This window comes from Rana temporaria, chromosome 5 (assembly GCF_905171775.1).
Source record: "Rana temporaria chromosome 5, aRanTem1.1, whole genome shotgun sequence".
Classification (NCBI taxonomy): Eukaryota; Metazoa; Chordata; class Amphibia; order Anura; family Ranidae; genus Rana; species Rana temporaria.
The window spans coordinates 272,170,817-272,314,995 of NC_053493.1; the positions used below are offsets into that span (position 1 = coordinate 272,170,817).

A 144,179-nucleotide genomic window follows, 5' to 3' on the forward strand; every position below is an offset into this window, starting at 1 on the left:
TTTCTCCTCAATCTTAAAAGCTGCCCTTTTGGTATGTTTTCCAACCAGGGCGAATGGTGGCAGCTATCTAGAGGTAGATAGCTGTTTCGATCAACGGTTTTAAAATGGGTCTGCGTTATTAATTTTGTTCCTTCTTTCATGATTTCTAAATCTAGGAAATTAATCTTTTCTTCACTGATTTCCCAGGAGAGTACAATATTTTTGTCATTAGTATTAAGATAAAAGCCAAAATCTACCAACTTTTCCCTGTCTCCAGACCAAATGATTAAAATATCGTCAATAAAACGTTTGTATAGGAGTAGTTCTTTGGGTTTTCTATTGTATAGGACCTCTTCCTCCCACTCTGCCATATACAAATTTGCCACACTGGGTGCGTACTTGGCACCCATGGCAATACCACATATTTGTTTAAAATAATCATTTTGGTACCAAAAATAATTGTGGTCTAAGCTATATTCCAAGCAGTGTGTAATGAACCTCTTTTGTGTATCTTTGAGGTCACTCAGACCATTTAGTCCCCAACTAGTTGCCCGTGAGGCTTCCTTATGGTCTATGATGGTGTATAGGGATGAGACGTCGGCAGTGGCCATATAAACCGAGTCACCTTCCAATACAAGAGTATCCAACAGTTGTATCAAATGTTTTGTATCGCGTAAATATGACTCGGTCTTCTTCACTAGGGGTTGGAGGAACCAGTCAATGTATTCTCCAATTCTAGCTCCTACGGAATTAATTCCGTTGACGATCGGTCTTCCTGGAGGATTTTCCCTAGATTTGTGAACTTTTGGTAGGGTGTATATGACTGGAATCCTACACCCCACTGGTTGTAAATATTTGCCTTCTTTTTTGGTTAATAATCCTTTACTAATTCCTCTTTTTACCAAGCTGGCCAAATCATCTTTATACCGGACTATGGGGTTACCCGGGAGTTTGAGGTAGGTGGTGCCATCGCTTAACTGTCGTTCAATTTCTTTTTGATACGCTACTTTAGATTGGATAACGATGGCCCCCCCCTTATCAGCTTGTCTTACCACCACATCCTTTCTTTCTTCTAATTTCCGGATTCCATTCTTTATATCTCCTGAATCATACATCTTCTTTATCTTTAAATCATGTAGATCTTTTAGGACCAATCTCCTAAAGGCTTCAATGTGACCTTCGTTACTCACTGGCGGATTGAAGACCGATTTATTTCTCAAGTTGCTGTGTAGTACATCATTTGTTGTAGTGATATTTCTCGTACAAACTTCCCCTGGTTTATTCAACATGTACTTTTTTATGTGTAGGCTTCTGGCAAACTTGTTGATGTCTACATAAGCATCAAATTTATTGAAATTTTTCTTTGGTGCAAATTTTAGTCCTTTATCCAATACCTTAAGTTCCTGCTTAGTAAGTTCTACTCCACTGATATTGATGACCCCTTCTCCTACTATTCTCATTTTCTTCTGTTTCTTGCTTCCCGCCCTGCACCCTCTCCTCGGTCTTCGTTTCTTCCAGACCGATTGTCTTGGAACCGTCCTGGTTAAGGAATGAGTTTCAAGTGGACTTGCACTGTGGTGTGATGCATAATATTGAATCCTTTATACCTTGAGCACCATCTGACCCACCTCCCCCTGTTACTTTTCCCATTACAACCACACCAACCCCATGCTCTAGGTCCTGGATGAGCCAAACTTTTGGTTCGCAGCAGAACAGGCAAAAAAATTGTTCGAACATGCGAACACCATTAAGTCTATGGGACACGAACGTGAAAAAGTGATAATTTTAAAGATTAATATGCAAGTTATTGTCATAAAAAGTGTTTGGGGACCTAGGTGCCCCAGGGGACATGTATCAATGCAAAAAAAAGTTTTAAAAACTTCATTTTTTTTCGGCAGCAGTGATTTTAATAATGTTTAAAGTGAAACAATAAAAGTGAAATATTCATTTAGATTTCGTACCTGGGGGGTGTCTATAGTATGCCTGTAAAGTGGAGGCATTTTTCCCGTGTTTAGAACAGTCCCTGCACAAAATGACATTTCTAAAGGAAAAAAAGTAATTTAAAACTACTCGCGGCTATAATAAATTGTCGGGTCCCGGCAATACTGTACAAATAAAAGTCAGTTAAAAAAGCGGCATGGGTTCCCCCCAGTCCATTACCAGGCCCTTTGGGTTTGGTATGAATATTAAGGGGAATCATGGCCCAATTTTTTAAAAATTGGCATAGGGGTCCCCTTAAAATTAATTTTAAGGGGAACCTCGCGCCAAAATAAAAAAATGGCATGGGGGTCCCCCCAAAAATCCATACCAGACCCTTATCCGAGCATGCAACCTGGCAGGCTGCAGGAAAAGAGGGGTGACGAGAGAGTGCCCCCCCTCCTGAATCGTACTAGGCCACATGCCCTTAACATGGAGAGGATGTCCCCATATTGATGGGACAAGAGCCTTCTCCCCACAACCCTTGCTCGGTGGTTGTGGGGGTATGCGGGCAGGGGGCTTATCAGAATCTGGAAGCCCCCTTTAACAAAGGGGACCCCCAGATCCCGGCCCCCCTATGTGAATTGGCAACAGGGTACATTTTACCCCTACCATTTCACCAAAATGTGTCAAAATGGTAAAAAACACAGGAGACAGTTATGGACAAGGGCGAGTGGTGCGCTGTCGTCACCCAAGAAGCTCCTGACGTTCCCCCAGTGGACGGGTGCCTGAGAGTTTTGTGTACCTGCCGGCACATTAGATTCAAGGTGAATTTTAAACTGCATAACTGTAAGTGCAATTTTAATCTTTTAAATACATTTCTACACTTTTAATGCACTATGTGGAGCTGTCACTATTTTTTAGATGGTGGGCATTGATACTGCTGGAATTTCCTGGAGAACGAGATCCATCAGGACTGCACATCTGAAACCGTGAAATTGGGACCTATTATATGCTGTTTTTGATCCCCTGTCATAAGGGATCATGGGAATTCGGTAATGCCGCGTACACACGGTCGTTTCTTGTAATGAAATAAAACAACGTTTTTAAAAACGTCATTTAAAATGATCGTGTGTGGGCTTCACATCGTTTTTTGTCTTAAAAAAAACGACCAAAAAAAAATTCGAACATGATTCAATGTTTTATGTCGTTTTAAACCCGTGCATGCTCAGAAGCAAGTTATGAGACGCTTGAATGGAACAGAGTGCCGTCGTACATGTTGTACGTAACCGCACTTTGCTAGAGCATTTTGAGGAAAAGATGGTGTGTGGGCAACGTCGCGGTGGTTCCCGTCGTCGCCGTTTTTTTTTTTAATAAAGGACTTGTCCCAAGCTGTCTCCTGTGTTTTTTTACCATTTTTTGTCTTTTTTTAAATGGTAGGCCGTTACCAATTCACATAGAGGGGGGCGAGATCTGGGGGTCCCCTTTGTTAAAGGGGGCTTCCAGATTCTGATAAGCCCCCCGCCTGCATACCCCCACAACCACCGGGCAAGGGTTGTGGGGATGAGGCCCCATGTTGAGGGCATGTGGCCTAATACACAGGTGTTAACCTGTGGTCAAATGTGTTAATGTGTGGTTGAATGTGCCTTACCTTGACTCTATTAGTCCAAGATTATTCTACATAGAGAGGAAAGATTTGACATAGAGAAAAGATTTGACATTATAGAGACAGTGTTGGGGTAGACCATTCGACATGAATGACGAAGATTCGATGAAGCAACAAAAAACATACAAATGTCGAATTTGTCATTGAAGGCTTATTGTGTCCGTCGAAAGTTCTAAGAAGATTCGACAAGCAGCTAAACTGTACGATGCCGCAATCGTACATTTCCGGTCAAATGCTCGGCCCATAGGCTATAGAAGAATTTGAATGTTGGTTGACTAGTAATAATAAATTATAAATATAATTATTACTAGTGTCATACAACATTAGAATTCTTCTATAGCTTGTAGGCGGAACATTCGACCGGAAATGTACGATTGCGGCATCGTACAATTTAGCTGCTCCGTCGAATCTTCTTAGAACATTCGACAGACACCATAAGCCTTCAATGACAGATTCGACCTTAATTAATTTGGATTTTCGGACTAATGCTTTTTTTCAACGACACAAAATAAATAAAAACAAATTTCGGGAGTAACTAAATACATTTATTTTTCAGACGAAAACAAAATATTTCAGTGAGCACATGTCTATTAAAAACCGCCTTAATGGTCAATAGCCATATTAGGCAATATGGCCATTGGATGATAGTGTCTCTTTGACCTGTATATTCAAGGTAACAAGTGTCTATTTAATTGTATGATCTTAGAGATAATAATGAGGATGAGCAGATGACCTCACATTTTCACCAACATCCAGGTATAACTGAAAATCAAATCAAATCAACCCCAATAGTTCCCTCTTGGACATCAACAATTCTCCAAAATACACTGTAGTCTGTTATTATTAGCTATAAGATGCATAGAATATAGGAAAACAAGTCTTTATTGTATTATGTTGGTGAACCTTTCCCTCTCTATTTCAGACATTCAACATTAAATAATTCTATTTTGACTTGGCAAATTAATTCCTGCCAAAACATGAAAAAAATTACAGATAATGAATTGCCTGTAGTATTAATCATAAACTTTTAAAGTTGTGTTAAACATTTCCTGTAGTCATTATGCAAATATGTGTGAATTAATAATTTAATGAAGGAATGCATAAATGATTTGAGTCACTGTTGCAAACTTCAACTTTAATTGAATTCTATTAGACTAGACTGAAAAATGAGCTTACTGATAAATGAGCAGAAGAAAATGTTAAATAGAAAATTCTGAACTGAGCAGATTATATCATAAAAATGCAGTAAGTCATTATACTAAGATAATTGTGCACTCTTCCTTTTTTTTTTTTTTTTGCAGCTGATAACTAAAAAAATGTTTCTCGTTTTGGAATTATATTTGATTATAAGCTTTAGGCCTCAATCATACCTGTGTATTCTGGGAACACGTGAAAAACACTTGGCAAACTCCCATTACAATTGTGTCATTAAATGTTAATGGCACCCAAAATGCGGCTAGCAAATATGCGTTTTGTTGCCCCTATTCAAACGAATGTGCCACCCTATGTTGTCACACATGTAAAGAATGCACCAAAAAAGACATGAAAAATCAAGCAACAAATGCAATGTGGTGGTGTGAATGGGACCTTGATATAGGGATCGATTTACTAAAGGCAAATAGACTGTTAACCTTTGCAAGTGCAATTATCCTCTGCAAGTTGCTCCAGAGATTAGTAAATGAGGTAAAGCTTCACATTAGAAAGAATACCCAATCACGTGCAAGGAAAAAAAAACAGCATTTTTGCTTGCACATGATTGGATGATGGAAGTCAGCAGAGCTCTCCTACATTCATTAAGCTCTGGAGCAACTGCACTTGCAGAGTGCAAAGTTTATTTGCCTTTAAGAATTCAACCCCGATACAGTATAGCTTTGATTTAGCACAGATTTACTAATTTATGAAAACAAGGCTAAGAGTAAATCTGCCTAACAAATCAATAATGCTTTGTGATTGTCAGAATCTTAACATTAACTTTAACAAATGTACTTGCTTATATTCATTGGTTTCTCAGATGTTCACTGGGAAAAAAAATTCAGTTTTCAACAATGACTCATTCCAACTTTTATTATCTTTATACTTGTATATAAACACTTCAGCTAAGAGCAATGTGTACAACACGTCTGTGCAAAGCATATTCAAAGCTTTGAGTTGCTTAAAGCATCCCTCGCATCGGAGGGTATTAAATAGATAACACTGGCTGTCATTTTACCACTTGCCGCCCGAGCCATAGCTGAAAATCGGCTACAGCACGGTCGGATAACTCTGGAAGGGCAGTGGCATATCTAGGGTATGGCAGCCATGGCAAGGGCCATGGGCGCCATATGAAGGGGGCGTTGATGAGTGGCTGGGCAGCAAGACACTTACCAGGGTCTCTTCTTCTCTCCTCCCGAGCATAGGCATGATCTCCTTTTCAGCACCTTTGCTAATGGACAATGGCAGCGCGATCCCTGCTGCATTCAGCCACAGCCCCTCCCCCCCTTTGTTCTCCCAGGCTCTCCAATTCTATCTGGTCAGATTGGCAGCGCACAAAGAAGAAAGAGGAACATCAGTTTCTCCCTCTCCTCTGTGAAAACTGAGGCCTTAAGTGATGAAGATTTCATCACTTCCAGTATTGGTTCTGCATTTACCTGGCCTTGGAGGGCAGAGGAGCGATCAGGAGTCTAATAAACCCCAGATTTCTCCATAAAGAGTGTAGCGCTACCCCCAAAAGGAGCCGCTGATTGGTGTTGGGATCGGCGTATTAAGTTACCTCAGTGTTGTCTAGGGGTGTAATTGATGAGTGGAGTAGTGAGCGAATGTCCAGTCAATGAATAAAGGTTTTCAAATGCTTTATTTCCAGGCCCAACACGGCCAACATCAACATCAAATAGGGAAGAAAGGTTGATGAAGCAAGAGAGAAAACTTTGCAGTATCAGGCCTGGATATGAACCGAGCAATCCTGCTCTCAGTAGTATCAATTGCAGTTCGTCGCCACTCTAGCCAGAGTGGGTGAAGTGCCCCCGGACAGACTCCTGTCACGAGCCTGGCAGCCGAAGTGTCACTTTAGATTGCTGGGAGGAACAGGTGTCTGCCACAGACCTGGCTCTAGGGCCTCTGCCACAGGCCTATTACTTGAATAAGCTAAATGGACGAATTGAGCGAATCCTCCCAGTAGGTTTAAACATAGGTCACCGGATGACAGCAAAGTGTACCTGTCAACATTCCGGTCACCAGATCCCTGATGGTTCGTTCAAGCCCTGTTGGACAACCTGCCTCCGGGTTCTCCTCAAGCCGACCCCCCAATCGAGCGGCACCCAGCCTGGGATCTTTTCAATAGAACTGGGGACCCAGTAAGTCACTGGGGCCACTCTTAGGAACATGGAACTCCACGTAGAATGCGACCCCGGCCTGGTAGGCCATCGCCGGGGTCCGTTGGATGCGCACACCCTAAAGGTGGGTGCCGCACCTGGAACCCACGAAGAACCAAGGAAAAATGGCGTCTGCCACATATATAACCTCCCCCAGCATGCCCCGCGAAGGGGAAAATCCTCTAATTGGCTGCTGGGGAAAAGTGGCTCTGCCAGAACCCCTCTAGCACCACCTGTCGCCGAGGGGTGGAAACGACACCCCTGGAGCGCAGACTGACCTACAGGACAGTTCAGGAATGACAGCAGCCCAAAATTTAGCAAATTGTGAATGGGAGCAAAATAACTCTCCCATTCCCCATTAACTTTAGCGTAGTGCCCATACTGAAAGTAGGGGGACGCTACATACTCCCCCCACTTGAAATGACACTGTCCCCAGTGTCCTAAGGCATTCAAGCCTGAATGCCAGCCTGATACTTGCTAACCAGATAGGAAAGGGGGAAGAAAAGAGAAGAGAACACAATTGTAACATTAATTACAATATTGGCATCATTTAAATAACACATGACATACAAACATATACAACCCTATCTATCTAGCTGCCCATTCTCTGCAGTGTTGGTAGTAGGTGGGTCCAGAACCTGCATAGGAAATCTAAAACATTCACAGTATACAAAATAAAATTCCTATCTATGTACAACCTCCAAGGTCAGAATTGAGACTGCACGCTTACGTCTGAGCGCAAAATCTCCTTTCCTCCCAGGGAGTCCTAAATGTAAGTGCTTGAGCAATAATCTCTGTTGCAAGAATATAAAATATAAAAATAAATAACATTTCTGTCCTGCAATGTAAACGTTGCAGAACACTGCCCCTAGCGGTCAGTGCGCTGGTACTGCGGCAGTCCAGTTCAAGTGTAAAGAAATAGCAGCAAAAGGGAAGTAAAAAGGCAGAACAATTCCCTTCTTGTCGGATCTCCCTTTACTGCTGTGGAGAAGTTGGCAAGGACCCCCACTCTAACTGACTGAACCCAACCCCTCCAAATTTCTTCACAATAGTTCTGATGTGGATCCGGAGAGGCCAGAGGGAAAGGGGAAAACTGGGAGAAACAACAAAAGTGGGAGCAAAGAAAAACCTTGTCCAAAACTTCTTGAAGGTTAGTAAGCTATACAAAGCCCACATGTATTTTACTTATAAAATCGGGGGTCAGGCAAAATAACAGTGTCACCATTTACTGTGGACTTGGTGACTGAAAACACCTGATCCTCTCTCCCAGGAAATTTCAGCACAACCCGGTCTCTATAGATATGCCGGCCCCAGCTCCAGTCGCGGTGGCATCTCTCGAATATGTCTTTCAAATGAGGCAGCCTTGGGTCTGCACCCACGAGGATACGAGGTACTTTTAAATATGACCAAACAGCTTCCTGGCACCAAGCTTCCCGTTCTTGGTCAATCTGTGACAAAAGGGAAGGTGGCACATACGGATATTTGTATCCATATTCAGTAGCAACCCTTTGGATTACCACATACTGTAAGGGAGCCAAATTGGGTAGGTTCCGCGAGTCTCCTCGTCCCAGCAGCACTAAAGCATCCGGTGCCCTTCTCAATACGGGAGCAACAAGGAGCACAGGGGCGGTGAGTGAGATAGAGGGAACAGAAATAGACTCACCGACTCCCCAGGTTAGCTGCGTAACGTTCTCGGATGGCTGCTGAGACCCACGGGATGCGCTCCGGCCAGAGCGCTTCTTCCTCCTCCTCCGAGTACCGGGAATGACACGAGATCCTCCAAGGCCCTGCGACTCCGGGAACCTTGGTTCAAACAAACTTTCCAGTGTGTCCTCATCTTCAGACACAGAATCAAGCTCGGAGGAGTGCAGCTCCTCCACAGGTACAGTATATAGTCACAAGGTTTGGCTGTGGGATCTTTGGCCCGATCCGGCAAGGAGTGGCAGGAGGGTAGGCCTCGACCACAGCCGCGGGAGGCTGGAACAGTCCCACTTTGACTGAGGTACGCCACACGGAGATCGCTGTGGATGGGGTGTTCTCCGAAGTGGTATCGGCCTGTAATTTTGTCACGTCCGATAAACTGGTCACGTCCGATAAGCTGGTCACACTAGTTGGGTCATCTTCGGTCATAGGGCTTACCTTCGGGGAGCAAGATGGCAGGGTAGCCGATTGCAAGGTCAGGGTTGATGAAACCGAGATGACCTCTATGTTGGAAGCCTCCGGCTCTACGAGCTCCACTGATGGGGATGGCTCCGGCCTTGTGGGTTCCTCCTCCGCGGTGATGGCAGCTGTGATGAAATTCACCCTGTACGCCCTTGGAGTCTTAACGAGAGATATGGCGACGAACAAATAGGCCCGGCATCTCTGGCATCGGGCGAAAGGCTGAATCTTGGCGGACAAGTTCTCGCACTGAGGGCAGGTCAGTCCAAGCATCTCCGTTCCTCCGCTGGACAATAGCACAAACTGTCCTTCTGTGGTAAAACGAATGCCTGTGTCAGAGACAGACAATCCCGGCGGTGCAAACATGATGAGAACCCTTGGCGAGGTAGTTGGGGCCCTCAGTCGCGGAGCGGCAACACTCGGTTGCAGGAAGGCAGACATCACCATGCGGTTCTCCTTCTTCCTTGCTGATGGGCGGTGCTCTGCTGGCTTGGCGCGAAATCCAATAATACGTCCCGTGCAGGGGAGGGTGGCTCCTCCCACTTGAAGAACTTGTCCAGACAGGTTGCAGTCGCGTGCTTTGCTGCACGTACGCCCAAGCTTAACTTAGGTAGAAGAATACGTATCAGCCTAAACTGAGGAACAAAAAAAAATTGTTTTTTACATATTTTTAGGGGATATTTATTATAGGAAAAAGTAAAAAATATTGAATTTTTTTCAAAATTGTCGCTCTATTTTTGTTTATAGCGCAAAAAATAAAAACCGCAGAAGTGATCAAATACCACCAAAAGAAAGCTCTATTTGTGGGAAAAAAAGGACGCCAATTTTGTTTGGGAGCCACGTCGCACGACCGCGCAATTGTCAGTTAAAGTAATGCAGTGCCGAATCGCAAAAAGGGGCCTGGTCCTTTACCTGCATTTTGGTCTGGGTCTTAAGTGGTTAACAAGGGATTTCCTTCACATTGGAAAGATAACCTTCTCCTCCTGTTGAGTCCACAGGACAGAATATGAAGGGAAATCTCCCTCAGGCCTGGTTCACACCTTTAGCGTGTTTTCAGTTTTCATCTGTGCATTTTATGGAAAGAGACTTTTTTCTGCTTTTTGGTTCCATAGACTTCAATGGATGAAAAGCATGCACTGAAAAACGCAAAATGCATCTGCAATCTGCAAACATGGGTTTGAATGAGGCCTAATGACATACACACATAGCAAAAAAAAAAAAAGATCTCTTTTCTAAATGAAAAAATGGCAAAAGATTGTTCACATGGCCTTCAGGAAAGATAAAAGCATTGTGCACAAAAAGTTTTAACAAAGTTTTCAGCCAATTTCAAGCGCATTTGCTGAAAATTTTTAAGCAGTTTTCAGATCAAGTTAGGAGACGTTTGTGGGAAAAAGTAAAAAGAGCGAGAGAAAGTAAAATGAAAGATAGTGCAGGGCCAGCATGAAAGGGTGAGAAGGGGAAAAAACTATGGGGTTAAGGATTGTAGCTGGAGAATGGGGGAGAGATGGATTGGTTGGGGCAACAGGACGAGGAGGGGTTTGTGGCAGTGATTTAAGGGATAGGTGGGGTCTCCTGGACAGCAGAGAAGGGACAGGTGACAAGCAGGAAAAAATGTTTTGGTTGGTTTGCTTTATCTGTTTGCAGGTGCATTATGAGCAGAGGACGTCATGGCAGAGGATCGAGAGGCAGTGGTTGGTCTTTTGACGGTGGAAGAAAATACGGTTGAGATGGAAGTGTGAGGGACTCATCGGTGGTATGTGCCCCTCAGGTGTATTCCAGTTACTAAGGTTAGCTGGAATACGGTAATGGTGCACTGTGGGTGTGGTTATGTAGTTACTCCCGAAATTCCTTTTTATTTATTTTGTTTTTCGTTAGAAATTGCATTCGTCCGAAAATCTGAATGAATTAAGGTTGAATCTGTCACTGAAGGCTTATGGTGTCTGTCGAATGTTCATAGAAGATTCGACGGAGCAGCGAAACTGTAGGACGCTGCAATCGTACATTTCCGGTCGAATGTTCCGCCTACAAGCTAGCTATAGTAGAATCCTAATGTTGTATGACTAGTAATAATTATATTTCTTAATTATTATTACTAGTCAACCAACAATAGAATTTTTCTATAGCCTATGGGCCGAGCATTTGACCGGAAATGTATGATTGCGGCGTTGTACAGTTTAGCTGCTCCGTCGAATCTTCTTAGAACTTTTGACAGACACCATAAGCCTTCAATGACAGATTCTACGTTTATATGTTTTCCAATGTTTTGTCTAAACTTTGTCGTCCATGTTGAATTGTCAAGTTAGTTCTAGCTATTTTACTGCTCCTCCTCTTTGGTTACAATCAGCCAATAACATTCATCATCATAATTATTTTTATTTTACTTCCCCCTCCCAATTTCAGCAGCGATCTTTTCTCTCTATAATGTCAAATCTTTTCTCTCTATGTCGAATCTTTTCTCTCTATGTAGAATAATCTTGGACTAATAGAGTTAAGGTTAGGCACATTCGACCACAGGTTCGATAGATACAGATTGTTATTGTCAGCGCCATGTCGAATCTCCTATGTCTATCGAACTGTTGTTGCAACAAAAACGAAAATAAAGCATTTGTTTATGTCGGATCTTTCGATTCTCGTATTCTGCGCATTCGTTTTCGTTTGTTAAAACGATAACGAAAATACCTGAAATTCGGACAAAAATGCATTCAGACGAAAACGAATGCACATGTCTAGTATGAAAAGAATTCTCTGATTGGGTGAAGTGCAGAGCAGGATATCACCACTCTCAACTCATCCAATCAGAGAATGCTTTGCATTCATTCAGAAGATGCAATGTATTCTCTGAGTGGGGCATGTGGTGAGCAGTTGATTTCCTGTGTTAAAAATGCATCAAGCCGGCTGCTCAGTTCAGTACCCTGAAGCAAATGGAGATCACTGAAATAGAGGTATCTACTACAGTGATTTCCAGGAGCATTGGTCAGGTATGGCATAGACATAGCTACATTGATCAATGCTGGACCAATTTACCTATGTAAAAATATACCAAGCCTGTAATTCTTCTTCAGGTGGGCCACTTACCATACAGGCCATCCTCCTAATCCATGTGCCCAGCCCCTAATCTAGCAGGGCGTCGTACGCATTTTTAAGCACATGATTAAAGACTGAGGCTCTAATTGGCTCCACTGCGCCATAAGCCCACCTAGTTGTGTGACAATAGCAAATTAATATTCACTATGGGTTTCCTAATTCTCCTCCCAGCCAATCAGGAAGCGAGTCCTGAGACCCAATTGGCTCGGGAGTCTTAGGCCAATCGGGTCTCAGCACCCACTTCCTGTTCGGCTGGGAGGAGAAGCAATGGCCCCGGAGCGAGGAGTAGCTGGAGCAAGGAGAAGCAGCCCTTGTCATCTGCCTCCTAAAGTAAGGAGGCTTCTGATTGCTGCCTTCCCATCCGTCACCTATGGCAGGGTGATCACCGCCTTTCCATCCCGTCTCCCACGGGGGGGTGGGGGGGGAATCGCTGCCTCCCCATCCGTCTCCTGAGTGTTACTCAGGGTCATATGCATTCAAAAATGTATGTCCCAAATGTACAATCTCATAGGAGACACTGAAAGACACAGAAAAAGCTGCAAGCAAGCAGAGAGACCCAGAGAAGTCAATATCTAGTCTAGCTTATGAAATCATATAAGACATATATCCAAAATTCCACAGGTTATGAGAATTTAAACAAGAGATTTAAAGAAGAAATGCTTTCATAATTTACAAAAAGGGGCTGTGATTGCAATTTTCTATAGATCTGTGTTTGACACCACTGCAAAGTAGCAAGGTAAGATATATTGTATACTCTACGATAATACATTTCAAGCATCCTATTTTATTCCTAAAGTAGCTCTGCCACCTAGTGGATTTTAATAAAACTTCATGTATGCAGTAACGACATAGACATGACAAATAATGTTTATACTGAAGCACACTTTTATAAAATTAAAAACAAACAATAACATTTTGTTTTTTTATGATCCGAGATGGAACATTTCCCTTCATCATTGACATATTTACAAACCATAATTAGTTATTACCAAATGCAATATATAATGCTTTAGAAAATGTATTTAACCATCTCGGTTCAGGAAGGTTTTACCCCCTTCATGACAAGGGCATTTTTTGCTATTCAGCACTGCGTTTCTTAAACTGACAATTTCACGGTCATGCAACACTGTATTCAAATAGAATTTTTAGAATATTTTTCAGACAAATAGAGCTTTCTTTTGGTGGTATTTGATCACCACTTGGTTTTTAATTGTTTGCAAAGAAAAAAGACGGAAAAGGTTGAAACAAAACAATATTTTTTACTTTTCGTTATAAAACATATCCAATAAAATCAAATTTCGTCATGAGCAAAATGTATTCTGCTACATGTCTTTGGTAAAAAAAAATCCCAATAAGTGTATACAAATTGGTTTGTGCTGAAGTTTTAACTTTGACAAACTATGGTATATACAGTATATTTAAAAATGTATAAATTCTGAAGTACTGATAGTCTGTCTCTAAAAATCTAGAAAAGTTTTTTTTTAACATACGGTTACCAGTGCAGTACAGCGTCATCATATGACTGATGTGGCAGTGATCAGAGACACTGACTGATGACAGTATGTTAAAAAAATAAAAATAAAACGTGATTTTTTTCCCACAAGTTTTTGAAAAATGTGGAAAGAAAATAAAAACCTATTTTTTTTTACAAAGTTGTCAATTTATAAGATATTTCTAACTGCATGTACATAGCAAAAATGACACCCCAAAATACATTTTGCTACTCGTCCTGAGTATGGTGATACCACATATGTAAAACTTTTCCACAGCCTGGCCACATACAGAGGCCCAACATCCAAGTAGCGCCTTCAGTCATTCTAAAGGCATAAATTACACATTTAATTTACTGATGACCTATCATCATAAAGGCCTGGAGCACCAGGACAATGGAAGTACCCACAAAATGACCCCATTTTGGAAAGCAAACACCCCAACATATATTCTTTGAGGCATAATGAGTCTTTGGAACATGTATTTTCCAGTTCTTGAAAAATGTGGAAAAAAAGTTGAAAATATACTTGTTTTACACAGCTCCCAAAATGCATTGTGACACGTTTGGAGCATGAGCAATGCTACTTTAGGGCATGCACACTGCTTTTTCAAGCTGGAGATAATACGGGGTTCCTGTATTAAGGATGGAACGTCCGGAAGAGATGGGCAAAAAAATTACGGCAATACAATAGCTATTGATAGAAATTACATCATACAACAAATAAAAATGAATATAAAAATAAATATAAAATTAAAAATAATAATAAAAAATCACAAGTATATATGTAATCAAATAACAATAAATCTATAAAAAATCTATAAAAAAAATCACAGATATATATGACATGGAAGAAGGAATGAATAGTGATGAACGAACATCCGACGGGACACTAACCACAAACTTTCGCAAATGTCCGCGAACCGCAAGTTTGTGGCGGGCCCCATTGACTTTAATAGCAGGCGAATATTAAAAAAACCTACAGGTCATATTTGCAGCCACAAAATACTTACTAGCTGTGCACAAATAGTCCCACAAAATGGACACTGACCTACCAGAAGTATTACGTGAAAAATCGGATACATAAGTAAGTGCCGGCCATTACAAGCCCCAAAAAATAGCCGACAGGCATTCACCTGACAGCAAACAACTTTGTATTCTGTGGCTGGAGGTACATTAAGCTATTCACTGGATACAGAAGTAAGTGTCGACCATTACAGGCCCCAAAAATTAGCCCACAGGCGTTCACCTGACAGCAAACAACCTTGTATTCTGTGGCTGGTGGTACATTAGGCATTCACCAGATACAGAAGTAAGTGTCGGTCATTACAGGCCCCAAAAATTAGCCCATGACCACAGGCATTCACCTGACAACAAACAACCTTGTATTCTGTGGCTGGTGGTACATTAGGCATTGTAACAGCACTGGTGAATGGAGTGAACCACAACTGCGGTTAGCAAGGAATTCAATGCGATTCTCTATGCGACAACTCAGTAGGCCCCAGGCATCACTCCTCGCAACAGGAGTTTGGAGGATCTATACATCATCTCTGTGTCACAGAAAGAAAGGTGTTGAGCTACTAAGCATGGACGCATTACAACATGTGACCAAGGCTTAGGGCCAGATTCATGTAGATCAGCGGATCTATAGATCCGCTCGATCTACCTGATTTAAGATCCCCTCCCGCAAGTTTGGGAGGCAAGTGGGTAATTCACAAACCACTTACCTCCAAACTTGCGGCGGCGGATCGCAAATCCCCCGGCGGAATTCAAATTCCGCGGCTAGGGGGAGTGTACTATTTAAATCAGGCGCGTTCCCGCGCCGATTTAAATGTGCATGCGCCGTCCGCGAAATTTCCCGGCGTGCATTGCTCCCACTGACGTCGCTAGGACGTCAGTGGTTTCGACGCTTACGTAAACGACGTCCGTTCGTATTCGAGAACGACTTACGCAAACGACGTTAAAAAATTCAAATTCGATGCGGGAACGCCGGCTATACTTAACATTGGCTGCGCCTGATAAAAGCAGGGGTAAGTATACGCCGGGAAAGCCGCTACGGAAACGATGTAAGAACACTGCGTCGGGTCCGTGTACGTTCGTGAATTTGCGTATCTCGCTGATTTACATATTATTTATCGTAAATCAGCGGGAACGCCCACGGCGCCATTTTTAAATTGAAAAAAAGATCCGACAGTGTAACACAGTGTAACACTGTCAGATCTTAGCCCTATCTATGCGTATCTGATTCTATGAATCAGGCGCATAGATAGGACCAGTGTAAGTCAGAGATACGATGGTGTATCTGTAGATACACCGTCGTATCTCTTTGTGAATCTGGCCCATAGTGTTTAAAATTAGTTCAAGGTCAATATCCCAATACACCACTACATGCAGGTGATTATCAGCAAGGGACCCCAGGCATCACTCCTAGCAACAGGAGTTTGGGGATTCTCTACATCATATCAACCTTAGCATGTAGAAATGTATTTAGGCCACTAGGGGAGATGCTATGAAATAGCATCAACCCCTAGCATTGTAAAGTTAGAGCGAATATGTTCAACAATTAGGACAAGGCCTATAAGTATTTTATACTTCTGTCAAGCACGTAGTAAATTGTATTTGTAGTAACAAGTATTAATTGCATACGAGAGATAGTGTAGCTCAGGTACTTTGAGGATACACGTATAATACACAAGTTGTACTGGCAACTAATAGAAAGGTATGAGAGGCAATATAGCTCAGGTACTTTGAGAGTACATATAGTATTTGTAGTAACAAGTATTAATTGTGTATGAGAGGCAATATAGCTCAGGTACTTTGAGAGTACATATAGTATTAGTAGTAACAAGTATTAATTGCGTATGAGAGGCAATATAGCTCAGGTACTTTGAGAGTACATATAGTGTTTGTAGTAACAAGTATTAATTGCGTATGAGAGGCAATATAGCTCAGGTACTTTGCGAGTACATATAGCTGGCGTCATCGTTTTTTTATGATCGAACATTTGGGCCACGGAAGCCTGCCTGTTTGCAGAAAAACGTGAGGAAGGCATGATGGAAGGTGGAGTGGAGGACAATTGTGAGCATAGAGGGGAAGGAGAAGGAGAAGAGGCTGGATGGTGAGAGCCTGGAGTGTGGATTTGTGGGTTCTGATGGCGTTCCTCCCACTGGGCTCGGTGATGGGAGGCCAGGTGCCTTCTTAAGGCGGTCTTCCCTAGGTGAGTATTGGGCTTACCGCGACTTATGCATTGACTGCAAAGGCTGCAGATGGCAACACTATTGTCTGCAGTGGACACGTTAAAAAAAGCCCACACTGTGGAGCCATGGGACGGCGTCCTGGGAGTGCCAGATGTGACCGTACATGGTTGATGGTTCGCTCCTGATACATTAGGAGTCTGGTTTGTCCCTCCTGTGCAATGTAAGTTCGGCCTGCTTCTCCTCCCTATCTGCTGGTCCATCTCTCCCTCTGAACTCCTCTCCTCTTCCTCTCTTGTGGGCACCCACGTGACGTCTGTAGACACGTCATCATCGACATCACCTTCCCCATCACTAACAATAGAGATCTCGGAGTAGGCAACAACAGCGGGCACCAACCTCCTTGGGCTGATCTGAGTACTGTCGTCAGATTGCTGAGTACCGGCTGTTGCTACCTCCTCTTCCTGATCCAATGCCAAGAATGGCTGTGCATCCGAAATGTCTTCTGATGGATCGGAAAATAATTTCTGTGACTCAAGTGGAGGGTATATGGTGGTGGTTGTGGTGTTGGTGGTGAGCCACTCAACCAAGTCTGGTGCGTTCTTTGACGTAATCGAACAAACATTGTGCCACTGCTCTGGCCTGGTGCTCCTGCCCTACCCCTACCACCCCTGCAGAAGGGCCTGCCTCTTCCTCTGCCTATAATTTTTTAAATGACCCTGTGACAACAAAAGTCTCTAGAGAAGCGCAGTATATGTGGAAGAAGGTATATAACAAAATCTGTCGTTTTAGGGGGCCACTGGTTTATCGCACCAGTTATGAAACTTTTTTTTCAGGATTTTTTTGTGTAGCAGAGGTAACGCAGCGAAAGAGGCAAAAATTCAGCAGTAACCAAATACACCGCCAGTCACAATGCTGCACAATCTAAATCCACTATAATATGCTTTCTATATTCGAAAATATATTATAAGTGTATATTACACCTATATACTAGTAGAAGTAGCACACCTATACCAGTGCTTGAAATGACTTTTGTGGACCTTTTAGGTAGCGATTTGTGTCGCTACAGTCTGTCCCTGCTGGAAACGCCAACCTCTCCCTACACTGACAAAAAGTATATGATTGTATTACACACCTATGTACTTCAGAGCAAGTAGCACACCTATACCAGTGCTTGAAAGGACTTTTGTGGACCTGTTTGGTAGCCATTTGTGTCGCTAAAGTTTGTCCCTGCTGGAAATGCCAACCTCTCCCTACACTCACAAAAAGTATATGAATGAATTGCTCTACACACCTATGAACTGCACTGTACTACTTGCTCTACACACCTATGTACTGCAGAGCAAGTAGCACACCTATACACTGACAAAAAGTATATGAATGCATTAGACACCTATATACTGCACAGCAAGTAGCACACCTACTGTATACCAGTCCTTAAAAGGACTTTTGTGGACCTTTTAGATAGCTATTTGATTGAATACAGCCTGTCCCTGCTGGAAACATCAACCTCTCCCTACACTGACAAAAAGTATATGAATGTATTAGACACCTATATACTGCACAGTAGCACACCTATAGCAGTCCTTAAAAGGACTTTAAAGCCTCGTACACACGATAGGTTAACCAGAGGACAACGGTCTGAAGGACCATTTTCATCGGTCAAAACCGATCGTGTGTGGGCCCCATAGGTTATTTAAAGGGGAGTTCCACCCACAATTTCACTTTTTAAATATAAATACCCCTGTAATACACAAGCTTAATGTAGTCTAGTAAAGTTAGTCTGTAAACTAAGGTCCGTTTTGTTAGGTTGTTACAGCATTTAAATAGTTTATAATCTAGAAATAGACCGTGACCATCTTAAGTGTGGGCATCATGAAGCCAGACTGTATGACTTCCTGGATTTCAGCTTTGCATATCTCGCACATGCTCAGTGCACAAGCAATGTAATAGGTTTCAGTCAGGTTTGCAAGGACTACTGGGAAACATGATGCCTATCCCAGAAACCCTTGCAAATAGCCTAGGCAAATAAGGAGGAGGAAGTAATGAAGGACTACAAAATAAAGGTATTTACAAGCAACAAATTATATAAAAATTGTCCATTCTGAACACTATGAGATTAGAGCATGCAGCACAGACAAACATAAAAAAATGGGTGGAACTCCACTTTAAGCATAGGTTAAAAAAAAGACAACTTGCTTTAAAATTAACCTATGGATTGGTAACCGATAGGTCAAAACCGATCGTTAGTAGGCACAACCATTGGTTAAAAATCCACGCATTCTCAGAATCAAGTCAACGCATGCTTCATTTTTTTCAGCACGTCGTTGTGTTTTACGTCACCGCGTTCTGACACGATCGGTTATTTAACCTATGGTGTGTAGGCATGACTGACCATCAGTCAGCTTCATCGGTTAACCTAGGACAGTCCTTCAGACCATTGTGCTCTGGTTAACCTATCGTGTGTACGAGGCTTTAGATAGCTATTTGATTGAATACAGCCTGTCCCTGCTCCAAACAGCACCTTCTCCCTACACTGACAAAAAGCAGAATGAAAGATGGCCGCCAGATCAGGTCTATTTATAAGGTAGGGGTATTTCCATGTGCTGAAATGTCTCAATTGGCTGCCCTGCACCACCTGATGGATGTGTCATAGGTCAAAGTTCTTACCCATGTAACATTGCGGACCGCCGCAAACATCTCCAGATGTTCGCCGGTTTGGCGGACAGCGAATGAGCAAAGTTCCCCCGCAAAACGACTGCCGGGCAAACCGGCAGGCCATCTCTAGGAATGAACACCATGCTCAGCTATACAGTGTAACAAGTGCAAAAAACAATATGATTCATAGTCCTAGTCCCACTTCAATGTGAGGTAAAGCGCTCATGCTATGATCAGAAACAAGTGCTCCAATTCGGTGTGCAGATACAGGTGCCCCACATGGATGTGCACTTACCCTTATGAGTTGACCATCTATCGTTAGAATGGTCACCTGCACTTTGTGGGGATAATGAGAACCCTAGATGGTGCAATCCAGGTCAGCTATACTCAGAATATTCCTCCATGAATGGGGAGAGAGAAACAACACAGGGAGGCTTCCATAGTGTAAAAATTGTTGGTTTATTTGTAAAAAATAGAAGTTAAAAGTATATACACTCAGCATATATGATGATAGGGATAGCCAGTCAGTCTCGATTGTAGACGTGACTGGTCCACAGTGAGGCTCTGTTCCCTGGAATAGTAATTTCGGAAACCTTGACGTGTTTCAGCCGATAGCAATGGCCATTCTCAGGAACTTCAAAGCTTCCTGATGACGGCCGTTCCTTTTGGCTGAAACGCATCAAGGTTTGATTGCGTCTTTGCATCTAAATATACACCCAAAATTACTATTCCAGGGAACCAAGCCTCACCGCAAACCAGTGGTGTCTACAATCGAGCCTGCTTGGCTATCTCTATCATCATAAATGCTGATCACACCGGGTGCCAGGCTGAGGCACCTTAAAAATGAGAGTGTATATAATTTTAACGGTCTATGGGTCTCATTATCCCCACAAAGCTGTCAGGGAAATAAACAGCTTTAATCTGTCCAGCATGTCACATGACATCCTGGCTGCCTGTCAGGAAGTAAACACCCTCAATCTGATTCAGCATGTCACATGACATCCTGGCTGCCTATATAAGCTGAGCAAATCTCCAAGCAAATTGCTGTTTTGTCTTCAGCTTCCTGTGATTCTGAGTTCCTGTTTCCTGCCTGCCTGATTTACTGCTGTGACCCGGATTGCCTTTGGACTACTCTGATCTCTCCTTACCTGACTCTTGGCTTTGCTTATTGGACTTCGCTGCTATCTTCTGTGTTTGACCCCCTGCTTGTGACCCAGACTTTGCTGCCAGCATCCTGCACCTGACCTTCTTGCCTATGACCTGGATTACCTCCAGTCTCCAGTAGGTTAGGATGAAGGAAAAAAGCTGGGACAGCCGCACTCCAAAAAAACTCCTCCTTTAATTAAAAATCACAAAATACATGCCACAGCAAAAAACAGCACAACAAAAGAAAAGCTGACGTTTCGCACTATGCCTTAGTGCTTCTTCATAGCTAGTGTGTAAACAGTAAAATGAGTGAATATATACCTTACATACCTTTTTGGAGTGCGGCTGTCCCAGCTTTTTTCCTTCATCCTAACCTGCATTTTGATTGCACTGCCTGCACCCTTGGCTCGGACCACAGGAATCAGATTACCTGGTTCTCTTTGAGCGGTTACCCACTCTCTCATTCCAGTCTCCAGTACTTGACCCTCTGCTTTCCTTTGGACTTTCCCCCTTTTGGATGTTTGACCCTCGGCCTGCTCGGGACTTTCTGCACAACTACACAAGCTGCATTCTGATCACCATCAGTTCCTGTACCTGTCTTCTGTGACCTTCACGCAAGTCCTGCCTTTTTGTGCCATCCACCCTCTGTCCCATCTCCAGGGGGTGGAGTGCGCTTAGTCGCAAGAGTGAGCCGCTCTCGGCATCTTGGCCTCAGTGAGTACCCTTTTCTGACAAAGGCGCAAGTGACCATTCTAGTGATAGATGGTCAACTCATAAGGGTGAGTGCACATCCATGTGGGGCACCTGTATCTGCACAACGAATTGGAGCACTTGTTTCTGATCATGAGCACTTTACCTCCCATTGAAGTAGGACTGAGACTGTTAATATATCACTGTGAATCATATTGTTTTTTGCACTTGTTACACTGTATAGCTGAGAGCAGAGTATATTTCTTTCTTTTAAGCTCACTGTGATGCCAGGTGGCTCACATTTACACTGCTGTTGGCATTCATTTGAAAGTTCTTTCTTTGTTTATATATGACATGGAGTATCAAATGCAGGGAACATAAACTTTTTACACACGACCCAATTTATATTTGATTTAGTTGATTGAGTAAGAGAGAGAGTACCGACATCACAGATCCCAGGATGCTTTGCGACGTGTTTCAGAACATGCAACGTGCTACAGTATGTTAGGGCGCTTTTGTGCACTACTTTTTCAAGCTAGAGATAATACAGGAAACCTGTTAGTTATGATGGAAGGGCCGGAAGTGATGGCCGAAAATATTACAGCAATACGATCTAGCTGTTGATAGAAATTACATCATTTTGAAAACAGTGATTTTAATAATGCTTAAAGTGAAACAATAAAAGTGAAATATTCCTTTACATTTCGTACCTAGGGGGGAGGTGCATAGTATGCCTATAAAGCAGCACTTGTTTCCTGTGCTTAGAACTGTCCCTGCACAAAGTGTAATTTCTGAAGGAAAAAAAATCATTTAAAATCACTCGCGGCTATAATAAATTGTCGACTAAAATCAAATGCGTGGGGGCCCCCCAAATTCAATTACCAGGCCCTTCAGGTCTGGTATGGATATTAAGGGGAACCCTGCGTCAAATAAAAAAAATTACATGGGGTTCCCCCCAAATATCCATTCCAGACCCTTCAGGTCTGGTATGGATTTTAAGGGGAACTCCACCCCAATTTTTTTTTTAAAAATGGCGTGGAAAAAATCCACACCAGACCCTTTATCTAAGCACGCAACCTGGCAGGCCGCACAAAAAGAGGGGGGGACGAGAGAGCGTCCCCCCCTCCTGAACCATACCAGGCCACATGCCCTCAACATTGGGAGGATGCTTTGGGGGGCTGTGACCCCTCAAAGCACCATGTCCCCATATATCATCTCCACAACCCTTGTCCGGTGGTTGTGGGGGTCTGAAGGCGGGGGGTTTATCGGAATCTGGAAGACCCCTTTAAAAAAGGGGACCCCCAGATCCCAGCCCCCCTATGTGAATTGGTAATGGGTTACATTGTACCCCTACCATTTCACAAAGAAAGTGTAACAATTGTAAAAAAAAAACACAGACACCGCTGGGAAAGTCCTTTATTAAAAAAAAAAAAATATTCCAGCGGTGGTAATCCACTCTCGGTCTCCGCTCCAACGCTGTCGGTATCCTGCGATGGGTGATCCCCTCTCCGGGGTCCAGCAATGAGAAGATCTCCTCTTCATCCAGGTCCAGAATCCAGCGATGAGATGTCCATCCAGTGCAGCGCATCACCTGTCTCCACCGGAGACAGACCGGGAATGACGTGGCTTCAGCCAGTGACATCTCTTATGTAGGTGAGGGTGGGGCCACCCATCACCTGACCCTGTCCCCCTCTGACGCAAGGGAAAATCCAGGCTTTCCCAGTGATGTGACGGGTGACCCCGCGCCCTCTGCCTTTTTTTCCTTCTAAAATTACATTTTGTGCAGGGACTGTTATAAGCACGGAAAACAAGCGCTACTTCACAGGCATACTATTCACCCCCCTCCCCCTGGTATGAAATTTGAAGGAATATTTCACTTTTATTGTTTCACGTTCAGCATTATTAAAATCACTGCTCCTGAAAAAACTGCAGTTTTTAAAACTTTGTTTTTGCATTGATACATGTCCCCTGGGGCAGGACCCGGGTCCCCAAACACTTTTTAGGACAATAACTTGCATATTAGCCTTTAAAATTAGCACTTTAGATTTCAAATGTTCGAGTCCCATAGACTTTAACGGGGTTCTAAAGTTCACACAAACTTTTGGTCTGTTCGCAGGTTCTGGTGCAAACCGAATGGGGGGGTGTTTGGCTCATCCCTAGTCAAAACCAATGTACTGTAATGGTCACCTCTGTACGAGTGTGCAGGCTGTGTAGTTCAGCATTTAAAATAGATTGATAGACCTGAAAGTGTTGGTTTGCCTGTAGACTTCACAGCAAAATTTAGAAACAGCAATATAAGGGGGTAAATACTTACATTTCTCACTCCCCACACTGCTAAACAGTGTGTGGAGTGAGAAATGGGGATGAGCTTCGTATTCGAGTCGAACTCATGTTCGAACATCGTATGTTCGATCGTTCGTCGAAATACGAACAAAACGGATCGTTCGCGCCAAATTCGAGTTACGTTTCACAGACCATAATTCACTGTGGCATCGCTGGCTGATGATTGGCGAAGCATGCACTATGACCCGCATGCTTGGCCAATCACAGCTTGCAAAAAACAGAGAGCCATAATTGACCAAAGCCAGGATGGCTTTGGCCAATTATGGCTCAGGGGGTTTAGTACACGCCCCACACTATAGAAGGCCACCTGCAGGTCGGCCTTGTGTAGTGTGTTGCGGTGGTTAAGAGAGGACAGAGAGAGTGTAATTTTTTTGCAGGTAGATAGAGCAGGCAGGCAGGCAGGCTATTCAGTTAATGTTACAGTGTGTAGAGGATATATATACATCCCAGGTGTTGTACATATATTTATACACTGTATAGTTTAGCTAGATCAGTTCTTCCTAATTTACTGGCAGGCAGGTGATTGTGCTAGCTGCAGTATTCTTACGTGGTTTATTGCCTGTGTCCTCTGTAGTTTGCACCTAAAGCTACTTGGTGTGTACTGGCCGTGTGCTCTGTAGTTTGCACATAAAGCTACTTGGTGTGTACTGGGCGTGTGATCTGTAGTTTGCACCTAAAGCTACTTGGTGTGTACTGGCCATATGCTCTGTAGTTTGCACCTAAAGATTCAGGAGCAGTGATTTTAATGATGCTTAAATAAAAAATAAATGAAAAATTCCTTTAAATATTGTACCTGCAGGGTGTCTATAGTATGCCTGTGAAAACGTCTTTGAGAATCCGGGTCTTGCCCGAGGGAACATGTATCAATGGAATAAAAGTTTTAAAAACGGTCGTTTTTTCAGGAGTCCTGAAAAAACGACAGTTTTTAAAACTTTTTTCCAAAGACGTTTTCCCGGGTTCTCAAAGACGTTTTACGACAATAACTTGCATATTAGGCTTTAAAATTAGCACTTTTGAATTCGAACGTTCGAGTCCCATAGACGTCAATGGGGTTCTAAATGTTCGCGCGAACATTCAGTCCGTTCGAAGGTTCTGGTGCGAACCGAACAGGGGGGTGTTTGGCTCATCCCTAGTATTTACCCTCTTCTTTTTTTAGGGATTGCTTTGTAGCCAATTATAATTGATTGACAGTGTCACTCTAAAGGTAATATATATTGGTTTTGTATATATTGTATTTATTTATTATGATCAAAAATATGTTAAAAGGAGGTTCCTCTTTTTTTTTTAAATCAGGTATTGTTATGAAATATTGCACACATAACAATGGACAAAAACATTTTACAATTGTGTTCTTTTGTGTTAATTGTAAAGTTAATGGGTTTAAATGCAACACAATAAATACATATCTTTTCTGAAAAATGTGTGTTTTTACTACAGAATAATATTAATAAGTAAAATTCAAATACATATAGCACATATCTATCTATAAGATAGCAAAACACAGTAAACATTTTGGCAATATTAAAAAACTATCAAACAAAATAAAATGTTATTTGTAAGCAGTTATATCAAACATTTTGGCATAACCGTATTTAAAAAGATAAGAATGTTATATATTAATCAATTGAATCATTACACATTTTTAAAGAAATACATATTGCTAAAAATATGAACCGTAAGAGTAACTATCGCTTCTTCAAAGATACAGGCAGTTGTCGTGATGGAATCATGAGCCCTGAGATAATGCCTTTGCAAGGTTCATTGTCAGTTGCACATATGTAAAAGTTTTGGATTATCTAGAAAAACAAGTAAAAAATTAAACATTCATAACTTTGCTTTAAATATTAGTCTTCAAAACAACTGTATTTCTAGATGACTTTTCCTCAAATTAAGTACACTTTTTCATATGGGCATATTTATAAGGGCCCACTTACACCACCCTATGCAGTAGTATGTAGTAAACTTGCATGTTACCGCAAAGCATGGTAATATAAATTACTTGTGTTGGTGCACTGCAGTGCTATTCACTTTGAATTGCACCTGACGCATCTCCGCAATGCTCTACAGTTCATGACAACATACAACGCAGTGCAATGCAGTGTGATGTGAAAAATGAAGCCTGCACTATTGTTTCAAGCATCAAGGTGCATTGCAACCCATTCATTCTGAAATGTACCTCAACGCACACATTTTCATATACTGTAGTGTTTTGTGAACAGGTCATAAAGAATTCATGAGTACATTTGCTGCACATTCACTGTACATTTACCCAGTTAGAAATTAAGTCTGTTTAGCGGGATAAAAATGCCTATTGCAACATTCATTTTATTTTAAAAGAGTGAATGTCACATTCCCTGCTTATTGTTTGGACATGTTTTAAAATAAAATCTTTCAGGCTGCGAGGGGGAATGACCACCAGCGAGGAGAACTGAACCTGTGTTTTATCCTCTGTTTCAGCCATTGGAATGATGGTATATCCATAGCAGGAGAACAGAAAGTGTGTGCCCCCCACACAAAAAAAGGGGCATCGCCAGTGGAAAAATAACCCTCAATGGGTACAAGTAACTTGTTGGGTAACTGTAAAAATAAATGACATAAATACAGTTAAAAAAACCTTATTGTTCTTCATTTTAATATTTTTTATCCTATTTGATGCAAGGTCCCAAAACAGAAAGAACCACCTCTTCTGTCTGCACTTATCAACTTTTCTCAAGTGTGGGAATTCAGACAAATCACTTTTTTAAGGTCATTGTGAATGTTGAGAGCTTTCTGTAACATCAGTGGCTACAAATCCAATATTAATTCAATTATTTGTAAATATATCCTGCAGAATGATGGAACTTTTGCCACCTTTTTTAAGAATTCCTAAATTGGAGGAAACCCTTCAGGGCCCATTTTTACTTTCTACTGGGACATGGAAGGCAAATCCTAGTTTAACCACTTACAGAAGGAAGGATTTTCCCCCTTAATGACCAGGCCATTTTTTGCAATACGGCACTGCGTCGCATTGACCGACGATTGCGCGATCATGCGATGCTGTTTTTATTTTTATTGTTGGTCTTTTTTGGTTATAGCGCAAAAAATAAAAATTGCAGAGGTGATCAAATATCACCAAAAGAAAGCTCTATTTGTGGGTAAAAAATGTTGTTTGGGTACAGCGACACAGTGCTGTATCGCAAAAATTGGCCTGGTCATAAAAGGGGTTGTAAAGTTTCATTTTTTTTTTCTAAATAGGTTCTATTAAGCTAGTGCATTGTTGGCTCACCTTTTCCTTCGATTTCTCTTCTATTTTTTTTTTTTTTTGTCTGAATTCCTCACTTCCTGTTCCTCCTCAGTAAGCTTGCCCCCATCATCCGAGCCATTCTGGCTGGGGGTTAGTCAGCGTGCTCGCCCCCTCCCTTGGGACTACATCCCTGCGGGGAGACGCTGTGAACAAAAGCATAATGGGCTAGTGAACACAGCTATTCCCTGCAGGGATGTAGTGCCAAGGGAGGGGACGAGCACGCTGACTAACCCCCAGCCAGAACGGTTCGGATGATGGGGGCAAGCTTACTGAGGAGAAACTGGAAGTGAGAATTTCAGACAAAGAAAAAAATACATTTAGAAGGGAAATTGAAGGAAAAGGTTAGTGAACCAACAATGCACTAGCTTAAAGGAACCCTTTTTAGAAAATAAAAAAATTAACCTTTACAACCCCTTTAAGGGGGCAAATCCTTCCGGAGCTGAAGTGGTTAAAGCATTCCCAAATGCTGAAGGACATGTGGACTATTAAATGAGTATGGCAGGAAGCTTTGCGCTTGACATGAAGTTATCAGTATACATCCCAGGCTGATACTGACTATTTCCAAGAACTGACAATTAGACTGTATAATAAATTCAACATTTCTACATCGTGTGTGATTTATCAAGATCAACTGTGCATTCATTGAACAGGCACACCACATTTTCTCAAAAATGCTCCCACTAAAATGAGCAGTGAATGTAAGGGAATCCATCATGATGTGCATGATTTTACCATCAGAGTTTTTTAAATATGTCTCAGCCTAGGTTCACACTGCTGCGAATTCAAAATTGCGGTAAAATGCGCGATTTTACCGCGATTTCGCGGCTGCGATTTTGCCGTGTCGCATTTGACATGTCAAATCGCATCTCAAATCGTTCCAAATCGTACCCAGTGTGAACCAGGGCTCAAAGATACATGCACCCTTTCCTTTAGAAGAGAGGAATGTAATTGTGGGTACATCCCTTCTGCTTATTTAAAATATACATATATAATATATATTTATATACATATACAGGTGAAACTCGAAAAATTTGAATATCGTGCAAAAGTTCATTTATTTCACTGATGCAACTTAAAAGGTGAAACTAATATATGAGATAGACTCATTACATGCAAAGCAAGATAGTTCAAGCGTGATTTGTCATAATTGTGATGATTATGGCCTACAGCTCATGAAAATCCCAAATCCACAATCTCAGAGAATTTGAATATTGTGAAAAGGTGCAATATTCTAGGCTCAAGGTGTCCCACTCTAATCAGCTAATTAAGCCATAACACCTGCAAAGGGTTCCAGAGCCTTTAAATGGTCGCTCAGTCTGGTTCAGTAGGAATCACAATCATGGGAAAGACTGCTGACCTGACAGTTGTAAAGAAAACCATCATTGAAACTCTCCATAAGGAGGAAAAGCCTCAAAAGGTAATTGCAAAAGAAGTTGGATGTTCCCAAAGTGCTGTATCAAAGCACATTAATAGAAAGTTATGTGGAAGGGAAAAGTGTGGAAGAAAAAGGTGAACAAGCAGCAGGGATGACCGCAGCCTGGAGAGGATTGTCAGGAAAAGGCCATTCAAAAGCGTTGGGGACTTTCACAAGGAGTGGACTGAGGCTGGAGTCAGTGCATCAAGAGCCACCACACACAGACGAGTCCTGGACATGGGCTTTAAATGTTGTATTCCTCTTGTCAAGCCACTGCTGAACAATATACAACATCAGAAGCATCTTACCTGGGCTAAAGAAAAACAGGCCTGGTCTGTTGCTCAGTGGTCCAAAGTCCTCTTTTCTGATGACTGCAAATTTTACATCTCATTTGGAAACCAAGGACCCAGAGTATGGAGGAAGAATAGAGAGGCACACACTGCAAGATGTGTGAAGTTTCCACAGTCTGTGTTGATTTGAGGAGCCATGTCATCCTCTGGTGTTGGTCAACGCAGCCGTCTTCCAGGAGATTTTGGAGCACTTCATGCTTCCTTCCGCAGACGAGCTCTAGGGGATGCTGACTTCATTTTCTAGCAGGACTTGGCACCTGCCCACACTGCCAAAAGCATCATAACCCAGTTCAAGGACCGTGGGATTACTGTGCTTGATTGGCCAGCAAACTCACCTAACCTGAACCCCATAGAGAATCTATGAGGAAGATGAGAGACATGAGACCGAACAATGCAGAAGAGCTGAAGGCCACAATTGGTCGACCATAACACCTCAGCAGTGCAACAGGGCATTGAGAGCTTCAATGCAATGCTGCTTTGAGGCAGTAATTGCTGCAAACGGGGCCAAAACCAAGTACTGAGTACATATCCATGCTTATACTTTTCAGAGGTTCGATATTGTTCTATGTACAATCCTTTTTTTTATTGGATTGCATGATTGCATGTAATATTCTAATTTTCTGAGATTGTGGATTTGGGGTATTCATGAGATTTTCATGAGCTGTAAGCCATAATCATCACAATTATGACAAATCACAGCTTGAACTATCTTACTTTGCATGTAATGAGTCTATCTCATATATTAGTTTCACCTTTTAAGTTGCATTAGTGAAATAAATGAAGTTTTGCTCGATATTCTAATTTTTCGAGTTTCACCTGTACTTTTCAACATTTTTCAACACCATAATCAATCATATCACAAATATACTTATGTTAGTATTACCCAACACAAAGCCAACTGAAGCTGCAACTCTGCCAAACGTCTTCCAACACACATTCTTTTTCCAACTCCAAAAGGAGTGCTTGCAAATGGGTTAACTGAAGCTCTTGGCTTCAACCACCTTTCAGGTTTGTATTCTCGTGCATCAGGAAAGTAATCTTCATTCCATGTCATTGCATGAAAATTAATCATTGTGATAACCTATAAACAAATAAAAATAAAAACAAATGTCATTAAAAAATTCAAAGTTTAAAGTGAGAAAAACATTGCATACCAAAATAAAAATAAAAAATAATAATAATAAGTACAATTTCATAAGTCTAAAAAACAATCTAAGGTGGAGATTTGATAGTGGTCAGACACATGTACATTATACAGCAAGCATGCACATTTCAACATAACCCAGAAAAAAATGTCAATCCAGCTGACAAACTCCCCTCAGAAGTATTTGCTGAGGATTTAGAACACTGATAAAGAGTAAAACAAACTTTGCAAAAGGTATCCAGTAGGCATTGACAGAAACCTGTAGAAAGCAAGCTGTCTGCCCCAGATCTTTTCAAACAGCTATAGCCAAGTTCTATGACAGGTGCCCCCTGGCATGGAACCCACATCTTAAGGGCAAGTGACCTAGTATGGTTTTGGAGAAGAGGGCTGCGCACCCCCCCCCCCACTACCCACCTTGTCAGCCAGTTTGCATGCTTTGATTAAGGGTCAGGTCTTGTTGCTGATAATACCTGTTTGTATGTTGTATGTATTGACTATTATTAATACTTTCTTATATAAAGCTTGCATTATTTCCATACTGGTGTGTATCTATATACATATGGTTAACCTCCCTGGCGGTATGATTCTGTCTGGAATTACGTACCAAAAGCGGTACATTTATTTTGCAAGGAAATTGGTGTTTTATACTGTAGGCCTGTAATTTTTAGAAATAACTCACTTAAATCTGACCAAGCAAGAGTCTTGTAGGCATCCCGGGTATGATTTTTTTTTTTTAAAACAAAATTATAAATTATAATATAATAAATAATTATAAATAATTATAACAAATAATAATATAATTATAATAAAAATTATTCAATAATGTAATCAACTCAAAATCACTGAAATTTGCAGTTGCAGAATTGTCGCTGTCATTATTTTATTTTTTTTATGACGAATTTCCCCGCAAATCGCTATCGCACAATTCTGCAAGTGATTATAATTTATTATCGCTGTTTTCTAGCTGATCTAAAACCATTTTTGACATAAAGGGACACTTTTGGACAATCTACAGTTTGCAGGCAGAAATGACATTTTTTATTATATAAAAGTACATGCAGGGCACTGGGCAGACCACTAGGGACAAGGGGGGTGTGTATTTTTTACATACAGTACTGTAATCTATAAGATTACAGTATACTGTATGTAATGTGTTTGTTTACTTTTTTGAATTTGGCGCCGTTCTCCGTCCCCGTGCGTCGTAACGTCACAGGGAACGGAGATCGGCGTCACACGGGGACTGTGAATCGAGCGAGGAGGTCCCGCTCGCTCACACAGCGGGTGGCATCGCTGGATCCAGGGACAAGGTGAGTAAACCAAGCCTGTGGATCCAGCGAAAGGTAAGCCCGTCCAGCCCGAGCGCGACTCGGGTTTGCCGATCCTAACATGTAAAACCAACCCCGAGTCGCGCTCGGGTTTACCGTCAGGGGGGTTAATATTATATGATGGTTGCAGGAGTTCCTTTGCTCACAATTACTTTGATTAGATTACTGGTTACTTTCTCTGGAAGAGAAACCCCTCTGTTCACATAGGCCCTGTCCTGGGTGGAGGAACTGACAACTTTATAATGAAACCCACAGTTCCACTTAGCAAAGGTCCTGGTTCTCCTATTTACTTACAGGTTTAGTGCAATATCCTGTTTGGGGAGGGACATTTCTCATAACCCCTCTAAATGAGGGCTCTACTTTATATATGTCAGTGCTAAAATGTACATCTTCTAGCTGAATAGATTTAACTTTTTTTTCAATTGGTAAATGTTCCGTAGGGCAGTGTTACACCCCCCCCCCCCCCATGCTATTTTTTCACACATTACTGCCTATTTTATAAAAAAAAAAGCAAGTGCAGTCCTGTAAAATTATTGTCAAACAATGAACACAAAATACTTCAAAATATTGTGGAAAGAAATACCAAATAATCCCAATAATAAAATTATTTAATTAGTGTCTACATATTTCCCATAGAGAAATTTAATAAAGTCCATATGAAGTGAATAGTGATACGACAAAATCTTCTAATGACCAAAAGAAAAACAACCAGGTCCAGGTGCTTGAGGTAAATCTGCGTACCCCAGATAAGAAGAACAAACATCAGCTGCTTATCGGATCCCTATGACCCTTATATTCAATAAAATGTCATTTTAGCACTTAAAGGGTTAGGGCCCTTGCACTACATAATTGAAGGTAAATCTAAAGGAAATTGAACAACAAAATTGTATTATGCATGACCAGCATAAGAAGCAATCTCATAGTGTAAAACAGTATTGATTGGCGCTTTTCAGGTGCTTTCACGCTAAAAAACAGTGCCAAAAAAGGTCATGAAAACATATTTCCATTAAAATCAATGAATGCTTTCACACTGGGGCAGTGGGCTGGAAGGGCTGTAAAAAACTCCCCTCTCCGTTGAAATTAATGGAAAGCTCTTCAAAAGCACCTGAAAAGCACTTCCAAAGCGCTCAGTGTTTTTACTGGCAGTTTAGAAGTGCCTCAGTGTGAAAGTGGCCTTACTTCAAACACATTGGTGTTTTTATTTGGAGTGATTTGAAAATTTTGGCTTATCACTATTCACTTTATACAGACTTCATTAGTTTTCTCTATGGGAAATATGTGGACAGTAATTAGTAATTGAGTAATTTTAGTATTGGGACTTATTTGTATTTCGTTCCATAATTTAATTAATTAATTAATGTGTTCACTGTTCAATTTTACATCTCTTTTATATACAACTGGTGGGTTTGGTATCATGAACTTTTAGTGCCTGCTGCAAGCTTGTAGGATCAACCTGAGCGCTGTGTTTTTTTTTAACCCCTTGCCTATTAGTCCAGAAAAAATTATTATTGGACATATTCAGCTCCCATCAATCCTAATCTGGTTTGGGTTCGGCATGCGAACATCTTTGAAGTCTGCAGAACCCCTGCTGAACCAAGCCCAGGGCAGTATGGCTTACCACTAGTAAAAAAGAATAAAGAGACAATTGCAGTGAAAAGAAAAACATAGAATCCTGCAACAGATGGAATGGCCTCCAGAAATCATTGAGCGAGTCTTAGATTGCTTGCAGAGGCAAAAGGAAATAAAAAAGTCAAAGTTTGCAGTGAAAGCTTGCTATGGTTTTCCAGATTGGAATATCCTACCAATCAAATAATTTAAAAAAACGCATAATAAAATAATATTTTTTTCAAGGGTTGCTCACACTAAATATTTTTTTTTTTTTTTGGTTTACTGTACCTTTACTATTTTGGATATGTCTTGATTACCAAACACTATTTACAATATGTTATTACAATTTTTACAAGTACCTAAAATGCACATGGTACCTGTATGCAATGGCCATATGAATGATTGAAACATTTAGATTACATACAATAATACTTACGCCTCTAGGAATTACATATCCACCAAGATTTGTGTCCTCCTCCATTGTTCGACTGGTAAAAGGCACTGTAGGTGTTAGTCTAGAAAAAAAAAAAAGATATATATTACCCTTAAATGATCCTGAAATACAATATTTGAATTTAAAAAAAAAAAAAATGTTGTTTTCAATGCTGGCCCATAAAACTTTTTAAGGCATTTAACTAAAATAGTCATGGTGCCTGCTTTTTAGAAATGGTCTAACCAGGAGGTTCACGGTAAAGCAAATTTGTCACCAGGATATTCTAGAATTCTCAGATACATTCTGCAATGTTTTGTTAAAGGGGTTGAAAAGGTACAATTTTTTTTTCCTAAATAGCTTCCTTTACCATAGTGCAGTCCTCCTTTACTTACCTCATCCTTAAGAACAGGAAGTGAGGATTTCTCAGAAGAAATAAGGACATTTAAAAGCAAAATGGAAGGATGAGGTAAGTGAAGGAGGACTGCACTAAGGTAAAGGAAGCTACCTTTACAACCCCTTTAAGTAACATGGGGCCAGATTCAGGTAGAAGTGCGGTGGCGTAACGTATCGTAGATACGTTACACCGCCGCAAGTTTTCATCGCAAGTGCCTGATTCACAAAGCACTTGCGATGAAAACTACGCCGGCGGCCTCCGGCGTAAGCCCGCGTAATTTAAATGGGCGTGTGCCATTTAAATTAGGCGTGCTCCCGCGCCGGACCTACTGCGCATGCTCCGTTTCGTAACTCCCGCCGTGCTTTGCGCGAAGTGACGTAATTTTTTCGATCGGCGATGCGCGTAGCGTAATTCCGTATTCCCGGACGGCTTACGCAAACGACGTGAATTTTTACATTTCGACGCGGGAACGACGGCCATACTTTATACAGCAATACGATTGCTGTGTAAAGTTAAGGCACCAAAAACGACGACTAACTTTGCGACGGGAAACTAGACTAGCGGCGACGTAGCGAACGCGAAAATCCGTCGTGGATCGCCGTAACTCCTAATTTGCATACCCGACGCTGGTTTACGACGCAAACTCCCCCCAGCGGTGGCCACGGTACTGCATCCTAAGATCCAACAGTGTAAAACAATTACACCTGTCGGATCTTAGGGATATCTATGCGTAACTGATTCTATAAATCAGTCGCATAGATACTCTGAGAGATACGACGGAGTATCTGAGATACGACGGAGTATCTGAGATACGACGGAGTATCTGAGATACTCCGTCGTATCTCCTTTGTGAATCTGGCCCCTGGTGCCCTGCAATTAGAATTGCTGCCCAGGGATCAAAAAATGTGTGGGCCAGATTCAGGTACATTGGCGTATCTTTGTGCCAGCGTAGCGCATCTCATATGCGCTACGCCGACGTAACATTGAGAGGCAAGCTGAGTATTTACAAAGCACTTCCTCCCATATTTCCGCCAGCGTAACGTAAATAGGTCGGCGTAAGCCCGCCTAATTCAAAGTAGGCAGGTAGTGGGCGTGTTGTATTAAAATGAATCGTGACCCCATGTAAATGCATGGCCGTACGAACGGCGCATGCGCGCGCATGCTCGAAATCACGTCGCACATACTCCCTAAGATACGACGGCTCAATGCGTACGACGTGAACGTAACTTATGCCCAGCCCCATTCACGTACGACTTACGTAAACGACGTAAAATACGACGGCTGTTCCGACGTTTCCGACGTTCATACCTTAACATGAATTACCCCTGCTTTATGAGGGGTAAACTTACACCGGACGTACGCCTTACGTAAACGGCATATATTACTGCGACGGGCGTAAGTACGTTTGTAAATCGGCGTATCTTGCTCATTTACATATTCAACGTGCAAATCAATGGAAGCGCCCCTAGCGGCCAGCGTAATTATGCACCCAAGATACGACGGCGTAGGAGACTTACGTCGGTCGTAGAAAGTCAAAATTCAGGCGTATCTTGTACTGTGAATTAGGCGCATAGATACGACGGCGCATCCTAGAACTTACGCGGCGTATCAACAGATACGTCAGCGTAAGTTCTCTCTGAATCTGGCCCTGTGTTTTTACCTCATCTTGGTTTCTGATACTCCTGAAAGCTCGGGTTTGCTCAGCTGCCAATTGCTAAAATCTTATTGTCATGGAAGGAGTACAGCCTTTTCATAAAATCTCAGTAAATTTAATTATATATTTAATTAAGTTACTGTATGTAAAAAAGTCATTTCATTTGAATGCAGTCTGGAAGTCCCTAAACCTGCAGTGCTTAGTTGACGGAAGATACCAATTAGATAAATAAAACTGCAATGTATATAGTGTACAGTAGTATAATCAAATTATAAGATATACGACTCTTAATCCAAGGTCTGCTTTTGCTTGCCCCACCACTAAAACAACATTTTCTGCAAAACAAAACTTTATTAAAAAAAAGATGCTACAAAAATATAAAAAAAAAAAATACCCTGTGAAGAAAATAGACTTTATTCTGTATTTTCTCATAGGTTCTGTTTGTTTTTTAAGAACCCCTGGACCAATCTGGGTGAAATTTGGATAGGTTGGTCCCCCAGATCGGGGCTATCGGGGGATATGCAATGGCAGGGATACCTTGTGTGGAAAAGGGGTGTTCGAACTTTTGGGAAAATAGGGGTGCTCTCTGCCTGGAGATAATTGGTTTAACTGATCTCAATAACTCCCAGGCAGAGCCTGCTGTGATAATATCGTCTGCGGTGTCATGTAAATGAACTTTGGTCTGTCTCTTAAGAAGCGTTCATTGTGTGAATTTCTATTGTTTAGCAGGTGAGAAGAGCTTATCCCCGAGTCACCTCGTCTGGGTAAATGACCAGTAATTAACTCATGTGGATTATATCGGAGACAGCCGTCTGTCTCCTAAAAGAGGTCTATTGAAGGGGGGGCTCGTTAGTAAAACCATTGTATGATGTTGTGGGAGGAGTTTGTCATTGTCCATCTGATTACTTAAAGTATTCCTTTTGGTGTATATAAGTAACCTGCCCTCTCAATAAAGCTATTCTATGCCTGGTAACCTCTTCATGAAGTCTTGGCTCATGTTTGGGGGGAACATTCTAACCATTGGAAGAATCAACCTGGAAACTGCATTTATCTCCACTATCCCTCTACCACCTATGGTAGCGATAATCACTTATGCTCGGCGATTGGGAGATGGAAAGAAGGGCGCAGTACCATAACCACTGCAAGTCTTAACATACCCCATTCCCAATATCTATAGATTTGGAGAGGTGCAAGTTCCATCACTGCACCTCACAACTGCCTCATTCGATACTATTTTCTCATTAAAATGCACCTCAGCCCATTGCAGGTGTGCATTCTCATGAGATTGTGAGTGCACAGAGGACAGTGAGGTGCAGTGATGTCACCCTTGCCTTCAGGAAACTAGGACCAACGGTAGAATTGATTCATTTTTTATACCCTTTCTATTTATAAAGAGTTTTTTTGCAGCTTTTGTTTGCTTGGCAGTAAAGTGGACCTTAGATTTGCATGCATGAACGTCACATGCTTTAAAATGGCAGCTGCTGTGTTTGTGTCTCCTCAAAAAAACAGGTTCTCAATCATTTATACCTGCTCAAAGATGTGGTTAACACACATCCAAACATTTAAATGGCATTTAAATAAATGAGCCCAACTAACACTCTTGCTAACAATATGGCCCCATACACACAATAGAATCCATCCGCAGATAAATCCCAGCAAATGGGTTTCTGTGGATAGATCCTATGGTGTGTACACGCCAGCGGATCTGTTTCCGCGGAGAAATCTCCTCTGGGATGGATTCCAGCAGATCGGATATTTGCTGACATGCACAACAAATCCATCTGCTGGAATCCATTCCAACGGATGGATCCGCTCGTCTGTACAGACTCACCGGATCCATCCGTCCAAAGGGATTCCCCGCACACGTCGTAATGATTTGACGCATGCGTGGAATTCCTTATATGACAGCGTCGCGCCCGTCGCCGCGTCATAATCGGCACGTCATCGCCAGAGGATTTCCGCGCGGATTTCAATGCGATGGTGTGTACACTCCATCGCATAGAAATCTGCGGAAATCTTTGAGAGGATTTATCCGTGGAAACGGTCCGCTGGACCGTATCCGCGGATAAATTCTCTCGTGTGTATGGGGCCTATGACTTTCTATAGTGGTATAAGAGAAAATATAGGAGGAAAACATCATACTGTTTTTAACCTCCCCTCACACCTTTAATGATTCATTATATTCTCAATATATTCAACATTTTATTATTACTTGTGTAAGAATATTTAATGGCACCAAGAATTATTTTACGATTTGAACAAAGCTTGGAAGATTTACTGTATATAGAACCTGTAATCTAGGAACTCTTAAATGTAAGTGATGTATGGAACAATACAAATAGTGCTACTATTAGGGATGAGGAAAACTGAAACATTTAATTTCCCTGAAATGTCAGCAAAATATAAAGGTTTAGAAAAATACAATTTCCCATTTTGGTGAAATTATGCTGTTTTGAAGAAATATATTATAATTAATGGGAAATGCAAAATTTAAGTGGACTTTGCTGAGTTTTTTTTTGTAGGGGTGTGACAGTTTTCTGAGGGACAGGGAAGCTCCTTTCAGCTATTCTGGACCTTTTCTTTTGTAAAATAAATACATAAAAAAATACAAATAAAAAGATAAAAGACCACTCATTCAAATTCAAAATCACTTTTGTTTGCATCACTTTGCTCATCAACTACCACTATTACTACTACTGATATCCATGATAATATAAACAGTAATATTAAGTAAAAATAATAATAACCTCATGGATTCTTTAATGCAAGCCTTCAGATATGGCATCTTTTGTAAATGCTCAGCAGATGGTGACTGGCCTGGTGGTAGAACAGCTCGGATTTCATCTAGAACTTTTTCCTGCACATCACTGTGTCTTGATAAATTGTATATTAACCATAATAGAGAATTTGCTGTCTAAATTAAACAAAAACAATAACACATTAGGCCACATTGTATCTAAAGCTTGGATCCTTGTACAGTATATTGTATTATTGCTTCTTTTCGCAAGCAGATTTTAAATATATTTGAAATAATTTTCATGCCTATTTTACAATAGTGCAGTGATTCACTTAATGATATTATGGATGAATAAAATTAAGAATTATTAAAAATAGTTTTTAAAGCTGAACTTCAGTAATTTTTTCATCTCTCCATCTATTAAACAATCTGCCCTTGTTGTTTTAACTTTAGATAGCAAAACTTTTTGTTTCTGCCAGTAAATACCTTATACAACCCACTTCCTGTTTCTTGTCTGGTAAAAAAACCTAGGCTTATGACATCATGCACAGCTCTCTCTCTCACTCTTGTGAGAGTTTGCCAGGAAGGGAGGGGGGATGAGTCATAAGACAGCCATTGAAAGCGGCAGAGCTGGAGGTGTGTGTCTGTGTAAATCTAGGAAGTGAACAGGCAGCAGCTTCAGCTGCCCACAGTTAAAATGGATGCAGCCAGACTCAGTGGAGGGAGATTTATGCAGCATATTTGGCAAGTACAGAACCACAGCAACGCTGTATCCTGGCCTAGGCCAACAAGGCCCATGCCTAGGACAGCACTTTGCAGGGGGCAGCACGGAAAGGGTCCCCGCTGGCTTGCGCTACACTGTTAGTGTAGCGCCAGTCTTATGGGGCGGACTGGGCTGAGAGGCAACTTAGCCTAGCGCCCCATAAAGCGGCCGCACTGCTTCCGGTATGCGGGCGGCCGGCATTCCGCAACTGTGGGGGGAGGGATCTGCTTCTAATTTTGACTGTCCCATTATCCTGGACCACAAACCTTCCTCACTGTGCTATATGTTTTCTGCTGCACCATTGGCATGGTAATATCTTCTTAGTCCTCTCCATAAAATTATCAGAAAGTTTTGCTTAAAGTAGAACTGTAGGCAACACCTTTTTTTTTCATTTTGGATAGAGTAAGGGAGGGTTAGAGCCCCTGTCAGTTAATTTTTTTACCATCCCTGTCCCATTGCAGAGATTTCCCTTCATTTCCTGCCCCATAGCCAAACAGGAAGTGAGAGGAAATCTATGCAAATTAAGGGAATCCATTGCCCCCCCACCCCAGGCTCCCAGAACTAGTGTCCCCACTCAAAAATTTCAGGGCGGGTCTTAAACAGCAAGGGGTGTGGCCTTGATAGGAAGGGGTGGGTCAAATTTAAATTAGGGGGTGCATGAGTTTAGTTAGGCCTAGGGTAGCACAAAACCTAAATACACCACTGAATCACAGTATATATAAAATAATATGCAAAGTGTTTTTTATTACAAACTATGTGAGCAGACTGCAGTTCCTCTTTAAGGGCTTAATTTCTGGATCCAGCGGCGATACATACACTTGAGTCTGCCGAGGCTGCACATACAGGTTTTGGTTTCCAATACTGCTTTGATACAATGCAAGTGAGTGTATTTTAACCTATGTATTATTTAACCACATTTTAATTTATGTATTATTATTTTTTTTTAATAAAATAGTATTCTGCTATGTTGGATTCCTCTGTTCTTGGTGTATATTGAGCAAACAATTCCCTGATGGTGGCATTGTGTATTGATGGAGGGAATCAAAGAATATCAGCTGATGGAGAGTACAGACAGAACCATTTCTTGTGACTTGAGGTGATGTGGAATATACAAAGCTGTTGGGACTCTTATAGCTGTAGAGTCAAAATCCTCTGGTGAATGAGAAGGCACTGTACGGGGACACTGATTTGCATCAATTAAGTGGGTGTAAAGAGGAAACGGTAGATCTGCAAGTGAATCAAGGGGCACATCTTTTTACTAGTGTTTTTGATTGCTCTCACAAAGAATTGAAGACGTTTTCAGTTTGAATTTGGTGAATGTGCACAACGGGAAATGAATTCATTTATCAAGGACATTTTGTTTGCGCACATAAAACTTTTCATTATTTTATGATTGTAGCACAATTTATGTATACTTACGATTATTAAGAGAAACAAAGTACAATGACATAAAAAAAAAATCAACAATACACACTGATGGCCAAATTCACACAAAACAAAAGAAATGATGATCAAATATGCACAGAAAAAAAGGAGAAACAAGAATACAATGAAGGAAAAGCAGCGCTGGTATTTTGATGCGCGTTCATATAAAGTAGTGAGGGGGCAAAAACATTTGAAGAGCTCACTGGCTCAGGTTAGGCTGCTCAGGAAAGAGAAAGTTACCCTCCACTGGGTACCCAAGCAGGCTACCAGAAAAAACATGCATAAATGGAAGGTGCACCAGACCAAAAGCTAAAAGAATTCAAGGTATTTTGATTACTTACCAGGTATTGCTGGCCAGAAATTCTCCTGATCCAGAAATTTGCTTCCCTGCACTTATTCACACAGGAAAGCTCTATTTTGAGTCCATTCAGCATAGGTTCACACATATGCGAACATGTGATTCTCACCCGCAGTGCTGTGCCGATCACATGCGATGTCCGTGCAATGTGAGTTCAGCCATACAGTTTGTATGGCTGAACTCACATTGGATTCATGCAAAAAAGGCATATGGTCTTTTTTTTTCTAACTGGAAGTGGATCACATGGGTGTTCACACCCATGCGATCCGATTGCTGTCCAAATCCACAGTTCATACTGCAATCTGTGAACTGATCTAGGGGTGTCATTAACTTTGTTCGCAGAGGGCAGTGTGAACTGCCTGCGGGGGAGATGTGATGCGGGAACCGGCACTGGAATTGTGCTGGTTCCCACATCACAATAGTGTGAACCCAGGCTAAAGGTTCTCATTTTAATTAAAGAACTGATAAAGAGGGAGTTTTTCTGACCCTAAAACACGTTGGCTGTTTTTAGTACAAACACCCCCCCGTTCGGTTCGCACCAAAACCTGCGAACAGACCAAAAGTTTGTGTGAACTTTAGAACCCCATTAAAGTCTATGGGACTCGAACGTTTGAAATCTAAAGTGCTAATTTTAAAGGCTAATATGCAAGTTATTGTCCTAAAAAGTGTTTGGGGACCCGGGTCCTGTCCCCGGGGACATGTATCAATGCAAAAAAAACGTTTTAAAAACGGCAGTTTTTTTCGAGAGCAGTGATTTTAAATGACTTTTTATCCTTCAGAAATTACACTTTGTGCAGGGACAGTTCTAAGCACGGGAAACAAGCGCTGCTTTACAGGCATACTTTACACACACCCTAGGTACAAAATTTAAAGGGATATTTCACTTTTATTGTTTCACTTTAAGCATTATTAAAATCACTGCTCCCGAAAAAACTGTTTTTTTTTTAACTTTTTTTGCATTGATACATGTCCCCTGGGGCAGGACCCAGATCCCCAAACACTTTTTATGACAATAAGTTGCATATAAGCCTTTAAAATGAGCACTTTAGATTTCTCCCATAGACTTTCCCAGGGTGTTCTGCGGCTTTTCGAATTTGCCGCGAACACCCCAAATTGTTCCCTGTTCGGCGAACAGGCAATGTTTGAGTCGAACATGAGTTCGACTCGAACTCGAAGCTTATCGCTACTTTAGACTCTTAACTTTTCGTCTGGTGCTCTTTCCATTTGTGCATGTTTTTTTCTGAAAACACAAATACACAACAAGAAATTATATAAACTCAACAAAATTAAATACTTTTCATTTGTATTATGCATGACTGACTGCACTTTTTTCTTATTATACAACAATATTATCTGACAATATACTGTACATTTGGACAAATAAAAAAAAAATAACTTACAGTTTCTACACCTCCAATCTGCAGTTCAGTAAACAGACCAGATAGCTGTTTCTTGGTGAGGGGATGATTAGAGGAGATTGTGTTAAGTAAATCATTGCTCCATGCAGGGTTGGATTTTAATCTCTTGTCAATAAAACATTTTGCTGGTTAAATAAAATGGAGGGATAAATTAAACAAGTTCACAACTGGGTTTAGTGAAATTGCATCTTTAAAGAGAATGCATGTTTTCTTACTTTATTATCTACAGTATAAAACATAATATTTGTATACATTTTATACAATACAAATAATACATTTTTTACATTTATACAATGCATTCTTGAAAACCCCCCAAAAAACTTACAACCATGCCTACATTTTTCTATGGCCAGCACTTGGTAAGTGTTTCACTCCCTCAAACTAAAATACAAACTAAAGTGCAGCACTGTTCAAAAACACATATCGGTGCAAAGTACTTCTAATAAAATACATTAATGCATTTAGTGAAACAGCCTTAAATTTTGGATCACCCAAACTCCACGTTTTAAAACATATTGCTCAGTAAACACGTGCCAATAAATCAAATAAATAACTACGTGCAAAGCAAACAAAACAGTATAGCCCCACAGTGCAATACATAACCAATAAACAGTCCACCAAGTGATCATCTTCAGGCCAACAGGTGTCTCCTTTTCCAGCTCGTGCCAGTCCGAATGCTCACTTTAGGTTTAGACTTAACTGCTTGCCGACCAGCTGCCGTCTTTATTTGGCGGCAGGTTGACTCTCCTGCATTAATAGCCATAGCTGTACGTCAGTTTGTGTAGGTGCAGTTGCGGGCAGGCGCATGCTGATGGTGGGGAGCACTTGCACCCGCTGCACACTGTGGGAGCGTGCCCATTGGTTGACTGGACCCGTGGTCTGCCGGGAACCCGCTGTCGCCTAGTACAGAGGCATAACAAGGATCTGCCTTTGTAAACAAGCGGAGTCCCCTTTCTGACAAGGGGCATGACAGAGCTACTGTTACCAGTAGGAACAGTGATCTCTGTTATGTCTCTGGCAGCCCATCCCCACTACAGTTAGAACACACCCCGGGAACACAGTTAACCCCTTGATCGCCCCCTAGTATTAACCCCTTCCCTGTCATTAACATTTTTACATTGATCAGTGCATTTTATATCACTGATCAATGTAATAATGTCAATGGTCCGCAAAAAGTATCATTTGGGGTCAGATTTGGTTTCATATGCGATAATTGTAAGGAGTCCATCATCATTAGATTGCATAATTTCTCAATTGATTGTGGAATTTCTATAGATTTGCACTGCTGTTTTTGTTTTCTTAGATTATCCACTAGTTATTTACTAGGATTGAGCAGCAGCGTTCATATTTAAAATCCATAATTATCCATTATTTCTTTGGTTCTGATTCTCCTTTCCTTCCCTAAAAATGTAGCATGCTAAATTTTTATCAAAATGACAAAAACGCAATGGACCAATGTGAAGGGTAAGCGTAATATAAGACCCCTGTCACACTGAGGCGCATTTCAAGTTTTTTTAAGCAAGCAAAAGCACCTGAAAAGTTCAAACAAAAATCTATTTCCATTAAAATCAATGAATGCTTTCACACTGTGGCTGGCAGGGCGGTGAAAAAACACCCCTCTCAATTGAAATGAATGGAAAACTCTTAAGAAGCGCCTGAAAAGCTAAACAGCGCTTAGTGTTTTACTGGCAGTTTAGAAGTGCCTCAGTGTGAAAGGGGTTTTAAGGATGAGACATGACTAGTGGTGACATCATTGTCCAAATATGGCCATGAGGCCATATTTTGGTAATGATTTATGGTTCAATTCCCCACCCATTTACTTACAGCTGCTGCTTACAGTTAGCCACACCGAATACCCTAAATGTTCAGCATTTGGATGAACTTCCTAACAGTCAGTGTTCGCTATAAACTAACTTTTAGACTGAGCACTAAAATCATCCCTACTGTCAATTACAAAGTAACAGGCACAGTTAAAAAAAAAAAAAAAAAGATACCTACAATCACATTTTACTCCATGTGCAAATTCTAATGATTAAATACCTGTTGAAAAGATATAATCCCAAGCTTCTGTATGTTTTTGCCATGATCTTGTGTTAAATTGCTTGTGAAGATCTGCTGAAGTTACAATCAGAGGGCCTAAGTACTGCATCATCTGTGAAAGTAGAACATGTATATTTAGCTAGCTGATGCCTTTTTTACACAGTGTTTCTTTTTTTTTTCAGTGTTTTCAGTGTTTGTTAAATTTATCATCTGTGGACTTCAGGCTCAACGTTTCAGTTACCTTACTGCTTACCAAATTCAGAAAACATTACAAAAGGCAGAAAAAGATGCAGTGGTGTCAGGGGACAGAGAAATGGAAAGGGGATTTGCAACAGCCCATTAAGGAACAACAAAAGCCACAGTGGAAAGAAACAAAAAGTTACTACTGTATATAAATATCTGAAAAATAATGTTAATTAAATATAAATGCAGAAGATGCCTCTTAACATTATGCATTGCGCTCCAGATAGTATACAAGTTTGGTTTCCACTGAATTTGTCAATTCAGTGGAAAATGTCTCTGAAAATGTCATAAACAAGGCATTTTTTATACTGCTTATTTGCACATTATCCATTCTAAGCTTCCAAAATGCCAATCCCCGATTTAGAAGAAATAAAATAAAAGTTTCCCTGAGTTACTTATTCCTGCTTGGTGTGTTATACATGTTTATGTTCATAAAGAATTTTGGTTTTCAGTTCCATCCTCATATGTGTTTTTCATTGGGCAACTACAGCCCAAATAAAAAAACATAAAATACATATACCTGTACATAGCAAATGGCAGGGGATGTTAGATCCTGATACTCATTTAGAGTTATAATCCCTATGGCAGAAGCATAGAACCTTCAGGGCCCCAGTGCAAGAAAACATGAAGGGCACCTCTAACCCCCATCCTGATGCCCTTTCCATTGGTCATGGGGCCCTCCCCTCTAAGCCTGGGGCCCTTGGAAGTGTATGATTAACCATTTATTTGCTAGCAGATCCATAGTGGAATTGCATGATATTTCCACCAGGGATCTGCTGGCAATGAAATGGGTAATCACACACTTTCAACACAGATCTGGAAGGGTTAATCATGCACTTCCAACTGGGATTTCACCTGCCAGCAATGAAAAGGTTAATCGTATCCAGTTACCAGGGATCTTGTAGCAATGAAAGGGTTATCGTGCATATCCTCCAGAATCTGTCTCCACTCAATAACTGCCACAGCACATAACTATGTCCAGTCCACTCTGCAACCTGACTAAGCTACTTACAACAGCACACTTGCTTGCCCCACAAGGTCCAATCCCCTTCGAGGCCGGCCAAACCACCTCCCCGAGTCCCGTCCAATAATTGCAAGCTTAGCAGCAGGCTCCACCTCAGGGATGATCAGTACTCCAGTGGGAGCTGCCTTATCACTGCTAGGGGAGCAGGTTGGGGGGGATCTGTCCTTGGCATGTTCTGAGTGGGCACCACACAGATAAACCCGCATAGCACCAGAGCACACAGTCAAAGCGATGTGAATGTCTGTGATTTTGTGTAGGCATCGACAATATGCTGGCAGACGCAACTGTCTGTGAATGAAAATGTTCTGCAGCTGACACCCTTCCTGCCATCTTGGGGTTACCCTAGGGTGATGGAATTCCATGGCCTGGTTGCAAATGTGACCTTTGCAACCCTGATAGTTCCATCTCTGCCCTATGGCTAGACTTCAGAACACAGCTGTATTAAAAAAATTGGCCATAGCTATCACTGTAAAGAAACTGAATAGTTAGAAGAACTATTTTATTAAAAGTTATTTTGCTGTTCACAACATCTGCTGTTGCAATTCTTACCTTCAAGGACAATGTCTTTATCACTCGTTGTTATGCTCAGACAGTAATGTAACAATGTTAACTCTACAGTAGCCCCTTACAGAGGCAAGGTTCTTTCATTTTTAATTAGAGCATTTGGATTAAACCCAACAAATTTTAAATATTGTTTGAATGAAGAAAAAAAACTACAAAATAGAATACAAAACAGACATACCAGCAGTAAAATATAAGCAAATATATAAAAAAAATACTTAAAGAAGAACTATAGTCAGAACTTTCTTTTTTTCTTTCATTTTGGATGGAGGAAGGGGGAAGGGGTTATAACCCCTGTCAGTTTTGGGGATATATCCCTTCATTTCCTGTCCCATGGCCGAACCAACCCAAAATGTGATATTTTCGTATACTAACACTTTAAATTACAGGACAAATAAAGAGAGTGAATCTCTAACAGAGCCACATTGTCAGGGAACTCCTGTGAGACGTTTTGCACACAGACGTGCGCAAGCACATAGCCTTTGCCATAGAATGGCACACAAGCGCGTGCATGCGCGCCAGAGTCCTCAATTTCGGGCACGCATGCGCACATGTGCGTGCATGAGCATGCACGTACACGTACGAGCCTAATTCCTTTTGGCGCCAGACAGCCTATTTAAAGGGAGTCTGGGCTCTTGTGCTTTGCTGACTGATCTTCAGCTGTGTTCCTGAATCCTGCTCTGATCCTGAGTGTCCTCCCAGTATTTAGACCCGGCTTGCTCTTGACCTTGGCTCTGTGTTCTGTTCCTGTACTGATGCCCATCTCTGACCCGGCTCCGTTCCTGACTCTGGCTCTGTCCATGATTTGGTACCTCACTGCCCGCCTGCTGACGAACCTGGCTATCCCTGAGACCTTGCTGAACCCTGCCAAGTTGTTCTCCCAGGACCTCCTGCTCCAGGCACTCATGTCCCTCTTGTCCTTCTGCTTCATCTGTCTCACCTTTAGCGGAGCCAGGACAGGAGATATAAGAGAGACCGACCTCATCAAATCAGTCTCCTATCCGATCCCTGACACACAGGCAGCACTAAAACCCGATCTTCTACACCCTCTCAATTCTGTCTAAAATGAAACAAAAAGTTTTGCCTTAAGTTATACATGGAGTAAAGTTTGCCTGTTCTTGGAATTCATGTAGATGTCCAATTCACCTGCATAGTAAGTGACTTGCAGTATCTTTAGTAGTTCTGATGTCATATGAGAGCTGCTGTTGCAACAGTTTTTTGCAGTCAACGGAAAGGGCAGTCCACGGAAAGGGTTTTTCAGATCTATTTACAGATAATCAAAGGGTCTGAGGGAATGTGTTCTTAGGTGTTCTGGAGTATTTTTTTATGCTTCAGTGAGCCAACTATGCTAAATACATCCTTATTTCCATATAACAAGTTTTCACAATCTGACAACCAACATATTATATAACAGAATGATATTGGAGATCATTAGGGAAAAAAAATATGAATCCTATGCATATTTCTCTTAAGAGACCGAGTTATATTAACCTTCTGGACCTGTTTGGTGTCTACCTGATTGGTGTCTTCTCATACAATAAGGTGACCACTTTTTTAATTGTGATTGCTCCATCAGAACAGAACCTAGGGATTATGTAAAAAGTTTGGTTGTGGAAGTTAAAAAAAATATTTAAAATGTATATTGCTTTAAGTTGCTACAGGCCTTACAAGGAATCTTTGGGCGACTCTACTATTGGAGGTTTATAACATGTCCGCATTGTTTCTAAACATCCATGCTTTTTGTCAAAATCTGGGCTGTGTTCTTTTAAAGTTGTCAACCCCACCCCCTATAATTGCCTAGGACAGGCATGAGATTTAAATCTAACCATTTCTATTGGCAACTTGCATATTTTTGAGAAAATTAGGGTGGCACTCTGTTGACTTACCCATTCCCTCTACACAGTTTGGGGCTCACCAGACCTCACTATCTTCACAATTGAGTTCAAATACATTTGTATAAATAAAAATCTCCTTTGAAAATATTTATATTCTGCCTTTACAAACTCTCATCAATTCAGTAACCCCTAATTTAAAACAATGACTTAATATTACCTACATTTTAAAAATGTAACATCTTGGGGTGAACGAGAACTAATTAGAAATTAGAATTTAGATTTAATACCTTTTTTACTGATTTTATGAAAGTCAAGGCATCTTCGGTACAAGCTTCTTGGAGAAGTCCACATCTCTCATTGTACAGGACTGAACAAATTACTGTAAAAGGACATAGCCATACATTACATCCTTTGCAAAGTCCACAAAAACTTCCAAACTTTTTTTTTTACTTACTTACTTTCATATGAAAGTTTGTTTAGTTCAAGGTACAAATCACCAATTTTCCCATCTTGGTCACATATTTGGCTAATGTACTTGATAAAATCTTTCAGTACCTAAAATGTGAAATAAAAAACAAGTGTATATTTAATTATGTGAAAAAACTCTTTCTCATAAAATAGTAATTCATGTGCAAGAGAAGTTCATTATTTTGACAGGTATGAACACCATTGTAAAAAGAGCTTTTGGTATTATCTTGCACTATGTCAGGGGTGTCAAACTGGCGGCCCTCCAGCTGTTGCAAAACTACAAGTCCCATGAGGCATTGCAAGGCTAACAGTTACAAGCATGACTCTCATAGGCAGAGGCATGATGGGACTTGTAGTTTCGGAACAGCTGGAGGGCCGCCAGTTTGACACCCCTGCACTATGTGTATGGGCTGGGGAATTCTGGGCTAAAATATTGAGGTTGATTTTCGACAGAAGTTGAGAATCTTTACTCAAAACATTGTGTGGATATGCACATTAATTATCAAATTATGTGAAAAGCATCTGCATTTTACAGGCAAACTGTTTTATTTTTTCATTATTAATAGAGTAGGTAAGGGATTTGACCCCTGTAAGGTTTATTTTTGATATCTGTGTCCCATTGGAGAGAATCCCATAGCCAAAAGAGGAAGTGAGAGAAAATCCCTCTAAAGTGATGGAATCCATGGTTGTCACCAGGGTCACCAGAGCTGTTGTCCCCATTGAAAGATATCCCCACTATTCCTGTTTTGGGGACAACCCACAATTTGAGATTTTCTTTTACATTCACTTGATTTGCTTTTATTTATTCTTTAAGATAATATGGACAGTGGAAGACTGGGAGATTTTAGGTCTGGTGACCCATCTTTACCGACTTTTTCACATGATACAGCTACAATCTTCATCCAACAACACTGCCTTTATTTCTGAAGCAACAACTTAAAGGGGTTGTAAACCCTCCTGTTTTTCACCTTAATGCATTCTATACATTAAAGCGGATCTCCACTCTAAAGTGGAGTCCCGCTGATCGGAACCCTCCCCCCCTCCGGTGTCACATTTGACACCTTTCAGGGGGGAGTGGGGTGCAGATACCTGTCTACAGACAGGTATCTGCACCCACTTCCGGCCCTACGATACGGGCAAAGGACGGGTTTTTCCTCCGCTTCCCGTCGCCCCCCCCGTTGTATGCTGGGAACACTCGGCTCCCAGCACACAGCGGGAGCCAATCGGCGGGTGCAGCGCGACTCGCGCATGCGCCGTAGGGAACCGGGCAGTGAAGCCGGAGCGCTTCACTTCCTGGTTCCCTCACCGTGGATGGAGGGGGGAGCAGCAGGGTGACGAGCGATCGGCTCGTCATTTGCTGCGATCACCGCTGGACTCCAGGACAGGTAAGTGTCCTTATATTAAAAGTCAGCAGCTGCAGTATTTGTAGCTGCTTGCTTTTAATATAGTTTTTTAGTGGCACATCCGCTTTAAGGTGAAAAAACACCTGACAATTACATGCCCCCCCAGCCCCCCCCCCCCATTTACTTACCTGAGCCCTAGAATGTTCCACGCCGAGGACGCGCTGCATCTTTGCCCAGGGTTCTCGGCTCTTGATTGGATAGCTTGATAGCAGCGCAGCCATTGGCTTCCACTGCTGTCAATGAAATCCAATGACGTGAGCTCTGGGGGGGGGGGGGGCAGGGCCGGGTTCTGCATTCGGTGGCTATGGACGCCGAATGCTGGACAGGGGAGCGCACCTGCAAGGTAACCTCCTTGGGAGAGCGCTTCCCAGAGGGGGTTACCTGATGCAGGGAGGAGCTAAGAGAGCCGCCGGAGGACCTCAGAAAACGGTGTTCGGGGCTACTCTGTGCAAAACGAGCTATACAGTGGAGGGAAGTATGACATGTTTAATATTTTATTTTTTTAATCAAACCTTTAGTATCACTTTAAGGCCCCTTTCATATAGGCTGTCTGACCTGATCAGTTTTTAGGCAGATCTGACCTTCCAATCTCTTCTATGGAGTGGCAGATGCCAGCGGACATATGTCTACTGACACCCACCGGCATCTGATCTTGTCTGCCAAAAAACAATGGATGGTGGTTCTATTCCCCATCTGTCTGACAGATCGGATGGGATCAGATGAAAATGGATAGGCCATCCGTTTCCATCCTATTGCCCCATAGAGGAGAGCGGGCCTGTGTCAGTGTCCGCTCTGCATAGCGGAGCGGACAGGGACCGGTCATCCACCTACTTAGCAGGGATCAGCAGAGAGATTCCCCGTTCAGCAAATGGATTCCACTTAGCAGAGGCGCCCGTGTGAAAGGGGCCTATCAGAAATCAATAGTAATCTGAATTGTATTTGTAATAAAATCATGCAAAGGATCCATCTGATTTCCACATTTTTATTTTCACTGAACAAGATACAAGAGAAAAGCAACAGCAAACAAACAAATGACAGGAAAAATACATACATTGGTACATTGGTAATTGGTCAAGCTTTTGTGTTTTTAAATATAATGAGGATGACCAGTAATTAATTAATCAAGTCATGCTGAACATGACGAGGATAACCATTAGTACAGAGCTGAAATATTTATAATACCCAGTGCTCAATATGTTGGCATTAGTTATGTAAGTATGTATTTACTGTATAATGCAACCATTAAATATAATATGACAATTGGTCTGTCTGATTTCTATGTTTTTGAACAAGATACAAGATGTATACAACAGTGAATCAACAGAAGCAAATGTTGCTAGGTAGGATGGGGATGGTGATCAGAAGTAAAGAGCTGAAATCGTTGCTTTAATGATTTCTCAAGATGTTGACATCAGTTATGTAGAATTAGGCAATCTTTAAAGTTACTGTACTCTTTAACCATACCCACAGGTTTTAGGCTAAAATGTAAACTATTAACCCCTTTGTAATATCCTTAGGTTGTAGTTATTACTGGCTCTGTTACCCTTTCTTTTACTGTTTGTAAGACTGTTAGTCTTACCAAACTAACTCATGCCTCCAAGGGGATGATTGGGATTTTTGTCTGATTTTAATATTCATCTTTAACAAATATTTTTTTTGGGGAGCATTGCCTAGAGCACAATAGAGTAGGACACATGTGAGAGGAGCTCCGTCTTCACTGTACCCTTTCCTAGATATCCTGGCAAATACCCTGAACTTCATACACAAATTCCTACTCCAGAAGACCTGCATACTTGGCATATTATGTCTCCTCTGTGCAAAGCATCGGAATTCAGCTAAAAACTTGGAAAAAGTTGACACAAAGAGCAGGAATCCCTGGGGGAAGATGGTGGCGCCTTCGCTTCTGACTTATACGACAGAGACAACAAAAGTGCTTGATGAATTTCTGCATGCCAAGTGAGGCTCACTATCAAGATTGAGGGGGTTAAAGTCTATATCTCCCTCATGCGTCACTATTTCCACAAGCTGAGAGACAGGGTAACGGAGGCAGAGACCCATACATCGGCCAGGCTGAAGACACGCTGCACCTGCTACACCACTCAGCGGAACGAATACAGCGCCAAATCCAGCAACTTACCCAAAAACAGGATGACATAGAGAAACGACTCCATTGTTGTAACCTCTGATTTGTGGGCCTCCTGGTGGGAGCGGAGGGTACAGACCAAGCTACATTTCTGGAGGATCTCCTGATCAACACCTGATTCCACCACATTTTCTTTGAAACTAAAAAGTTCAAAATGTATTTGATCAATATCATCTTCAACCAATGTGTGCTACAGTTTGAAAAGCTTCTGTTGGAATGTCACTTTGTTTGATCTGACTACATTATTATTGGTTTAAATATGCTGTATACAAATGTTAGGATAGCAATACTCCCAGCAATACAGCTGTTATTGCTTGACCACAAATAAAAAAAAACAATTTATGCTGTGACAAAAGGCAGGGTTTGTTGATATTTAGTAAATTTTTCAGAGAAGTGAATAGGGATGTTCCCGATGTTCGAGTCAAATGTAAGTTCAAATCGAACATAGGCTGTTTGATTGTTCGCAGAACAAACAAATATATGGGGCGTTTGCGTCAAATTCGAGCACTGCGGAGCACCCCATAATGCACTTCAAGATCTCAGTGCATTGATGGCTGCTGATTAGCCAAAGCATGCACCTGACCTGCATGCTTTGGCCAATGACAGCCCCACACTATATAAGGCTGCTGCTTACACAGCAGCTGTATATAGTGAATGAATTGCGATTAGGCAGGTAGTGTAGTGTGCTGTTTGTCAGTGTAGTATATATATATATACCTACCCCTGGTGTAGTATATATTATACAGTTCAGAGTATATAGTGCAGTAAGTGTAGTATATATACTGTATACATATATATTATAGTTCAGAGTATATAGTGCAGTCTGTATACTATACTATTATACATACTATAGTATGTGTAATGCAGTTCAGAGTACATAGTGCAGTCTGTATAGTATATATGATGCAGTTCAGAGCACATAGTGCACTCTGTATAGTATATATAATGCAGTTCAGAGTATATAGTGCACTCTGTATAGTATATATAATGCAGTTCAGAGTATATAGTGCAGTCCATATAGTATATATAATGCAGTTCAGAGTATATGGTGCAGTCTGTATAGTATATAATGCAGTTCAGAGTATATAATGCAGTCCGTATAGTATATATAATGCAGTTCAGAGTATATAATGCAGTGCGCATAGTATAAATAATGCAGTTCAGAGTATATAGTGCAGTCTGTATTTTTTATATAATGATGTTCAGAATATATAGTGCAGTTCAGAGTATATAATGAAGTCTGTATAGTATATATAATGCAATTTAGGGTATATAATACAGTCTGTATAGTATACAGTATATAATGCAGTTCAGAGTATACATTGCAGTCCGTATAGTATATATAATGCAGTTAAGAGTATATAATACACTCGGTATAGTATATAATGCAGTTCAGAGTATATAGTGCAGTACGTATAGTATATATAATGCAGTTCAGAGTATATAGTGCAGTCCATATAGTATATATAATGCAGTTCAGAGTATATAATGCAGTACGTATAGTATATATAATGCAGTTCAGAGTATATAGTGAAGTCTGTATAGTATATATAATGCAGTTCAGAGTATATAATGCAGTCTGTATAGTATATATAATGCAGTTTAGAGTATATAGTGCAGTCCATATAGTATATATAATGCAGTTCAGAGTATATAATGCAGTACGTATAGTATATATAATGCAGTTCAGAGTATATAATGCAGTCCGTATAGTATATATAATGCAGTTCAGAGTATATATATATTTTTTTTATTGTGAAGCAAACAACAAATATAACAAAATAACAGAAAAAGTAAATGTGCAAAACTATTCACCTCCCTAAAGTCAATACTTTGTAGAGCCACCTTTTGCAACTATCACAGCTCCAAGTCTCTTTTGGATAAGTCTCTATGAGCTTGCCACATCTTACCACTGGGATTTTTGCCCATTCCTCCTTGCAGAACTGCACCAGCTCCTTTAAGTTGCATGGTTTGCGCTTGTGAACAGCAATCTTTAAGTCTAACCACAGATTTTCTATTTGGATTGAGGTCTGGGCTTTGACTAGGCCATTGCAACACATTTACATGTTTCCCCTTAAACCACTCAAGTGTTGCTTTAGCAGTGTGTTTTGGGTCATTGTCCTGTTGGAAGGTGAACCTCCATCTTAAAATAAATAAAACAAGCAGCGCCAACCTAAGTGCAGTAGTTTTATCACACATTGTAAATTTTAGTAGAAATGCACTCACTATGAGTAGAATAAAAGCAGGCACATCATGATAATGTCCAATGGACAGCAGGATGGACAGCAGGGCTCCAAGAGGCGATCTTCTAGCGTTGTAAGTTCTTGTCTGGCGGTACCGGTGGCTTCCAGTGTCCCAGGTTAGAGCAAACAAGGCGCAGGGGGAAAACGTCCATCCAAAAGTCCCTGGTCGTGGTCAGATGATGCTAGTACTAGCATCATAGTACTAGCATCATTCGACCGCGACCAGGGACTCTTGGACGGACGATTTCCCCCTGCTCCTTGTTTGCTCTAACCTGGTACACTGGAAGGCACCGGCGCCGCCAGACAAGAACTTACAGCGCTAGAAGATCGCCTCTTGGAGCCCTGCTGTCCATCCTGCTGTCCATTGGACATTATCATGATGTGCCTGCTTTTATTCTACTCAGAGTGAGTGCACTTCTCCTAAAATTAACAACGTGTGATAACACTACTGCGCTGCTTGTTTTCTTTCTTTTGTATTTCTCCTAAAGGTTTTTCTACTCTTCAGCGTGCTGCCTCCTGTTTTGTGTCAGTTACATTTCCCTGTGGTAAAATACCCAGGCTATAGACTCTCCCATTTTTCAAGGAACTAAATTCTCACCAGGAGTCACTTTTCAATTAACTGTTCACTGACTCTTTGCTGCTAATTGTAACTGTGTTCCCATCCCTGGACACATTCCCTTCCACCCTGTTAACAACACAGCTTTGCCTACAGCTGACACTCATAGCGCAACAATCATTATCTTTTTCCTGTTCGAACCTCCATCTTAGCCTCAAATCACACACAGAGTGGTACAGGTTTTGCTCAAGAATATCCCTGTATTTAACACCACCCATCTTTCCCTCAACTCTGACCAGTTTCCCAGTTCCGACTGCTGAAAAACATCCCCACAGCATGATGCTGCCACCACCATGTTTCACTGTGGGTATGGTGTTCTTTGGGTGATGTGATGGCAGAAAAGTAAAATTTTAGTCTCATCAGACCAGAGCACCTTCCTCCAAACATTTTGGGAGTCTCTTTTGCATACTCAAAACATGCTATTTTAATTTTTTTGCTGAAAGTAATGGCTTTCTTCTGGCCACTCTGCCATAAAGCCCAACTCTATGGAGCGTACGGCTTATTGTCGTCCTATGTACAGGTACTCCAGTCTCTGCTGTGGAACTCTGCGGCTCTACTATAGGGTTACCTTAGGTCTCTGTGCTGCCTCTCTGTTTTGGTGTGTTGCCGTCTCTTGGCAGGTTTGCTGCCATGTTCTTTCTATTTGGTTATGATAGATTTGAAGGTGCACCTAGGGATCATCAAAGATTTGGATATTTTTTTATAACCTAACCCTGACTTGTACTTCTCAACAACATTGTCCCTAGTTTGGAACGTTCCTTGGTCTTCATGGCAGTGTTTGGTTAGTGGTTTCTCTTGCTTAGGTGTTGCAGCCTCTGGTGCCTTTCAAAAAGGTGTGTACATGTAATGACAGATCATGTGACACTTAGATTGCACACAGGTGGACATCATTTCACTAATTGTGTGACTTCTGTGTGACTTCTGAAGGTAATTGGTTGCACCAGAGCTTTTTATGGGCTTCATAACAAAGGGGGTGAATACATACGCACATGGCAATTATCATTTTTTTATTTCTGAAAAATAGTTTTATGTATATCTTTTTATAATTTTACTTTACCAGCTTAGACTATTGTGTTCTGATTCATCACATATAATTCAGATTAAAAAACTAACGGCTGTAATGTAAATAGGTAAAAAGCAAAGGGGGGTAAATACTTTTGCAAGGCACTTTATGAAAATGGCCTGGCAGATGTAGAGACCATAGCTGAAAATTCTGAACTTACAGAATTGACTACGCAAATGCCCTCTATTTAGGTCTCCCCAAATACCAAATCACTCGTCTGCAAGTCGTTCAAAATGCGGCCGCGCGATTAGTGACCGGCAAAAAACATGGGAATCAATCTCCCCTTCACTGAGATCCCTTCATTGGTTGCCAGTAAAAGACAGAATCACTTTCAAGGCACTCTGCCTAATGCATAAGTGTATTCAAGGAAACGCCCCCCAATATCTATGTGACAAAATAAAAGCCCACAACTCCAATCGCGTTCTGCGATCCACCAATCAAAACCTTGTGGAGATACCCAAAGCCAGATACAAGTCCAAAGGAGACCGAAGATTTGCTGTCCAAGGACCTCGGCTGTGGAATGCACTACCAACCACCATCCGACAGGAGTCGGACCACTTGGCCTTCAGGAGAAAGATTAAAACCCATCTCTTCTGAGGTCAAGGGGTTTTCCTTGCCCATGAAATGACTACAGCGCCCAGAGGCGATTCAGTTCGCATGTGTTGCTCTTTACAAGTTTCTCACTCACTCACTCACTCACTCACTCACTCACTCACTCACAGAAGGCATATTGAATCACAAAATTACATATTCTACTTATGAGAAAACACCTTTTGGTAAGAAATAATAAAATGTGCAGATATGGAAGGCATAACAGGGCATAACATTTCTACATTTGTTGAAGGTGTATCTGAACATGAAGTAGATTAGTTACATTCAGAATGGGTTACACTAAGTTTCCAGCTCTTTAAAACCAAACACATATTAATTACACACGTTCTGTGGCTGATTAGGGTGGTAATTTAACTCACTTTGTGCCTTATCTGCATTAAATTAGCCTCAGAACCTGTGTAATTCATATGTGTTCGGGTTTAAAGGGATGAGGTGGCAACCCAAGTTACACTCCTTTGTCTCCATGTGTCATCCCTTGTAGTTTCCATGCCTGTTTGATGATCTGGTCGCTGACATACAAACTTGACATTGCAAAATGCGCAGAATTAGAAATAGTAGAATGTTTTTTTGGGCATTGTTTTTGCTAACCAGTCCTTTTTTGGCCTCCTGTAATCTATTTTCTGGAGCAGTTTTACATATATTCTGTTCGTGAATCTCTTTAATTTTTTTGCACTTGTAGCTGACCTTCTTTTAGAAGATATATGAGCAAAACCTATTGGTAACATATACCATAATATTAATTGTAATGCCTCTACAAATTGTTTGTGTGCAAGTTTTTATTTTTTGGGGGGCATTTACCTCAGACTAGGCCTCAGCACAGTTAGATTGTGAAGGATTCCGCTTTGTCTTAAGCTTTCCATCTGTTGACCTGGATGAGTGAGTTTGAGTTTTGGAAATCAGACTTTTAGGAGAAAGGAAAATAAAATTATTAACATAACAAGACGTTAATGCATGTCAAGATTTTTGGCCCAATTAAGGAAACTTTGATATGCTTTCCTCCAAAAAAGGCTCCAAATTGTCAACATCTGGAGGGCATCTCTGTGTTTCATCTTGTTTGGTGAACGTTGACCAAGAAAAGGCATCAGGAATAGGCCATGTCTTTTGGAGGGTATCACTGTGTTGCATCTTATTTGGTGTATGTTGACTTTAAAATGTCATCAATATGAGGCAATGCTACTGGAGGACATTACTGTGTTAAATTTTCCTTGTTGACAGTTGACTTGGGGATTTTTCAGGAATGGATCAGTGTTGCTGGGCTGCATGGAGAACATCATGTGGAGGTTTAAATTCCTAGGGCAAAAAAATAAATAAATAAAACCCCAGCTGTAACATATACAAAGATAAATATATTATTCAGTTTAACATGCAACATTGCAGATGTTATTAAAATTGTTAAAGTTAGTTTAATTCTTTTAGTAGAGCACAGTGCTTCTGGAGGTACACAGGCTTTTGTGGGCTTGTTCTTGTAATTGACATATTTAACAACCAGGTGGAACTCTCATTTAATTTTCACATGCATCAGATTATCACAGGATAGGGCTGTGTTCATACGAATAAGGCTATTCTAGAAAGCTCTATAAAGTAAGTGCATGTGAGGAGACGCAAATAGATTTTACCATTCTAACACAATATAATATAGTTTATCAACTATTAGTAAATCAATTATTGAGATTATTTTAGGTATTTCTGATTCACTTGATAATGATGATGACTGATCAGTTCCCAAATCCCAGCATTACCTACATAGTCCAAAAATAAGGGAATGACTGCCAAGGCCTCAAAATAAATGATATTGTTCTTACTGTGCGCCAGAATATAGTTCTTTAATTTTTTGTCAGTCAGTTACTGTTTTTTTTTTTTTAGGATGATTTGCTAAACAATATGACTGCTTGAACCAAATCCAGCAAAAAATATTATCAGTCAAGTGCAGAAGTGGGTGACCCCCCCCCCCCCAATTACCAGTCCAGTGCAGAAGTGGGTGAGCCCCCCCCCCCAAAAAAAAAAAAAATAATAATAAAACAAATAGGCCATTCTTACTGTGCCCCCTGACATAATAATAAGGTTTTATTTTTTAGTCAGTCATTTGGATTAGTTTAGGCTTTTCTGGTTCACTCGATAAACAAGATGCCCACCTACCTAAATACTAGCACACAATATTGCCAGTCCAGGCCAGAAGCAAGTTAATGACTCAAAAAGAAAAATATGCACTTCTCTCTGTGCCCTAGCAGGATAATGTTTTTTGTATGTATTTTTGTTAGTCAGTTATTCAGTTTAGCTTTTCTTTGTTTACTTACAAAAGAAGATTGCCTCTCACTGACATGTTTCTCTTCCTTCCTGGATGCCGGTTTCACATGAATGAGCTGTTTTTTTCTGCAAAGGGTTGTGATGGGAGGAGGATGTCAGGTAGTCCGACGTCAATGTCAATTCTCAATACAGGCTCAGCGGAAATTGGAGGGTGGGCTGCAGTCAGGTGGCAGCCATAAATCAATAGTGACTTGTTGAAGTTGTTGTGCACAGTAAAAATTTACTGTAGTGACTCGCTATTGGCCCCTTGGGGTGGAACAAGCAGCGCAAAGAGGCAGGAATGAAAATTAAAGGGAACGATAGATACAATTATATAGAAATGACAGACTCCCATTAGGTAATTTTTACCAAATGTTTTGGTCATAAACTCAGGATGTAGCCACTATTTATGAGTGACATGTCTCAACGTCTTAATAACTTTGCTGTCTCTTCACAAAGCAGTACTCCTTGTGGTGTATTTATAAAAAAGCAAGTTGCAGAGCTAATCATCCTGAAACACTGCACATGCATTTGTTTTGTGCAAATACCTGCAAAAATCGAATGTTATTTTCTCTTAGGATAGGATGTTCTAGATTCATAAGAATAGCATGAATCAGGAAAATACCTCAATATGGCCACTATATAGAGCTGTCGATCATAGTAAAACATTATTTATTTCCTTTGATCACCAGGTCCATCTAGTGGCCATAAAGCAGTATATTCCTGATTCACTTTATTTTTTTTTAAATCAATCAGAGCAGACAATTTTAAGACAGCTGGCCAGATTGAGCTGATGATCATACTAAACAAGTATTTATTTCCTGTGATCACAGCTTCAACTAGTGGCTATAATGTGGCATTTTTCTGATTCATGATATACTTATGAATAAAGAGCATATGACTTGAGAAAATAGCCTGGTAAGATAAAAAGTTTGCTGAGAATTCACACAGAATGAATATGCATGAAATTTCACAGAAAGAAACGCTCTGTAATCTTTTATAAATACACCCTCTAGTACTTTCGGAACAAAAATATGAAGCGAGAAGAGCTGAATGTAATTGGTTTGCCTGCAAGAAAATGTACACTCTGTGTTCCAGCGATGGAAATATGAGTAGATGGGAAGTGAAACACACCTTACACCCACAACACTTTCCTCAGTGTCTAACCGAACTATAGGTATGCTGGTAAATAAAGGCCCCTTTAACACAGGATGGACTCCGTTCTGATCAGCAAGGAATCTACTCACAGATGGCCTGATGTTTAGAGCAGAGCAGGCAGATGACACATCCTTATCTGCTCAGTTTATGCAGAACAGAAATGGACAGAGCCCGTTCTGCTCTATGGGCAGCCATTTGTACATGGTCTCTGCTGTCAGTTCACACCTGACTACCTCATATCCGATCTGCCTACAGAGAAGAGGATGAATCCCCTTCCATTTGTTTTTAGCAGACTGGCCCAGATTGAAGGTATGTGGGTGTAAACGGACAAAGGTCTGTTTACAACCGTAGCCCATAAGGGTGAATGAACCGGCAGATCAGGTCAGCCTGAAAAACGAACAGGTGGACCTGATCGGAATGGTCGTATGAATGGGGTTAAAGTCTCAGATATGGCTTTATGTTGTTCACACATGAAATGAGTTTAATCCTCACCTACTCATTTTAAATGCCTTCAAATCAAGGAATGGGTGAATTTTTGATTAAAGGTTACCTGACCTCTTTCTCACGCTTTACCAGATACAGGCCAGTGGCACTAAATAGTAATCATGTATTTACTATGATTTTTAACCTAATAGCAAAACCATAATTTTAGGTTTTCTATGACCTTTTGGAAAATAATAACAATGCCAGCGTTTTTCTCTATAGTGTCTACATATTTTAGTAAAAGTCATTCACCTCATTAATCTTCACATCCATTTTTGCTATTTCTTTAGGTCTCATGAGGTGACCTTGCACAGTTTTTCTCATGTTATGCCATTCTTCTCCTTCACTGTAAAATAAAACATATATATACACATATCATACACATAGCTCGTCTGCAAATTGAACACATGGTATCAAACATGTAATATTATTTCTGCAGGCATCAGCTTATTTTTTTAAAGAAAACACCACTTACGATGAAAACCATTGCAGTTTCTGTACACAACATTTAATTGTCCAAAGAGGAGTGGGATGATGGTGCCATATACCCAGATTTTTTGACTGTTCTGGATTTGGCCACACATCTACTATAGTTGTTCAAAGGCCGTTTGGCTGTGCTAGAAATCTTTAAAAACTCCTTAAGTGTTCCTTATTGTGGTGCATAGATACATTTGAAGATGTAGTTCACCTTGTAAAGAGATTGTGCAGTTTTCCTGGATCACTGGGCGCAGGATCATCAGACGGATTTTTGAAAACAGAAAAATGGAACAAAGTCACAAACTTGGAGTGTGCAATCCCTAGTGTTGAATAGGTCTCTGCAGATAATCCCCTCAATGAGGCTGTAAATAGACATGTGCATTCGTTTTCGTCCGAATGCATTTTCGTCCAATTTTCAGGTATTTTCGTTATCGTTTTAACAAACGATAACGAAAGCACAGATAATGAAAACCGAAAGATCCAACATAAACAGATGCTTTATTTTCATTTTCGTTGCGGTCGAATGTGCCTAACCTTAACTCTATTAGTCCAATATTATTCTACATAAAGAGAAAAGATTCGACATAGAGAGAAAAGATTCAACATTATAGAGACATGAAGAAGAGTTAACATAGGGAGAAAAGATTCGACATAGAGAGACATGAAGATTCGACATAGAGAGACATGAAGATTCGACGAAGTAGCTAAAAACATACGATCGCAGCAAGCGGACATTTATGGTGAAATGCTCTGCCCATAGGCTATAGAAGAATTCTAATGTTGGTTGACTAGTAATAATAATTAGAAAATAAAATTATTATTAGTCATACAACATTAGAATTCTTCTATAGCTTGTAGGTGGTACTTTCAGTACAGTTTCGTTGCTCCGTCAAATCTTTTTTTTTTTTTTAAGATCCTGTCGAATCTTTTTTTTTTTTTTCTTAGAATATTCGACAGACACCATAAGCCTTCAATGACAGATTCAACCTTAATTCATTTGGATTTTCAGACGAATGCATTTTTTTAACGAAAAACTAAATAAATAAAAACGAATTTCGGGAGTAACTAAATAAATGTATTTTTCGGACGAAAACGAAATTCCGAAACACAATATTTCAGTGTGCACCTGTCTAGCTGTAAATCCCAGTATTATAAATTAAAGTGATAGCCACACCTTTGCAGCTATGTAGAGTACAATGTATTTCATCACCACATATGCAATTGTGTTTATGTTTTTAATATAGGTAGTTCATATATTTGTACACAGCTTATAAAGCATTGTGTGAAGGATATTACGCTTAGGATTTCTGTTTGTGAAAAACTAAGTTTAAGGAAGTAATGTGACATCCATTTTGATTAGAATTGAATTTGAATTTCCAACCAAAAGCTCCCATCGAACATTTGTTGTCAGAAATTCTGAGCGTGTGTACATGGCATTAGAATGCACCACTCGCGCAGCCATGCCACGGCGTGATCTGTCACTGGCTGTGTCTTCACCGGACATAGCTTATGACTAAACACTATACTGGCCTGCTGCCAGAATAAGGTGATCGCTATGACCAATCACAGCAGATCGCAATTACAAGTGTAAACAATGGATGCCTTCTTTTCATGCCATTCATTGTATGCAAATGTGTTGCTAGCTATAATTGATCACAGTGATCACATAGTACAGACAGAGTCAATCACAGACCATCTGTATCATGTGATTAACTTTGGCAGATCGCAGCTAATCACAACAAAGGACACTAAATGAATCACTAAAAATGGTTGCTTATACCAATGAAATAGTATGCTGTTACTATAGTAACACTGTATTGCTCTGGTCACAGTGTGTTAAAAAAAAAAAAAAAAAAAAAAAATCTAAAAAAAAAAAAAATCTTAAAAAAAAAAAATTGTAACCAGTCATGTTGTATTTTTTTTCTAATTTCTTAATTTTCCCGCAAAAATGTGACAAAAAATTACAACTCATCATCCCTTTTACTAAATGCCTTGAACTGTCTACTTTCCAAACAGGGATCATTTGAGGAATTTTTGTACTGTCCTTTTCATGCCTCAAGAAATGAGATTGGCCATCAGTATATCAGAATTAATACATTTTCAGATATATATGTACCATAGTTTGTGTACTCTAAAAAAATCCGTAGCAGAATACATATAGACCTAATCTTATGAAAACATTTTATTTATTTGCAAAATTTTATAACAGAAGCATAGAAAAACGCAATTAAAAAAAAAAAAAAAATTGGTCTTTGGTTATTTAGCAAAAAATAAAAGACCTGGTGGTGATTACATATCACCAAAAGAAAGCTCTATATGTGTGAACAAAGTGATAAAAATGTCTTATGGGTACAGTGTTGCTTAAATGCGCAATTGTCATTCAAAGTGTGGCAGCGCTGAAAGCAGAAAATTGGTTTGAGCATAAAGGGGGTAAAAGTTCCCAGTATTGAAGGTTAAAAAGACTGTTGAGGCTCTGAACTGTAAACACAGGGGAAGTACAAAAGACTATGTAGCCCACTGCACTGCAATCCATAGTAGTTTAGAACAATATAGCATAGAACAAAGCTGTATAACAACTGCTCTTAGACTGTCAGCTACCCATAAACGACTTCAACTACACAAACAAATTGCTTCTGGGAACCCATCTGTGTATTGTGGAGGGGTTGACACATAACAAAGCTACTATTATTGGCCCTTTTAAGCCCACAGACATAAGTTCAAAGACCATGAAGTTCATTATTACACTTCTGGTTCTGCATTAGTTCATAGAGTCCAGAAACCTTGAACACCTAGGCTTTGCTGCAATCTTAAACCTAGGTTCACATTGGTGTGATTTGGCATGGATTTGACATGGACGGATGTTGGTGTGCAGCTAATTTTTCTCACTTGGTTCACCCTAATTAGAGCTAAGGATTGCTACACATTATGGGGCAGATCCACATACAATTAGATGTATTAGATTAGTATGTCAGATACACTACGCCGCTGTAACTTACTTTTGGCAGCTTTGAATCCACAAAGAATTTGCGCCGTAAGTTACGGTGGCGTAGTGTATCTCTCGCGGCGTCTAATTCAAATCGGCAAGTAGGGGGGCGTGTTTCATTTAAATGAAGCGCGTCCCCACACCGAACGAACTGCGCATGCGCTGTCCCTAAATTTTCCGCGGTGCATTGCGCGAAATGACGTCGCAAGGACGTCATTGTTTTGACTTGGACGTAAATTACGTCCATCCCGCGATTCACGGACGACTTATGCAAACGAAAAAAAAAATTCTAATTAAACGCGGGAACGACGGCCATACTTAACATAGCAGGTCTAACTATACGCCACGAAACAGCAGCTTTAACTATACGCCGGAAAAAGCCGACTAGAGACGACGTAAAAGAATGTGACGGCCGCTCGTACGTTCGTGGATCGTCGGAAATAGCTTATTTGCATACTCGACGCGGAAAATGGCAGGAACGCCACCCAGTGGACGCCAAAGAATTGCATCTTAGATCCGAAGGCGTACAAAGACGTACGCCTGTCGGATCTAACCCAGATGCCGCCGTATCTTGTTTTGAGGATTCAAAACAACGATACGACGCGGGAAATTTGAAAGTACGCCGGCGTATCAGTAGATATCAGTATATACGCCGGGGTACTCTCTCTGTGGATCTGCCCCTATAGCTGCACGATGCTAGCCAAAATGAGAATCACAATATTTTTGCTTAGAATAAAGATCACGATTCTCTTGCGATTCTCGCCGCATAAAATCTTTCACATTATACAAAAAAATTCACTAATGTCATTTTTCCCTCAAAAAAATGCATTTGAAAGACAGCTGCGCAAAAGCATTGTGACATAAAATATTGCAACAACCACCATTTTATTCTCTAGGGTCTATACAGTGGAACCTCGGAATACTAGTATAATCTGTTCCAGGAGAATGCTCGTAATATCAAAGCGAGTTTCCCCATTGAAGTCAATGGAAACTAAAATAATTTGTCCCGCATTGACTTCAATGGCATGCAATACCGCATGCGGTCAGAGGCGGGAAGGGGGCTGAAGATGCTTCAGAAACTGCCGGAAAGGCCCGAGGACACTTCGTCTGACGTCGGCAAACCTCGGAAAGACCCCGTTTACGAGCCTTTCCGAGGTTTTCAGAGGTCAGCCAAGCCGATTGGTTCCGTTTGGCTCCGATGCCCCCCCAACTCAGGCCAAATGCGGTACTGCAGGCCACATTACCTTGAATTCTGCTTGTTTTGCGAGACAACACTCGCAAACCGAGTCAGAATTTATTTTAAAAAGTTGCTCGTCTTTCAAAACGCTTGTTAACTGCGTTACTCGTAAACCAAGGTTCCACTGTGTATATATATATATATATATATATATATATATATATATATATATATATATAATGTTTGGGGGTGCTAAGAAATTTTCTAGCAAAAAAATAGGATTTTTTGTACTCACCGTAAAATCCTTTTCTCTTGGATGGACACAGCCTTCTCAAGTCTTGACATATGGGTTATGTTCCTGTTCATAGGAGAGGGCTAGGCAGAACATGTTAGATATTTAAATACATGTTCCTTTAACAGAGTTGAACAGCCCCGCTGTCCCTCCAGACACAACCCTCCGCCCTGCAGACAGCAGCTCAGTTTGTAACAAGCAGTACAAACCTAAAAAAAGGGGTGGGTGCTGTGTCCGTCCATGGACGACAGAGAAAAGGATTTTACAGTGAGTACAAAAAATCCTATTTTCTCTTTTCGTCCATTAACAGACACAGCCTTCTCAAGTCTTGACATATGGGACGTCCCAAAAAAGTTTAAAAAAAACGAGGGGTGGGAACAGTATAAAATTTTTTTTTACTTCACCCCAAACAGGCAGAGCTCCTCAACGGAGGAGTTGCAGCCTTTAAACAGTGGCCTGCAAAACCTTGCAGCCAAAGGAAACATCTGAAGATGCACTCACATCAACCTTGCAAAAATTTGGAGAAAGTGTGCACTGACGACCAAGTCACCGCTTTGCACACCTGTGAGACAAACACTTGATGTCGGAAAGCCCAGGAAGCACCAATTGCCCTGGTTGAATGTGCCGTGAACGGAAGGGGGGGCGCCCACCCCTTAAGAGCATAGGCCTGTATGTAGGTCTGACTGATCCACCGAGAAATGGTGGCCGACGAGACCACCAAGCCTTTTTGTGGATCAGACACCGACACAAACAGCGAGTCAGACCTCCGAAATGGAGCCGTAGCAGACAGGTACACCTGCAAGGCAAGTACCACGTCTAAAGTATGGAGAGAAGCCTCTTTGGGATGCGACGGCCGAGGACAGAAGGATAGAAGCACAATGTCCTCATTTATGTGGAAGGCCAAAACTACCTTCAGAAGGAAGGAAGGCTGTGGGCGTAGCATCACTTTATCCTTATGGAGGACCAAGTATGGTGACTTGCAAGACAAGGCCGCCAATCCCGAAACACGTCTGACAGAGGTAATGGCCACTAAAAAGGCCACCTTCTGAGATAGTGTCAAGAGAGCAATCTCTCTGATATTCTCAAAGGGAGGTTCCTGAAGAACCGAGAGCACCAGATTCAAATACCATGGAGGAAGATGTGGTCTAATAGGGGGAAGCACATGACAAACCCCCTGCACAAAGGTACCCACCAGGGAATAGGCCGCCAAAGGCCGTTGAAAGAACACAGCCAAGGCTGAAATCTGTCCCTTAATGGTGCTTAAGGCAAGTTTCTGATCTACTCCACGCTGTAAAAACAGCAGGACCCTGGAAACCGAAAACGTCCGTGGACGCCACCTCATCTCTTCGCACACAGAGATGTAGGCATTCCAGGTGCAATGGTAGATCTTCCTGGAAGAAGACTTTCGTGCCCTCAGCATGGTTGAGATGCCTGAGTCTGAAAGACCTCGATCCCTTAGTACCTGGCTTTCAATAGCCATGCCGTTAAAGCCAGCGACTGTAAAGCAGGATGAAGTATGGGACCTTGAGACAGAATGTCCTTCCCTATTGGCAGCCGCCAGGGTGCATCCACCACCAGGCGCACCAAGGACGCCAGGGCCAATCTGGAGCGATTAGAATCACCGGGATCCCCTCTGTGTCCACTCTGCGGAGCAGACGGGCCACCAACGCTTCTGACGCATCTGCCCAGGGATCTCTGGACCTGTCTACGAATTTCGACACCTTGCGATTGAGGCGAGAAGCCAGGAGATCCACATCCGCGACTTAGGTAGTCCCCCTGCCAGTTTTTTACGCCCAGAATGTAGACGCCGACAGAGCCGACACGTTAGTTTCCGCCCACCGCAAGATGTGAGTGACCTCGGACACTCCAGCCGAGCTCTGTGTTCCCCCCTGATGGTTGACATAAGCCACCGTTGTGGCGTTATCTGACTGGATCCTGATTGGGCGTCATTGTAGGCCTCCTTGACCACGAGGAGAGACACAGCCTGATCGCCCAAAGTTCCAGGACATTGATCGGCAGACAGGATTCGTCCAGAGTCCAGCGACCCTGGGCCTACTGGACCCCCCAGACACCCCCCCCCAACCTGTGAGGCTGGCATCTGTCATAATCACCATCCACTGGAAAGGGAGGAACGACTTCCCGGACTGAAGAGTCGGGGATCTCAGCCACCAACTCAGAGAGACTCTGACCAGGTGACTTACCTGAATTTGACGATCCAGAGACAACAGAGATTTGTTCCACTTGGACAGGATCTCCCTCTGCAATACTCGAGTGTGGAATTGGGCATACGGTACCGACTCGAAGGAGGCTGCCATGAGGCCAAGGACTTGCATGCAAAAATGGAGAGACGACTATTTGCGGGATGCCAACAACTTCACCGCAGACTGGAGAGTCTGCAGTTTTTCCAAGGGAAGGAAGACTCTCACCAAATGCTGATTCGGTATCAGGACAGACTTCTGGACGTTTAACACCCAACCAAATTCTCGGAGGGTCTGACTGGCTATAGACACATCTACCTCTAATTCTGAGCCAGAAGCTGCTCTCAGAAGAAGATTGTTTAAGTAGCCCACAATAGCAATTCCTCACTGTCTCAACAAAGCTAGAATCGGGGCGAGCACCTTGGTGAATACTCTTGGTGCTAATGCTAGGCGAAAGGGAAGACCCACAAACTGATAGTGGTCTTTGCCGATTGCAAAGCGTAGAAACCTCTGGTGTCCTGCCGCAAATTGGGACATGCAAGTATGCGTCAAGTCTTGCACTGCGCCCAATAGGGCAGACCAACAAGCCAGAAGGAGAGGGAGATTTGAGGGAAAGAATCTGTTTGGCGGACAGGAAAGAAACTCGATCTTGTACCCCTAAGTGACCATCTCGCAGACCCACTGGTCGAAGAGCAGGGAGGTCCACTGAGCTGTGAACCTGCGGAGCTGTCCCCCCACCCATGTGTCGGGCGGGGGCAAAACTTCAAGCAGTGGCAGGTTTGGTTGCCGGCTTGTTCGGCTTACGCACCCAGGGGCGCTTCTGTCTCCCAGCTGAGCCTTTGTCAGCTTGGGAGGGTCTACCCAGGGTCCTGACTGAAAAAAATACCACTTCTGCTTGGGAAAGGAAGGTCCCGGCTTACAGTGCGGCTCCTTCCCCTTGGTGGACTGAGGGAGAAGAGTGCTCTTACCCCCAATGACATCCTTAATAATGTCGTCCAGTGAGGTACTAAAAAGCCTCCCACCTTTGAAGGGCAAGTCTGCCAGGGCTTTTTTGGAAGCCTGTTTAGCAGACCAGCATTTCAGCCAAATTACGTGGCGTAATATCACCGCCAATACAGAGGCCCTGGAGATCAAGGGGGCTGCATCCAGAGTGGGATCACAGACATACACAAGGCCCGGTACCAACTGATCGCCCAGTCTTACACACTCTGGAGGGAGCTGATGCTCCTCCACAGTCGGGTGCAATATCTTTGCCCATTCAGTGAGAGTCTGAGACACCAAAATTGCAGCCAAAATAGGTCGCAACGCAGACCCCAGAATGGTAAACATAGAGCGGTTCTCCGCCTCGGAGCTCCTATCAGTATGGTCCTTAAACGCAGGGGTCCCCTCCACAGTAAAAGTGGTTAATTTATTCAACTGAGCGACCGGGGGGGTCAACCACCGGAGGAGAAGCCCATTTTTTCAAAAGGCTTTCCTCAAACGGATAACAGATCGCCATGCGCTGAGGGACCACAAAGGACTTCTGTGGCTTTTCCCATTCCTTATCTATGAACTTATCAAAGAAAGATACAAGAGACTGACCCCTCTGTGGACGCCTCAGCTGCACCTTCCAGCTTAAGAGAGTCCCTTACAGCATTGATAAGCACACTGACAAGTGCCCTGTTTTGCACTGACCCGGACGAGGGGTCCCCCTTTACAAGGAAGGTCCTGGTCCACATCTTCTGAAAACCCAGAACTGGGGTCCTGTGCCGCAGGCAGCTAGGCCCAGGTCTGAGTCGGAGCATTCCCCGGGAGGTGGCGAGGGGAGGGGGCACTTTTTAACCCCCTTATGCCTGCACGCTGCTTCCACCCTGGCAACAAAATATTCCAGGACTGCCGACAAAGTATCAATGGGAACCGCAGGCGCAGGGGCACCGGCTGCTGCCTCTGGCATGTTTGGGGAAGAAGAACCAGATACTGACTCCATGGTACACCACTGACAGCTCTCAGGGACCAATTTAAAAGAACTGAAAAGTCCACCCTCCTTGCTGCACTGACCGGGGGGGGGGGTTACCCAGGGGACTCATCAGCCAGCAAGAGACCGCTCAGCGCCGCTGCCCACCTTCTTTACACAACGAGTGTGAGGAAAAAACTGTAAGGAGAATTGTGCTGCGCGCCGTTCAGGAAGCCAGCACTAGAGGCCAAAACCCCACAACAAAATGGCCACCAGACACCTCAGAGAAAAAAGGGCACAACTACAAGAAAATGTCCGCCCTCAATATTGACCTGCGCCACAGCGCGGCCACAGCAAAATGGCCGCCAATGGGAAAATACAATAGAAAGCAGCAGGCATACTAACAGTGGCGTTGGCGCCGCCAAAATTTCACCGGAGAACCGCGATGTGGACGAGAAGGCCGAGGCAGGGCTTCCCCAGAGGCAGAACACCCCCACACAGAAAAATGGGCCCCGACACCCCACAGTCCCCCACTGGCACCCGGAGTCCCCCCACAGGCCTGCCCCGGTCGCAGCGAGCCCGCTAGAGCAGAAGGGGAAATGTGACAGAGAGCAGGGAAAGGGAGGATAGGAGAACCCCCTAATCTCATAAATGCCCAGCTGTTCCATCCAGCCGAGGCAGGAGGAACTGTACTTACCTGTCAATGCGAGGACCCGCTGGTGCGTCCCTGACAGATCTACAACTGAGTAGTATGGAGTAGCTATCGGCCTGGTCCACTGTGAGTGAGACAGCAAGCAGCCCAGTCATATGTGGACCCCGGAGCAAAAAGCCAACCGGCCACCCATGGAGCCATGGGTATGTAGTAGCCAAACCAGCACATAGCTAAGGCCTGCTCACGCTCTATGGCCGGACTGGGGAGACTACAAGGACCTATATTTTACAGCCTGTCACCCAGCTGGCAGTTGATAGAAGAATCACAAAAATAAAATAAAATTAAACATTTCCTCAGGACTCTGGGCCCAAAGGGAGCCACGTCCTTCTCCTCTGAGCTGCTGTCTGCAGGGCGGAGGGTTATGTCCAGAGGGACCACCCCCTGGGCAGGGCTGTTCAACTCTGTTAAAGTAACATGTATTTAAATATCTAACATGTTCTGCCTAGTCCTCTCCTATGAACAGGAACATAACCCATATGTCAAGACTTGAGAAGGCTGTGTCCGTCCATGCAAATTATTTTAACTTAAAACCAACAAATGACAGAAAAAGGTTTATAGGCAGATTCACAAAGACTTACGACGGCGTATCAGTAGATACGCCGTCGTAAGTCCGAATCCGCGCCGTTGTATCTTAAAGCGTATGCTCAAATTGAGATACGCTTCTCTGTTGCTAAGATACAACTGGCGTAAGTCTCCTACGCCGTCGTATCTTAGCTGCATATTTACGCTGGCCGCTAGGGGCGTGTACGTCGATTCACGCCGAGAATATGCAAATGATCAAGATACGCCTATTCACGAACGTACGCACGCCCGTCACATGTAAGACACACCGTTTATGTAAGGCGTTTTCAGGCGTAAAGATAAACCACCAAAAAGATGGCGCAGCCAATGTTAAGTATGGACGTCGGGGCAGCCATCGAATTTCATGTCGTTTACGTAAGTCGATTCAGAATGGGGCTGGGCGTAGGTTACGTTCACGTCGAAAGCATTGACTATTTGCGACGTGATTTTGAGCATGCGCACTGGGATACGTTCACGGACGGCGCATGCGCCGTTCGTTAGGCGCGTCATTTACGTGAGGTCACAATTCATTAGCATACAACATGCCCACTACAGCCTACTTTGAATTACGCATGCTTACGCCGGCCCATTTACACTATGCCGCCGTAACTTAGGACGCAAGTTCTTTGTGAATACTGTACTTGCCTCTCTAACTTACGGCGGCGTAGCGTATATGAGATGCGCTACACCCGCTTAAAGATAGGTAAGTCTACCTGAATCTGGCTATTAGTGTTTAAGTGGTTAAACTTTCCTCATTTACACACCAAAGTCTATATTTCTTTGATGTAAAGGACAAATTGTTACAATGTTTAGACTTAACATTCCACTGCTAAAGAATGTTGTGATACTTGGCAGACTGCCCAGGTTTTTTCTTATTTTCTTTTGAATGCTGTTGGCTTCAGCAGAGCAGAGAGAATTCTCTGCATAGAAAGATCGGGAAATACTTTGTCAAGATCGCAACGGGGGAAAAAAATCGCAAAAACGATTCTTGACGATTAATCGTGCAGCTCTACTATACACGAATAAAATTTGCCTAACTTTCACTTTAATAAATCATTGACAGAGCATGTATGTTGGCAGGGAGTGTTGAGCAGTGAAGATGGGGGCTTAGCCTCGCAGCCATAATTTTTAGAATGGATTTGATTACAGCATACATAATACTCTTAGCATACGTTTGGTTTGATACATCACTGTGTAACTGAAATAGCTGATATTTAGTATAAAGTATGTTTAAGTAGTGTATATAGTACAGTATATGCAAATTAAGTTTCAAAGTGTGCTTTGACATAAAAAAACATCTCTACATGATGCAATCCCACACTAAAACAATGAGCACTTACAGTGTAAGCAGACCATACTCTTCTCCTCTATATTCTCTGTACATTTTCCAAGGTTTAATCTCCATTCTCTTTGGATACATTGTTTCTTTTCTTAGAAGGGTTTCTAGTAAATCTGGGTCTCCAATTTGCACTGACTTAAAAATTCCAAGATTCATCTTGAAAATACCTCCAAACTGTTGATGATATTTTAACTAAAGAGAAACAGAAAAGTAATCTCCAGATTCAAATAATGACATTACTAATATTTATAGCATAAAACAGGAAATCTAACATTATGAAAAGTACTATGCTATTTTGATGTGTGATGATGATGATGGCGATGACGATGAATAGTAGTAGCAGTAGTAACAGAAGTAGTAGAATTGGTGATAGCAATATAAGAAAATAACATCATATTTTAGTTACAGCAGAAGTAGAGTTAGGTATAAGAGCAAACATACTTACCATAATTTCATGTTGATTTTGTAACCCTCCATTCCAAAGAATATTAAGGAAACTTCCAATGCCAGGCAGGTCAACAGGACCTGGGATATTACAAAAAGGCACAAGTCTTTTTGCTAAGCCAACACATTTGGTTGGTGTGTGAAAAAACGCCTTGTGTATTAAAATCTCAGGCATAGTAAGAGGCAACAGAAATGAAAAAGTCTTCATTGCAAGTGTATATACTCAACAAGCTTAATTACAATAATCGATGTAGAGTGCTGAATTTTCTAAGAGAAAAAATGTGCTAGAGAAAAGTGTATGGGAGAACAAGATAATCTTGTCTATATATGGGGCAGTTCAAAAAAGGGCATACAGTACTCTTGGATATCATTGGCTTAAAGTTTCAAGGGGATGAGCTTTAAAGTGTTTGAAAAAAACAGAATGTTTACACCAATAAAGTAAGACCGAGTTTGTTCTTCACTAGTTGAAAAGATGGACCAGTTCAATAGTCTAATGTTCAAGTACACTACATCAAGTGCACTTCTTAAAGTTCATGCACCTTCCTGCAGTAGCAAAGCCTAGCTAACAAAGCCAAGCCAAACAAGAAACCTATTTACCAAACAGTGTTGAAAACAATAGTATTTGATTTGGGAAAATATAATACCTACAATCAGCTTTGTATATTTATCTATAACAGACCAATATCAAAACGATTTAAACAGTATTATAAATCTGTGTTAAGTTATAATAATAGCTTGCAGTGTTTAAGAAATGTTACCACACATTGTATTCATTTTTTTTTTCAATCTTCCTGGACTATATTTGGGAAGGACAACATACTAGGCCAGATTCATCAAGAGATACGACGGCGGATCTCCTGATCCGCCGTCGTATCTGTGAGAGCCGACGGTCGGATCTGTGAGATCCCACGGTCGGAGCTATGCGACTGATTCATAAGAATCAGTTCCGCATAGATCTCCCTTAAATCCGACTGGTGTAAGTGACTTACACCAGTCGAATCTTAGGCTGTAATCTCCCGCCGGCCGCTAGGTGTCGTCGCTTTTTTTTAAACGTTGCATATGCAAATGAGGAGAACCGCCGATTCACGACCGTACGCCCGCCCATCGCTCTTTTTCAACGTCATTTGCGTTCGGCTTTTTCCGGCGGAGAGCTACCCCTGCTAATATGAGGGGTAGCTAATGTTAAGTATGGCCGACGTTCCCGCGCCGAGTTTTAATTTTTTTACGTTGTTTACGTAAGTACGTCGGGAATACGGATGGCCGTAACTAACCTAGCCGCCGAAAACAATGATGTCCTAGCGACGTCATTTGGAGCATGCGCACTGGGTTTTTTCGCCGGCGGCGCATGCGCAGTTAAATCGGCGTGGGAACGTGCCTGATTTAAATTGTACACTCCCCCTAGCCGCGGAATTTGCATTCCGCCGGGGGGAGTTAGGATCCGACGGTGCAATTTGCGAGGTAAGTGCTTTATGAATCATGCACTAGCCTCGCTAAATTGCACCGGCGGATCGTAAAACAGGTAGATCTGGCGGATCTAAAGATCCGCTGAGCTACATGAATCTGGCCCACTGTATTTATTGGCGTATAACACTCACTTTTTTACCCTGAAAATAGAGGGTAAACTGTGCCTGTGTGTTATACACAGGGGGCTGTGGAAAGTTATTTTCCTGAAACTTCCCTCTTAGGCCCCATACTCACGACCAAACATGTTTGCTGAAAGTGGGCCGCGGACCAGTTTCAGCATACATGTTTGGTCGTGTGTAGTTACGAGCGTACAGAATTTCGCCGTACATTTGCCCGCCGGGCCGTTTTTCAGCAGACATTTATTTCCAAACTTGTTTTAAAACCGTCCGCTCAAATCCTGTCCGAACGTACATGTTTGGTGGTGAGTACACAAAACCAACGTACAAAAACCCCGCGCATGCTCAGACTAAATGAGGCCACGGGAGCGCTCGTTCAGGTAAAACTCACGTTTGTTTGGGATATGGCACATTCGTCAATAGAAAGATTAATTCTAGCAATAGAACACTGAAGCAAAACACACAATAACCAACGCTTGATGCCGTCGTTTTATTCATTCTTCTCTTGCTCTAACTAATCAGTTATTTAGCTCATGTTATTTCAACTGAGTTGTTCCATACTGAAAAGTGACATTTGTTCGCTGTGATGTAGTAAGATTTTTGCAAACTTTTATTGGCCCGACGTATCATATTTTTATTGGTCCTCCACATTTCAAATTTTTTGCTTTTAATGTTTAATGGTTATCTTTCCCACTTTCTTTAGGTGTTTATAGTTATGTCACCATTTAGAATATTTTAATAGCAAATAGTTTTGATTTAGCTTTTGTTTGTATATTTAACAGGAATTTTTTGAAGGTTGTTTAAATTGTCTACCATGTTGGCACACCAAATGACCCCCCCCCCCCCATGTGTTAGTGAATATTTTAGATTAAACATTTTATTTGTTTGTAATGTTTGATGCCTAAAATAATACCCACAGTATTACAAACAATAGGCACGTTTTTCAAATCAACAAAAAGGCTTTTATTTGAGCAAATTATAAAAAGGATCAAAAACAGAATGGCAGCACTTGAACAGCTAGCAACATACATGCAAACTTGCATTTGAAACATGGTGAAGGATAAACTAGCCAACCTCAGGAAGCACACAAAATAAAATCTGAAGCAGCAGCACATAACCAAAGGAACCCAAGCTGTGGTAGTCCAAACAAGATGCCATTTGTGGGGGATCAAATGGAAGGCAGGGCATCAACGTCTCCTCTTCCTTGCAACCTTCCTTCCAGGCTGCCTTCCAGCGGGTCTTCCCTGGGCCCTTGCAGGTGGGGATGATGTGGCAGCAGGAGAATGGTGTTCAGCAAGCCGGGCCGGGTCACATAGCCCAGTGTCTGGGGTCAGCAGCTCCCTCTGCATCCACCAAAGGGCCTGGTTGATGATGCCCTTGGCCAATTGCCTCTGCTCCTCCGTGCCTTTATTGAGGTCATGTGCCACGGAGGCACTGTAGGCCTCAGTGGGGTTGAGGGGGGCCCTCATGATGGCACTCGCCTCCTGAATCATTTTCAGGCTGGCTTCCTCTACTGCCCCCAATTTCTTCTTACGGCCTGGTGGCCTAATATAAAGGGGAGGAGCCTGGCTGGTGGTGCTTGTCCTGGGGAGCTGCTGAACGCCACTGGGCCCGGCCTCCTCCTGGCTGCCACTGACCCCTTCGTCCTGGCTGACAGTGAGGAGAGGATCTGCCACCTCCTGGCTGGTCTCTTCTTCCTGTGTAAAAAAAAGGGACATGTTGTAATATATTTAGGAATATACTCACTCACATTTTCATGCTTGAATCTTATTTTTTGCCTTGAATTTAAACTTGAAAACAGACTCACCCTCTGACCCCTGCAGTTGTCATCCCTGACACCTATTTGTTTGCCCACGATTTTAGATTTTTACTTCCCAGCTTGTATTTTATTAACCAATATCAAGTCAAGAATCAAACAATAATTAAGATTATTACATAAATAGTTATGAAACTACTATACCTCATCATCGTAGAGGCGCAGATCTGCCTCTCTGTCAGCCAGGCCCTCTTCATCTGACTCTGCAGGGCTGTGGTGATCTGGGGAAGTCCCGCTGGGAGGTAGCGTGGAGGAAAGGTTGGGATTCAGACTTGACATTGATGCCCTGCCTTCCAGTTGATCCCGCAAAAATGACATCTGGTTGTAATACCACAGCTTGGGTTCCTTTGGTGGTCTTGCTGCTGCTCCAGATCTTAGCTGCTTTTGGTGAGCTTTGTACGCTCTCCTATATGTGCCCCTGAGGTTGGCAAGTTTATCCTTCACCATGTTGGCACTGCATTCTGGCACCCATGTCCTCATGTATGCTGCTAGCTGTTCAAGTGCTGCCGCTCGTATGTCCTTGTTATGATAATGGTCCTGCTTTGAATCCCACAGGATGGGCATTTCCCTAAATTTATCCAGCAAATGCTGGATAATGTCTTGGCTCTGCAGGAGATCCATTGTGAAGTTATGATTTACTTTTTTTTATTCTAGATTGAAAAAATGAAAAGAAACCAAAAACACAATTAAAAAAAGCCTCAGCATTTACATTGATAGAATATGTTGTTTAAAAAGTAGTACCTATATAGAAATACAAACACAGTGTCTCTTGTTTAGAAAATGCTGGCCAGCTCTGCCCCATTGGTTGGTTTTAGCTAACATTTTTTTTAGACATGCCGCCCCTTTGGTTACATTGCAGGAAATAATATAAATCTACAACCATACACAATTATTACAAATGACAGCATTCATCAAGGCACTATTGCATGTGTAGATATCCTGCCCCTCAGCATTGATTACATGAAAGAAACTTCCTAATGACCTCTGTCCAACCAACACAGAACAATACTTGGCCTGATCTGAATACACCCTACATAATTGATAATGAGTCACAGCATTTTTGACCTCTCTATTTTGTGATGTCTACAAAAGCATTTGGGTACGAAAATCACATTCTGGTATCCAAGAGACATAATAGCTTAATAAAACTGTGCAACCAACAGACCAAACCCCCATCCCATTGCTCTACATTTTAGAGCCCGCTGCTGATCCCATGTTTAAATTTCTTACCTGCCTCTCTCACAATCCTCGTTTCTTCCGCTCGCTGAATTAACACGTAACCTACGTAATCACGTCAAGCGCCTTTTATCCACTCCGCGTATGTATGAAACGCCGCCCTCGTCACCTTTGCCATGCCCCTAATCAATTGAAAAAGTAAATATGGCGTTAACTGTGTAGGTTCTGGAATCGCGCGAATATTCTCCGCGTAACCTACGTCAATACGTTGTTGGCATTCGCGACACTCCGCATATGCAAGAATCCCCGCCCTCATCTCCGCCCCTGACGGGACATTTCCTCGTTTCCACGCCCCTAATCTCTGTGGGAAGGAAAGATGGCGATGTCACACGAGCGGGCACGGAGCTCTCATGGCGCAAGTGAAGGGACAGAGGCAGGACCGTCCCGATCCAGGCCTAAAAGATATAAAGCCACTAATATGGCGTTCGAAGAAATGGTGGAGTTGGTTTACATCATGAGGAGGAAGGATTATGATGGTGAATGTGGGCCCTACAAAACACCGAACCGTAGGAAGTCACACATAATGGACAAGGTGGCAAGGAGAATGAGGAGAATGTTTGGTGTCACCAGGTCAAAGGAGCAACTACGGAAGCGTTGGTCCGATTTAAAATTGAGGGAGCCACATCACATGAAGAAGATCCTCAAAATTCTGCGTAAAAGTAAGTCCATATTATTTAAGGGGGGGGGGGAATGTCTGCAATAATGTGTTGACATGTATTTTTTCACATCTGCATCCTTGGCCTGCTTGTACTTTTGAACACGTGTAGATACTGTATTGTGTTTATGTCAAATAACAACCTTAAACAAATTTTGGGAAATAGTAAACACGCGTAATATGACATTGTTTAGCAAAAATGTGACGTTACTCCAGGAACAACACACCTGGACATGGCTGACTGGCCCCAAACTTGGTTTTCAAACATTGTTGACTAGCAAAATCACAGAAATTAAATTGAGTGAATGTGACAGGCAAACAAGATTCATTCTCCAAAATGCAAATAAAGATGATGTTTTAACATCTTGAAATGCAAAGCACCTGTGTCTCAAAAATCAAACTATATTTATTTGGAGGGTCGACGAGAATTAATGTTTTGGGGGGACATCCATTTGTGTCACTTCTTTGCAAAAAAGGGGCAGGATCAGAGCTTGGCCTAGAACTACGCCAAAAATGGAGGATTGCTGAAAGAATAAACAACCAAAAATCATCATAAATGTATCGTCTATGCAATGTGTGCGATTTATGATATACAATATCTGTGTGCTGATGAGTATACCTTTTGTTTTTTATTATTTCTTATAGGGGAAAGAAGACGCCAGCAATTGGAGGAGGCAGAGAGGGCCAGACACCCGGAACATCAAACACCTCCACATGTTGAGCAGGAGGAGGCTGTGGAAGGAAGAGAGGAGGCTGGGGAAGGAAGAGAGGAGGATGTGGAAGGAGAAGAGGATGTGGAAGGAGAAGAGGATGTGGAAGGAGAAGAGGATGTGGAAGGAGAAGAGGAAGGAAGAAAGGAGGAAGGAAGAGAGGAGGAAGAAGTTATTTTGGACTTAGAATTTATATCAGATGAAGGGCAAGTGGCGGAAGAACAATTTGGAGAATTGAAAGAAGGTGGATTGATGGATGAAGGAGGAGTCGAAGATGATGTGGAGGTGGTGGAAGAAGGAGGAGTGATAGAAGATGATGGGGAGGTGGTGGAAGAAGGAGGAGTGATAGAAGATGAAGAAATTGGGGATGTGGAAATTATCAGGCCATCAGGTCAGTGTCACCCCTATATTAATAGGGCCAAACATATGCAGATAGGCTGGAAATTATTTACATATTTTGAATGCCAATTTGTTTATTTTTAGGGGATGAAGATGGAGTCGCACATTTTTCACGTGCAAGTGCTTCTATAATTGTACAGCAACTAATGGAGTGCAGCACGGAAATGGACATTATGCGGGAAAGGATGCTAGTCATGGAGCAGAATGTGCGAAATGTCATTTCAGAGTGTAGCACGGAAATGGAGAACATGCGACAAAGGATGCTAGTCATCGAACAAAATTACAAAAATATCATTGACATGATGGGCCGTGTCAAAGACTGAACCACAGAAGCCCATCCCCCGCCCATCCCCCGCCCACAAAACCCTTTTTACTTTTTGTACTTTATAATACGCCAAAATTTCTAAATGCACACACAGTGTGCCAATATGTGCTATCTGCCATCACAAACTATCTATTGTCTGTGCTTTGTGGGTACAAACCCCTCCTCGATCCTCAAGTAGTTGAGAGGAAGGGTTTGCTCCCACAAAACACAGACATTGATCACCCATGATGTCAGATAGCACATGTGGCCATTTGTCTGTTTAACCAATGACATTTGGCGAGTTTTCACTGAATGTGTGCATTTAGAAATTTTGGCGTGTTCCAGTGTGAAAGCACACCATCCATATGACTGACTGCTGTTCTTTTTTTAAATTTTTGTTTGGTGTTGATCTTTTTTGGTTTGTAAATGTTTCCAGTTTCAGATCACAAAACGAACAAGAAATCTCACCTAAAGAAAGAAGTTAACTAATTTTTGTAAAAAAAATAGAAAAATTTGTGTTGTGTTAAAATCTTGTAGAAAAAATTAGACACAAACAAATACAAAGACAAAAAATGTTTTGTATAAAAACAATACACAAAAATTTCTAAATGTAAATAAATGTCTTCGAAACAAATACCCAAAAAAATATTTGAAAATAAAAAATAACCCAAAAAATTTCTACATAAATTAGTCTGGGTTATTGGAAACCAAACTAAATAAGAACTAAAATTTTTAACCAAAGTCTCAAAAAATTCTGTTTAGAAGTGTGTATATATATATATATATATATATATATATATATATATATATATATATATATTATATATCTAGAGATAGATATATAGGAGACAAGCCCAAAAATTCTTGCGTATAGTTTCAATGAAATTATTCTTACATTGTGTTTCGAACATTCTTATTGCTAATCACTGTCAATAAAGACAAAAAAATTAATAATTAAAAGCCAATATTTTGTGTCAAAAATTTGCAGGAAATGTTTTCTGCCTAAAAATACACATTTCTTGTTAAAAAATGACTAAAAAAAAAAAAAAAAAATGTGACATCAAAAGCAGAAAAATGAGTGGCTTCTTATTTCTAGACTGAATACCCAGTTTGTAGATGAGTGAATAATGTGAAAATGTGGTTAGTTAATACATCTGATGAAGTAAATTTGGCACTAGAAGTGCACAATTTTTGGAGAGAACCTGGAAGACAGAAAAATAGAGAAAAAGCAGTAATGACAAACAACTGTATAAAGTCCAATGGTCTAATTATTTATTAGTTGTGAGAATATTCCTTTCTTTGGGGGCCGAATTAGAAAGAAATATGATCTGGCATAGCAATGGCCCCCCGACCCATGAAGTACTCAACATATTTGTCGCGTACCTCACGAGCAGATTGGGGGGCCAAGCCAGCGCGACCAGTGTCCAGGCCAGGAATGTTCTCTGAGGGTAGTCCTGCCTCAGAGCCCATGGAGGCTAGGTACGTCTGGGAGTGCCTGCGTAGAAAATTGTGCAAAATGCAGCAGGCAAATATAACGGTGTTCAATTTATATTCCGCCAAATGTATCGATGTCAGGAACAGGCGGAACCGGTTGCTGAGGATCCCAAAGGCATTCTCGACTACCCTCCGAGCCCTGGACAACCGAAAATTGAACACACTCCTCTCTAAGGTGAGGGTCCTCTGGGGAAAAGGCCGCATTAGGTGAGGTCCAAGGCCGAAAGCCTCGTCCGCTAGGAACACAAACGGAAGTCCTTCCACATTATCTTCATCTGGTGGCAATGCCAGACCACCAGTTTGGAGACGATCATAGAAATCAGTCCGTGCGAACACTCCCCCATCTGACATCCGGCCGTTCTTCCCCACGTCCACATATAGAAACTCATACTGTGCCGACACCACCGCCATCAACACGATACTATGATAACCCTTGTAATTATAATAGTAGGACCCCGAGTGGGATGGGGGCACAATGCGGACGTGTTTCCCATCTATTGCTCCACCGCAGTTAGGAAAATCCCACCGCTCGGCAAATTGGGAAGCCACAGACTGCCATTCCTGTGGTGTGGAGGGTAGCTGTGGGGACAAACAAAAAAAGAGATTTAGTACTTTGGCACATAAACATTGCAAACATAATCATACAAGCATCCTTGTGCAACTTTACATTTTTAAAATAGCATTTGCAAATTATGAAGGGAGAATTTCGGGGCACAAATATATAGGCCCACTTAATTAATAAGAGACTCCACAGCCCTCTGATGGGGACAAAAACACTTTGAAGGGGGGGTGGGGGGTGTTTAAACTGTTTTTAGAAAACCAAAAAATAAAAAAAAAAGTGGCATGGTGGGGGTTGGCCCGAAGATAGCATGCTGGACAGGTTAATATTGGGTAAGATCAAAATATGCAGGTAGGCCAAAATAAAAATAACATGTAAAAGCTGATATCAACATGCATAGGGAGAAAAGGGAACGTTAGTTAAACACACAGCATATCTGGGAAATAAAATAAAAAGTTAGTTTGCCACATTATTATAGACACATTGTGAGGTTAAAATGAGGAAACTTACCTTCATATACTCCTCGTGCATAACTTTAATGATGGCAGCACACGTGTCCGGTATGATGACCCCAAGCGCCTGCGGAGAGATGCCTGTCGAGAACTTGAGGTCCTGCAGGCTCCTCCCAGTCGCCAGGTACCGCAACGTGGCAATAAGCCTCTGCTCGGCCGTGATGGCTTGGCGCATCACAGTGTCCTGCCTCGTGATATAGGGGGACAGAAGTTCCAGCAGACTGTTGAATACGGGGTCCGTCATGCGGAGAAAATTCCTATAGTCATTAGGATTATTCTCCTGGATTTCCCTAAGCAGAGGCATATGAGAGAACTGGTCACGCTGGCGCAACCAATTCTTGGTCCAGAAACGCCTCCGCCCCCTGTTTCTGGCCAAAGTACTGGAATAATGAACATATCCAGCAGCCATCCCATAAACAGCACCAACTCGCGAAAATTGACGCTGCTGCTCCATCATGGCTTCAAACCGGCCGGCTGGTCAGTCAAGAACACACTCCAACAGAAAGCACAATCAAATCCAGCGGGACCTGCAAAGAACGCACGACACACAGATACGAACGCACAGTACGAATCTGCTAAGCAGAACGAACTGCACGCCTGTACCCGAATGCCAACTACGTACCCACAAGCACACGTCCGCTGGTGTGTACAAGCCAGCGGGCCAAATGAAAAAACTGCCTTGTACGCCGGAAACAGCCCGTCGGACATTTCGAACGGACATGTTTGGTCGTGAGTACTCGGCCTTAAAGTTAGGGTGCGTGTTATACGCCTGTGCGTGTTATACACCGATAAATACGGTAATTGCTCATATACTAAGACAAATGAAGTAACTAAACAAATGGACCTATGTTACTTTTCAATATATTCATTGATTATTATATCTGAATTAAGCCTCGTACACACGGCCGAGGAACTCGACGTGCCAAACACATCGAGTTCCTCGGCCAGTTCAGCCCTGAAGCCGCCGAGGAGCTCGGCGGGACGAGAGCTCCCATAGAACAACGAGGAAATAGAGAACATGTTCTCTATTTCCTCGCCGAGCTCCTCGTCGGCTTCCTCGGCCGAAAGTGTACACACGACCAGTTTCCTCGGCAGAATTCAGCCAGAAACTCGGTCGGAAGCTGAATTATGCCGAGGAAACTGGTCGTGTGTACGGGGCCTTATTGTAAAATGCTATCAAAATACAATTGGATGATGATGTTCACCTTATTTTTACTGCTAATATGATATTTAACTAGCAATGGTTTTAGTAAGCACGATCACATCTTAAAGCAGACCTTTAGTCATTTTTCATCTTTACATCTATTAAATCCTCTACCCTTGTTGTTTTAAAGGGGTTGTAAAGGTAAATGTTTTTTCACCTTAATGCAGCCTATGCATTAAGGTGAAAAAACATCCGACAGCACCGTCCCCCCCCGAGCCTCCGTTTTACTTAGCACACCCCTCAAAAGTCCCGCGCTCGTCCCTGTCATCCTCTTCGGTTCCCAGTCTGGCCGTTGATTGGGTAGGTTGGACGGATTGATAGCAGCGCAGCCATTGGCTGGCACTGCTGTCAATCACATCCAATGACGCGGCGCGCCGGGGGCGGGGCAGAGAGATACAGTCAGCGGCTATGCCCACTGCTGTATCACAGGAGCATGCCCGCAAGAGCTTTCCACCATGCGAGCTCGCTCGCATGAAGGTGGAAAGCTCTTGCAGGGGAGGAGCCGAGACAGTCGCCGAGGGACCCCAGAAGATGTGGATCGGGACCACTGTGTGCAAAATGAGCCACACAGTTGAGATATAGTAAGTATAACATGTTTGTTATTTTAAAAAATATATACTTTAGTGTTCCTTTAACTTTGGATAGTAAATATATATATATATTTCCGACAGTAAATACCTTATACAGCCCACTTCCTGTTTCTTGTCTGGTAAAAAGCCTAAGCTTGTGACATCATGCACAGCTCTCTCTCTGAAGGACTGTACACACGACCGGAATTCCCAGTGGTATAAAGTCTGCCGGGAATCCCGACGGGAAAACCGAGAACCTGCTCGGTAACTTTTTCTGTGTACACAAAGGAGGTTTTCCCGTTGGGAAAACTGCAGGGAGAGCTTTGGCCGGCCATGTGTATGCTTCCTCGCCAAAAGTTCTCCCCACAGTTTTGCTGGCAGGAAAACTGGTTGTGTGTATGAGGCTCCACTCTTGTAAGAGTTTGCCTGGAAGGAAGGGGAGATGGATCATAAGAGGGCCAATGAGAGCTGGGTGCGTGCCTCTGTGTGTCTGTGTAAATCCAGAAAGTGAACAGACAGCAGCTTCTGCTGCCCACAGTTAAAATGTTTTCAGCCAGACTCAGTGGAGGGAGATTTCTGCAGCATATTTGGCAAGTACAGAATCACAGTATATATAAAATAATATGCAAAGTGATTGGAGGGAGGCTTCAGAATGGCAAAGATGTTTTCATTACAAATTATGTGAGCAGACTGAAGTTCCTCTTTAAACTGTCCCATATACACTAGACTAAATTACTTACTTTCTGCACAATTTGTGCTACACAGTTTATAAACCCTCTCCCCCAAAAATATCATGAGACTCCACTGAAAATAAAAGTCGGGTGGAGTCATGGTGTCAGGGAAAATGGCCGTAGGACAACTGGCAATAGTACCAGTACTGGTAATGGATGCTTCCGGCGCATTGTCATGCGCACTGGTGCAAGAAGAACAAATGGGCGTACACGGGTTAGCGATGGCGCTAATGTGAAAACGTGCATGCGCGACGGCGCTAATTGACATACACGTGTACACCAATAGGTGCACAGTGTGACAAATGCGGCCACTTATTGGCCTATATAAGACTGCTGCTGAGCTCATCACATTGCTGGATTGTCGTCAGCCTTCCCTTGTTCCTGGACCTCTGTGCATACTATACTTGGATTTCCGGTTGTGACCCGGCTTGCTCCTGATCTGCTCTCCTGGTTTGACCCCCTGGCTTGCTTTACCGACTTCGCTGCTGTCTCCAGTGTCTGATCCCGGCTTGCATCACAGACTTTGCTACCTGCCTCCTCCTCCTGTCTGATCCACAGTGTTTGACCCCCCGGTCTGGCTTTCACTACCATCTCCTGCACACACCTTTGCCAAGTGCTACTGAGGATCACTAGAGACTTTGGCCCAGCTGTGTTTCCTGCATTATCCAGTGACCACCTGCTCTACCCTCCTGTACCCATCTGGCAACCTGTGCTTCTTTAGGCACTACACCTTCTGTACCATCTTCAGGGGTGTACTGCACTTAGGCGCAAGGGGAGCCCTCTCTGCACTTCGGCCTCCAACCACGTATGTGACACATGGATTTAATCCTAGATGGCAACACTAACCCCCTTGCAGACCTTGCAGCTCATATGTGCGGCCTCAGGGAGATCAGGCCTTAACTAGCACATGCTGCTCATACATGATATTACCAAAATTATTGGGGTGTCTGCCTTAACACACACAGGAACTTTAATAGCATGCCACTCTTAGTTTGTAGGATTTATTATTGAGATTCAACTCTTCTGGGAAGGCTTATACAAGGTTTAGGAGTGTGCCTATGGCACATTTGTGAGATCAGGCATTGATGTCCACAAATGCACAAGAAGACCTGGCTCACAGTCCCCACTCTAATTCATCCCAAAGGTTTTCTATCTCATCCATGTCTTTATGGACCTTGGTTTGTGCACTGGTGCTCAGTCATGTGGGAACAGGAAGGGGCATCCCCAAACTGTTCCCACAAAGTTGGGAGCATGAAATTATCCAAAATGTATTTGTATGCTGAAGCCTTAAGTGTTCCCTTCACTGGAACTAAGGGGCAATGCCCAACCCCTGAAAAACAACCACGCACCATAATCCCCCTCCATCAAATATTTCGGACCAGGGACCAGAGCACAAAGCAAGATCCATAAAGACAGGTGGAGGAACTTGACTGGCCTGCACAGAGTCCAGACCAGAACACCTTTGAGATGAATTAGAGTGGAGACTGAAAGACAAGCCTTCTCATCCAACATCAGTGCCTGACCTCACAAATGCACTTCTAGAAGAATGGCCACTTCCAACATTCCCATAGACACATTCCGAGACCTTCTGGACTGCCTTCCCAGAAGATTTAAAACTGTTATAGCTGCAAAGGGTGGGTCAACTCAAAATTGAACCCTACGGACTAAGACTGTGATGGCATAACTGCTTCCCGACCACCTGCCCCAGTTGTACTGTGGCAAGGTGGCAGGATGCCTCGAATCGCCGTCATTGTACGTTGGCTCGTTTAAATGATATAGGGAGTGCACCCACGGGTCTGGTGGACTCGATGTTCGCTGGCGAGTGGCGACTTGTGTTCTTGGTTTACAGAGGCAGAACAGGGATCTGCCTATGTAAACAAGGCGGATTCCCATTCTGACAGGGGACATGTCAGAGATCTTCTGTTCCCAATGATCGAGAACATCGATCTCTTTCATGTACCTGGCACCCCATCCCCTCTACAGTTAGAACACGCAAAGGGAACACAGTTAACACCCTGATGGCCCCCTAGTAATAACCCCTTTCCTGCCAGTGTCATTTATACATTGATCAGTGCATTTTTATATCACTGATCAATGTAATAATGTCACTGGTCTCCAAAAAGTGTAATTTGGAGTCATATTTGTCCACCGCAATGTCGCAGTCCCACTTAAAATCGCTGATCGCCGCCATTACCAGTAAAAACAATAAAAATGTATAAAAGTCCCTAAACCTATCCTATAGTTTGTAGACGCGATAACTTTTGCGCAAACCAATCAATGTACGCCTATTGCAATTTTCTTTACCAAAAATATGTAGAAGAATAAACATTGGCCTAAACTCATGAATATATTTGTTTTTTCAGATTTTTTTGGAGATATATATTATAGCAGAAAGTAAAAAAAATAAAAATGTTCCCAAAAAATTTTGTTTATAGCACAACAAATTAAAACCGCAAAGGTGATCAAATACCACCAAAAGAAAGCTCTATTTGTGGTAAAAAGGATATCAATTTTGTTTGGGTACGGTGTTGCACGGCCACGCAATTGTCAGTTAAAGTGACGCAGTGACGCAAAAAATGGCCTGGTCCAGAAGTAGGTAAATTCATGCTTAAGTGGTTAAAGTTCATGTGCATTTAAAGGCAGGCACCCCAGGACTTTTAACAATATAGGGGTAGATCCACGTACAGCGGCGCATTAATGCGCCGGGCGTAGCGAATCTAAGATACACTACGCCGCCGTAACTTTTTTTTTTTCGAATCCTCAAAGGATTCGCGCCGTAAGTTACGGCGGCGTAGTGTATCTTTGGCGGCGTAATGGCGCGGCATTCAAATCTCTGTGATGGGGGCGTGTTTTATGTAAATACGTCGTGACCCGACGTAAACAGCATTTTTTTCGAACTGCGCATGCGCCGTTCGTGGGGGTATCCCAGTGCGCATGCTCGAAATGAAACCGGAACAAGCCAATGTTTAAGACAGTGAGGTCATTCTACGCAAATCCCTATTCGCGAACGACTTACGCAAAATGCGAGGCAGGAACGACGGCCATACTTAACATTGAGTACGCCTCATAATAGCAGGTTTAACTATACGCCGGAAAAAGCCGAACGCAATCGACGTTAAAAAATGCGTACGTTCGTGGATCGCCTTAACTAGCTAATTTGCATACTCGACGCAGAATTCGATGGAAACGCCACCTAGCGGCCGCCGAAAAATTGCACCTAGGATCCGATGGCGTACTAAGACGTACGCCTGTCGGATCCATCCGAGATGCCGTCATATCTTGTTTTGTAGATACAAAACAAAGATACGATGCGCAAAATTTATCGGTGTATAACACGCACAGGCGTATAACACGCACCCTAACTTTAACCACTTAAGACCCGGACCAAAATGCAGCTAAAGGACCTTGCCCCTTTTTGCGATTCAGCACTGCGTCGTTTTAACTGACAATTTCGCGGTCTTGCGACGTGGCTCCCAAACAAAATTGGTGTCCTTTTTTTCCCACAAATAGAGCTTTCTTTTGGTGGTATTTGATCACCTCTGCGGTTTTTATTTTTTGCGCTATAAACAAAAATAGAGCGACAATTTTGAAAAAAATTCAATATTGTTTACTTTTTTCTATAATAAATATCCCCCCCAAAAAAAAAAAAAATATATATATATATATATATATAAATTTTACTCAGTTTAGGACGATACGTATTCTTCTACCTATTTTTGGTAAAAAAAAATATCACAATAAGCGTTTATCGGTTGGTTTGCACAAAATTTATAGCATTTACAAAATAGGGGATAGTTTTATTGCATTTTTATTAATTATATTTTTTTTACTACTAATGGCGGCGATCAGCGATTTTTTTCATGACTGCGACATTATGGCGGACACTTCAGACAATTTTGACACATTTTTGGTACCATTGTCATTTTCACAGCAAAAAATGCATTTAATAGCAATTTAACTGACAGTTGCAGTTTGGGAGTTAACCACAAGGGGGCGCTGATGGGGTTATGTGTTCCCTGAAGTGTGTTTATAACTGTAGGGGTGTGTGGCTGTAGGTGTGATGTCATCGATTGTGTCCCCCTATAAAAGGGATGACACGATCGATGCAGCTGCCACAGTGAAGAACGGGGAAGCCGTGTTTACACACGGCTCTTCCCGTTCTTCAGCTCCGGGGACCGATCGCGGTACTCCAGCGGCGATCGGACTTCGGACCGGGTCGTGGGAGTGCGCCGTGGGCACGTGCCCACGACCCACGGCTGGGTACTAGTACAGGACGTACCTGTACGTACATGTGCCCAGCCGTGCCATTCTGCCGACGTATATGTGCAGGAGGCGGTCCTTAAGTGGTTAAGAGAGAAGTTTCAGGAAAAAAACTTTCCACAGCCCCCTGCGTATAACAAGCAGGCACAGTTTACCCTCTATTTTCAGGGTAAAAAAGTGAGTGTTATACGCCAATAAATACAGTAGTTATTTATAGTTGATCTGACAATAACTACTGTACATAGGAAACAAAATTGCAAGCCATTGGTACAATATATAACAATTAAGGTGGATTTTCACTTGGTAAAGAAAGAAAAAAGAGAACTCTAATATGTTTAATTATTTTTTATCAAGCTAGTATGTCTATACTAGTGAATATACAAACAGGTAAAATGTGGGTGGCCTGTGCCTCTCATATTACCACGAACTTGCTGCACCCAGTTTAGCTCTTCTGCTGGCATTACTAGCATTGAAAAGTGTAAAAGGAATTCATACAAGCTGCTGTATTGTAGCTTGCTTGCCAAACTGTAGAATCCTGTGCTATGTAATCTAATTAAACCACCATTAAAAATACCAGCCTTTTTATTACTTGGCAATTAGTTATAACAATCACCATAGATTTATTGTCCTCATAGTCGGTCCTTCTTTCTGAAGTCTATTTTCATCCTTAAAAAAGATTTTTTTTTTTCAAAAGAACTGGTTATTTGAAGGTGTATATAGTCAATTACTTCAACTGCTAAAAATAGTTGAGAACTCTCGGTGAAAACACTTTAAAGACTACTTCCATCTGAATTTGGCATAAACATAGAGCTTATTTAACATTTTTAGCTACCAAACTCAATAACCTTGATTGTGTCTTTGTTCCTGGAATTAAAAAAGTATGCAAGAGCTGTGCCACTGAACTCACTTGAACCAGATGTAGTGAAAAGACTTTGGAACACTAGAGCCCTACATAGCAATGCTTTTCACCGGATGATCAGGAGATGTTTGGGTTTATAAACCTTGAGATAGCATGTTCAAAAGCCTTATATTTACTTGCATGGAAGTAAGGGGGGTTATATTTAGATCTGTTTCTATAAAAAGATAGTTAATTAGTGATTTTTAGAACAATTAACAATAAAACCATGTTCAATCTGTTTTCATCTGATTGGGGTACCTTGTAAAACACAAAAAAATTCCCACTTGAAGATGAAGTGAAATAAAACAGGATCTGTGTTTTTTGTGTGGTTTTATGTACAATATATATATATATATATATATATATATATATATATATATATATATATATATATATACACACAATGGCAAAATGTAATTAAAAAATATCATAGTGTTTTCTATAATCATCACAAAGAGTGGTGATTTCACATGGTGAGATGTCACTGGAAATACTGATAGTGAAGCGAGATCACATTTGCATATGGTGTATAGCCACGTCATACATGGACAATTATTTATTATTTACATGTGCAGTGTTTTGTTGTAGTGCAGGATTTGTTATTTTATATTTGTTTAAATGTGTGGTGCAGCACACAGATATACATAGATATTCACAGTTTTCTTTGTTTTAGAGAAATTTTTGATGTTTGTTGGTGTTGTGCGTTTGACATCAGAACGATAATTTGATTTTGAATTTTTTGTAAAGAAAATTTCAAAAACACACATCAAACAAATATGGAATATTTATCCACAACACATGTATTAACAATAAATATTTAGATTATGGATGGACATAAATAAAATATAATGAATTGTCAGGTCCCGCAATACAGATAAAAGTCATGGAAAAAAACGGCATGGGTTCCCCCCCAGTCCATTACCTTGACCTTTGGGTCTGGTATGAATATTAAGGAAAACCCCAAACCAAAATTTTAAAAAGAAATTGCGTGGGGATCCCCCCAAATTCCGCACCAGGCCCTTCAGGTCTGGTATGGATTTTAAGGGAAACCCCACACCAAAAATAAACAAATAAATTGCGTGGAGTTCCCCCCAAGTACCAGACCCTTATCCGAGCATGCAACTTGGCAGGACGCAGGAAAAGAGGGGGGCAAGAGAATGGCCCCCCTCCTGAATAATACCAGGCCACATGCCCTCAACGTGGGGAGGATGGTTTGGGGTCCAAAGCACCATGTCCCCATGTTGATGGGGACAAGGGCCTCATCCCCACAACCCTTGCCCAGTGGTTGTGGGGGTCTGCGGGCGGGGAGCTTATCAAAATCTGGAAGCCTCATTTAACAAGGGGAACCCCAGATCCCGCCCCTATGTGAATTGGTAACGGGGTACATTGTACCCCTACCATTTAACTAAAAAGTGTCAACATTTTTAAAAAATACAAGACATAGCTTGGGACAAGTCCTTTATTAAAAAAGAAAAAAAAATCCAGCAATGTAATCCATTCTCGACCTGAAGATACGGAAAAAAAGTTATAAAACGCTGCTACGATCCGCCCCCATGGGAGGTTCCCCTCGAATGACGCTACAAAAAACGAAAATAACAAACGAAAAAAAATGAATTTTTTGGCAGTGCACATGTCTACTATATACCATTCTGGACAATAAACTCATACAGTACACATTTTAATAAGCCTAGCCCAGAAGGTGGAACTTCTTATAATTGGTTCATGTAGCTAAATATTAATTCAGTTATTTATTTAGCCATTGTCCCTCTTAGCCACCAAGTGTCATTCTAAGACAAGGGATATATTTGTTCTAAATAACTTGTAGGACTGTGCACTTTCTAATGATACAAGTGTGGCCATGTGATATTTCTAATATATATCTGTAATGTTTAGAAGATCTGGTAACGCCAACGTTTTTAATGCAGCAATATTTAAAACACAATGATAATGATAAGGAAGAGATGTTTTACCTATATATATATGTATATATATATATATATATATATATATATATATATATATATATATATATATATATATATATATATATAATAATGATTAATTATACATCTAGGTAGAGGAAGAAAACTTCAGTATATATTCATATATTTCCAAACACAATCCATTGTATCTTTAAACTATTTCTATATATTTCTACATATTTCAGATTAATACATATTACATACTAGATTATTATTATTATGCCAGCAGGGACTAAAATTTAATGGGATATGATACATGAGGTTATAGTATTATAATCATACACACATATATATGCGGTTATTAAAATATTACCCTAAATACATGGTAAACATTCCCTCAAGGCTTTCTTGTTGAGTTTGCTGTTTTTCCGATTTTTAGCACTGGTACAAGACTCTTCAAATACATTCTATACCAGACCATAGAATATAGTTATCCTTGGCTTTTATATTCCCAATTCTGCAAACAGGTTGTTTACAGACCTCCAACAGGGTGACAAAAACACAGGATGTCTCTGGGTAAAAACTCAGATAACTTGTCCTGAAGCTGTCCTTTGTTCTGGGGCTTATTCAATCTTAAACCTCCATATGAAGTTATGAGAATGTATTTATTTCTTCATAATAGTTCTGACATTGCGCAGGAGTATATATAACTTTACATTGGAAGAGACTTGCTTCATTAACAAATGTGTATATATCTTTTGTTCATAATTTAGTGTGCTGACCTTTAACTATATATTTGGTCACATATTGGTGGAGTTAGTGCACCTACATTTTTAATCTGTTAGTTTATGTTTGTATTGAGGTATATTGGGGATTGTTGCTTTCTCGTTTAGTTTATTCCATTTATTCTGGTCACTTTATTTTCAATGTATTAGTTTAAACACATATTTTTCCCTAAGCTCAGTGGTTCATGCATAACAATTTAAATCTATATTAAGAACCAGAACAGGTGGTTGCAAAAAGGTGAATTTTAGTTCATCAGAAAAATCAAATTGCCTTAAGTCCTCTCTGACTTTTTTTCTGAGGACTTTCAATGCAAATGGAATGGGATTTTGAATGAAGGTTTAATTTTCCTATTAATGTTAATTGTGGAGGCAGGACAAACAGTGTTACAGTCCATTTCACTTGAGACTTGGAAACTTAAGGCCAAATATTTTCAATTATTTCATGAGAATCTATTGCTGGATATTCATGAGTTTGAGCAGAATATTATGGCAATAAAACATGAGAAATATCTGAGAGACATACGAGACTAAGAGAGCGGAGTGGTTTATGATCAACAAAATTGGAGAGGTAGACACAAGCAAAAATTTTAATCAATATTAAAAATCAGAACAGGTAGTGGCAAAAGGATACATTTTAGTTTGCCAGAACAATCGGATTATCCACTGAAAACTACCACTGAATCTGTCTCCCCAGTACTTCAAGATCATCGGCTACTTTGGTTTTCATTAAAGATCTGGGCAGTTCAGAGGCAAACAATTAGATAACAAGAAAGAAAAAGAGAAACATCCAAACCAAAGAAACATAAGAGAAGAAGACAAATGAGGAAGCGGAAACATCCAGATGGTAACCACAGCGTAGGAAGAACAGGAAGGACTAAGTACCACAAATGTCATAAACATAACATCTCATGTGTGGAACTGTCTCTTTATCTAATATTGTACTAGATGTTGAAAGTATCTGGGGATGAATATTCTATGACTATAAAAGAGTGGGGTGGTGTCACGTATCAGATAAGACCAGAACTGTGTGGACTGCAACAGAGGAAACCCAGACGTGCTTAAGTGAAATATGGTAATTTATTAAAGATAAGTGAAATAATATAAAAATAACAACCTCCAATACCACACTGTGCACAACAGCCAATACCAACAGAACCCACAAATAACGATAAAGAGAAAATGACCCAATGGAACCCTCAAATAACACAAGCCAAGCCTTCATCCCTGGATACAGAGAAAAAAGAAAGAAGGGGTCATGAGACTTTATATGAGGTGAGGGTGTGTATAGAAATATCTCAAAGGTCCAAAGAAGGATCATATGTCACGATCCTGACAAATAGGTTTCTGTTGCCATATGAGACTGCTAGGTAATCAATCCAATAAATGAAATAGTAGTAATAAACATGAAATAATATAATATAATGTGTATCATATTAAATGGTACACAGATCATGCAGACAAAGGCATAATTCAAATCATAGTAGTTACAATAACATGTTTAATTTTCATCTGGGATATACATGAATAGTAAAACAGTCACAATCAATAAATGGACATTCAGATATAGTGAACATAATTGTCCTATAGAGAAATATATACAGTAAGATTAATAAAAATTCATTGTTGAACAAACTTGACTGGGCATCCCTGAGTATGGACTTGACACGTTTCTTGGCGTTTAAAGCCAGTCATCAGGAGTGGGGTGCATAAATGTCAACTACAGTAGGTGTTTGTGATATTGTGCTTTTAGCACGACAGCGTCGCGCTGATACTCGGCGACATGGTGCCGAGATCTCGCACTCACTGGAATAGTGACAGCACATCCCAGCAAGCGCGTCATAGAAGCGACGGGAGATCCGACTTGGATTCCCGCCAATTCTACACGTGTGCGGCGTTTGTTATGAATCCTGAAGGGGAAGTCCCCGCCGGATTTTAAATAAAAATCCGGCATGGGTCCCCCCTCAGGAGCATACCGGGCCCTTAGGTCTGTTATGGGTTGTAAGGAGAGCCCCCCTACAATCCATACCAGACCCGTATCCAAAGCACGCTACCCGGCCAGCCAGGAAGGGAGTGGGGACGAGCGAGCGCCCCCCCCCCTCCTGAGCCGTACCAGGCTGCATGCCCTCAACATGGGGGGGTTGGGTGCTCTGGGGCAGGGGGGCGCACTGCGGCCCCCCCACCTCAGAGCACCCTGTCCCCATGTTGATGAGGACAGGGCCCCTTCCCGACAACCCTGGCCGTTGGTTGTCGGGGTATGCGGGCGGGAGGCTTATCGGAATCTGGGAGCCCCCTTTAATAAGGGGGCCCCCAGATACCGGCCCCCCACCCTAAGTGAATGAGTATGGGGTACATCGTACCCCTACCCATTCACCTGCAAGAAAAGTGGTAAAAACACAAATAAACCACACAGTGTATTAAAATATTTTATTTTTCTGCTCCGGAGGCCGCCCCCTGTCTTCTTTATTAGCTCTTTTACCAGGGGGAGCTTCTTCTTTGACGTCTTCGGGTGGGTGGGGACCAGAATCTGTCTTTCCTTTCCCTTTGCTACACCCCAGACGATGTGCTTTTGACCACGAAACGTGTCGGGAGGACTCCACTGTCGCCCCATTTGCATGCAAGAGCTCTTTACTTCCAGCCAAATGTAAGTTTGTCAGCTGTGAATAAATACGTATTTTTTACCATACGGAGTTACGCTATGTGGCCACCCCTTTCTTCTTTTCTTTACGCAACACTATCATACTGAGCTAATTGGTCTCGGGAGTCCAACACCAGCATAGCTTCCGGCTTGTTCCTGGGGACCCATTCCATCCAAAGATACTTCAACCAATTGGGCCTATGCTTCCGGCCAAGGATCGTTTTTTGACATCTGTCATATAAAGCCTTGATCGACCTCTTTTGGCATACGCCATCAGTGGTCAATCAGTTCCGGTAAGCCTGCACTTTTATCGGTGGTGGGACTGTCACGATATAGAAGTCACGTATTTTATATTTATTCACTCACCCGAAGGATGTGTGGATGATGATGAATTTCGTTATACATATCCAATCATCATAACACTGAGCCTTATTGGACTTTGTATTTCACTTGATATCACATTAGGTGCAATAGACTATTTGCCAGGTTGGCACCGCTCTCTTCACCCAAAGGGACTTACACATGTTTATGATTTGTGTTTAACATTTATTAATGTTTTATGTGTTTTATTTCATTACACACAATATGGTATTTTGATACTCACTATATCATTTTAAGCGCTACACTTATGTATTCTTTCCCTTTGCTTCCCCCCACTCTCACTGGAGGAGTTCTTCCCCCGGCAGCTAGGAGAGTCCCTCAGCTCCAGCAGTGCTGGTCCCTGTCTGGTTTCACCAATGTCACTCAATGGATGGAGCAAACTTATTGGGAACCTCAAGCCCTGCATAGGCCTCCCTGGCACTTCCCCCTCTACTCTTCCTGACTGTCACCCATCTACTATTTTCTAGTGCCTGTGCCTCTTTGTCTCCACCCACCTCTGTGCTGGCCCCGTGCCAGTGATAATAAGTGGTGCCCTGGTCTCAATGGGAAAGAAAGTGGAGCCATACATACTGTACAGCTATATAGCCTGTCCTGTGCCATGTAGGTGTGGTAGTGAGCCATCAACTTGTACCAGGTCCTCTCCAAGCGTCACACTGGCACACTGGCTGCAGTTCCTAAAAATTGTACTTGATATTTATGTTCAACCCCTTGAAATAAACCTGAAAGTCTGCACTTCAAATACAATTGGATTGTTTCATTTTGGATTGTGGCTCCCGGTTCAGATTCATGCATGTGCTCACAATGGGGAATGTTGGGGACAGATCTTCAGAATCTAAGAGAGAAAACAATCTCCCTACAAATACACAGGTAGTAGAGCCACCTACACAGGGAGGTACTAGAGCTGGGCCAGTTGGCTGAAAGATGTGATTTAGCTTTATGGGGGGGTTGGGGTTACAAACAGTGCCCCCCCAAACCATGCACTCCGTACACAGCACACCCCTGAACACTGCACTCTGTAAATAATGCACCCCTGAACCCTGAAGGTAGCACACTCCTGAACGCTGCACATTATACATGGTTTTGTCCTGAACTCTGCATGTAATGCACTCCTAAATCTTGCACCCTGTATGTAGCGCATCCCAGATACAACTGGCCCTTTGAGGGCAACCATACTGCTGATGTGGCTCGTGATGAAATGGAGTTTGACACCCCTGTTTTAAAGCATCTAGTGTTAATGTAGATAAAAAGTTCATTTATATTTTATTACAATTACAAAATGCATTAAAAAAATAAACTTTAGTTTTCTTTAAGATGGGAAGAAAGGAGTTAATAGGGATGCAGTGATATGGCCAAAACATGCTTTGACAAAACTGGTTAACTAGGGTAATACAAGCTTACCATGCTTTTCACAGCATTCTGCTGTTGCCTTTGAAAGCTCACATATGTATGTCTTTCAACACTACTGCAGGTCTGAAAATAGCCAAGGAAGCCTTGCACAATCTACAAAGACAAGCTCTAAAGAGCTTTGAGGGTTCCCAGACACTTCCAGTAGCATGGATGATGTAAGGGTCAGGCAGGGGGAAAGGCTGCTTCTGTCCACAACAGTTATTATCATGTGAATAAATAACATATAATAAAGTACTGGATTAGTTAAAACCCCTGTCTATTTATTTTGAATTTTTTTGGGCATTCATCTCTGTTCCATTGGGGAGATTTTCCTTCCCAGAAAAGCAATAGAATGTCAGAGGAAATCTATCTAAAGTAATTAACCACTTCAGCTTCAGTGGAAGATTTTATCCCCTTCATAACCAGGCAGTTTTTTTGCATTTGGCACTCTGCTACTTTAACTGGCGATTGCACAGTCATGCAATGATGTACGCAAAAAAAAAAAATCATATCATTCCTTGAAAGAAGAAAGTTTTTTTGGGGGAACTTTAAATGAAGCACATTTGAAATTTATATAATTTTCCCACAGAAAAATCTTTCTTTTGGTGGTATTTGATCACAACTGTTTATTTTTTATTGTTTGTGCTACAAATGAAAAAAAAGAGCATACATTTTGATTATTATATCCAATTAAAATGATTCGACCACTTTCATACCGGACCAATTCTGGCATTTCTCTCCTACATATAAAAATCACCAAAATGACTCAGAACCTCCATTTTATATATTTTTGTGCAGCAATTAAAAAAAAAAATATTTGTTAAAAAGAAAAAACACTAAAGTTAGCTCAATATTTTTGTATAATGTAAAAGATAATGTTACACCAAGTAATACCTAACATGTGACACTTTAAAATTGTGCACACTCTTGGAATGGTGCCAAACTGCGGTACTTAAAACTCTCCATATGCTACACTTCAGCCTCGGAAGAATATGCCCTCTTAAGCCTCATACACACGATCGGACTTCCATTGGACTTTTCCGTAAATTTTTGTCTGAAGGGGCGTTGGCCGTGAACTTGGTATGCATACACACGGCAGAAAAATTTCAGCCAATATTCACCAAACCATGTGGTTTTTCAGCTCTTTACCGCCACCCTTTGGGCAACTTCTGCTATTGTTGGCCGATGTTTAGCATTGGTACGGAGAATGCGTGTTTGTACTTTGGATTGTAGTCCGATGGATTTGTTCCGTCGGATGATCCGACGGAACAAATGTTGTGTTGGAAAATTTGAGAGCATGCACAGCCAACATTTGTTGTCGTAAATTCAGCAATTGTCCGATGGAGCATACAGACGGTAGGATTGTCTGATAAAGCACGTCTGTTGGACCATTGTTGTCGGAAAATCCGATCGTGTGTATGGGCCTTAAATGACCAGGCCATTTTTGCGATACAGCACTGTATCGGTTTAACTGACAATTGCGCGGTTGTGCGACACTGTACCCAAACAAAATTGATGTCCTTTTTTCCCCACAAATAGAGATTTCTTTTGGTGGTATTCGATCACCTCTGCTGTCTTTATTTTTTGCGCTATAAACAAACAAAGAGTGTACATTTTGGTAAAAAAAAATCGCAATAGGCTTATATTGATTGGTTTGCGCAAAAGTTATCGTGTCTGCAAACTATGGGATAGATTTAGGGACTTTTATATATTTTTTTATGTTTTTACTAGTAATGGCAGCAATCTGCAATTTTTAGCAGGACTGCAATATTGCGGTGGACAATTCTGACCCCAAATTACACTTTTTGGGGACCAGTGACGTTATTACATTCATCAGTGCTATAAACATGCACTAATCAATGTAAAAATTACACTGGCAGGGAATTGGTTAACACTAGGGGGCGATTAAGGGGTTAAGTGTGTGTTCTAATTGTAGGGTGGTGGGCTCCCTGAGACATGACAGAGATCACTGTTGAGAACGGGGATCCACCTTATTTACACTGGCAGATCCCCATTCTGCCTCTGTACTAGGTTGTCGCGGGTCGCCGGCAGACATCGAGTCGACCCTCCCACGGGCACGCTCCCTCAGCGTACAGCATGGCATCCACAGCGTGCATCCACCCGCAACTGCACCTGTGCGAGCCGCCGTACAGGTACGGCGATACGTGCTGCACTGCCAATCTGTCGCAGTATATCTGCGTGAGCTGCTCGGCAAGTGGTTAAAAATGTTTACAGGTTACCAGTTTAGAGTTAGGCTGGGTTCACACTATTGCGAATTGGATGCGGTATCGCCAGAATCCAATTCGAAATAGCAGGAGAATGTGAATGGCTCTCTATGGAGCCGGTTCACATATCTCCAATGCGGCTCTAGGGAGCCTTTCATGACAAGGCTGCCAGCTCAGAACCCGTCTTAACTGACATAACAGCCACCAAAAGAACTACTTTCTGAGAAAGTGTTAACAAGGGAACTTCCCTAATGTTCTCAAACGGTGGTTTCTGAGGAACCTAGAGGTTATGTCGTTAAGGCCATTGACTGTAAATCAGGATGACGTATGGGACCTTGTGACAGCAGGTACTCTCGTAGCGGTAGATGCCAAGAGACGTCTGCTATTCAAATCCCCATGGAGGTAGTGGGGGACGGACCGGAGGGGCCACATGACGAACACCCTGTACAAACGTTCTCACTAGAGAGTGAGCCGCCAGGGGTCGTTGGAAAAAAAAGTCAGCCAGGGCAGATGTCTGCCCCCTAATTGTACTTAAAGCACATTTTTGGTCCACCCCACGCTGTAAGAACAGCAGGACTCTGGGAACCAAATAAGCACGCGGATGTCACCTCATTTTCTCATAAATTGATATGTAGGTCTTCCAAGTGCGATGGTAAATCTTCTTGGAGGACGATTTCCGAACACTCCTCATGGTAGAGATCACCGAGTCTGACAGGCCCCGGTCTCTTAGCACCTGGCTCTCAATAGCCCTGCCATTAAGCCAGTGACTGTAAAACAGGATGGCATATGGGACCTTGAGACAACAGGTCCTTTCCTAGCAGTAGACGCCAAGGGGCGTCTGCTACTAGACGCACTAGGTCGGCGTACCAAGGACACCGAGGCCAATCCGGAGCAATTAGGATCATTGGAATCCCCTCTCTGCGAAGCAGGTGAGGAAGGAGCTTTAGAGGAGTGAAGGCATAGGTTAGCCGGTACTGACTCCACAGTGCCACTAAAGCAACTGTTGCGTCTGCCCATGGGTCTCTTGACCTGGCCACAAACCTCATACCTTCCGATTAAGTCGAAAAGCGAGGAGATCTACGTCTGGCGTGCCCCATCTTGGACAAAGGAGCTGAAACACATCCGGGTGCAGAGACCATTCTCCTTAGTCCAGCATCTGGTGACTAAGGTAGTCCGCCTGCCAGTTTTCCACGCCTGGAATGTATACAGCCGATAGGGCCGGTACACTCCTTTCTGCCCACCTTAGGGTGTGAGCGACCTCTGATGCTGCAGCCGAGCTTCTTGTTTCTCGATGGTTGACATATGCCACAGCAGTGGCGTTGTCCGACTGGATCCTGACTGGATGCCCCTGTAGCCTCTGAGACCATGTGGAGAGGCACATCCTGATCGCCCGAAGTTCCAGGACATTGATCAGCAAGTGGGAATCCTCCGGAGACCAGTGACCCTGGGTCAGCTGAACCCCCAGACTCCCCCCCAACCGGTAAGGCTGGCGTCCATCGTGATGACCATCCAGTGAAAAGGAAGGAACGACTTCCCGGACAGAAGTGCCGGTGAGGTCAGCCACCAAACAAGGGAGGTCCTGACCAGGTGGCTCACCCAAATTTGATAATTCAGGGATGATGGGTGCTTGTCCCATCTGGACAGAATTTCCTTCTGTAGCTTTTGCGTGTGAGATTGCGCATATAGTACTGCCTCAAAGGAGGCCATCATGAGGCCCAGGACTCACATGCAAAAGCGGAGTGATGACCATTTCTGGGATGTCAACTGCTGCACCGCAGCCCGAAGGGTCTGCAACTTTTCCACAGGGAAAAAAACCTTTGCCTCTGAGGAGTCCAGAATCAACCCCAGATATACTAGGCATTGAGTCGGTACCATTACTGACATCTGAATGTTCAGTACCCAACCAAAGTGTCAGAGGGTTTGACAGGTTATAGACACGCTCACCTCTAATTCTGAGGCTGAAGCGGCCCTCAGAAGCAGGTCGTCCAAGTAGCCCACAATAACGATGCCACGTTGTCTTAGTAGGGCGAGAATTGGGGCAAGCACCTTGGTGAACACCCTTGGTGCCGATGCCCGGCCAAAGGGGAAGCCACAAATTGATAGTGGTCTTCCCCAATCGCAAAACACAGATATCTCTGATACTTTGTGCATATGGGGACATGTAAATAGGCATCCTTGATGTCCAAGGATGCCAGAAAGTCCCCCGGCAGTGACAACAGAGTAAGCCGATTCCATCCAGGATTTTTGTACCTTCACGAAGCAATTGAGGGTCCTAAGGTCCAGAATTGGGTGAACGCCCTCCTTCTTTGGTACTATGGACAGATTGGAGTAAAACCCCTGAAACCGTTCCAGACCCAGAGGATTCACCACCCAGGAACCGCAGTAGATGGTTTAGCTAGCAGAGCTGCTTCCTGCAGAGTGTGTCGGTCGATCTGTGCTCTCCAAAACTGGGATCGAAGGCTGTTTGTGGGGCTGCTATTTTTGTCAATCTTTCAGACTGCTCAGTCAGCAGCGTGTATCTGTTCATCTGCCGTTTTTAAATGGTCTGATCCATGGTACAATGTCCGCCGATCTGACACTAGAGGCCAACAGGGCAAAAAACCACAGTGCAGGATTGATTTAGTGACTTATGGTTCCCCAAGTGAAGCTCCCCAGAGGAACCCCTGCCCAGCAGCTAGCTCAGAGAGGAGGGAAGGGAGGGAGGGGAGAAGGGGGATAAGGCCCTTTACTCACCTCTCCAGGGATGCCCAGCTCTGTCTTCCTGCCGAAGCAGGGGATTACTACTTACCGTTCCTGAGGGTTGTGCTGGAAGCATCCTAGACAGACCATCTCCCGCATGGTAACGGAGGTGACTGTTGGCCCGGCTGCTGCGACTCGGCCCTATAGACCGGTCATATGCGTGCCCTGGAGTGTCTAGCTCACCAGCCACCTGTAGAGCGACGGGTATGTTGTGGACGACCCAGTGCGCAACTATGGTCGGCACATGCTCGATGGCCGAAACTCGGGGGACTCCACAGATCTGGGATCCAGCCTGTTGCCCAGTCGGCAGTTGATCGAAGATCACAGGAAAAAAATAAATAAAACCAAAAATCCAAAGAAACATCCTACTTTACTGTAGTCTTATTTTTAAAAAAAGTGTTTTTTTTTTCAAAAAGTGCGCTTGTAAGACCACTGCGCAAATACGGTGTGACAAAAAGTATTGCAACGACTGCCATTTTATTCTCTAGGATGTTAGAAAAAAAAAAATATATATATATATATATATATATATATATACATAATTATATATATATATAATGTTTGGGGGGTCTAAGCAATTTTCTAGCAAAGAAAAAATGTTTTTAACTTGTAAACACCAAATCTCAGAAAGAGGCTCTGTCCTTAGGTGGTTAAAGCGGGAGTTCACCCATTTCTAAAAAAATTTTTTTCTTCCCCTAGATTCCTGCTCGTTCGGTCTAGGGGAATCGGCTATTTGTATTAAAATAGGTGCAGTACTTACCCGTTTTCGAGCTGCATCTTCTTCCGTCGCTTCCGGGTATGGTCTTCGGGAGCGGGCGTTCCTTCTTGATTGACATTCTTCCGAGAGGCTTCCGACGGTCGCATCCATCGCGTCACTCGTAGCCGAAAGAAGCCGAACGTCGGTGCGGCTCTATACTGCGCCTGCGCACCGACGTTCGGCTTCTTTCGGAAAATCGTGACGCGATGGATGCGACCGTCGGAAGCCTCTCGGAAACCTGTCAATCAAGAAGGAACACCCATTCCCGAAGCCCATACCCGGAAGCGACGGAGAGGATGCGTCTCGTAAACGGGTAAGTACTGCACATATTTTTAAATAAATAGCCGATTCCCCTAGTAATAACGAGCAGGAATCTAAGGGGGAAAAGTGCCCTCTAAGGGTGAACCCCCGCTTTAAGGTAAAAAACATTCTGTCTTTGGAACCACTTTCAGTTTATGACTATTCTTTAAATGTTACATTTTAAAATACTGATTGGCAAAGCCTTTATACTTCAAGGGAACCTGTCCCTCAATAAAAGACTAACGTAAACAGTAACAACTATACCACATGGTTGACAGCTTAAGCCCATACATTGCATTTTCACATTTCCCCAGCACCAAGTCCTGACAACTCCACTATGTGGTTACCAACTTTCTCAAATAAATGTTTACATTTAATTATATAGTATCAACAATTTATGCAGCACTTTACATATATACACTGCAAATTCACATCAGTCCCTGCCCTCAAGGTGCTTACAGTCCAAGGTCCCTAACCCATATTCATACATACACACTTACTAGGGAAATGTAAACAGAAGCCAATTAACCTACTAGCATATCTTTGGAGTATGGGAGGAAACCCATGCAGGGACAGTGAGGACATGGAAACTCTGTGCAGGTAGTGCCATGGTTGGGATTTGAACCTACAATCCTAGGGCTGACAGGTGGAAGTGCAAACCACTGAGCTGCCTGTTAACATAAATATAAGCCCCTTCACACCCACCTGATAATGTTTGGATCTACCAATCAGTCACTAAGAAGCAGATGATGATTTGATTGTAGGATGTGGTAAAGGGGGTGTGTCTAATCTCAGTTCCATGGACATTTTGTAATCTTACTACTGATTGGTGCAAATGACCACAGCAAGCAACCATAGTGATACAAGAAATCCAGAAGCTTGAAAAATGTTTGCCTGTCTATTGACACTCCATGTTTGATATACATGTGTGTAAAAAGGACTACAGGAAATTCAGAACAACCATGCACAGTATGTTTAGTCTGCAGACATATAGTCCCATAGCTGCCAAGTGCCCTGAATTCTGCTGTGCAGTCACACACGTTTAAGTACTGTTCCTCAGCCTCAGTGTCCTGCAGGCTATCCTACAGGATTCAGCACTGTCAACCTTCCATCAGCTCCGGTATTTATTTATTAAATGTGGGGCCCCGCTTAAAAGAAAATTATAGGGGGCCCACCCTCTCAGCACAAAGGTAAGTATGGAAGTGATGTTACTTCCAAACAACAGTTACTAATACTGTTCAAATGTGTTTTGAAAGTTTGCCACATTATTTATTACTCATTCATTAAAATAATGTCATGATGTCATAGTGATTAAATTGGTCTTGCTCAAACTGTGAAAACGTCTTTTGTCTGTCAAAGTTCAGCATTTACCCTCCCCCTTTTTATCCATTTACAGGGATGGAGGCCTGTGGTAGTTTCTATCATATGCCTCATCTAAAGTCCCAACCCTATCCCCCCTTTTTTTAACACTATCCAGGGATGGAGATGCGTTTCAGGAGTGGAATAGAGTGCCTCCACACATCTACCACCAAGAGTTAATTATGCATTGTCATTTTTGACTAGCTGACCCAGTTTGATGTGGTCCGCCTTTGGTTTGGTGGTATTTTGGTTTGGTAGGCATGTTTGGTTCCACTCCTGCATTTCTTTTGTTTTTCCTGTGCTCTTTTTTGCCAGACTAACTATAGGTAGGGGCGGGTTTAGGTGATCACCTGCCCCCTATCTATTGATTGGCACACCTGTGCTCCTTTTTAGGAGACTATAAAATTCATAGTTAGGACTGCAGCACACAGAGTGCCTTGACGTTGGCCTGCAGCTTACACAGGTATTTGCAAATAAACTAAACCTCTGTTTTTAATGCATACAGCTAGACAGATTAATTTGGTTTAGTGATTTTTTGGTTGGTAACTTTGAGCCTGGCTATTATGGAAACATTTTTTATATTCCATATATATATTTAATCGCATACTGCTAAAAATGCATCTTATTTAAAGTCCCAAACCCCCCCCCCCCCTTTTTATCCATTTACAGGGATGGAGGCCTGTGGTAGTTTCTATCATATGCCTCATCTAAAGTCCCAACCCTATCCCTCCTTGTTTTAAGTTCAGCATTTAATTCACATAAATACCATTCATACATTGTCAAGGAAAATACTTTCAGCTTATATCCAGTAATTTACCTGTGATACTTTGTTCCTGACAATTGATGACCGCAGTCTGATGGTCAACATTATTCATCCCACTTTCTCTGAACACAGGTTGTCCTGAACCTACCTAAGCCTGTATCTGGGTAGTTAAAGGAAAAGCATACAGTGATGAATATGTCTCTGTCACTTTGGCTTATTTTCATATTAGCATGTCTCTTGTCGGCACATGATCCAATTGGCTGTTAGGGAAATAGAGTATGTTCTAAGAGTGATCTAGTCATTTTGCAAAATGTTATTTTAGTTTAGTACAAAAAACAATGAAAAGCATGAAATAGTTTCTTAAGGTGAATGTCTGGTATACACTAGGAAAGGACTGCATAACTGGTCTATTCTTTTTTAAAAGCTGGGTTGGTAATAATGAGAGTAATTTAAAAGTCTTGCAGAATTACTTTATTCTTTCTTTCAATTAACATACTCAGGGCCTACAGGTCATACAATGTTTTAGCAACATAATGTGCTTTGCTATTTTGCTTTCAATTTCAGCCAGACAGCCAGACAGACAGTTCCTCAATAAATATTTTCAGGTGTAGAAAAAGAAGTGGACTGAATATGTCATTTAACAGTCCTATGCCCGTGTTTAAAGCAGTACAAGGGGTGCGGCTCTGTACTCCGCTGCACAGTTAGCTCCTTTTAGGGGTGCCGGTTGTGCAGCAGCAGCACCATTATTAAGATGGAACCTTTTGTAGTGCGGTCACTTGACTTATTGTATGGTCGAACCCTCTATGTTATACACTTACTTAACAACAATAAGGACTTTACTAATTAATATCCAGATGCTTGTTATGTTTTTGTTCTGTAACTTTATGTTTTACTGAAAAGAAAAAGAAGTGGACTATTCGTACCTACCACATTCACCTGATTGCGCCCATTTGATTTCTTTCTAAATTGATAAACAATATTAAGACTATTGTTTAAATCAGGAAAACTTGCTCTTTATACTATCTGTTGATTAGGATAATTATTATGATTTAAGGTATTACTGATATCTGCAAAATGAGTTTCAGAATTGTATCTTGATTTATATGCATTGACCACAGATATGAAGTAAATTAACAAAACCAACAACACGTTTATGAGAACTTTGCAGGAAATACATGATTTCACTTACCATTTGCACAAGCTGAATTTATCATGTATACAAAGAAAGTTCTAAAAATGTAAAACTGCTTTATAGTCTGACTTTATGATCACCCTGTGTATCAATAACATGATTTAAAACATACAATATATGTGCTGCAATGCCAGCAACGATCACTTGGTGGCAGCAAAACATTAGGAATCTCCACTGAAAAAAACATCACCATTGCTATATACAGTATATTGTGTATTTAAGGGTATATGATTAGAAGTTAAATGCATTAACTGTTTTCTGTCAGGGTAATGCATTTGAAATTGTTCACTTTCTGGTACGTTCAGGCTATTTAAAAATGTTTTTGATGCTAAGTGTATGTATCTCCATGATTCGTGAAGGGTTGTCTGCTTGCTCAAAACTGTTTCCAATATGATGTAACAATGTAGCGGATTTGTTTCCTTGATTAAAGGAGAAGTTTGTGCTGCAAACTTTTTTTGTTTTACTCATATGGATTATGGGATTACTGGACTAATCCCTTTTGTGGGTGACACATATTATTCAGGTGTGCTTTCTGGCTTTCTTTCTACTACAGTATATTGTAAAAAAAAAAAAAACAACAACATCAACAACAACAATGAAAAATACTATATATATATATATATATATATATATATATATATATATATATATACACATATATATCTAAATATATAAATATATATATATATATACATACATACACACACATACTATGTTGTCAACATTTTGGGTTCCCTGATTTTACACGCACGCGTGTAAACATCCCTTGTGACAGTAAATGGCAGTGACAGGCACTCTTTATGGAGGGATCTGGGGTCTCCTTTGAACTTCAAAGTATTTAAGACGGCAAGACCTGCATTTTTAAATACTTTGGATTTTTTAAAACTAGCGTCATTGGCTGCCGAGTAAACTGGAAGTGATGTTGTGACGTCACTTCTGGGTTACTGCATTGGAGACCCGATTAAAGCCAATGATGGCTTTGTTCGGGTCTCTGGCCAGCTTGCAGACATGCCAGATGATCGCTCGGGTCTCCCGGAGGGCGGGGACGTTCCCCCTCCTGCTGCTTGTAATAACAGCCGAGCGGCTGCTTAGCTGCATTGGTTTGATAATATAAGAAAGCAGACTGTCGGCTCTAAAAAAACAATACTGGAGTGCTGCCTGTAGATGTAGGCATCACCCCAATACAACCACTTCAGCAGCATGATGTACAGGTATGTGACTTTGCAGGAAGTGGTTAATGGCATCCCAGTCTTAGTCTATAGGGTTCAATTATGAGTTGGCCAACTCTTTGCAGCCATAACAGCTTCTTCTGGGAAGGCTGTCCACAGGGTTTAGGAGTGTCTCTATGGGAATGTTTGACCATTCTTCCAGAAGCGCATTTGTGAGGTCAGGCACTGATGTTGGACGAAAAGGCCTGGCTCGCAGTCTCAGTTCTAATTCATCCCAAAGGTGTTCTATCAGGTTGAGGTCAGGACTCTGTGCAGGCCAGTCAAGTTCCTCCACCCTAATTTCGCTCATCCATGTCTTTATGGACCTTGCTTAGTACACTGGTGCGCAGTCATGTTGGAACAGGAAAGGGCCATCCCCAAACTGTTCCAACAAAGTCGGGAGCATGAAATTGTCCAAAATATCTTCGAATGCTGAAGTCTTAGGAGTTCCCTTTACTGGAACTAAGGGGCCAAGCCCAACCCCTGAAAAACAACCCGACACCATAATCCCCCCTCCACCAAATGATTTGGCCAGTGCACAAAGCAAGGTCAATAAAGACATGGATGAGTGAGTTTGGGGTAGAGGAACTTTATCTATGATACTGCATAGAGAAAGGTAAACGTCTGTCTTGATTTCTATGCGTACAATAGAAACTTTGTTCCTTTTCCTGACTTCTTATCTCTTGCTGAATGTTTTTAGGGTACCTTTGATTCCTAAATTTCTGACACATTTCATTGTCTCATGTCTGACCTCAATGCTTACAATTCTTTTGACTCCAATATCCAAAAATAATAATTGTTTCTGTCTGTGTGTTATACAAATAGATCCGATTCAGGCTGGGTTCACACTATTGCGAATTTGATGCAGAGATTGTGACCAGCTCTCTATGGAGCCGGTTCACACATCTCCAGAGTGGCTGCGGAGTGATTTGCACAGGAGTCCTTTACGTCTTCTGGTCCGTTTCAGACCAAAATTTGGTCTAAAATCACCTGAAACAGTGAACAGGGAAGCACTGGACCCCTGCAGTGAGCTGCTCCACCCTGCGGTGTGAACCCAGACTAAATCTTACCACCCTCAATGTAGACTGCAGTGTCTAAGGCTGGGTTCACATATGAGCTAAATGCGGCTCACAGCAGGGGTCCGGTGCATCCTGGTTCACCATTTCAGGTCCGATTTCACCCCCCCCCCCCCAATTTTGGTCTGAATTCGGACCTGAAGCAGACCAAAAGACACACATAATTTTTGTCCAATTTGCACCGGAGCCGCTGCGGAGATATATGAACCAGCTCCATAGAGAGCCAGTCACAATCTCCTGCTATTGCGAATTAGATGCAGGGAAGCCTCATCCAATTTCCAATGGTGTGAACCCAGCCTGAATAGAAAACAATAGGAAACAGGTTTTCCCCCTATACACATACTAAATTGCATAGGTGTGCACACAGGGGGCCAGATTCTCAAAAGAGATACGACGGCGTATCTCTAGATACGCCGTCGTATCTCTGAGTCTGTCCGGTCGTATCTATGCGCCTGATTCTTAGAATCAGTTACGCATAGATTTCTATTAGTTCCGACCGGCGTAAGTCTCTTACGCCGTCGGATCGTAACTGCATATTTACGCTGGCCGTTAGGGGCGTGTACGCTGATTTACGCGTATAAATATGTAAATCAGCTATATACGCAAATTCACGAACGTACACCCGCCCGACGCAGTCCAGATACGCCGTTTACGTTAGGCTTTTCCCGGCGTAAAGTTATCCCTGCTATATGGTGGCGTAAGTGCGGCGTACCAATGTTAAGTATGGCCGTCGTTCCCGCGACAAAATTTTACGTCATTTGCGTAACTTGTCCGTGAATGGGGCTTGACGTAATTTACGTTCACGTCAAAACCAATACGTCCTTGTGGCGTATTAGGAGCAATGCACACTGGGAGATTTCCACGGACGGCGTATGCGCCGTTCGTGAAAAACGTCAATCACGTCGGGTCACAGAACATTTACATAAAACACTCCCCCCTGTTCCAAATTTGAATTAGGCGGGCTTACGCCAGCCTATTTACACTACGCCGCCGTAACTTACGGAGCAAGTGCTTTGAGAATACAGCACTTGCCCGTCTAAGTTGTGGAGGCGTAACGTAAATAGGTTACGTTACGCTCGCACAAAGTTACGCCAAACTACGAGAATCTGGCCCTCGGTGTGCCAGGTTTGCATGGGCACACCCTAATCACCTTGTCTGCTGCAGATGCCCCCTGTTTAGACCCATGATATTTCACCAAAGCCCCCTAATGGGGCTCTTAACCACTTACCCCCCGGACCATATTGCTGCCCAAAGACCAGAGTACTTTTTGCGATTCGGGACTGCGTCGCTTTAACAGACAATTGCGCGGTCGTGCGACGTGGCTCCCAAACAAAATTGGCGTCCTTTTTTTCCCACAAATAGAGCTTTCTTTTGGTGGTATTTGATCACCTCTGCGTTTTTTATTTTTTGCGCTATAAACAAAAATAGAACGACAATTTTGAAAAAAATTAATATTTTTTACTTTTTGCTGTAATAAATATCCCCCAAAAATATATAAAAAAACATTTTTTTTCCTCAGTTTAGGCCGATACGTATTCTTCTACATATTTTTCGTAAAAAAAATCGCAATAAGCGTTTATTGATTGGTTTGCGCAAAAGTTATAGCGTTTACAAAATAGGGGGTATTTTTATGGCATTTTTATTAATATTTTTTTTTACTAGTAATGGCGGCGATCAGCGATTTTTTTTTCGGTATTGCGACATTATGGCGGACACTTCGGACATTTTTGACACATTTTTGGGACCATTGGCATTTTTATAGCGATCAGTGCTATAAAAATGCATTAGATTACTATAAAAATGCCACTGGCAGTGAAGGGGTTAACACTAGGGGGCGGGGAAGGGGTTAAGTATGCCTGGGTGTGTTCTTACTGTGGGGGGGGGGGGTGGCCTCACTAGGGGAAACACTGATCTTCTGTTCATACATTGTATGAACAGAAAATCAGCATTTCCCCTGCTGACAGGAACGAGAGCTGTGTGTTTACACACACAGCTCCCGTTCCCTGCTCTGTACCGAGCGATCGCGTGTGCCCGGCGGCGATCGCGCCCTCCGGGCACACGCACGGGAGTCGGGGGGGCGCGCGCGCGCCTCCGGCGGCGCACGTGCGCCCCTAGTGGCGGCTAAAAGGCAGGACGTCATATTACGTGCTCTCGCCTAGGAGAGCCACCTTGTGGACGTATTATGACGGTGCGGCGACGGCAAGTGGTTAAACAAATTGAAAAACTGATTTAAAAAAATGAAAATAATAATAATAAAAAAATTGTAAAAAAAATAATAATAAAAAAAATGTACAAAATTATAAAAAATAACATAGTAAAAATAAAAACGATTGACACCGTCCACTGCCCCACTGATACCAAACTCTGCCCTACTGTCATTGTCTAATGCTCTACTGACACCAGCGGTATATACTGTATATACGTGCACACACATATGTGTTTGAGCTTTAGGGTGCAAGCCCTAATGCAATAGGCTGTGCACACCTATGCTAAATTGCATATCCATGCTGCAAGCATTTAACATATCATAAAAGTTTTGTAGGGTCTCCCTGTTTCCCTGTCATATGGCATTTTTTCCAGCAGGTACCCTTTAAAGCCACAGAAATAGAGCACCACAATATATTTTAGTACACACTGATCTCAGAAAAAGTAAACAAGAGGTTAAGAAAACCTTTTTGGGGAGAAAAAGAAAAGGATGTTTTCCGTGCCTGAGTTGGATACAATGTAACCTAATGAGAAAAGGGGAGAGCTTCATTCATCATAACAGTAGTCAGAAGTATACAATTAGAGGGTTTTATACATGACAGTCAACATATGTTGTTTGAAAAATATGTATAAAACTGTGCTAAGTGCCCAACTGTGAAAAATAAATAAATAAGTAAATAATCAGACAGCTGCACACAAAAAATTAATAAAAAAAAAAAACACAAAATACAAGTGTTATAGTGATCAATTAAACCATCTGTTGCGCTAAACAGAAAGTTCTCCTTACTTTCATACACACAAATATTCTGTTTACAAAAACACATAAAATATTAAACCAAATCAGTCAAGTTGAAATAATGTGCCATGAAATTAATATTCCATTAATCACACTCTCTAGGTGATACAGTGAAATCCTTCAAAAATCAGTCCATGTATTTATATTTCAAGTGAATCAATCATAATCCATTTAAAGTAATCAGTCTGTGTACATCAGTCGATCAGTCGATCCCCTCCACCTTTTATCATGCAGCCTCTTACCAGCGGTTAAGACCCCAAATTATAGGTGGTCTCATAGGTATGTCAAGATTTTCTGGATCTTGTAGCATGGATCACAGGCAGACACATTCAACAACCAAATGAAGGGCCGCACTCATCACTTCCTCTCCGACACCAAATATCAAAGGATCATAAGAAAGGTAACAATCTTCAATAGTAAAATACCCCAACATTTTTATTTGGTAAAAATATATAAAGATCTATTCACATAAATCCAGAAACAAAGGGCCAGATTCACCAAAGAGATACGACGGCGTATCTCCTGATACGCCGTCGTTTCTCCTGATACGCCGTCGTATCTCTGTTTCTATCTATGCGACTGATTCATAGAATCAGTTACGCATAGATATCCCTAAGATCCGACAGGTGTAATTGTTTTACACTGTCGGATCTTAGGATGCAGTACCGCGGCCGCCGCTGGGGGGAGTTTGCGTCGTAAACCAGCGTCAGGTATGCAAATTAGGAGTTACGGCGGATCCACGATGGATTTTCGCGTTCGCTACATCGCCGCTAGTCTAGTTTCCCGTCGCAAAGTTAGTTGTTTTTTTTGGTGCCCTAACTTTAGTCAGCAAGCGTATTGCTGTCTAAAGTATGGCCGTCGTTCCCGCGACGAAATTCAAAATTTAACGTCGTTTGCGTAAGCCGTCCGGGAATACGGAAGTACGCTACGCGCGTCGCCGTTCGAAAAAATGACGTCACTTCGCACAAAGCACGGCGGGAGTTAGGAAACGGAGCATGCGCAGGAGGTCCGGCGCGGGCGCACGCCTAATTTTAATGTTAGCCGCCCATTCGATTTGGCCCGCCTTGCGCCGGACGCATTTACGATACACCACCGCAAGTTTCCAGGTAAGTGCTTTGTGGATCGAGCACTAAACCTGAAAACTTACGGCGGTGTAACTTAAATGGCTTAAGTTTCCAAAGGCGCAATTGTACGTGAATCTGGCCCAAAGTGCTTGTCATGTCAAAGTAATATACCACCGCTAGTACAGGCTCCAGCTGATGGGTGACGTCAGCACCCGCCAGAGGCGGAGCCTGTGCAGTTTGATGAAGAGCAGTGATGCTTGAAACTGTGCAGTAGGTTTGTTGTTTATAACTGTGCATTAAGATTCTACTTAAAAAAAAATGCAAATCCTCATTCTTTGACTGATATATATATATATATATATATATATATATATATATATATATATATATATATATATATATATACTGTGTATACATAAGCGTGCGCACAGGGTGTGCCAGGTGTTCCCAGGCACACCCTAATCACTACCTGCAGTGCAGATTCCCCCTGCTGCCCGGTGCCCCCTCCCACAGCATGGCTGGCTTCCCTCCTCTCCCATTGGCTACTGCAGTGGGCAAACATAGATGATATTTCAGGATGAGTAGGGGAGGGGTAATGTCATTTACCGGCCCCTTCCATTTCTGAATGAACACAGTGAGAGATCAGTACTGTTTTTTTTAGCTTTCATGTGCACACCCTAATGCAACAGGCTGTGCACACCTATGTGTGTATATATATATATATATATATATATATATACATTTTTTTTTTTTTGCGTAGCAAGCCTTTATATTTACTGAAATAGGTCTGGTTATTTAATCCATTAATTTAATACAAGGCCCATCTCCAACCAGACATCCAGTTTTGGATGTTGGATAATGGGAAAGGGTTAGAACCTCTATTAGGTTTAAAGAGGAAGTCAATTCTTCCCCAAAAAAACTTCTTCCCCCTTCCCTGCAAAGTAAAGGCATAATGTGCTAGTATGCCTGCATAGTGAGCACTTGCCTGCAAACGAAGCCCACGCTGTCCCTGCTGCAGGCCACATCCATCTTCCCCTAGGCTTCCTTCCGGGGCCACAGACTCTGGTTGTGTGACTGGCCGGAGCCACGTGACATCACACCCACGCCACTCGCTCCTGAAGAAACGGCACAAGATAAGATGCTACACATGGAAAGTTGTAATGTGATTATCTTTGTAAAATATTTTTTTTTTAAATAAAGAATAAAAAAAAAAGAAACGGCACAAGCGGCCATTCCTTCAGAGCTCATGTGCCGATGACATAATCGGCACAGTATACAGTAAATGGCGCACGTTTACGAGATATTTACAGTACCTATAGGTAATCCTTCTTCTAAGCTTACCTGTAGGTACAAATAAGACAGGAAGACAGGAAGTAATAAAAACTGACTTTTCCGCATTGTACTAGACAACATGTTTTTATTGCTGTCTGTGTCAACATTAGAGAGATTTCTAATTTCTTCATGTTCCCCAGACTCCCTGGCACTGGGAAAAAAAGAACATCTCCCCAATAGTGCAACATACAGCATTAAAAAAAAATATAGAAAATAGTACTGTTTGGAGTGTGGCTTAAAAATAAATAGGAGACTCTAACTTTGATGCTAGATTCACACCTTTGTGATGTTTTAACATAAAGTTACTTCACACATTAATATGCATTGTGATAGAGCAGCTCATGAATAAAACACTAATAAACTTTCATGCACTTTTTTTGAAAGGCAGCGCATTACAATTCACGGTAGTGCATTACCAAGCATTGTGGTGCAATAAAACGCATGTGTCTTTGGGTACCAATAGGATTGAATGGCACTGCAGTAACATAATGTTGCATGTTTTTGCACGTTATTGTAACACATGCATTTTCACAGTTTTAGACCCCATTCACACCTAAGCAACAAAACGCCCGACGCGGGACGCTTCTGTCGCTAGAGGGGAGAATTCCCATTGCCGTCTATGGAGATGGTTCACATCTCATAGACGCGCAACGCCTGTCGCCTGAAAAAAAGTCCCGGACCCTTTTTTTCACGCGACAGGCGCGTTTTCCCATAGACAGCAATGGGAATACTTTAGAAAAAACAAAATAAAAAATGAAACATTTGTAATCGCGGCAAATCTGCCGCTACACGCGTACGCGGCTGTCGCTTAGGTGTGAATGCAGCCTAAAGATGTGAACCAGGCCTCAGGATAGCTTAATAATAAAGACCTGTGCCCATTGCGCAACAAAAATGCTGGCAAAGAACTTCTGCATTTTATTAAAATTCCTCAATATTATATTACATTTAACCGCTTGCTGACCACCTCACACACTTATACGTCGGCAGAATGGCACAGACAGGCAAAGCCACGTATATATATGTAGTTTTGAATCTGCCGCCGCAGGCTCTGTGACCATGCCCACGGGACCCGCAGACTCAATGTCTGCCGGTGTCCTGGAATCGGGTCACGGAACTGCAGAATGATTGGATGCTTTTGAAAACAAGGCATCTCCCTGTTCTGCCTAGTGACACAACACTGATCGTCTGCTTGCTCTCATCAGGAGCAGCGATCGGTGTCAAGTCACAATAAGCCCCATCCCCTTACAGTTAGAATCACTCCCTAGGACACACTTAACCTCTTCCTCGTCCCCTAGTGGTTAACCGCTTCACTACCAGTGTAATTTACACAGTAATCAGTGCATTTTTATAGCACTGATCGCAGTATAAATGACAATGGTCCCAAAACAGCGTCAACCGTGTCTGATGTGTCCACCATAATGTTGCAGTCATGATAAAAATCACAGATCACCGCCATAACTAGTAAAAGAAAAATTAATAATAAAAATGCCATAAAACTGCCCCCTATTTTGTAGATGCTATAACTGTTGCGCAAACCAATCAATATATGCTTATTGTGATTTTTTTTTTTTACCAAAAATATGTAGAACAATACGTATTGGCCTAAACTGAGGAAAACAATATAGTTTTTTGGGGGAAATTTATTATAGCAAAAAGTAAAAAATATTGCTTTTTTTAAATTTCGCTCTATTTTTGTTTATAGCACAAAAAATAAAAACAAAAGAGGTGATCAAATACCACCAAAAGAAAGCTCTATTTGTGGGGGAAAAAGGGACATAAATTTTGTTTGGTAGCAATTGTCAGTTAAAGCGACACAGTTACGAATCGCAAAAAGTGGCCGGTCATTTGGCAGCCAAATCCTCTGTGGCTGAAGTGGTTAAAAAATGTGTAATGTAATGGATGCCTGTGTTCCCCGCTGTGTGTTGTGGTTTCATCCCCATGTTACTACAGATCACAGCAGTGACATAGGATTCAGAGGATGAAACCACAGCATGCATCAGAACACTGGCATCCAACCCACCCAAAAGTGTCAAATGCTAAGCTGTCCCATTGAAGCTGCAGTGATTAGAGTATAGAGTGAAGATCAGAGGCATAGGCAGCCAAAGATGTAAATACAGTAACACCTTGGATTGCGAGCAGAATTCGTTCCGGAAGCATGCTTGTAATCCAAAGCACTTGTAGATTGTAAGCTCTAACGAGCAGGGCCCTCTGATCATTCCTGTATTAAATTGTACTGTAACTATGTCTTTCCTGATGTTGTAAAGCGCTGCGTAAACTGTTGGCGCTATATAAATCCTGTATAATAATAATAATAATAATAATATCAAAGCAAATTTCCCCATAAGAAATAATGTAAACTCAAATGATTTATTCCACAATAATTTATTCATAACTTCTTTTTTTTTATCTATATAAAAATATTATAGCAATGTGATAAGTTGTGTAGCCATAAAATGTCCATCCACAATTGGAAGCTTCCACAAGAGGGTTAGAAGCAAAATCCAGCAGAAGCTACAGAGTATAAAAGAGAAGAGAGGTGCCTCTAAGTGTAACAATATGGTTACATTTAATGAAGGTACTACATTTAGCAACTCATATGGTTGATGATTAAAAGAGGCACATCTAAATATGCAGACATCCAGGAAAAAAGCTCAAGGTGCATGCGCTCTGAAGGAACGGCCACGGGTGCCATTCCTTCCAAGCCTCGTGCCGAGCTTTGGGCCAATCATAGCGCCAATGTTCTTAAACCCAGTATAAACTCTGGGGAAAATGTCAGTCGCCTCAGTGGTGTACAGGCACTGCTGGAACAACTTCGTTTTAAGGTAAGTATTTTATAATGAGCCAGTCTTTTTTTTTTCAGCGTTTACAACCTCTTTAACCACTTTTACACCGAGGACGTCATATGACGTCTTAGACTTTAAGCGGTGATATCTGAATGATGCCTGCAGCTACAGGCATCATTCAGATATCATTGTTTGCAGCCGGAGATTCTGCGCACCATAAAAATGATCATAGTGGCAGTTCCGCCGCTTGATAATTCTTATAGGCGGTGGCAGGGGATGTCCCCCCTCCCGCCACCATCCGTTGCTTCTCTGGGCTCTCCTGTGCCATTGGGGGCCCGGAGAAAGAATCGGCCGGTGCCGGCTCATGAAAATAGAGATTTCTGGTGATCAGATGGTCACCAGTCATCTCTCTGACCGTCGGAGGCCCGTTGTGACGTCACACCCAGGTACCTCGGACGTAAAGAATGCCGCAATCACGGCTGAAAGCATGAGATCGGCAATTTATTTTTTCCTGATCTCATGCTTTCCAGCCTGGAGGAGAGATGTGGGGTCTTATTGACCCTGCATCTCTCCATAAAGAGGACCTGTCACAATATATTTTCCTATTACAAGGGATGTTACATTCCTTGTAAAGGGAATAAAAGTGATCAGAAAAATTAAAATGTAAAAAAAGTGTAAAAAAAAAATTAAAGGGGTTGTAAAGGAATTTTTTTTTTCATAATAAGCATCCTTTACCTGCAGACATTCCTCTTTTCACTTCCTCATTGTTCGTTTTTGCTCAGAAGTTGCTCTATTTCTTCTCTGTTCTGTTCACTTCCTGCTTGTCTGATTTTACTGACCACCATGACGGGAGGCTTTACTGTGGTGGTCAGTAACGTGCTCACCCCCTCCTGGGAACTACATCTGTGCGGCAGGACGCTCTCTACGTGTTAGAGACTTCAAGTAGGTGTGAATTACTGGGTGTGCCGCAATTCATACTGGGAAACATAGGGCCAGATTCACATACAAATACGTTACGCTGCGGCGGCGTAACGTATCCCATTTACGTTACACCACCGCAAGTTTACAGCGTAAGTGCTTGATTCACAAAGCACTTACCTGTAAACTTGCGGCGGCGTAGCGTAAATTCGCCCAGCGCAAGCCCGCCTAATTCAAATGGGGCGGGGACCATTTAAATTAGGCGCGTTACTGCGCCGGACGTACTGCGCATGCTCCGTCCCTAAAATTTCCCGACGTGCATTGCGCTTAATGACGTCGCAAGGACATCATTGGTTTTGACGTTAACGTAAATGGCGTCCAGCGCCATTCACGGACGACTTACGCAAACGACGTGAAATTTAAAAATTCAACGCAGGAACGGCGGCCATACTTAACATTGGTTAGACCACCTAGAGGGCTTGCTTAGTTTTACGCGACGTATCTCTACGGAAACGACGTAAATTTAGAGCGACGGGCAAAGCGGACGTTCGTGAATCGGCGTAACTAGTCATTTGCATATTCTACGCCGATTGCAATGGAATCTCCACCTAGCGGCCGGCCTAGAATTGCAGCCTAAGATCCGACGGTGTAAGTCACTTACACCTGTCGGATCTTAGGGCTATCTATGCGTAACCTGATTCTATGAATCAGGCGCATAGATACGACAATCATATCTCAGAGATACGACGGCATATCAGGAGATACGCCGTCGTATCTCTTTTGTGAATCTGGCCCTTAGTTCTTACATGAACAAGTGATGCAAACCAGGAAGTGAATGAGAGAACAGAAACTAGAATGCCGGAGGTGATATAGATGAAGGAATTTAATAGGTATTTACACGTTTTTTAACAGAATCATTACACTATTCTGTCTGTCTACCTTTACAACTCCTTTAAGTAAAAAAAAAATTAAAATGCCCCTGTCCCCAGTAGCTCGCGCTCAGAAGCGAACACACATGTAAGTCCAGCCCACATATGTAAACGCCGTTCAAACCCCACATGTGAGGTATCGCTGTGTGTGTTCGAGCGTGTGCAACAATTCTAGCACTAGACCTTCTCTGTAACACGAAAATAGTAACCTGTAAACATTTTTAAACCATCGCCTATGGAGATTTTTAAATACCAAAGTTTGGCGCCATTCCATGAGTGTGCGCAATTTTAAAGCATGACATGTTATCTATTTACTCAGTGTAACATCATCCTTCACATTATACAAATAAATTGGGCTAACTTTACTATTTTGTTATTTTTTAAAAAGGCATTTAAAAAATGATTGCGCAAATACCGTGCAAGATAAAAAGTTGCAATGACTGCCATTTTATTCCATATGGTGGAAAATATACATATACATATATATATATATATATATATATATATATATATATATATATATATATATAATGTTTGGGGGTTCTGACTAAGTTTCTAGCAAAAAAAAAATGATTTTTACATGAAGGAGAGAAGTGCCAGAATAGGCCCGTGCTGAAGTGGTTAAGGATCTTGGTCTAGGTTTAAGGGGACCTAAAACCCCAAAAGTTGGTCAGCTAGGTCTGTTAGATGCATATGAATGCTCTAAAGTCTTAAAAACCTTGTTGTACCTAGCACTATTCTGCGCTTGGGAAATTATTCTCCTAAACTGGAGGGCCACATCTCCTCCTGGCTTACCCAGTGGCATATTAATAGTCTCCCTCCTAAATTTAAAATAATTTACAACAGCAGGGCCTGAACCAAAAAGGTTTTGCATGATTTGGCAAACATGGATTAATGTGCTTGGGGACTCTACTTGGCGGACTGATTTTTAAGGACGAGCTCAGGCATGTATGCAACTCCACGTGCCCATGCCCGCCAAGAAGGTGACACTCTGCAGCGCTAATCACAGGTAGTAAGACATTTCCTGATCTATGCATCTGCGGATTGGGAATGGACCAACCTCCAATGTTTATGGATGCTAAATGATAAACCACCTCCATAGTCTTCCTACCATGGATGCATAGATGTGTGGTTGTGTGTGTGTCTTTGCATTTTATTTAACACATCAGCATGTGTGCATGTTTGTTGTTACTACATTAATACAAAATTCTAAATTAAACACCTTTTAAAAAAAGGGTGGATTGAGGGGTTGATTTTGGTTAAGGATGGATGTAGGGGTACTTCATGTTGGAGGTTGGATGCATTGCTTAGGTGTAACTTTAGTGATAGGTAACCCTACCCCCTATAAACAGCCAGAATGAAAGGTAAATAAAAATTTCCCATATCAATATATTTATTTTATTTTCGTTTTTATGAAAGTATATGTATAACAGCACAACGAAAACTGTGCAGGTAAATATAGACATTAAATGTAATAGGACTCTTGAGCTTGTTGGTAGTGTGCAGTCTCCAGTGGATGTGAGCACAGCCGACTCTTTATAGGAATCAAATGCAAATGAGCAATAAAAACAGTAGCCACCTGACTGGTGATTGCTTAAAAAAGAGCTGACAGGGCTGACAGCTGTAGAATTAATAACATTTTAAATACGGAAAGAATTGATGAGACCTTATAGCTTCATCCCTAAAGAATGAGTAATTCAAATTTACATCACACAGAGATATCATCAACTTAATGGGGTAATTGCTCAGGGAAATCTAGTCTAAAAATGCACTTTATAAGGATGGTGAAAGATACGACGGAATACTGGAGGCAAACTAAAAGAAAACCCATCATTAGCAACATACTGTACACCATTTATATTTTAAATATTGAAAGTTAAAGTGTTTGTAAAGATTAATTTTTTTTATTTGATTAAAATAACAAACATATTTACATTTCCTGACAGACTCCATGGCAGACTATGTGTGGGTTAACCCCGCCTCCTCTCCAATGCTATAGGACCCCATACCTATAAGTTTAAGCTCACCACTTTGGACTGTGTTCCTTTTTTGTCCTCCTCCATGGACCCTACATCACGTGCTTCCTGTATGATGTCCAGTCGGATGTTCCTGTTTTTGGTACCAAGATTTGCGGTGCAATCCAGGGCCCAGCTGTAAGCGGGCGAGTGGTTTTTGGGCTCAGAGTATCCCTGTGGTGGAAGGGAGGTGGCCCTTGTACCAGGACGGACGTCAGACAGAAGCTCTTTTCTCGGCTGGCAAAGGTCTGGAACATCTCCTATTTTATATTCATGGCAGACGTTTTGGTTTGTGTGTTTGTCCGTAAGCCATTCCGTCTTTATCCTTTTTGTATCGCTGCCTCTCGGCCCTGGAACGCCCCTGGCTCCTGATGTCATCTGTGAAGCACTCTCGTGATCCTCGATTAATACCCTCTATGTCACATCATTGCATAGAGGCTGCTTCTCTTCCTCTGTGAACTTTGGCCTAAGAATCCCTTCAATTGACGGGGCAAAGAAAAAAAAGAATGTTCAAGCATACCCTCCCGTGTGGATTGGCTATTTATTTCCCACACCTAGTCTGCCATGGAGTCTGTCAGAAAAATGGAAAATGTATTACCAAATACTTACCGCAATTTTTCTTTCCTGATAGACTCCATGGCAGACGGAGTTCCCACTCATGAATAAGAATATAAGAATTGGACTAATAGTCGGCTAGAAACGAAACACAGTCCAGAGTGGTGAGCTTAAACTTATAGGTATGGGGTCCTATAGCATTGGAGAGGAGGCTAACCCACACGTAGTCTGCCATGGAGTCTATCAGGAGAGGAAAATTACGGTAAGTATTTGGTAATAAATTTTCCATTTTAAATGCTCTGTACAATGGTTTTGCACAGAGCAGCCTCAATGCTCCTTTTCTGGGGTCCCCTGCCAGCGCTTAGGGCTCCACCCCCCCCCCCCCCCCCCCCCCACACACACACACCCACCACTGCAGCTAGCTATGTATATTCAGGGGGCTATAAGGGGAGCTCTAAAGAGTGAACATTTAATATTCATGTGTTAAATAATTACATGGGTATGGTTCATGTAATAAATGGTTCATGTAATAAATGTTCCATTTTAAATGCTCTGTACAATGGTTTTGCACAGAGCAGCCTCAATGCTCCTTTTCTGGGGTCCCCTGCCAGCGCTTAGTGCTCCACCCCCGCCCCCCCCCCCCCACACACACACACCCACCACTGCAGCTAGCTATGTATATTCAGGGGGCTATAAGGTGAGCTCTAAAGAGTGAACATTTAATATTCATGTGTTAAATAATTACATGGGTATGGTTCATACAATAAAATGACAGCAATTTCCTATTATGTAAAAATACAGTAATCAGAAGTACAGTAATATAGTTTCCTGTTAAAAAAAAAAAAAAAACAAGCTTTAATCTATAATTTTATACAAATGTGCAAATTAGATTTTCCTTTGCTGTCTATTAAGCAGATGGCAAAGGGAAGTTTACGTTTTTATATATATAGAATAAACTCCAAAACATGGTGTGTATCTCAGTAGAAAAGTTATACAGCTTTGCCGTAAATCTGATATACAAGTTAATTAACTTAGGAAAGTTCATAAGTTTGGACTTTGAAGGTGCATTAAAAGAACCGTATGGTTATTTTTAATGTTTTTGCTAGTTATACTTACCTCGGTGGATGCAGCATTAGACTGATGCTGCATCTTTCCCCCGGCATCTCTGCACTGAGAACCGAGCCATCGAAAAACTGCCAATGGCTCGGTTCTCTCCCCTCCCCGAGCAAAGAGATCCTGACTCTCAGTCAGCATCCCTTCTGCTCTGCTTCTGAGCACTCATTGGAGCGCTGAGCAGTGGCAGGGCGAGGAACAGCTGTCTCAGCGTCTAAGACTGACATCAATCAAGGCAGCTGGCGGATCCCAACTTGGAAGTCGTGATGACGTGCTGCCTCGACTGATAGCAGTGACATCAGCGGAGAGCGGACTTCAGACCGCTCTCCGCTGAAAATGGGTCACAGGAGTTCAAAACGAATTGCACTTCTGTGACCCATAGGAGAAGCTCAGTCTAAAAAGCTTAGGCTCCTTTAAAAAATGCATTACGTACAGAGGGCAAAGTTCAGGGGTACACTCCACACACATTGCAGAGTTCAGGGGTGCACTGTGCACAGATTTCAGACTTAGGGGTACACATCACACAGAATGCAGAGTTCAGGAGTTAACTGTACACAGATTTCAATGGTACACTTAAAGTTGCCGCCTTATCCCTTTAAAACCAAACACATATTAATTGCACAAGTTCTGAGGCTAATTTAATGCAGATAAGGCACTAAGTGAGTTTACCACCTTAATCAGCCACAGAACCTGTGTACTTAATATGTGTTCAGTTTTAAAGGGATGAGGTGGCCACCCTAGGTACAATATACAGAGATTGCAGAGTTCAGGGGTGCACTACAGATCACAGGGTTCAGGGGTATACTACACACAGATTGCAAAGTTCAGGGGTACACTACAGATTGAAAATTTCAGTGGTACACTATGCACAGATTGCAGAGTTAAGGGGTGTGCCACACACAAATTGCAGAGTTCAGGGGTGTGCTATGCACAGATGGCAGACTGTGCGTGTTATACGCCTGTGCGATAAATACGGTAATCAATTTGTGGATTGTTGGTGGAGCACATAATACACTATGGAAATCAGCGATTGAAGTTTTAAAGAAATATAATTTTGAACTTTGGACTTTGCTATAATTTGCACAACTGTGCACTTGTCACTTTGGCATGTTTTAATTTTCTGTCACTCCATTGTATTTTGATCCCTTGGGGGATTTATCGTATGGGACACATTTTTTTCACTGCAATTTTTTGGGATTGGATTTGTTTCCACTGATGTATGATTTGAATTGGATTTGTTTTAGACTGTGCTCACTGGATCTCATTATTTATTCACTTACAGTAGGTGTTTGTGATATTGTGTTTTTAGCACGACAGCATCGCGCTGATTCTCGGCGACATGGTGCCGAGATCTTGCCGACATCTCGCACTCACTGGAATAGTGACAGCACATCCCAGCAAGCGCGTCATAGAAGCGACGGGAGATCCGACTTGGATTCCCGCCAATTCTACACGTGTGCGGCGTTTGTTATGAATCCTGAGGGGGAAGTCCCCGCCGGATTTTAAATAAAAATCCGGCATAGGTTCCCCCTCAGGAGCATACCGGGCCCTTAGGTCTGTTATGGGTTGTAAGGAGAGCCCCCCTACGCCGGAAAAAACGGCGTAGGGGGTCCCCCTACAATCCATACCAGACCCGTATCCAAAGCACGCTACCCGGCCGGCCAGGAAGGGAGTGGGGACGAGCGAGCGCCCCCCCCTCCTGAGCCGTACCAGGCTGCATGCCCTCAACATGGGGGGGTTGGGTGCTCTGGGGCAGGGGGGCGCACTGCGGCCCCCCCACCTCAGAGCACCCTGTACCCATGTTGATGAGGACAGGGCCCCTTTCCGACAACCCTGGCCGTTGGTTGTCGGGGTATGCGGGCGGGAGGCTTATCGGGATCTGGGAGCCCCCTTTAATAAGGGGACCCCCAGATACCGGCCCCCCACCCTAAGTGAATGGATATGGGGTACATCGTACCCCTAACCATTCACCTGTAGGAAAAATGTCAAAGTTAATAAACACACCACACAAGGGTTTTTAAAATAATTTTTTTTTCTGCTCCGAAGGCTCCCCCTGTCTTCTTTATTAGCTCTTTTACCAGGGGGAGCTTCTTTGACGTCTTCGGGTGGGTGGGGGCCGCCGTCTGGTTCTCTTCCACCGCCGGGGGGGGTCGCTTTTAAAAAAGCCCCCACCCCCCCGGCGGGTTTCCTCCGGCGTCTTCGGCGGGGGGGCTTCTTCTTCCGCTATCCCGACGGGTCTTCTCCGCTATCCGGGGGGTCTTCTCAACTCTCCGGGGGTCTCCTTCTATGTTCGCCGCTCTCCGCTGTTGACTCGGCGCACCTCGGTTCTTCCTCTCGCTGTCCGGTGCCTTCTTCTTCCGTGCTGTACGTCTTCTTCTCCTTCCGTGCTGTGAGTTCTTCTTCCGTGCTGTGACGTCATGTTCTTCACTTCTCTTCTTCTCCCGATGTTGACACGTCGCCTTTCCTCGCTGCAATGACGGGTGCGCGGCTTGCATCAGATTTATATAGACCTCACAATCCCATCATGCTCTGGTACCTACCCATGTGATACCTACCCACGTGGGTAGGTATCACATGGGTAGGTACAGAGCATGATGGGACTGTGAGGCCTATATAGGTCCGATGCAAGCCGTGCATCCGTCATTTCAGCGAGAAGAGCCGGCGTGTCAACATCTGGAGAAGAGAAGAAGATGACGTCACAGCCCGGAAGAAGAAGAATACGTCACAGCACGGAAAAAGAAGAAGATAGACGTTCAGCGCTGAAGGAGAAGGCACCGGACAGCTGGAGGAAGAACCAGGGTGCGCCGAGTCAACAGCGGAGAGCGACGAACATAGCAGAAGACCCCCGGAGAGTGAAGAAGACCCCCCGGATAGCCGAAGAAGACCCCCCCGGATAGCGGAAGAAGAAGCACACCACCCCCCGCCGAAGACGTCGGAGGAAACCCGCCGAGGAGTGTGCGCTTTTATAAAAGCGACCCCCCCCAGCGGTGGAAGAGAACCGGACGGCGGCGAAGAGCGGCCCCCACCCGAAGACGTCAAAGAAGAAGCCCCCCCTGGTAAACAGAGCTAAAGAAGACAGGGGGCGGCCTCCGGAGCAGACTAATAAATTATTTTAAAAACTCTTGTGTTGTGTTTATTGACTTTAACATTTTTCCTCCAGGTGAATGGGTAGGGGTACGATGTACCCCATATCCATTCACTTAGGGTGGGGGGCCGGTATCTGGGGGCCCCCTTATTAAAGGGGGCTCCCAGATTCCGATAAGCCTACCGCCCGCATACCCCGACAACCAACGGCCAGGGTTGTCGGGAAGGGGCCCTATCCTCATCAACATGGGGACAGGGTGCTCTGGGGTGGGGGGGGCGCAGTGCGCCCCCCTGCCCCAGAGCACCCAACCCCCCCATGTTGAGGGCATGCAGCCTGGTACGGCTCAGGAGGGGGGGGGGCGCTCGCTCGTCCCCACTCCTTTCCTGTCCGGCCGGGTAGCGTGCTTTGGATACGGGTCTGGTATGGATTGTAGGGGGACCCCCTACGCCGTTTTTTCGGCGTAGGGGGGGCTCTCCTTACAACCCATAACAGACCTAAGGGCCCGGTATGCTCCTGAGGGGGGAACCCATGCCGGATTTTTATTTAAAATCCGGCGGGGACTTCCCCATCAGGATTCATAACAAACGCCGCACACGTGTAGAATTGGCGGGAATCCAAGTCGGATCTCCCGTCGCTTCTATGACGGCTTTGTCTCTATCGCGGCAAGCCAGCTCGGCGCTGGCTCCCGCGATGGGGCTCGTAGGTGCTCAATCTCGCGGAGAAAGGGAGCGAGATTGACACAATATCGCGTGCACCTACTGTATTATTATTATGAATACTTTTTGCACATTGCACTTTAAATTGATGTAGCATTATTCAGTAATTGTTTACTCACAACATTATAATTATTTATTCTATGGTCATTGCTACAATTATAATTTTTCTGTAATGGTCATATCTATTTATGACTATTTGTAGTATATATTTCATGTAGTACGGTGCTCATGGTGGCACGTTTGTCTACTCAACAGTTCTTTATTATTAATATTCCACTCCCTTCACCCTCCACATCAATTGATTGATGCTGTGCGGGTTTTACTTGAAGTGGAACATATATATACTTACAGAAACCTTTGGATACTCCTACATGAATATTAGTTTTGGCAAATAGCCAGGTATCCAGTAACCAAAATGGTGGAACAGGAACTTCCGGCACCATCAGCTAAGATGGCGGCCGGAAGACTTCCTGTTTCCTGTGAATGGCCAGGACTGGCAAACAGCCAGGTATCCAGGAACCAAAATGGTGGAACAGGAACTTCCTGCACCACCAGCTAAGATGGTGGCCGGAAGACTTCCTGTTTCCTGTGACCACCTTGCAGCATTTCAGGGAATCCACAGGGGTATAAATACAGCCTAAACAGTAGTGTCCACAGCTCTCCTGACGACGCAACTAGCGAAACGCGTAGAGGCTGTTTGGACACACACATTGAGGGTGCAGCACACCAGCGCGCACGGACCCCTTGTAGCAATACATGCGGAGCACAGCGGGGCAAGCACACCTCTTAGGACGCCACTTAAATGCTGGTCAGCGGCTTTTAACGGTTGACACTGCCAAAGACACTCAGTGCCGGTCAGAGGCACTTTATATTGTAAGTGTTATATTTTTTTACCTTTTTTAAATAAATACATATTTTAATATACTACACCATGATGAGCCCCTTGTTTTTGAGGAATTGATGACACCTTGTAAAAGGGAAAAGGAGGTAACACCCACTGACCGACAAAGAAAAGACACCACTTTGGAGCCTAATAATATCTGGGGTCTGGTGAGTGTTGATTTTAACCATTGGTGATGGTGGCACATCTTAGTCGGGTGGAAGAGATAGCGGCACTTTCCTGTACACAGCATTACCAACATTGAACCTTGTGTTTGCTGGAACCTATTGTATAAGAGCAAGATTGCCTGTCATTTGGACTATTTTTAAGTGCAGCCAGCACATTGCACATTTGTATGGTTGTTTGATAATTATTTCACTTTTATTGATATTTAATTTATTTTGTTCCAATATCGGTTATTGAACAACTCACGGTGCAGTTGGTATACTGCATATTGGGTTTTTACACACACATATATATATATATATAATATATTTTTTTTGTAATATCTTTCGTATTGTTTTCACTATTTGGTTGGTCAGTAGCAGCAACAGCCATTTTTCTCATAGAAGCACTGTGGCATATGGATTGTATGCTGACACACTGATCTAGATATATGATTTAAGTTTGAAATCACTGTGTCACATTTGTATGACTCATATATTTCTTATATTTTTTATTGTTTGTATTCAGGTTATTCACACTTAAGATTGGGTACATTGTGGCCCTGATATTTCACTTATGTCCATATTCCCAGAGATTAAATACCTCTGGATAATTAGATCAGCGCAGTAACATTTTTCTTCTTAGAGCACTACGTTCCAATAATTGCTGCGCAAATACCGTGTGAGATAAGAAGTATCTATGTAATGACCGCCATTGTATTCTCTAGAGTCTTTGCTAAAAAAAGCATATACAATGTTTTGGGGTTCTATGTAATTTTCTAGCAAATAAATGATGATTTTTACATGTAGGAGAGATATGTCAGAATTGGCCTGGGTGCTCCAGAACGCCTGAAGGTGCTCCCTGCATGTTGGGCCTCTCTATGTGGCCATACTGTGTAAAAGTCTCACACATGTGGTATCGCCATACTCTGTAATAATAGCAGAATGTGTTTTGGGGTGTAATTTTGTAAAAAAAAAAAAGGAAAAAAAAAATCTAGATTTTGCAAAGAATTGTGGCGAAAAAAGTACAACTTCAAAAAACTCACCATGCCTCTTTCTAAATACCTTGGAATGTCTTCTTTCCAAAAAGGGGTAATTTGGGGCGTATCTGTACTTTTCTGGCTTGTTAGGGTCTCAAGAAATTAGATAGGCCGTCAGTACTTCAGGTGTGATCAATTTTCAGATATTGGCACCATAGCTTGTGGACTCTATAACTTTCACAAAGACCATGTAATATACACCAATTTGCACTTATTTTTACCAAAGATATGTAGCAGTATAAATTTTGGTCAAAATTTATGAAGAAAAATTACTAATTGTTTTAAATTTTATAACAGAAACGATAAAAAAATATTTTTTTTACAGAATTTTCAGTATTTTTTCTTTTATAGCGGAAAAAACCCCAATGGTGATTAAATACAACCAAAAGAAAGCTCTATTTGTGTGAAAAATAGGACAAACATTTCATATGGGTACAGTGTTGTATGACTGAGTAATTGTCATTTAAATTGTGAGAGCACCGAAAGCTGAACATTTATCTGGTTAGGAAGGGGGTTTAAGTGCCCAGTGGTCAAGTGGTTAAAGAAAAAAAAAAAAAGAGGGAACAAATACCAAATCTACTTGTTGATGAATAATAAGCAGAAAAAAAGGAAATTGCTAAGAAAAGAAGGAGAGGAAGAAGTGAGAAGGAAGAAGTGAGAAAGAAGAAGAGGAAACAAGAAGGGGAGATAAGAGTAGGGTTCTCTCCCGAAGGTTGCCCCGACCCCAGCCCAAAGAAAAAAAAAAAGAAAACACTAAGAAAAATAAAAGAAATGGCACAAAGAAAAGGAAAATGAAAAAATTGCCCATACGCTACATTTAAATTTTTTTGAAATAACAAATAATAGAGTATTATGATAATGTGATGAAAGTAAAGAAAACATTTTTGTTTGTTCAAGCACCCCCTGCTTTAGCTATGTATAAGATTGTTCTTGAGGGCATATAAACCTGAAACAAATGTTTTGTTACTAAAAAAGATACATTGTTGTATAAGATTGACCCAAAACCCTTTTGTTTCCTTTTAGGACTAAAACATTGATCCTACATAGACAGAACAAAGGGAGATAAGGGAAGAGTCAGCAGAAGATCTTATGCCGCGTACACACAATCGTTTTTCGGCATGAAAAAAAAAAACAATGTTTTTAAAAATGATTGTGTGTGGGCTTCACATCGTTTTTCGGGTTCTGAAAAACAATCAAAAAAAAAATTCGAACATGCTGCATTTTTTAACGTCGTTTTTAAAAATGTAGTTTTTCGGGTTGTAAAAAATGATCGTGTGTGGGCTAAAACAACGTTTTAAACCCGCGCATGCCCAGAAGCAAGTTATGAGACGGGAGCGCTCGTTCTGGTAAAACTACCATTCATAATGGAGTAAGCACATTCATCACGCTGTAACAGACAAAAAAGCGCAAATCGTCTTTTACTAACAAGGAATCAGCTAAAAGCAGCCCAAAGGGGAATAGAACTTCCCCTTTAGAGTGCCGTCGTACGTGTTGTACGTCACCGCGCTTTGTTCATCATTTTTCAAAAACGATGGTGTGTAGGCAACATCGTTTTTAATGATGAAGTTGGAAAAGCGTTGTTTTTTGGACATGCTGAAAAGCGTTGTTTTTTGGACATGCTGAAAAGCGTTGTTTTTTGGACATGCTGAAAAACGTCGTTTTTTGGACATGCTGAAAAACATCGTTTTTTTTAATGCCGAAAAACGTTCGTGTGTATGCGGCATTAGTCAATCAGTCATTATAATGTTATAAATTTTTATTTTTTTTAAATATAGCCAAGTTACAAAAAAATAAAAACATTTGTGGTAGTATAGTTTATACCGTATGATTAAAAAATAAATAAAATCCTTAACCAAAAGTAAAAAAAAAAAAAAATTCTACTTGTTTTAAAGAGACCCAGTTGTTAAATTTACCAGTGAGGCCTTGTACACACGGCCGAACACGTCCGATGAAAACGGTCCGCAGACAGAGAACGCGGTGACGTATACGACACCGACGTTCTCTGACACGGGAGTTCAATGCTTCCACGCATGTGTCGAATCAATTCGACGCATGCGCGGGATTTCGGGCCAGTGGACATGTCCGATGAGTCATACTAACCATCGGACATGTCCGACGAATAGACTTCCAGCGGACAAGTTTCTTAGCATGCTAAGAAACTTTTGTCCGCTGGAAACCTGTTCGCTAGGCCGGAAAACTGTCCGGTAGGCCCTACACACAGTCGGACATGTCCGCGGAAACTGGTCCGACGTCAGCGGACATGTTCAGTCGTGTGTACAAGGCCTAAATGAAAGCTTTACCTGCAAAGTCAGCAAATACCTCTCTCGTTACCTATGACATTGAACACTGTTCTACTGAAGAGAAATTGTTGTCAGAATTCTGTTTGGAAACTGCCATTTACTGGTGTTGCCTATATAATGCCTACCCCCCTGCGCTTACTGGTTCTTCCCATGACCCCATGTCACAGTAGGGTTGATTTACTAAAACTGCAGCGTGCAAAATCTGGTACAGTGTAGCCAATCAGCTTCTCAGCTTGTTCAATTAAGCTTTGACAATGAAACCTGGAAGCTAATTGGTTTCTATGTGCACCTGCACCAGGTTTTGCACTCTCCAGTTTTAGTAAATCAACCCCTGTGTCCTGTCCAGAAGTCAGTTTGTCAAAATGAGTCATTATTATTTATTGTACGTAAATATTATTGTATGTTTGAAAAAATTCCATGACAAAATGTGCGCATTATTATTATAAGACAAAACTACCATTAGGAGATAAAATACAGACAAATGCAAAATACATCTTTAATAAATAAAAAAAAAGAATTGAAAAAAAAATGTTATACTCACCTGAAAGGGCGGTTGCTTAGCTCTTCCGCCTGTTTTTCCACCGCCGTGGATCTTCTGCCTCATCCTCCGTTGCGGTGTCTTCTGGTGAATGAGCCGCACTGCCTTCTGGGAACTGTGTGTATCCCAGGAGGCAGCCGCATTCACAAAGCGCCGCGTGAGTCGCGCATGCGCAGTAGGAAACAGAGGCGCTAGGACCGAGCGATCGCCGTCGGGGGACCGACATCGCAGACGACTAGGACAGGTAAGTGTCCTTATTAAAAGTCAGCAGCTACAGTGTTAGTAGCTGCTGACTTTAAAAAAATAATAATAATAATTGCGGGTGGAATCCCGCTTTAATTGAGGCAGCATCTGAAAAACACGATATCAATCAAAAAGAGGTCTGTCACTCACACTTCTCTATGTAATAAATATTCATAGTAGTAAATGTGACTAGAAATGTCCAAACTTTGCTTTAAATATACAAAATAATAGAGGTACCTGGAGCGTACCCATTACCTGCACCCAAAGTTTATTTATTTTGTTTCAGTTACTCAGGAAGGGTTAAAACCTTTCACAATTTATTTACTGCTGTCTGTGTCTTTGTTCAGGAGAGTTCATCCTACATTCTGTCTTTATGATTGATATCAGATAGAATAAGAAGTGAGAAAAAAAAGTCTCAACAGTTCCTGTTTACTTAACAATAAATCATCCAATAGGGACACAAACACCAATAAAAATGTTGTAGTAAAGTGAGAAAGGCCAAAGCGTACATAACTAAACCCAGAGCAAAAATTGAATGTATTGTAGCTTTCCAATCACTGGCTGCATTAGTTCTATTTTTTTAAGCTTTTCTTCCTTTTTTCCTATTTTAATCTTGGGATTGGCCTGTAGCACACCTCCTGTATTAGGGTGGCTACATGAAAGCGGAGGTCTGGCTTAAAAAAAAAAATGAAAAGTCAGCATCTACAAACACTGTAGCTGCTGACTTTTAATAAGCACACTTACCTGTCGAGATTTCCCGCGATGTCAGCCGCCCGAGGCCAATCCGTCAATCGTGGCTGCTCCCGGCGCCTTATGGCTTCACTGCCTGTTTCCTACTGCGCATGCGCGAGTGGCGTGGCTCACACATGCTATTTGTGAATGGGAACACCGTCCTGTGTGTCCCAGAAGGCAGTGCGCCTCCATTTCCCAGGAGGCTTCGGGAGGAGGAGAACACAGAACCTCACCACGGAAGAGGAAGAGGCAGATTAGGATTAGTAACAGCAATTTCTGGTAAGTATAACAATTTTTTTTTGTGAGCCTTTTTAGCCTTTTTTTTTTTAGACTGGACCTCCACTTTAACTCCTTCACTGTATTTATGGAGGAGTAGATTTAGATGGGCTTTTCCTGAGTGAATAATAATTTAACTACTTAAGGACCGATTCTCTTTTTGACACTTGTTTTTTTTTTAAGTTAATTGTTTTTTTTTTGTTAGAAAATTACTTAGAACCCCCAAACATTATATATTTTTTTCAAACATCCTAGACAATAAAACGGCGGCTGTTGCAATATTTTATGTCACACCATATTTGCGCAGTGGTCTTACAAGCATTTTTTTTGGGGGGGGGGGGGAATACAATAAGACAACTGTAAAGTTAGCCCAATTTTTTTATATACATTTTATATATTGTGAAAGATAATGTTACGCCGACTAAATTGATACCAAACATGTCATGCTTCAAAATTGCTCATGGAATGGCAACAAACTTTGACCCTTAAAAATCTGCATAGGCGACGTTTAAAAATGTACACAAGTTACATGTTACAGAGGAGGTCTAGTGCTAGAATTATTGCTCTTGCTCTCTAACAATCACGGCGATACCTCAACTGTGTAGTTTAAACACTGTTTTCATATGCGGGTGCGACTGACGTATGCATCCGTTTCTGCGCGCAAGCTTGTTGGGACGGGACGCTTTAAAAAAATGTTTTTTATTTTTACGCTGTCCTTTTAAAAAAAAAATGGGTCAATTTTATTCCTATTACAAGTAATGTAAAATACCTTATATTAGAAAAAAAACATGACAGGACCTCTTAAATTGGAGATCTGGGGTCAAAAATACCTCAGATCTAACACTAACATGCAATAAAAAAAATGAAATTCCCCATCAAGACCATTGGGTGGAAGTGACGTTTGATGTCGCTTCTGCCATTCAGTATTATGGAGCCGAAGCGGGGGACATCTTTCCCTCACTTGGCTCCAAGCCGACGGCTCCGGTAAGCGCCATGGAGATAACCGGAATGTCGCACGAGGAGGGGCCCTCTCCCGCCCCCGATAAAAGTGATCTTGGGGCCAATCCGCCATGGAGACCACTTTTATCTGAAAGCCAGCCACTCGCCGTTGTTGAAAACTATTCGCTGCCATAACAACGGTATTTAGCGTCAAAGTACCGACGTACAATGACAGCGATTTGCGAAAAGTGCTGAACACCCAGCTAGCATTATTTAAACAGCATAGCAATATTTTTCTCTTCCTAAAGGTTTTACAAAAATGAAAAAAGCTGACCATTGTAAGCACCCCTGTCTGGGCGGCGACGGCCGCTCGTACGTTCGTGAATCGTCAGAAATAGCTAATTTGCATACTCGACGCGGAAAACGACGGGAATGCCACCCAGCGGACGCCAAAGAATTGCATCTAAGATCCGAAGGCATACGAAGACGTACGCCTGTCGGATCTAACCCAGATGCCGTCGTATCTTGTTTTGAGGATTCAAAACAAAGATACGACGCGGGAAATTTGAAAGTACGCCGGCGTATCAGTAGATACGCCGGCGTACTCTCCTTGTGGATCTGCCCCTAAGACTTCTGTGTTATTGCATGTTACAGAATGCACCATTTTTATTTTAACCGTAGTTACACTTTACAACCCATCATTCAGGATTTTGTTGCTGGCTATTGACACAGGATAGAGATTTCCCCCCATTCCTTGTCCAGTTTACAGGCCTCAGAAAAAAAAAAAACAGAAAGAGAAGATAAATCCCCTCTCTCAGAACTCAGAACATTACATTATTTAAAATCTCACTAAAAAAATTGCAGCATAAAATATTTAAAACCTAACAAATGTAAAAAGAAAAAGGAAAAGCGCTAACACTCATAAACATATATAAGCGGAGGAGCTGGAACACAACTAGACTGTAAAATTTGGTGCACAACAACAAGTGAGTGGTATATCATATGTTTTATGCACTGCCGAGTAATAAATGAGTATAGTATGGGTATTTTTTTTCTTTCAAAAGGTTTTTATTTTCCAATAAAAAGGTAACAAACTCAAAATACATACACTTATTTCCAAGTGGCAAAATCTGAAAAAGTCTAAATACAAATAGAGGGTGTAAAAGACCTGGGATAAACAAACTGAATATACCAACAAATATTAGCCCCAAGTTGCTCCATTACATTAGGCGCACGTCAGAGGAGATCAGGAGAATACTCCGGACAACCCTTTGGGGGAACATGCTGTGCCCAGGGAGTACCCCCAGACCCTCCCCTGGGAGAAACTTACAGGTTGTTCCCGACAACCGAGGCTGCCGGGAAGGAAACGTCAGAGCTGAGGCCTCAAGTCCCTTTGGATGGAGATCCGTAGCATAGTCCTCTCAGAGGCAGGTACAGTATACCACCGGTTCTCTTGAACTGCGGAGAAGGTGTCATCAAGTGTATGATGTAATAGGGAAAGGGTAGGGAAAAGCAGAAAAAGGGGAGAGAGAGAAGTAGAAGAGGATAGAAAGAAGCCAAGCAGCGGGACGGGACTGGTGAAAAACGATCTTTAGACTTGTATCCCAGGAATGAGAGCTATGCCCATATATTTAGCCCAGGGTTCCCAAGTGGCTTTAAAGTCATTGGTTCTGTTAAGGATAATACTTGTGAGTTTCTCCACTATGAGTATTTTTATGATTTGATGTCTCTGCAGTACTAATTGAAGAACCTAGAAAAGTAGGAAAGTCTGTAGATGTATGGTGTGGAGGATACATCCCAATGCGCTCATAGACCTTTAGTAATATAAAGGCCACTGGATTGGTGGTGAGTGTGCATTTCACACAGAGTTTGGTGATTTGTGGTGGCACAGCTGCAAGATTTCATAGGAGCACAATAAGGCCCCATGCACACGAGACGCTGCTAAACTCGAGTTCAGAGGCATTTGGGCATTTTTTTTCAACTGCCCCTGAACACATTTAATGTTATCCTATGTGTCCATGCACACGATCACGTTTTTTGGCGTTTTAAAGCAGTTGGGTTTAGGGCCATTTTTCCAAACCCAAAATGTTGGGTTCAGAAGCTTTCAGCTTTTGCGTTTTAGAGGCAAATTGCGGCTAAACGTGGCAAAACGCCGCTAATCGCGGCAAAACACGGCACAAATCGTTTGATTCTGAGCTTGGGGAGGGTCTACAGTGTTTTGGGGATAAACGCTGACAGACGCAAATCGCGGTAAAACGCTGCAAAACGCCGCGCAATTCACGGCAAAAACGGGCGTTTTAAATGCCGGTTTTTGCCTTTGAAAAGCTGAGATTAGAGGCGTTTGTAATAGCGTCTCGTGTGCATGGGGCCTAAGGATTCAAAACGCATGGTGGAGGTCTTCATTCATGCCTATGGACTTTTTATTATCACTTTGCATAAAAGGACACTTTTTTTGAAACATGGTTTAATATTTATGAGTCTTAGCGCTTTTCCTTTTCTTTTTTATGGGTTTTGTCATTATATGTACAGTATTACAAGTATAACAAGATGCTTGCTCTGGGGAGTACTTGGCAAGGGGGAGGGGCCAGGAGCACAAGCGGGAGACCCAAGAAAAGGAGGATTGGGGCTGCTCTGTGTAAAACTATTGCACAGAGCAGGTAAGTATAACATGTTTGTTATTTTTTTTTTTAAATGAGCCTTTACAATCTCTTTAAGGGGAGAAGACTGGCATTGGAAGGAGAAACAAGGGAGCGCTCAACCTTGGAACTGATCTATGGCACATTTAGCCAGAGCCAGCCAGGAGATAAGGGAGAGGAGTTCCTACATACCTTCTATTGCAGACAGTGGCTAGCACTAGGTGGTACTGTCACTTTTCACTGTGAGGATCTCTGCTCATGCTCAAATGCAACTAAACCCCTGTTTTTAACGCATACTGTTGGACAGGTCAATTTTGTTTGGTCGCAGGCTGGTCAGTGGGTTGAGCTTGGATCTATTATTTTTTTTTATATGCGTTGCCATTCCAATGCTCCTTGCTCCAGTCACCAGTTATAGGTGGGGGCAGTAACCACTTGTTTGCACTATGAATTATATTGGCCAGGCAATGATCCTTTGCCTCCATAGTGCTATGGGCTGGGTGTTCAGTGTGCCACAGCGCCTCTAAAGAGGGGTGGGCACCCTCCAGGTTATCTGCCCTACACCTGTTTATTTAAGTGCATGTGCTTCCACTGTTGAAGACTCACAAAAATTAGATTTTAGTTCCACAGAAAATGGAGTGCCTTGCTCTGTGGCTTATGCATGTATTTGCAAATGTGTGCAACTAAACCCCTGTTTTTAATGGAAACTATTGGACAGGTAAATTCGGTTGGTCGCAGGCTGGTCTGTGTCTAATTTGAACACTGCATCTTACATGTGAGGGATTTTACATTCTGCAGATCTGGTCATTTCATGTAACTTTTGAGAAAAATCAACCAACTCCACACCAGGTGCTTCCCAAAAGGCCAATCCCTGTTATTCCAATAAGAGAATTTATTTTAAAATAATGAATTATGTAAATTTCATAAGATCTGTATTTCTCGTATTTAACAACAGATAATGACTAAAACAATATATATATATGTTTGTAATTTCTACAATATGTTTGTTTTTTCTACAAAATTGCCTGACACTCCTGCTCGCCCCCTCCCCCCTCAAGAGGCTTTCTCCACACCAGGGAGAAAGCCTTGCATTCCTGTGTGGAGTTACAGACAGAAGAACAGGAAGTGAGGATTTCTCAGAAGAAATAAGGACATTTAAAAGCAAAATCAAAGGATAAGGTAAGTGAAGGAGGACTGCACTAAGGTAAAGGAAGCTATTTAGGGAATTATTTTTTTTACCTTTGCAACCCCTTTAACCACTTCCTTACTGGGCACTTAAACCCCCTTCCTGCCCAGAGGACTTTTTTAGCGATTCGGCACTGCGTCGCGTTAACTGACAATTGCGCGGTCGTGCGACGTGGTTTCCAAACAAAATTGACGTCCTTTTTTCCCCACAAATAGAGCTTTCTTTTGGTGGTATTTGATCACCTTTGCGGTTTTTATTTTTTGCGCTATAAACAAAAATAGAGCGACAATTTTGAAAAAAAAATAAAACATTTTTACTTGTTGCTGTAATAAATGTCTCAATTTAAAAAAAAAAAAAATTTTTATCCTCAGTCTAGGCCGATACATATTCTACATATTTTTAGTAAAAAAAAAAATCACAATAAGCGACTGGTTTGCGCAAAAGTTAAAGCGCCTACAAAATAAGGGACAGAATTATTATTTTTTTATTATTTTTTTTTTTACTAGTAATGGCGGCGATCTGCGATTTTTATTGCGACTGCGACGTTATGGCGGACACATCGGACACTTTTGACACATTTTTGGCGCCATTCACATTTATACTGCAATCAGTGCTATAAATATGCACTAATTACTGTAAAAAATGTGACTGGCAGGGAAGGGGTTAACACTAGGGGGTGAGGAAGGGGTTAAATGTGTACCCTAATATTACTGTTCTAACTGTGGGGGAAGGGGGGTGACTGGGGGAGGTGACTGATCTGTGTCTCTATGTACAAGAGACACAGATCCGTCTCCTCTCTCCCCTGACAGCACCGCTGTCTGCGAGAGCCGGGAATGAGAGATGATCTCATATGTAAACATATGAGATCATCTCTCATTGGCCGCACAGATCGCCTAGGAAACGGCCGCTCCGATTGGCCGTTCACGGCGATCTGTGACTGGCTGTGTCCAAGGGACACGGCCAGCACAGCAGTTTCCCGCTGGGCGCTCGGGAGCGCGCGCGGGGAACGAGCAAAGGGGCTCAGAGATTTAGAACCACCCCGCGGCCGTCAATAGTCGTACGGCCGTCGGGAAGTGGTTAAAAGCGCTGAGGCACAGAATCTAAGATACTGCTCTGTCTTCACCAGAGCTTCTAGTGGCGAAGATGTTGTGCTGATATCCAGGTTGCGGTCCTCCAGCTTACCCAAGCATGCCACAATGAAGAGCAGATGAGACACTCTTGCAGCACTGGGAGCAAATCAGAGAAACGGCTTTAACCACTAGCTGACCAGCCGCCGCAGTTATACGATGGAAGGTCGGCTCGGCTGCAAGAAATCACGTAGGTATACGTCATTCCGCATTTCAGCCATTAGGTGCGCATGCGCACCCCCTGCTCGCCCCTGGTGCAGATGCGCGTGCCCGGCGGGCGCGATCACCGCCGGGCACCCACGAACGCTCGTTACAGAGCGAGAACCGGGAGCTGTGTCAGGGGAAGAAATGCCTGATCGTCTGTTCATACAATGTATGAACAGCGATCAGTCATTTCCCCAAGTCAGTCCCACCCCCCTTCAGTTAGAACACACATAGGGAACATAATTAACCCCTTCCTCGCCCCCTAGTGCTAACGCCTTCCCTGCCAGTGGCATTTTTACAGTAATCAATGCATTTTTATAGCACTGATCGCTACAAAATGCCAATGGTCCCAAAAATGTGTCAAAAGTGTCCAAAGTATCCGCCATAAGGTCGCAGTACCTAATCGCCGCCATTACTAGTTAAAAAAAAAATATTAATAAAAATGCCATAAAACTATCCCCTATTTTGTAGATGCTATAACTTTTGCGCAAACCAATCAATAAACGCTTATTGCGATTTTTTTTTTACGAAAAATATGTAGAAGAATACGTATCGGTCTAAATTGAGGAAATTTTTTTTTTTGTTTTTAGATTTTTGGGGAATATTTATTACAGCAAAAAGAAAAAAATATTTTTTTTTTTCAAAATTGTCACTCTATTTTTGTTTATAGCGCAAAAAATAAAAACCGCAGAAGTGATCAAATACCACCAAAAGAAAGTTCTATTTGTTGGAAAAAAGGACGCCAATTTTGTTTGGGAGCCACATTGCACGACCGCGCAATTGTCAGTTAAAGCGACGCAGTGCCGAATCGCAAAAAGTGGCCCGGTCATTGACCAGCAAAATGGTCCGGGGGTGAAGTGGTTAAGGAGCAGAGCGGCCCAATTGAATGTAATGAGAAGTTTGACAGGTGGTGCTGCCTGTCAAACTCTGCAGCCTGCCTTAAAATTGTCGCAGCTGTGAAGTAAAGCATTGCAGTCATGACATATACACTGTATACAGCCCTGTCTGACTATATGACAGCGGGCTTATGTCGAAGGGGCATGATCAAGAAAGGGTTGCCGACCATCTCCCGACCAGTGCTCATAGCCAATGGCTGAGCGAGCTGACCTGAGTGTTCTGGCGGGGGGTACAATAGAACAGCAAGGGAGATCACTGTACTAACGTCAGATTGTCAATGCAGCGGCTCCAACCTGAGGTTTCAGACTGTTTTCATTCAGCCCGTGGTTTACTAGGCATTAGGCCGCATATACATTTGACGTTTTCTGAATGTGTGACAAAGTGCTCAGGTAATGGGGATTTTGCAGTGCATTTTGGAAATGCGCTACAAATGCCCATAGCACTTGTGGTGCCACGAATTGTTAATGGCACCCCAAATGTGATTAGCAGACCTGCAATTTGCCATGTGGCAAAGCCTTAAAAGGTTCTAGAGCCTCTATGATGTGTTTGTCATATGGCAGCCCATTCAAGTGAAAGGGCTAGTCTATGTTTGAAAAACAAGCAAAAAAATGTAAATGCTAGTAGGAAAGTGTGTTCCTGCTACGTGAAGTATAAAGGGGGCCTTAGGGGTGGTAAATGGCTGGGTAGAGATGGCTGTCAGCTAAAGAGAGAGATGTGATCACTTGCTCCTAGCTTCTGCACTGCAGTGGCAGCTACCCGGAGTTCTAGGTTGGCTCCATATTTACCCCTCTCCAAAATCCTGAGGTTTCTGTCGCTTCACCCCCACTCACCCCCTCCACCCCACTCACCCCCTCCAGTAGAAGCACTGCTTCATCCAAACCCTGGAGTTCACAGTGAACACATAGCAGTGAGGCCTTGTACACACGACCGAACATGTCCGCTGAAACTGGTCCGTCGGACCAGTTTCCGCGGACATGTCCGACTGTGTGTAGGGCCTACCGGACAGTTTTCCAGCCTAGCGGACAGGTTTCCAGCAGACAAAAGTTTCTTAGCATGCTAAGAAACTTGTCTGCTGGAAGCCTGTCCGTCGGACATGTCCGATGGTTAGTACAACTCATCGGACATGTCCGCTGGCCCGAAATCCCGCGCATGCGTCAAATTGATTTGATGCATGCGTGGAAGCATTGAACTCCTGTGTCAGAGAACGTCGGTGTCTTCTACGTCACTGCGTTCTCTGTCCGCTGGGATTTTGGTCTGATGGTGTGTACACACATCAGACCAAAAGATCCCAGCAGACATGTCCAATGAAAATTTCATCGGACATGTCTGCTCGTGTGTACAAGGCCTAAGAGCACAATCTAAAAGAAGGGGAAGTAGAGGTCAGCACTCAGGGAGAAGGTGGAGCAAACTTCCTGCTCATTCATTGCGCTGACAAGAGATAACACCTGTTACGGCACGGGCACCTGTCCTTGCTGTTTTAAATCAGGACACTTTGCAAATATGTAGTACCAATCCCCCTGCAGAGCTGCTGGAGGGAAAAAGCTGGTAGCGCTGCAAGGGGATCCACAGGTGTCACAAGGTAGTACAGCTGGCTCTCCTGCTCTGTCGGTGTTTGGGCCCCCCTTTTGAAGTGATAGGGATTGGAGTGCCCTACAGGAGGGCTGGCTGTACTGCCTTATCTGGTAGAGGGTCCAACTGCTAGTGTATGGATGTGTTGCTTGAACACTAAGCACTCTGTATACTAGTCTTTGGAAACAACGCCCCCTCTGGGATTGTCCAGAAGCCTGCCGCTGCACCAAAGGGAAAGACATGATGCGAGAGCCTGGAACAGGCGAGTTTGAGAATGAAAGTCAGCATGTGCAAGAATCTTTGTGACGTATCATGTGAGTGTCGTATTTTAATGGGTCCTATTGTGGTTTTAACCAGGAAAATTTGTGACAGCCAAAAATTTAAAAAAAATTCTAATGAGAAAATAAGTATTATTTTATGTGTTCTTGGTGCTCAATGATTACCTGCCACAAAAATTCCCCTATTCTGTCTTTTTTTTAAGATTTATTTCTTAACATCCTTAATCAATTTTAATGAAAGTTATGTGGAATAATTTTTTTGGCAGCTCTTACCTCTTCACCTGCATTACAGCACAGGCAACACATTAGGTTTTTTAATATTGTTTTCATAAAGGAGTTGATTTAATGAACAGTTTATCTCTACAAGTTAATTAACCAAGCATATTTACAGGTTCATAAAGCATTTTTATGTATCCTTCCTGAAGTACGATTTTTTATATAAATCATTTGCAGGTTAAAATTGTGTTATTAAAATATCACTAAGAGGCAGACAGATGGTCTAACATATTTCCAGCAAGCTTGCTGTTGGTTTTGCTGTCCAATATTCCACAATCATATTACTATCTATCCCATGATATGCAGCGGCTTTATAAATGATAAATATATTTATTAGTAGAAATCTGTTTAAATGTCATAAGCGTAATTATACATACAGATATACAAGCAATTGACAGATGCATTGGGCCTAATTTACAAAAGCATATACCCATATGCCAGCATATCGATGTTCCGATACCCAGATCATAATCCTATAGTATTTACTATGTATCCATGATACTATGCCCCAGTTTATTTTATTTTTAAATGGTTATTGCTATTTTGGTTATCAGCGTACAGTTTGCCAGATAAACTGATGGATCACATTTGCTGAGTATGAGTAGGGATGAGCTGACGGACGGGCGGGCACACAAACTTTATCTTATTCAGCCCCCTGTTTGACGAGAGACATAAATCATATATAAAAAGCAGCATTTCTACTGCTTCTATGTATGACAACTTCCTGTTTCCACTGGTTCCTAAAGAACTATCCTTTGAACCACTGACATCACATGGAATACCCACCCCCTTTAAGAAAGGGGGCAGGAATAGCAGTGACATCACTGGTCAAATTCGGGCAATGACATTGACCAAATATGGCCATGGTCATATTTGGATAATAATGTCAACATTATTCCTGAGCATTCCCTAATATAGCTGATGACACCTCAGGGAGCGGTCATTGGCTATGTATAATGTCGGGATAGGTTGTGTGCGCTAGATCTACATTTTTTTCTGATAGGTTTGCAGATGTAGGGCATCATGATTGATGTGTATATCCTACTCATTCCCATGGGGGGTGGTGGTATCTGGGGGTCCCCTTATTATTATAGGTGGCTTCCAGACTTCGATAAGCCCACCACCTGCATGCACCGAAGAGGTGAGTGGGACTTATATAAGTCAGCTGTGTGCTAAATAAATTCTAGCAGCCAGGAATCCAGCAGATGTACAAACTAACCAGCTGGGGAGAAAGCACAATGGCATCACTCTAAGTACAATATGTTGTGTTACATTTATTGACTAAAAACAGCAAGGGTACTCACAAACATAGGTGAGATGAGAGCATGTATCATGTATCACCAGGGAACGTCCAAGAGAGTCACTATATGCGGATGTGTTGTGGAGCGGGTGGCATCGGTGGAAGCCGACGCTTCCTGTGTCCCTGTCGCACTGGGAGCCGGGGCTGTGATGTCAATTCCAGATGGACGCTGGAACAGGTGGATGACGGTACTTCAGGGTGATGTGGGGAGCCAAGAGGCGATGCATTTACGGAGCCTAACGGGGGTCATGTTTGGTTTGGGCTTTTGTACTCTATGCACCAGAGCTCCTGGGTTCTAATGTCCCTGTTATTAGCCCGGATGGCATGCATGTACAGCAATATGATAAATTACAGCAGCAAAACAGACAAGTATACAATTACATATGAGGAACAATGAACAAAAGCATGAATAGGAAAAAATAATGTAGAGATTATATGCAAAGGGTGTTGGTAATGAAAACAAATTTACATGCACACATGTGCACATGTACACACATGCACACATGCATAAAAAAAGAATGGAAGGCATTATTGTATATACCTGCATATGTGCATGTGCAAACATGCACATACATGCATGCACATAGATGCACATACACACACATACCCATGGGAGAATATTAAACTGTTTTGTATGGGAAGGGGGGGGGGGGGGAGAAAAAAGGGGGAAGAGGCACATATAGTGGCCCCCACATATGACCAAGTTAGCGTGTGCTGGCTTGATTATACACAAATGCTGGTAGAGAATTATGGCTTGATACAGATGGGTCTTGGTTCATGTACATTCAGCCGTAGGAGTACTTACTTCTTTGTAGTAGGAGACCTTAAGGGTGCGGGGCATACTATACCGACTAGTTGACCAATGAGAGTGAGTAAGGGGAAGTTGTTTTATGTGGGATTTTTCCATATAGGTTTAGGGGAGGAGAGGAGAGAGAAAAAAGGGGGGGGGGAGAACCTGGAAAAAATGTATTAAACATGATTATAATCTATATGTATGTGTATATATGAGAAGACATATCTATATATGCATTATTATATATATATATATATATATATATATATATATATATATATATATATAAAGAGAAGGAAACTTATATCGCTTTACATGGCTATATGTTGTGGCATAGTTGTAGCAGCTCTGTATGTGATTGGGAGGATTTGGCAGAACAGAGTGTTGACCTCTGTTTCCTTGTTGAGGCCCCCAGGCGAGAGGGTATCCAAAGTATAAAGTTTAAAATGCTCCGCCAGTGGGAACGTATCAGAGACAGACTCAATGACCCAAACCCTGGGGCCTTCAGAGGATTGTTCGTGGTGTTTGAAGAAATGTCGGGGTACACTATGTAAGTCATTACCGCCCTCTACCAACCAGCGGTGTTCACCGAACCTTTTCCTGAGAGTCCGTATGGTTCTTCCAACATAGTGGAGACCACATGGGCAAATGAGGCAGTATACGATAAATTCTGTCGAACAGGTTAAGCTAGGAATGGGGTAGGTTTTACCTTTTATTGTGAATGCCTTCTGCCCGTGGTCAAAATGCTTGCATGTTAAACATTGTGCCTTTTCGACACTGGAACATGCCGACCAAGGGAATAAGACACATAGTCGGGGCACAGTACGTGTTGGGGCACAGTACGTGTTGGGGCACAGGGAGGCGGTCTAAATTTACTGGGAGCTATGAGACTTTTTATATTTCTGGCTTTTCTATATGAGAATTTGGGTTTTTTCGGAATGGTATGTCGCAACTGAGGATCCTCCAGTAAAAGTTGGAGGAATTCGATGAAGAGGGACTCTATATACCTCCCATAGAAAATAATATAGGAGGTATATGGATTGTTGTGCCAGATGTAGTTGGCTTCACAAAGTCCCATGGTGAGGTTGGCATAGCTGGGGGCAAAGTTAGCCTGTAAATAGAAATCACCATTGAACTCAAAATAATTGTGTGACAAGCAGAATTCTGTGGCAGCTAAAATGAACTCTGCTTGTCTGGGATTAAGTATGGGATCTATGGAGAGAAAGTGTGACGTGGCTCTAAGGCCTGTGGAGTGTTTGTATGGAGGTGTACAGGGAGTTGATATCTAGGGAAGCCCACATATAAGAGGTAGCGATGAGCTTCGAGTTCGAGTCAAACTCATGTTCGACTCGAACATTGCCTGTCCAC

The 144,179-nt window shown here is 42.2% G+C and overlaps 1 protein-coding gene across 1 annotated transcript; it reads right to left on the bottom strand.

Moving 5' to 3' along the window:
* Positions 1-25,184: 25,184 nt before the first annotated feature.
* LOC120940805 (1,25-dihydroxyvitamin D(3) 24-hydroxylase, mitochondrial-like) lies at positions 25,185-72,850 on the bottom strand. The gene is made up of 11 exons (XM_040353861.1): positions 72,272-72,850; positions 71,828-72,018; positions 60,407-60,500; positions 48,141-48,237; positions 47,970-48,061; positions 44,020-44,131; positions 41,962-42,104; positions 38,026-38,192; positions 33,234-33,312; positions 29,604-29,801; positions 25,185-25,469 (listed from the first exon to the last, which is right to left on the bottom strand). Exons 1-11 carry the CDS (start codon positions 72,476-72,478, stop codon positions 25,359-25,361), a joined length of 1,491 nt encoding a protein of 496 aa, XP_040209795.1. The 5' UTR covers positions 72,479-72,850; the 3' UTR covers positions 25,185-25,358.
* Between the last annotated feature and the right edge of the window lie 71,329 nt (positions 72,851-144,179).

Excerpts from the sequence above, each read along its gene's own strand:
- LOC120940805 (XM_040353861.1), bottom strand. The coding sequence starts at position 72,478 with ATGAAGACTTTTTCATTTCTGTTGCCTCTTACTATGCCTGAGATTTTA. Across the intron at positions 38,193-41,961 it reads AGATTGGAGGTGTAGAAACT|ACAGCAAATTCTCTATTATG; the intron begins GTAAGTTATTTT and ends TGTTTAATTTAG. Across the intron at positions 29,802-33,233 it reads GATATGTAATTCCTAGAGGC|GTTATCACAATGATTAATTT; the intron begins GTAAGTATTATT and ends ATTTGTTTATAG.